Source organism: Aulonocara stuartgranti, assembly GCF_965226115.1.
Source record: "Aulonocara stuartgranti genome assembly, chromosome: 8".
NCBI lineage: Eukaryota > Metazoa > Chordata > Actinopteri > Cichliformes > Cichlidae > Aulonocara > Aulonocara stuartgranti.
In genome coordinates this window covers 22,764,909-22,868,374 of record NC_138959.1, presented here as the reverse complement: position 1 = coordinate 22,868,374, position 103,466 = coordinate 22,764,909, and the positions used below count along the sequence as shown (strand labels likewise).

The 103,466-nt window shown below is 41.1% G+C and overlaps 7 protein-coding genes across 17 annotated transcripts; 3 read left to right on the top strand and 4 right to left on the bottom strand.

Moving 5' to 3' along the window:
• The first annotated feature begins 2,495 nt into the window (after nt 1-2,495).
• Nucleotides 2,496-15,553, top strand: cdc42ep1a (CDC42 effector protein (Rho GTPase binding) 1a). Its single transcript, XM_082545073.1, has 4 exons — nt 2,496-2,739; nt 7,504-7,607; nt 10,664-11,643; nt 13,818-15,553. The coding sequence occupies exons 3-4, from the start codon at nt 11,172-11,174 to the stop codon at nt 14,537-14,539; spliced, it is 1,194 nt and encodes a 397-aa protein (XP_082401199.1). The 5' UTR covers nt 2,496-2,739; nt 7,504-7,607; nt 10,664-11,171; the 3' UTR covers nt 14,540-15,553.
• Nucleotides 15,554-15,676: 123 nt separating this feature from the next.
• Nucleotides 15,677-30,211, bottom strand: sh3bp1 (SH3-domain binding protein 1). Its single transcript, XM_082545072.1, has 18 exons — nt 29,881-30,211; nt 24,324-24,366; nt 23,917-24,021; nt 23,756-23,832; nt 23,221-23,332; nt 22,658-22,734; nt 22,473-22,560; nt 22,331-22,399; nt 22,140-22,230; nt 21,910-22,046; nt 21,049-21,160; nt 20,658-20,739; nt 20,501-20,581; nt 19,085-19,198; nt 18,879-18,976; nt 18,154-18,310; nt 17,652-18,022; nt 15,677-16,341 (listed from the first exon to the last, which is right to left on the bottom strand). Exons 1-18 carry the CDS (start codon nt 29,928-29,930, stop codon nt 16,055-16,057), a joined length of 2,151 nt encoding a protein of 716 aa, XP_082401198.1. The 5' UTR covers nt 29,931-30,211; the 3' UTR covers nt 15,677-16,054.
• A 2,477-nt stretch (nt 30,212-32,688) lies between these two features.
• pdap1a (pdgfa associated protein 1a) lies at nt 32,689-37,947 on the bottom strand. The gene is made up of 6 exons (XM_082544029.1): nt 37,768-37,947; nt 35,991-36,073; nt 35,743-35,817; nt 35,109-35,233; nt 34,870-35,021; nt 32,689-34,236 (listed from the first exon to the last, which is right to left on the bottom strand). Exons 1-6 carry the CDS (start codon nt 37,778-37,780, stop codon nt 34,202-34,204), a joined length of 483 nt encoding a protein of 160 aa, XP_082400155.1. The 5' UTR covers nt 37,781-37,947; the 3' UTR covers nt 32,689-34,201.
• A 215-nt stretch (nt 37,948-38,162) lies between these two features.
• cby1 (chibby 1, beta catenin antagonist) lies at nt 38,163-40,353 on the bottom strand. Its single transcript, XM_082544030.1, has 5 exons — nt 40,245-40,353; nt 39,920-40,018; nt 39,679-39,784; nt 39,443-39,555; nt 38,163-39,065 (listed from the first exon to the last, which is right to left on the bottom strand). Exons 1-5 carry the CDS (start codon nt 40,248-40,250, stop codon nt 38,985-38,987), a joined length of 405 nt encoding a protein of 134 aa, XP_082400156.1. The 5' UTR covers nt 40,251-40,353; the 3' UTR covers nt 38,163-38,984.
• A 126-nt stretch (nt 40,354-40,479) lies between these two features.
• On the top strand, nt 40,480-50,346 carry plbd1b (phospholipase B domain containing 1b). 4 transcript variants are annotated; one of them, XM_082543635.1, is made up of 11 exons: nt 40,480-40,594; nt 40,979-41,121; nt 41,635-41,857; nt 42,104-42,187; nt 42,857-43,232; nt 43,564-43,708; nt 46,594-46,794; nt 47,542-47,682; nt 47,766-47,951; nt 48,102-48,208; nt 49,255-50,346. In XM_082543635.1, exons 2-11 carry the CDS (start codon nt 41,016-41,018, stop codon nt 49,429-49,431), a joined length of 1,746 nt encoding a protein of 581 aa, XP_082399761.1. In that variant the 5' UTR covers nt 40,480-40,594; nt 40,979-41,015; the 3' UTR covers nt 49,432-50,346. The 4 variants fall into 4 exon arrangements, with proteins under 4 accessions (XP_082399761.1, XP_082399760.1, XP_082399763.1 ...); XM_082543637.1 differs by having other exon boundaries at nt 40,482-41,121; nt 41,755-41,857; nt 42,857-42,998; nt 43,086-43,232; XM_082543636.1 differs by having other exon boundaries at nt 40,482-41,121; nt 42,857-42,998; nt 43,086-43,232.
• Nucleotides 50,347-50,525: 179 nt separating this feature from the next.
• On the top strand, nt 50,526-69,877 carry kctd17 (potassium channel tetramerization domain containing 17). 4 transcript variants are annotated; one of them, XM_082543639.1, is made up of 7 exons: nt 50,526-50,983; nt 59,652-59,760; nt 60,271-60,362; nt 61,015-61,158; nt 62,734-62,859; nt 63,342-63,474; nt 66,647-69,877. In XM_082543639.1, exons 1-6 carry the CDS (start codon nt 50,627-50,629, stop codon nt 63,432-63,434), a joined length of 921 nt encoding a protein of 306 aa, XP_082399765.1. In that variant the 5' UTR covers nt 50,526-50,626; the 3' UTR covers nt 63,435-63,474; nt 66,647-69,877. The 4 variants fall into 4 exon arrangements, with proteins under 4 accessions (XP_082399765.1, XP_082399764.1, XP_082399767.1 ...); XM_082543638.1 differs by having other exon boundaries at nt 61,012-61,158; nt 66,647-69,876; XM_082543641.1 differs by having other exon boundaries at nt 61,015-61,110; nt 66,647-69,873.
• Nucleotides 69,878-70,899: 1,022 nt separating this feature from the next.
• gucy2cb (guanylate cyclase 2Cb) lies at nt 70,900-99,640 on the bottom strand. Of its 5 annotated transcripts, none has more exons than XM_082543664.1 (27): nt 99,179-99,640; nt 96,274-96,392; nt 89,662-89,729; nt 89,280-89,495; nt 89,013-89,128; nt 88,420-88,522; nt 87,416-87,530; nt 86,915-87,056; nt 86,379-86,461; nt 86,115-86,223; nt 85,441-85,522; nt 83,712-83,814; nt 83,571-83,627; nt 83,382-83,453; nt 83,178-83,282; nt 82,968-83,054; nt 81,170-81,302; nt 80,942-81,079; nt 80,710-80,786; nt 80,526-80,617; nt 80,218-80,376; nt 73,596-73,677; nt 73,341-73,515; nt 73,131-73,229; nt 72,841-72,941; nt 72,646-72,722; nt 70,900-72,562 (listed from the first exon to the last, which is right to left on the bottom strand). In XM_082543664.1, exons 1-27 carry the CDS (start codon nt 99,378-99,380, stop codon nt 72,349-72,351), a joined length of 3,126 nt encoding a protein of 1,041 aa, XP_082399790.1. In that variant the 5' UTR covers nt 99,381-99,640; the 3' UTR covers nt 70,900-72,348. The 5 variants fall into 5 exon arrangements, with proteins under 5 accessions (XP_082399790.1, XP_082399787.1, XP_082399788.1 ...); XM_082543661.1 differs by having other exon boundaries at nt 73,596-73,788; nt 99,179-99,639; XM_082543662.1 differs by having other exon boundaries at nt 72,847-72,941; nt 73,596-73,788; nt 99,179-99,639.
• Nucleotides 99,641-103,466: the final 3,826 nt, after the last annotated feature.

The window sequence follows — 103,466 nt, the reverse complement described above, 5'->3', positions numbered from 1 at the left end:
TGTTTTCTTTAATTAAAAACAAAGTATTTGTACTTTAAATTAAATATATATTGAGTTTAGGGTTCAGTAGTTTTGATTTTCTTCTTTGGTCTTTAGTTTATTAACAAACCAGACTGTACTGCGTTGTTTGTTGTTTATGATGTGTTTTGTTTCAAAGTGTTGTTTTATTTATTTCACAAATAATAATATGCTATTTTAAAACTTTCCTTTTAGTTTGAGCAGTGTAGTGTAACTAACTTATATATAGTGCTTTTTTGATTTGGATGAATAAAAATAACACAAAATGTAATTGTCCCAATTGCCAGTCTTGGCAGCCGGGGATCAGTCCGCCAGGGCCTTCGCTCCTGGCCGCCGCCCGGCACACAATGCACCCGACCCCTATGGTGCCTCCTGCGGGTGATGGGCCTGCGGGAGGATGGGCCCATGTCCCCTTTTCGGGCTGTGCCCGGCCGGGCCCCATGGACTAAGGCCCGGCCACCAGACACTCGCCCTCGGGCACCCTCCCCGGGCCTGGCTCCAGGGCGGGGCCCCAGTAACCCTATCCCGGGCTGGGTAAACTGTTCCCTCGATGTTTTTCTCATAAGGGTCTTCTGAATCGCTCTTTGTCTGGTCCCTCACCCAGGACCAATTTGCCATGGGAGACCCTACCAGGGCGTGTTGACCAGGGGGCAAATGCCCCCAGACAACATAGCCCCTGGGATCCCTGGTACACATAAACCCCTCTACCACGATAAGGTAGCAATTCCCGGAGAGGGCAGTGGATGAGGCAAAGACTCGGGTGTAGGAGGAGTTCGGAGAGGCCATGGAAAAAGACTCGAAGAGATTCTGGCAAACCGTCAGGCGTCTCAGGAGGGGAAAGCGGTGCTCTACCTGCACTGTGTATAGTGCTGGCGGAGCGCTGCTGACTTTGACTGAGAAAATTGTCAGGCGGTGGAAGGAATACTTCGAGGACCTCCTTAATCCCACTGACACGTCTTCCGAGGAGGAAGCAGAGTCTGGGAATGAGGGGAATGACCCGCCAATTTCCGGAGGCGAGATTCCAACTACAGGGGGATCACACTCCTCAGCCTCCCTGGGAAAGTCTATGCCAGGGTGCTGGAAAGGAGAATTTGTCCGCTAGTCGAACCTCGGATACAGGAGGAACAATGCGGTTTTCGTCCTGGTCGCGGAACACTGGACCAGCTCTTTATCCTCTCAAAGATACTTGAGGGTGCATGGGAGTTTGCCCAACCAGTCTACATGTGATTTGTGGACTTGGAGAAGGCATTCGACCGTGTCGCTCGGGGTGTCCTGTGGGAGGTGCTGTGGGAGTATGGGGTGTCTGGCCCATTGCTACGGGCCATTCGATCCCTATACAACTGTTGCAAGAGCTTGGTCCGGACTCGTTCCCGGTGGGTGATGGGCTCTGCCGGGGCTGCCCTTTGTCACCGGTTCTGTTCATAATTTTTATGGACAGGATTTCTAGGCGCAGCCAAGTGGCGGAGGGCTTTCACTTCGGTGGCCTCAGAATCTCATCTCTGCTTTTCGCGGATGATGTGGTTCTGTTGGCTTCATCGGGTGATGGCCTCCAGCTCGCACTGGAGTGGTTTGCAGCCGAGTGTGAAGCAGCAGGAATGAGGATCAGCACCTCCAAATCTGAGGCCATGGTTCTCAGCCGGAAAAGGGTGGAGTGCCCACTCCAGGTCGTGGATGAGTTCCTGCCCCAAGTGGAGGAGTTCAAGTATCTCGTGGTCTTGTTCGCGAGTGATGGGAGAAGGGAGCCGGAGATCAACAGACGGATTGGTGCTGCGGCTGCAGCGATGCGGACGCTGCACCGGTCCGTCGTGGTGAAGAGGGAGCTGAGTGTAAAAGCGAAGCTCTCAATTTACCGGTCGATCTACGTCCCTACCCTCACCTATGGCCACGAGCTGTGGGTAGTGACCGAACGAGATCGCGGATACAAGCAGCGGAAATGAGCTTCCTCCAAAAGGTGGCTGGCCTCTCCCTTAGATATAGGGTGAGAATTTCAGCCATCCGGGAGGGGCTCAGAGTAGAGCCGCTGCTCCTCCACATCGAAAGGAGCCAGCTGAGGTGGTTCGGGCATCTGACAAAGATGCCTCCTAGGCGCCTCCTGGGTGAGGTTTTCCGGGCATGTCCCACTGGGAGGAGGCCCCGGGGCAGACCCAGGACACGCTGGAGAGATTATATCTCTCGGCTGGCCTGGGAACGCCTTGGTATTCCCCCGGATAAGCTGGCGGAGGTGGCTGGGGAGAGGGAGGTCTGGGCATCTCTGCTTAGGCTGCTGCCCCTGTGACCCGGCCCCGGATAAAGCGGATGAGGATGGATGGATGGACAAAATGTAATTAATTTTAAAAAATATATATATTATATTACATATATATATTTATGTCATGATAGAGTAGGCTTCACATTTGTCAGAAAGCCTCAGTCTGGCTCTAAAATCACGGCGTCAAAACCTGCACACAAACCCACTTTGGGGAGAGACAGAGAAGCGGAGCATGAGGCAATGTAGGAGCTCCCGTCGCGGCTCTCTAATGGTTTCGCTGCTATTTGAACCTCAGCCCGCCCCTTTCCTCATCCTCCGCGCTGCCCCGCTCCTCACACCCGGCGCACCAGCGGGACAGTCCGGCTGCACCAGCGGCTCACTCACACCACCCCAACCTACACAGCACTGCCCACTGAAAAATAATTAAACCTGAGGGAAGCGGTCACTGTTTCTGCGCTTTAAAGTTTGCTGAGGTGAGTTTATATTCTCTTTGGACGTTTAGCCATTATATGTTATTGTGAAGAAATTAATACGACCAAGTAAGAGCTCCGCAGTGGTAAGTTACTGGGAACACGATATGACTTTATTTTAGATAACCACGCAGAGACTTTAAGCGTGCGTGTGGAGTAAGTGCACTGACTTTGTAGTGATTTCTGTTGTATATTACAGCAGTTATGTCATATGAATATATAAACTCAATGTGAGAAATGCATTACAATCTTATGAGGGACTTGAATTCGCCTCTATCTGGATACGTTACCTGCTCGGTGAGGACATGAATCAAAAGAACTTACTAACCGCCTGCTGACATTATTGTTGTGGTTTGATGTGATTAATTATCAGCACCTTTAAAAAACTAAATATACTGTTTAATTAACTTTATAACAAAAAAGTGGTGAGAGAAGGGAAGTAAATCCAGGTTCAGTTACGGCTGAGGCAGTTCATTTAAGACGTGTAATAATGTTGACTGAAGCCCAGCTGTTAGTGGTCACACTGTACAGGATAAGGGCTTTTGTTGTGCGTCTGACATGAAACTCAGTCTTTTCAGCAGCATATTTATATCCAGCAGCAGCTGTATATCATTTCACCACTGCAGCCGTGGTCAAAATAAAATCTGGCATGTGCTTTGATTTTGATCACGCTACTTTGTAATTACAGCAGTCACACTACGTAACCTATCAATTTTTGTACATGTCAGGGATGTGCACTGATTCAGTGGAACTTGACTTGGTGAAGTTAAGGCGAGTGGCCTTCTGACCCTACGTCCTGCAGGAGAGCCCCTGAGGGAGCCCACCCTGTTAAATAACACAAACAGACTCACACTAACACGTATGCAGTGATAAAACAGACTGCAGTAGGCAAACGTGCTCTGAGGTGGTCGATAATCATCCAGCCGTGTCACTGGCGATGATAACTTAAAATCCAATAAAGCACATGCTGTTATGGATTCAGCCTTCCTTTCTGAGGACCTGTCTGTACCGTGTTTGACCTTTTCATGTTTAACTGGCTCTGTAATTCCCTCAATTAATCTCCCCACGGTAGCCATACAGTATATCTTCCTTGAGTACTTGCCTTGATATTGTCATCCTGTAGTACTGTACGCAGCAGCAGATGGTTAACACATGCAGTGTAATGAGTTTTCTGTACACCCCCCCACATGATTTGCACTAATGACATAGTTCTTGAAAACATACTTGATTAAGTAAACATGTACATACATTCCTCATTGCTTTCATCTCTTCATGTTTCTTTCTTTTTTTTTTTACCTGAGTCCTACATTCCTCTGAGGGAAACTCTGTGACCTTTAGGTGTCATTGACGCAACTAACCAGGAAAGGGTCAGTTACTAAGGTGTGAATGTAGTTGCCGTATTTTCTTTCACACCACGCAACAAGTTTCAACCCACTGGTTAAAGTCTACACCAAATCTTTAAGAGGCTGAAAATGGCAAACCTATTCATCAACAGCTGCCTGGCCACTGCTGGCTGCTGTTGGCTCATGGAAAGATAAACCATCTGCAGCCTAAAAGGTCTGAGGTTCAGCCAGCATCGATTAATATAATGTAAGCATCAAACATAGAAGTGAAGGAGCCATCTGTGCACGTTGTGGTTATTGTATGTGTAGCCACCAAACCTATATTTGAGACAGTTTTTAATAAGATTTTTAAGAGTCACCGCCACACATAAAAAATCAAAAATCAAGTGTTTCCAACAATGATGAAAAAATTTCCTGTTTGAGACAACTTCTCAATTCATCTTAATTCATAACTTTGTATTTTAGGCCTAGTGAACAGACCTAGAGACTGGTTGGTGACCCTCTGGTAGCCTCTGGTCAGTAGGGAAACATTTGTATTCCCGACTACTTAGCGAGTAGTTGCTGACAGATTTTGTGGTTGTTGTACCGCAAAAATCTCCTTGTGGTTCCTTTCCTCACTCACAAATTATCACAGTTAACCGTATTTTGCATGGAAGATGCTGCCTTGTCTGCAAAAATTCTCTAACTAGCAACTCACTGAGCACTTTCAAAGTAAAAGTTGTGTCTGAAACCAACAAGTTTTAAAAGTAGCAACTTTTACTTTGTAGGTAAATGGACTAACTGTACAGTTTGCATTGCTGTCTTTGGTTTTACAACCACTTTGCAAGTAGTTAACAACTGTTTGAAAACAAGCCAGAGTCTATGTTCCCGATAGATAGTTATCATGGGGTCACTGGCTGGTCTTTTGTCCTGTGTGACTTAGCTGTCAATTTCACACCAACCACTCACAACTCGTTGGGAAATATTCATTTTTCCCCAGGAACCAGTGGTTGCTACTCGGTGACCAACTGGTTATGTGCCTGTGTGACTAAGTTATTTACTGTAGTATTAAACTCTGACTATAACTATCTGACTCAATGTGGGAATCATGAGCAAACCTGCAGCTCACTGCACCTGTGGTGTCACAGCTTAGCTAATCTAACACAACCTGAACTGCTGAACTAGAAACACAAATGATATTTAACATAACATGTAAGAAGATTGCTAAAGAACTTCCCCAATGTGATACTGGGTGTCTGTACACCATAACAGATGGCCTGAAAATAGATGTTTGTTGTGTGTATTTATCCAGAAGACTTTAATGATCACTCGTATTGGGAGTAAAATATTACAGAAATTTCAGATTCTCTCCTCTTCAGAATTTAATTGAAACACATTTAATTTAAGGAGGTTATTTTTTAACAAGATTACTTAATACATTTTGTTAAGTAAAAAACTTTTTTCAGCTGATTTAATTTTGCTATAGGCTACATTATATATGTGCAGATATATTTTGATTAGCGAACCAGCTTGTGCAGCTAATGTTAGCTTAATTATTGAGCTAGCTGTAGCTTTAGAATAGGAAAACTGCCTGCAGCAAACTAAAACTGAGACTTTTTGGAGTATAACTGCCACCGTTAACACTGTTAATGATGTACGTGTTGTGAAGAACAAAAAACTTGGCAATGTCAGCGGGAGTAAGAAACAGGGTTAGGCTTAGCAAACAAACCAAAAGGAAAAAGCCACCCGCTAAAAGGTGACACTAGCTAATTTCAATACTGCAATGTCTTGTTCTTGTTAATTCATATATACTGTACAGTGAATATTAGTTATGTGTGGTTTGTAGTGTTTGTGTATTCTTTTATGCTCATAAAGAAAGTAAATTGACTATTTCAAAACTTGAAATATTCCAAAAATAGTGCAGGAGCAGTAAAGAAAAAACTGCATCTATGAGTATGAAAGAGATAAAAACAGAAAATATCCAACAAAGTAGGCAAATTAGGTCTGCCAGATCCAGCAGATGGAGGAACCAGAGAGGCTCGGACAGTATGGATATTTATTGAAGCATGAAAATGTTTTCTTGACTGAGGAGGAAGTGTAGCAGTGTTTTTCTTGGATTCAAATTGAGTATGGTTGGTGAAAATAGGACGGTAATTGAAAGCCAAAGACTGACCCTGAAAAATGTGGCCTTATCTTGTATGTTTGTTCACCTGGTTAGCGGGGTTAGTGAGTGGAGGACATGAGAAGGGAGAGAGAGAGCAGGGAGGGGAAAAGCCACGATAAAACGCAAAGTCTGCCGCTGATTTTACTCAAGACAAACTGTAGCAGAGTAAACATTTTGAGTTACAGCCATGAAAAGAAGTGTGTGTGTGGCCTGACGGCTGTTATATTTAAGCTTTTACATCCTTCATAAGTCAGTCAAGACGTTCAAGGAGTAGGAAAACAAAGAAGGAGCAATTAGAGGTAAAGAAAGCTAAAATGGAAACAAAACTAACAAAGGAACGAGGCAGAATGAAGAAAGAAACAAAGTTTAAAAAGGAAAGACAAATTAAAGGAAAGAAATGAAAAGAAAAAAATGGAGATTAGGACGTAAACATGGTTTGAATCAGAGGAGAGGTTGAAGAGACGGATGTTTGATAGTAGTAAAGACTCCACCGACTGATGCTATGTTCAGGAATGTGTTCGTGCACACACAACAACCAACACACACGGCTCCTATTAGACTGTGGTTACTCTGGTTTATATCCAGCAAAGCCACCTCAGGAAAATACTGTACACAGTGACATGGAAATGTTGTTCTGAGAATCCCCTGAACAGTAACTTCGCCAGAAAAGCAGCTTAAAACTGAATATAAAAGTGTGATTAGGTACAACTTTTAGTGCTTTGATACTCGATTTTCATCATTGGGCCACATAAAATGATACTCACATTAATAGGTCTCAGACACTGGATCACCAAAGTCGCTGAGATTCGCTGTCTGGGAACAGCGAATGTCCTATGCTAACCCTGTCCACAATAAAGGGATCTCTCCCACAAGTGGAATCCAGCCATCTTTAATAAACCTGTGCTTTCAACTGCTCTGACAAGTCAGAGTTTCTGCTGTGAGACGAGTCTATCCATAAAACAGCTGTTGAAAGAGTGATTATATTAATAAGGTTGTGGACCAATCCCACTGTTTTTCCCTTATGTCACAGCCTGCGTTCCTTCTTTTCTCCTCATAAACATCCATCAGCGTGCCATCATCCTCTCACATCTTGTTCCCTTTGCTTTCTCCTCAGCTGACCTTTTCGCTTTCTTTCATTCCTCCTACCACCTATCCCTTTCATCCTCTTTTCTGCCTGCATTTGCCATCCTCTCCCTTCACTCCTCCTTCTTACCCTACTTCACTTTAAACTCACTCTTTCCTTCCCTCCGACTCATTTGTATTGTATTTCAACTCTTGCAGAAATCAGAACCAGTGGTTCCAAGCTGAAGCAGCCAGGCTCTGCCCAGACAGAGGTGCCATACCGAGGATAATGGAGGAGATGAAGGATTAGGGGATAATCCAGGGTATGTCCAAGTCCCTGCTGTCAAGTGCTCCCCTATTTTTCTGATATCTAAGACGAATGCACAAAGACTGCTCCCTGGATTATAGCATTAGACTTATTACCATTTAATGTGTTTTTGATGCTTGTTTTAAATTCATGCTGTTTATATAATTCACTGGAGTGTGCAGAAAACAGCAAGCGCACACGAATAAGTTTCTCAGTGAGGAAAGAAGGACAGTGGATGGGTTGTTGAGCTTTGCCCGGAGGCTTCAAGTACATGACATGAGTCAGAGGGACCGACCCCCTCTGAGCTGTGGTCAAAGGTTTTTTTTAACAGGATTACAGGCAGAAACAAAAGAGCAGAGCTTTCCGTAAGTACACAGCCAGAGTAATTAATGCCTCCATGTGTGCGGTATTCCGGTAATGCTGCAGGTTATCAATTAGGATGGGGTTTTTCTCTCTAACTTAAGATGAATATTTCCCCCTTATTTGGAATTACTCCCTTATTGTCTCTAACGACATGCACTTTATTTTAATCAAGGAGGTAGCCTGTTGCTTTAGCTCCGCTCATGGGAGCATCTACCAGGTTCTTGCAGGCCTGCACGCTGTCTCAGATTTAAGATCGCACCTCGGTATAGCGGTCCTTCTGTGTCCCTTTGCAAGCCTTGATATGGCTTTACTCGGCGCTGGTATGTGGTATATTTCCTCCCCCTCCACACCCAGATGCCCCTCTTAAAACGGCAGCCAGGGGAAGTGGAGCGGAGGGCCTGGGACTGCGGTCAGGAGCAAATTAGAAAGGCTGCCTTGGACCTGACGCAATCTCCATTTCATGAACCATAGCCAGTCATTAATGAAGCCAGACGGGGCCTGTGCACGCGTGGGAGGCCCACTGATATTTAGACGCTGCATCTGGAAAGTGGAGAGAACGAGAAGTCCATGTCAGGGTTGGCTCATGCTATTAAAATATTTTAAAATTGAATATCAATTACTCTGCTGGCAACGAACACATGACAAAGGGCCAAGACAGACTTAGAGAAGTGGGGAACTGCAGGACTGAAAAAAGGCAGCAAAGGATTATCAGTTATGTTACATAATTAAAATGGAGTACAAAAAGTTAGTTGCTAGCTGTTGTTAATTACTGATGATCTGGCATCAGATTGGGCTATGTTTTGTTTTTATTTTTTATTCATAAAGAGTCCTATATATGCTGAAGCTTGTCAGAGCAGATGACAAAAACAGCCAGAATTAAATCTCCCTTCTGCTTAATGCTATTTGTCTAGCTGTGCCAATATTTAACAGGAAATCATCTCAAATTTCAGCAACACAAAGCTGAAAAAAAGAATAAATAAATATTCCACTGCAGAATATTTACAAGAAGACATTCTGCTTTGATGATGGGTTTTTCTGCTTTCCTGCTGCATTTCATCTGCAGCCTGCTGCTCTTTTACCCTCATCTTCAATTCTCCATACTACGAAGGAGGCAAAGTCTGCTACTGTCTCATTTAGTGAGTAGTTTAAGAGTCCCCGTGATGTGTTTTACAGCATCATGGAGTGCAGGTTCTAACTTGTGAATAGGTTAGAGTTGATCCTCTCTGTCAGCCCATCACAGCAGCAGTGCCATGACTTGCAAAGCCTACAAACCATGAGCGTAACATTTATTTAGAGACACATGTCATCCACGCGTTTCTCTTTTATGTAGTTAACAGTAGTTTTCACTGTCAAAAAGTGTCTTTTTCCAGCGTCATGAAAAGTTGGAACAGATCAGCATCCAGATCATGTCTTCAATGCCGTGTCATCTACGGCCACAGATACCAGGGGCTGAAAGTGAAAGTCAGTTTCTTGCAGTGTAGATAATTCATTCATCTGTTGTTGATAATGTAGCAGAAGCAGGGACCTGTAGAGCAGAGGTGCAGCATGCTGCTATAGAGATAGAAATGTGGTGCTTGAGAAAAGGCTCATTTATGTTAAAATATTTCAGCTTCTCCTACAAAAGGTTACATAATGCCATCCTGCTACATTCTAAAGAAAAATAAAACATCTGATTAATATTACCTGAATAAAAATTAAAAGCTTAAACCCTAACTCTTCAGATAAATTTGACAAATCTTGTTAATTTCCTGATGTTGAAACGAAGCAGACATTGAAAACATGGAAAAGAAATATAATTATAAGCTTCTTTTCCCTCAGCCACAAGGGGTTGCCTTCCTCACACAACCTTCCCAGGGATTTGCGTCTTCTCCTGGAATCTCAAGCAAATGTGTTAACCACTACACTGTGGAGCCACTGGAAAAAATATAAAAGAAGGAAAGAGATAAAGGATTAAACTTGGACTAATACCAAAATTCAGAGAAGGTACAACTAAAGAGCTAAGGGGAAAAGGTAGGATAGTGAAAGATGTATTTAAAAAAAAAAAAAGAGTATAATAACTAACATTTTAACATATTACTTTTTCCCCCTACTGTACAAAGCACATCGCCTGTACTTAGAATTGCTGGGAGCTCTATACAGCAGTAATCTGGTGTTAGAGCCAGATAGCAACAGTAATTTTCTTATCAGGATATTTTCATTATCTCTTCCTATCTCCCTGAGAATATTTTGCTTGTTTATAAACAAATGTGAGCTTGCTGAATGAGGCCTGCTGCTCCTGCTTTGAAAGCTTTTTTGAGAGTCATTTTTCCAGGGAAGTGTAAAATGAAATTTGTGTAACCTGCTCTCCAGACAAAGCAGGACAAAATGGAAGCAGGAATTCCCTGAAAGTACACCCATCTCATGGATAAGAAGCAGACTTTGGTTTGCTTCACGGAGCAGTAACTGTGGTCTAAATTTAGATGGTTCCAGACCAGCGGACACTTGGAACGCAGAATCTTAAAAAACCTGCGGAAAGAAAGAAAAGTTACTGTACTTTACAACGCCGTGTAGCATCCAGAAACAGAAAGCACCAGGGTCTCTCTCTGAATCTCAGCTTACACATTACAAACTGCAAGTGTGATCCATTTCTTTCAATATACCTTAAAAACAAGCACATCCCTGTCTACATTTTAAAGATAGATGTTTTTTCCCTGTTTTTACTTTCAATAGATGGCTCCATGGTGTGACCGCAGAACCGTTTGCAGCTGGATTTGGACCTATTTCTGAGCTGATGTTGACAAAGCCAAAGCCCAAAGCAAGCCATTCCACCTGACCACACTCCAACTGGATCGGCTGCCTCCAGGAACACAACTGCATAGTGTTCTCCTCAATTTGTGCCTGTTTAATTCAGCCAGCTATGCATGTCAACAAGCTACAAAGACTGGGACAGAACTTGGCCTGTACATAATAAACAGACATGTTATTCTAGTGAACTATTTGGCACTGTACGTTTCAGCCTCAAAAACGACACAGCTTCAGATCTCGGAATAACCATTGAGAGCTATTTTCCAGGTCCATACTTTGGACTGACGAACTGTCAGTGACTTTGGTAAAACTCTAAAAGGAGAGAAGTTGAAATTTATTGTTAAGTTTGACCTTTCTGTGGGACTAAAGGCAATTCCAGAAATTGTTTCGAGTTGATTCTCAAGAAGATCCGAGCCATTCTTGATTTCTGATCATGAATCTTCAGGAAAAGCTGTCAGGTCTGAAGGGTCTGGTCTCACATTCCCACAGCAAGCGTCGCCATAAAGGAGACCTAACAGTGGACATGATTAGCCCTCCTCTGGGAGACTTCCGTCACACCATGCACGTGGGCCGCGGTGGCGATGTATTTGGGGACACATCCTTCCTCAGCAATCACGGCGGGACTGCCAACGGGAACAATGGGGAAACTGATTCTGTTTCCAGTCCCGACAACAAGATCGGAGCTTTCTTCTCCAGGACCCTCCGTCAAATTAGGAGGGGCTCTGATAGTCGACCCAGAGAGGCATCCAAGGATTTCTCTCCACCGCCTCCTGCCATTTCTCCCATCATCAAAAATGCCATCTCCCTGCCCAGGCTGGATGTGGATATGCCTAATGGAAGCCCCACCACCAAAGTGCTCTTCCCCAGTTCTCAAAACACGCCTGAGGAGAAGAAAAGCTCTTATGGTGAGTGGGAGATATGGTTTTTATGGATCAAATGATTATGCGTGGCATAATTTGATTCACTTTTATCACTCTTATTAGCCCTTACCAGCCTACACCAAACATCAGGAAGGAAAACTAGAAATTAGCGGGTAAAGAGACGGATTTTCCATTCAGTAAGTGATCGGAAGGACAGAAACACTAAATGAATGCTGATTTTCTCCAAGGTACTGCCATGGTACTTTGCTTGTAATGAATATTGTAAATACACTGAACAAAATGGTCATTAGTACCCTGGAGTATACCGGCTAGCAGAGTCGTATTCAAGATAAATTTATGGATATTGTCACCACGAGCAGTGCGCTGTTGGTGCTTTATAGTCGTGCACACAAGTCTGTTTCTGTAGCCTCTGCATGGGTTGATTTCACATAATTACTCTCCCAACATGGGACCATAAATGCCACAAATCAGGTTTGCTATATAAGCTAATGTTACACTAGTTGAGCCCGGTTTACTGTGGGAAACTAATTGGGTAATTCGTGGACTTCTCAGGCTCAGGCCCTAGTCCCTACGCTCTTAGGCTCACCTTTGCCCAGTCCTTCAGGAATCCTTTAACGACCAAATCACTAAGCTGTCCCTAAGTGCCTTCCTTTCTATTAAATGACATCACTGGTAAACAATGTCTCATGTGGGCGAAAGTCAAATAGGTTAAGTTCCAGCACAGTGTTCCAGCGTTAACTAGGAACTGTAGGAATGTGGGGATCATCTGTTGAAGTGCAGTGAAATGAATCCATCATGTACCCAGAGATCTAGAGGCAGACTGCCCCAGATGTCCTTATGAATCACCTTGGCTCTAATCAGCAGCGTTTACATTGATAACACACCTAGATCCAGACAGAGCTGGCAGCGAGCTGTCTGGGAGGCTGTTTGAATGTTTGAATGACCCCTGTTAACACCACACTCATGGCTGATGCAGTCTGGCCTGCTTTGTGTGTGTGTGTGTGTGTGTGCGTGTGTGTGTGTGTGAAGGGTTTGGTGAATATAAAAACAGCCCACAGGAAAATCTTTTTTTTTAAACCTTTCTAAATTTTCACTTTATCATTAACTTATTTGTCTAATGATTCAGTGACTTCATGATCTTCAAATTTAAAGAAACAGATTTACATTTTTAGATATTGTTAGAAACAATAAGGACCAGAAAAAAGCTTAAAGGACGCCTCATTGTTCTTAATAAATGAGATTTGAAGCTTAAGCCTAACTTTAAACAGAGTCAAGGGGGCAGTTTGCCCATGTTTACAGTCTTTTTGCTAAGCTAAGCTAACCATCACCTGTTTGCAGCTTCATATTTAGCATATTGACATCAAATCTTATAGTTAAGTGAAAGGAATCCAGTTTCTTTCATATCTGTTCCTTTAAATGATGAGTGAGTGATCAGATTGTATTTGAGTTCCTGACCTCTTTAATCCCTGAAATGTGATCAGATCACCAGTGAAAGTGAAAGAAAACAGGTTTTAAATAACTATATATAGGTATGTGTGATGTTTTTATCTGGATATGAGTTGATGTCTGCAAACATTTTTATTTATCTAAAGCCTTTAAAATAATAACGGAACTGAAGCTACTTAAGTTTCCAGTTATGTTGCGTTATGACAGATTGCACGTTTTCTTGAAACAAATCCTCCATAAACTGGTTTAATTCTTTCTCTCTCTTTGGTTGTGCAAACTGTAAAATCCGTAACTGTTTTCGTTGGTTGAAATGAAAACCTCCCGACTCTTGGCTCGATACAGCTGGCACTGAGAAGTGCTGTAATTTACCCATTTCGTCCTGCAGGCAGCATTTTGTGAGTGCGTGACTTATTCTGTGATCCGGCAGCATCGGGCCGATGATTCACTGTTCACAAGAACGGGACAAGTCAGCACTTTGGATGCTGAAGTGGTTTTTTGCCAGGTTTTAATCGTGAAGCAATATGAATAAACACTGCCCCCTGCTGGAATGGAATGTAAAGTCATGCAACTGCATCAATCTACTTTAAAGAGCTGCATATGCAAACTCTTCAATGCAGAGTTAACTTGTTTGTATTCATCTTGTTTTTTTGGTATTCTGTGGTTGAGCTTGTTACTGCTTTAGAGGTTTCTTTGTAACCTCTGGATTGAGCAGATTTTTATTGATATATGGATTTCATGTGTCTCCTGCTCAGGTCTGGAGTCTGGTTTTGTCACCTTGCCTCGCCTTTCGCGCTCCGAGCGTCAGCAGCCGTCCATCTCCATCCCCACCTCCTGCTCCACCAACATTCACCGCGGCTCTCTGACCGACCCCTCTGACATCATCTTGTCCACCTGCTCCGCCTCTGTTGAAACTTCCGACCCCTGTCGCACCACTGCCTTCTCCGACTCCCTTCCTTCCCTCACCTCCCTGGATACCTTCACTTTTGACCTTGGCCCCTCCCTCATGAGCGAGGTATTTAGCCTCATCGATGGCCACCCGGAGGAGCGCAGCCACACCTGGGAGGGAGAGGAGATAGGGTCAGCATGCGGGCTGACCGCTGAAGGTTCAGAAATGGACTCCTTGGCCACAATCTCATACGTGGATTCATTGCTGAAGGAAGACTGTGGGAGTGGAAAGATCCCACATGGGGCCCAGTGGGAAGAGGAGGAGGGGAGCGCAATGGAGTCGAATGGAGTCGGGCTTTCTGTTAAAGTTCCTGATGTAGTGATGGGGTCTTCTGAGAGGGGAATGATGGGAGTAAGGATGGAGAGCAAACGATTTCAGAGTGCTACAGACGTGCTCGCTCGTCACTATGGTGCCGGCCTCTTAAAGGGACAGAACAGGGCTGAGACCGGAGATTCAGAGTTCATGAGCCAGCCAAGGAAGAAAATATCCTACAGTTATATGGATGACGAGGACGAAATTAAAGTCTGAGCTCAGAAAATCAAACGTGTTGGAAAAATTTTTTTAAAAAAATGTGATGTGTAATTCCTCTGAAAGTCCAATCAAACCAATCCTGTAAAATCATCATGTGGTTGACAAAAGGCTGGTTCTGCTGACAGAACGAGCATGGAAACTTAACACCCTTCGCCCTTAATACAGAATTCCTTCTATGCAATCGTGCTCCGAGGATATAAAATTTTGATTCAAACCTGCTGCTGAATGTACCTAAAAGGAGTGAAAGACTTGGCTGCTGCACGTTTCCTGCTCTGCACAGGAAAATAACTGAAGCAATGGAGGGTATGGAAAGTGCGGATGTACTAGCGAATGTAGTTACAATCAAAGGAAAGCCCAGCGTTACTCAACGCGGAAGTTGCAACGCCTGACGTTCACTTTATCCTTTTTTACACTTCCTCATATATGAGGGGGAAAGGCTTCCGGTGCAAGACCAGATTACTAATGAGAACACAGAAAGGAAGTCGGAGGGGTTGGAAAAATATATTTGGTCTTAACACAAACTTTTGCTATCACTACAATCTCTTTTTACTCAGGAATATACTAGCAGGGGAGAAAAAAGGGAAGAACAGAAGAAAAGGGGAAATCCCAGAACTTACAGTATAAAGTCTCATCAGATAATCAGAGATCTCATTTATTACACTACGTGGACCAATGTAATACTACGCGTAATACTGGTATTTGCTAGATGCAACTAAAGCCTGAATTATATATTGTGCATTGTATGCTGCAGACCTATATAGATAATCTGTGCACCTTTTTTATGATTATGAAGTCCGACCCGTGTATTGCTTTTTTTTAATAGAGGAAACATCATGCATATGTTACTTTATACAGCTGCACATGAAGATATCTGCTGACTTCCTATGAATATGTACATACAGTATGAGCACCTGCAGTAAGTACATAGTGCAATTCACATCCATATGCTGCAGCCAGTACCAGCAATTATACTACAAAAATATAAAATGACAATAAAGGTGTTTTTAATGAGTTGTGCATTCATTTCAAGTTGGTTTAAAGGAATATTCCAGACACACTCTATAAACCCCAAAACACTGCTGTAAAAAGTTTGAATTTTCGAGGACTGTTCAAAGTGAGCACAGCCACTATCGGTTTATGGGTGGGGTATCGTTTAATAAGTGAAATGCCAAAAACAGAGAAAAAAAAAGTTTTCCCACACTAAAATAGCTTACACAAATACAATTGTTTTGTACATTTATGGACAATTCCACAGGAAAACAGGAAAATATTTTTGCTGTGAATTCATTTATCATGGGTCTATTTTTTTTCTCTGACCGTAAAACCATCAGAATAAATAAAATTACTAGGCTGGTTACGGGGGAAAAAATCTGCAACACTTAAAATCAACTAACCGAACAATCTAAGCGTACCCAGCACTCTTTGTCTTTTTTTTTAAATGACAAAATATGAAAGTGTTTCAGCGGCTGTTCTGCTCGACTCAATAACAGAACTTTGAGGGACGTTTGTTTCTCACTGTGCCATAGAAGGAACCTCTTTTGCCTGTGATGGTGGGGGAAGAGGTGGAGGGCAGTTTGGAGCTTTGAGTCCAGGCTTTTTCGGAGGAGGCTTTTTCATGCTGGCCTGCTGTCCTCGGGGTGCAGGCGTCGGATGGGGCCTAGTGTCTGGAACCGTCGCAGGTGCAATCGGGGGTGGAGGGGCATGTGACTTGAGAGGTGGCGGCAGTTTTGGTTTGGAGAACTGAACCGTGACCTGCTCGTTTGGCTGGTTAGACTTGCTCAGGGGGAAAGTTCTCCTTGCTGTAAGAAAGATAGCGGGGGGGGGATGACAGCACTGAGCGCACGAGTACAAGAAGTCATGCACTTCTGAAAGCGAAAATCACAAACTTTAAACAACTGAATTATATCTGTGGTATGCACTGTAAATAAAAGACAGATTTAGCCGCATTTTTAATGCCTGAGCTGAAAACACCAGACACGATGTGATATAACAATAATTCACATACTGCAATTTATCACCTCTTTTGCAATTTATGTCCTCATATTTAAAAGACATCATTATCTGTGTTATCCAGTAAGATAAAGTTATCTCACTTCTCGGTTTTTCTGCTGTAAAATGAGATTTTTGAGCAACACTGCCCCAAATGTTGACATGTTGAGTCAGTCTTATATCAGTCTGCAACTGAAAGGCATTAAAATGGCAATTATATGCAATCTGTTTTTCCTAATACAGCAGTTAACACCAAATAAATCACATGTCTGTTACAATCTGCTCTAGAGGTTAACACACTCTACATGTTACATAGACTATAAACCTATCACTATATACATGTGTCAGGTTTAGCTACGGTTTCAGTGCTCGTACAGTCTATGTTTAGCCGATATGTACAGATATGTAATTTCTCATTCAACTATATTTGATTTATGTGTTTAGTTTACTTCATTGACAGAGTTTCATTTAAATTCTAGTATCAAATTTCGACATCTGGTGGAAGTATGTGACTACCCAGTTGCTTTACATTGTATAAGCTATTATAGAAATGCACTGCATTTAAGGAAAAATGGTTTGGTAGATAGATGAACAGCACGATACTTATAAGGCAACATCTTTCAGCCAGCGAGGCAGTTAAAAAAGTGTAAGAGATGACGCATGAACCTAAAGATTGATACTCTGGTCAGCGGTGTGAGACTTCCTGTTTCCTGTGTACATCCTGATTGTTAAAATAACAGCGGTAGATGTATTTTTCCTCATATTAAAATACATCGAATTACCAAGCCACTATTTTGACTAACGAGTCTGTACTGAGCTTTCTACAATGGAAAAGAAACAGTAAGTGCTGATAGAGATACGCTCAGTCCAAAAATAGCTCCTTTGGTAGGGATATTTATAATATGGTAAAAATTACCCTGATGATCTCATCTTTATGTACTGAGATCATGATCTTTAAAATTTGAAAGATAATGCGTAATAGGATATCCCAGCTTCACCTGCGTCAGCTTATATTAGAGTAATGTAATGTCTCGTGTGTACGTATGAAAAACTAAAGTGCTGAAAGTGCTTCTGGAGAGGCAGTCCCAGCTCGACCTGTTTGACTGAACCTTTGACTTACGTTTAAACGGTGACGCGATCTTCACTAATGCCCTGGGAGAATCTGGCGGTGCTTCCAAAATTGGCTCGAGCGGGTTCTGTTCTGAGATCTGCCTCTGGGTGGGACTCCGGGCCTGGCCTGAGTTTGTCGCAGATCCCGCTGCTCTGGGAAGCGGAGTCGGGTTCTGGTTTGCTGTTGAGCTGGACGCGGATGTAGAGTCAGAGGCCGGAGACGGGCCGGGATCGGTCAAGGATGAGCTGCTGGGCGTCCTGTTTGGTTGAGCAGGTGCTGCCGTCTCCGCTTCAGGGCTGCCCCACGTGGAGGTGCCACTGCGGCCGCTCACAGAGCCAGATTTCACCAGGAAGGAGACGCTGCTGTCCTGAGAGGCTGTGCTGCAGGTTCAAGTATTTTAAAGAGTTTCCACTTTTTAGCATTTGTAGCCACTGAATATTTAACATCATATCATAACATATCTTAAAATATAAATATCTTTGATATGATTACTGCACTTATTACGCAGTACCTGTTTGTCTTGGAAAGAGGGAAGTGATATGCAGACGAGGAGGCTGTGGAGGAAGAGGAGGAAACAGTTCTGCTCAGTTTCCCCTTTTCTGGGACAACGGGAGAGGGCAGAGACGCATCCAGGACCTCGGGAAGTTCTGGGATCTCGAACGAGAGAGCTGATCAAAACAAATAAATAAAAAGAGTCTTACTCATTGCACTCAGCTGATGTACCTGCTCCACTTGCCACATGCACAGTTTCCTGTGCAAGGGTGCATCTAAGGGTGTACTAAGTTTCTGAGCGGGTGTTGCAGAGAGGTGAAAAATAACACAGGCTTTATTCATTTCCATGTTTTTCTCCCGTATTCTTGACAGAACAAAGCAACATTCATATTAACTGCAACTCGTGTTTTTAGCAAGATATAAAATACAATAAAATAATTGTGGTTATTGCAAATACGAAAAGAAAAAAATATGTTACATTAAAACCCACCCACACATGAACTGTGGTTAACAGCAGACTCAGTCAGAGCAACTGATATTGTGTAAAAGTGATTCTGTGAAGATCTGTATTGTTTGCGATCTGGCTTTCTTACCAGATAATTAAGTCACATACATGTCTAAGGGCCCAGTTCTTCATTTTTCTGTATCATATCATATCCCCGCATCAGTGTATGTATCTTTTAGCCATGCTGAACAACAAGTCTTCAAAGAACAGCTTTCAGTTTACATTAAGAGTGCATTTACCTTCGGGGAAGAGATCAGAGCTGTACTGAATAAGAGGCTCAATGACTGTCACCACCTGGACTGAAGAAGCTGAAGCCATGTCAAAGAGAGCAGCTTCCCTAACGAGGCAAAGTGATTGAGAGAGCAGAGAAGGACTCACATAAAGCACAAATATTGTTAACAGTGTAAGAACAGGAATAACTTGGAATATGATTAAACACACGTACCCCTCAGCTCGCGGCCAGAGCAGGTTTGGTCCCAGGACAATGGCGATGTTACTTGGTGTCATTTTGTTTATAGCCTGCTGCTCAGACAACAGAGACAGGAACTGGACCAGGTACCTGATAAGCAAGAAAAGAAGATGGAAAGAAAAAAATGAAGACTTATAGACATATTAACACAAGATATATGAAAATTGAAATAAATATAAGACTTGTTGATTTCCTCTGCCATGTTAGCAACACTGAGGCTGTGCTTTGAAATAAGGGTAGTATGAGCCAAATGTTAAGCCTTTTAAGGTGGGCAGATATATCTGAGTGGTATCAGATCAAAACTTTGTTTCTCTGCTTTAAGTTCACTGCGTAGCCCACTCAGTGGTGTTACTTTTATACCTCCAACATGCACAATGAAATAATAGAAGCTGACTCTAAGTAACTGAGGGACAGGTACGTTTATATTCCAGGTCTAAAAAGTACACACAGTGATTTCATGATCACTAAAATGTGTTCAGAATTTGCAATGTGCTGATGAGTCATCCCATAAGTCACACTGCTCTCCCTAAACATAAAATGCCTTAAAAGTATCACTATTTGTATCGGTATTAGCAATACTGGCCCTGTATTGACTCGGTATCAGATTAATACCTAAATTTGCAGTATTGCACAGCACTATTAAGCCACACATAATGATAACATGTTGATGCATAGTTCGCTGACTTAGTTGATGAGGTATGGTGGTCCTTAAAGGTCAAAAACAAGAAAACAGCAGCAAATAGAGAAATTCTGCAAAAGCATGCAAAACACAAAGGAAGTAAAATAAAACACAAAGGAAGTAAAATAAAACACAAAGGAAGTAAAATAAAACACAAAGGAAAGAGGAAAAATGGCAGCAAAAGCTCCAACGTGACAGCACGCTGCAGAAGTGAGACGCTAACAGTAAAGGGCTAACAGCAGGCATGTGTCCACAGTTACATGAATCATGTGATTAAAACACACATTACACAAAACATCAGGGTTTTTTTTTTCACTTCTATTGTGTTTTACTAAAATTCCTTTGTTGTTTATTGGGTGTGTCTTGTGTTTTTGTGTGTTTTTGCAGTGTTTTTTCTATTTGCTGGTGTTTTCTTAGGTTGCAGTGCATTTGACCTCTCAGGTCCACCATACACAGGACCAACAGAAGCTAATTCAAGACACATTAAAAACTAACTAGACATCTGAGCAGAAACACAAGGGCCAAAACTGAACCCAATACATCTTTTTTATATTGTCTTAACCACACATACTATATATATATATATGACTCATGAGCCAACAATACTGCTGAAATATTTCAGTTAGGTAAATTTAAAAAACAACAACTTCTTCGTCAGAACATTTGATCGTGTGAGTGCAAAAAAAGAAAAAAGCTATTCACAGACTACACACCTGAGGTTGTTGTAGTTTTCAGGTGGCAGTTTCTTTAGAAGTATCTTGAATTGTTCCAGCTTCTCTGACAGCTCTTTCTCCCTATGGGGTCAGAGGTCAGAGTTAAGGAACACACCACAGTCAAAATGAGAAATGTAGAAATCGATTTTGTACAGACCCTGCTGCTTTAAACCAGTCGTTGTAGAGGTCAAACGTCATTAGAGGTTCGGGAAGTTCTCGGAGGTAACACTTCAAAGCTCCTGTCGACACATTCAGAAGTAAATCCCACCGTTAGATAAAAACACATATATTTATTAACCCAAAATATTCCATTTTGAATTTAACCTTCTTGCTGTTTTCTCAACATAATCCATTAATAAACGCTTTTATATTGCACTGCTATAAATAATTCTAGCGCACTGAAGTGGTGTTTTTGATGTTCACAGGAAGCTGTACTTGGAGCAAACAGAAGAGGAACTGGGTTGTTAAAATGAGCTGTGAAAGTCACATTGGCTGGCCAGATGAGGAAGAGCCCTCATGACGGGAAATGGAAGAGGGCACAGCCTCACCTGCCACGGCGTGAGGGTCCATGCTGAACTCGCTGTGGTCCACCGTCCCTTGATTCAGACACGTCTTCAGCCTCTTCATCACCGAGGCTGCGGCGGCCAAGCGAAACAGACCCTGAGGAAAGACGACGGTTCATGAAAAACGGGAGAAAAAAAAGAGCGTTCGAGCGGTAGAAGTCGCAACCAGCCAGCAGTCAGTCAGTTCAAATCAACATAACCAGGGAAAGCCCCCACGGCTCAGAAAGAAAGTGTTAACACCCTCTTTACTGATTATATACGTTTAGACACTGATTTTTTTCCACCCTTTCAGTTTGCCCATACAGTTTGTGCTTAACATGCAAAACTGATTACTTTCCCATCAATCTTAACTGTACTTTGTAGTTACTGCAAATGAACAAACATTAACACACCAATGCTCTAAACTTCTTTTTAATTTTAGTGAGTAAATCTGACTCCAGTTTTGCAGAGCTGCTGGCCCGTACACGTTGATTTAAATAGGACCTGTGATGTTAATTTGGAGCTCTTTTCTTTGTTCCTGTGATGCTACACTAGCTTTGGTTCAAAAGAATCACTATTCATATAACACTGGGCCTTTGTGCAGCTCCTCAATTCAGCCGATAGCTGAGCCGTGAGCCTGAGAAGACCATGTGATGCATTATAGTGATCCAAGAGTATACAAAGTGTCTAAATTAGTGCTTAGAGCAGCATAAATCCTGAGAGTTACATAACAGTAATAACCTCAGAAAGCAATATGATGTGCACTCAGGCTTGGACGGTGCACAGCAATTTAAGTGGGCAATGAAAGCACTTTTAATTTGCATATTTCTGGGTCTGTGTGTTATGACTGCGAACACTGTGCAGTACCTCCTCTCTCATGCCTGTTCTCAGCAGCATGTGAATACACTCCTGGATGGGCGCCGCGATTTCTCTGTTGCTTTGAGACAAATGTGAGAGCAGAGGCTCCCCGTAGACCTTCTGGTTGGAGAGGCTTTGTGACGACTCTGCAAAACACACAGCAGGGCATGATGACACGTATCGCAATATTACATCAGTGCAGCGGATGAAACGCACGGACCTGAGAAAACTCGGGTTACCTTTTTGACTGTGATCCTCTTTGAGTTCGCTGATGTTTTTATCCAGGAACATGTGAGAATTCTTGTGGTATTCTGCCTGCAGCTCGAGAAGCTATTTTTTGACCAAGAGAGAAGCAGAGGCGGTGGATATAAAAAGAAACAAAAGTCAAAGTTAAGAAAAAGGTCACATCATTACCGTAACGGTGACTCACACGAATAAAGTAATTTGCGTAGTCATCCTCCTTAGTTGCAAAGTGATACAGGTCTGCAGAGTACTGGTCCTACAGAGACAACAGCAAAAGGTCAGAGATCAAGACGACGCCATTGATTCCAAACAGACTTAAACACTTGTACCTTGATGCTCTCCAGCTTCCTCCAAGCTTCTTCCATTTCTTCCCTAAGCCCATCCTGCTTTGCCTGAGGTCCAGTGCTAGCCTGACTCCTGACCACACATACACACACACGCCGACACATATAAAAATTTGAAAAATTGTGGGGTGGGGTGTGTGGTTAAAGTGCAGGATGTTTAAAAACCTCACCTCATTCTTGCATTGTTCCAATCTGTTGTGAGCTTTGCAAACTGCTTTTTGTTCCTTAGAATTTCAGGTAAATCATCCTAAATGGACACAAAAAGGGAAAAAAAAGATTTTATGTGATCATTTAGTTACATCTAGAGGATTGTGCATGAGTGTAGTCTATATTTCTAAATAATCACATACAGGGGATGGGCAGAATATAGCAAAGACTTAACAATGACGTTCAAGTGGCTACAAAAGCACAAGTAGTTAACTCATCTAGCATTTAACGACCTCCTCTGTACCTATAATGACAAGTTTTGACACCTCAGTGTACATCAGTTAAGTTGTGGTTTGATGACCATTTGAACAGTTTGGGGGGGGTTCCAGTTAATGTTTGATGCAAACTGAGTCATTTTGTTCAACAGGAAAGCCTAAACTATGAGAAAAACCCTTCTGTTCATGAAGGAGCTTCACGGGTTAAAAATTAAAAAAGCACTTTTAGCCTAAATTATATCAGAACATATTCTTGGTTTTGCTCATCACTGATCTTCTGTTCAGCAACATGAACATTAAGCTGTTGTCACCTCGCTAAGCTTGTTTAGTGGCTCCAGGACCTCCTTCTCCATTTTCATCTCAAAGTCTGCCAGCATGTTGGCCAGCATCTTCTCCATGAAACAGCACATTTCCAGCACCCTCCTGTCACACACACACACACGACCAAATCATGATAAATATCCACCTCAAATCTGATATACTGTTTTGGAAATATATCAGAAGACATGCTATAAATTTCATTTAAAAGTGCAAAAAAGCATGTTCCTTCAGATTTAAACTAGATAAATCAATATACAAAGCAAATGGCATGCATGCAACCCATCAGGCTAACCTATTATAGCGCTAAACTCTAAATAAAGCAGATGCACAGAGCTCTGGTAGCAAGTCATAGACAGCATCCTCTTTCTTTTTTCACCCAGAAGTGAAAACTCGAAAACCTCCACACTACAGTCATGAGGTTTTTGCATGACTCTAGTGTCAGTAAGAGCATTGGAGTTCAAGTACAGAACACAGATGGATCAATGGAGGGGTGGAAGGGTAACTGCAGAAGATCAAACCTGTCACCTGATTGAGGACTCTGCATCGAAGTCTTTCAGACTTTCTGCCATGCTGACAGACAGAAGCATCAGAGGAAGTTTTTTCTGTAGAGAGAGGAGGACATGTGACATTTTTCAGTAACTAACAGAGCATTTCCATAAACCACGCAGATGCATTAACACTGCTACCATTCGTTTTTCGGCCTCCAGCCCCGGTTGACTCTGCATGCAGCTCTGCAGCTTTTTATGGAGGACCTGAGCTGCCTTCCTGGCTGGTTCAATCCTCTGCTCCACCTTTGGTCAAACACACATACGGTGAACCTTAGAGCGTCGAATGATGGTATTTAATTTATTATTTTACTGCTATAAATGATGTGTGCAAACGAAAAATGCTATTGTTGCATAAATTTACATGAAATAGAAAGTGGGTGGTAAGTGAATGTGTCCTCTAGTAGAGCTAGTAGAGCATCGCTGTGGTAACCATTGACAATATACAGCTATGGCTATAAACCACACTGTATCTTGAATAATACGTTATTCATAACAGTATAAGAATAAAAGAAATCTGTAAGGGTAAAGCAGATTATTTTTCTCACCATAACCAGGTCTTCATGTAGAAGGTCGGTAGCATCTTGTGACCTGCAAAAAAATGATATTAATTTAGAAAAGATCTGCTGTTTAATGTATTGTTTTAGCATGATATTTAATGCAGCGGTCCCCAACCGCCGGGCCACGGACCAGTCCATGAGTCGTTTGGTACCAGGCTGCAAGAGTTGAGGCTCGGGGTTAATCATTTTCATCGATAACTCGGTTTCCTTGGGTCTTTCCCGTGTGTTATTTTTTTTGGTACTGGCACTGGTGTTACTTACCGTGACACCTTAAAGGGCAGTCTGTGAAAATATTGTCGGACATAAACCGGTCCGTGGCGCAAAAAAGGTTGGGGACCGCTGATTTAATACATATAATTAAGCTAAGGATAACACGTGTCTGTTGATATTCAGGGTTTTCTAAATTTATTTAAATCAACTGAATTCAAACATGCAACCTTGGACTGTGATATTGTGCTGCTGTTTTTATATTCTGTGGTCTAAAAATTGTTACTCGGCTAATCAAAATGTGAAAGAATTCTGTTAGCTGTAGCTAAAAAGAAATAAATGTCAAAAAAATAAAGGGGCTTGAAATGTACATTTTGACTTAAAAATCGTATCGGTCTCAATGTTTGAAACCAACCTGTAACCTGTGCTTAAAACGGAAACTTGAAAAATGCTAGCATTAGCATGCTAACGTGCTCACAATGAACATAGCCAACATGACATCACACACTGGTTTTGAAGTTTAAAGTTTACTATTTCAGTCATTGCTATCTTTTTTTACATATATATTATTATTTTAAACTAGACATAACAAACCAGACCTGGGCCCGTATCCCTAAAGATTCTGAGAATCCTCTCAGAGAGCTCCTAACTTAACCTAAAAATTCCTTGCCAGGAGTTTTAGCTTAGAAGTGATTCCAGAACATTTTCAGTGAACTCTGAGCAAGGAATGGATGGAAAATCCTATCTTAGTGAGGAGGTGTGGTTGACCCCGTTGCTAGGTATGAGTCATCATTTCAAAAGCCGTGATTGGTTGATCCTACAAGTTTGATGGAAATGAGCTTTTGGTGATAATGAACAAAGGATGTACCCTCAAATCAATAAACATAATTATACACTCTAATCTTATGCTGACTGTAATTGTAAATAATATTTCACATTCAAGAAAATATCTGGAAAATGAATAGTAAGCTGTAGGGGTTATAGCCTAACATTAGAATCTAAAATATGTGAAAACTTAAACTCATTACACCCTGTTCAAATAATGATTTGTGTCTTATTTGCTCATATTAATATCCTAGCTGACATATTTTGTACTTTCACTCCCATATGGACCCTGTTGAAAACAAGATGGCCTATCTCAAGGGGCTGTCATTAATGAAGTAGAAATCACAACGTTACAAGTCCAGTGTGGTCTTAACGAGGGTAACACCGCTCAGCTTTTAGCAATGTCTGTGATTGCAGACCCAAGTCATCACTGCTGCATTGTTGCATTTTCCCGGTTGCCAAATACCTCAGGGTTGTGATTACTTTCGTCTCTGGTGTAATAGCGTTGTGGCGTCGAGTTGGTGAAGTAATTGCATCTCTAAGGAGATCCACCACAAACATGATTCCTGCACGATCCAATCTGTAGCGTCTCAATAATTCCCTGTCATCCAATGTTTGCAGGACATCTCTCCTGCCTCTTCTGTTGGCCATTTTGTGCAGCTGCTTAGGGGAACTCCTAAGCCACTAAAAGTCCTCTTCCCTGCTCTTAGCAGATCTTGCCTTAGGAGCCCTTTTAAGCGTTAGGAATCTTGAGGAATAGCTTTTATATTAACTGGGATTGTCGTGTCACTTTTAGGGGAAATTCTAAGAAAACGTCATGACTCTGAGAATTTTCTTAGAATTTGGCCGCTAGGAGCCACTTTTTGCACAAAGATTCTTTAGGGATACGGGCCCTGGACTTTAAGGCTGGTAAAAATGTAAATACACCATTACTGCTTCCATAGGAATTCAGAGGATAAGTAGCAGAGAAACTGTTAAAAACCGCAAGAGCTACATTTAAATTAGTATCTACAGATTACACAAACTGTGTAATCTTTTCATCTTCATGGCAGTACAGCTATAAAAAGATCGAACAAGTGTGGCTTGTTTGGAAAGGTTCTTAGCAGAAAGGCTCTACAAAAAGAACAATTCAGCTCAGCACGGTGGCCGTGCCTGAAAAAAGTACAAATCTTCTGGAGCAATGTGACAGCTCCATGTTTGACCAAAAGCCCCAGAGAATCAAACCCAGAGCTATACCCAGAGTATCAACACAAATGTCTCATGTATTAAGCACGGTGGTGGAGGGGTGATGATTTGGGCTTGTTTTGCAGCCACAGGATCTGTGAACCATGCAACCACTGCGTCAACCATGAACTCCTCTGTGCACCAAAGTGCTCTAGTGTCAAACGTGAGGCAATCTGTCCGTCAGCTAAAGCTTAGGTCAGAAAGGACATGCAACAGAACATGATCCTAAACGCTGCAGCAAACCTACAAGAGAATGACTGGAAAAGAATCAAGGTGTTGTAGTGACCACGTCAAAGCCCAGACATCAACTTGAATGAAATGCACGACATGTGAGAGAAGAGTGGGTCAAAATAATTCCGTAATGATACGAGAAACTGATAAAGTCATACAGAAAATGAGTACTTCACACTACTACTTCTACAAACTGTTGAATCATGGGATGTACAGTTAAATCTAGTTTTCTAGTTCATTAATCGGGTAAAATACAGTTTCAGCCATTATTACTCATTTGTGAGACTAGATAGTGGGACTATCCAAAAGTTGTCCAGTTATAAATAGAGACCCAAACATCAAGTAATACACATGAAACACCAATATAACCTAACATAACCGAAATATCATGAATATAGTCATGAATCTTTCTCATATATATGTGGACTTGGACGATGCATCACACCCTGCTGACCATCAGAAAGAATGCCACTTTAAGGCACTTCTGCACTGGCATCAGTCTTTTATATACAGTCATTTAGCAGGTAAGTGATGTTTACCATGTTGACTATCTCAGTTTAGCATGTTGCTGTGCTAATTAATATGTGCTGATTAGTCACAAACATAAAGTACAGCTCCAGTTGACTAGACTTGCTTTCAGTAACAAATCAAATGAAACTTTCACCAAGAAGTCATCGCAATTTTTTGGTGTATTTGAGCACACCACGTGATAAAGTTATTTCTGTACCGGGTAACTGACTTTCCTACTGTTTCAGTGCAGTGGCCTCGCAGTTTGCGCCTCTTCTGCATGGGGGACATAAATATATCTAAATGTGGGGGTGGTAAAAGATAAAGGACATTTTAGGCCTGAATAACATGCGACACCATGACAAGAGCCTAAGCATGGGCGTGTAGGGTAGTGCTGTGGTTTATTTAGCACCAGGTGGGGAGGACTGCAACACCACAAGTTTCTCTGCTGTCACAAGAGGAGGCAAAGCAATCTACAGAGAGCCGATAAAAGTCACTGCAGCCATTATGTTTGTGCTAAGCTGAAAGGAAACCAAGCCCAGTTCACAAAGAGTTCAGTTATGCTTCAGTACTTCTAAGGTATAGTTTTAATTCCTCTCGTGAATCTAAAATCTGGCCTTTCGCAACACAAGGAGAAGAAATCCTCAGTAGGTGCTTGTTTTAGAGCACATATACTTTATTAGGAATTGTATGTGAGACCTTAGAGGTGTATGTGTTTAGATCAGTGTGCAATATGTCTATTTATATGTGTGTTTATTTCATCAGAGCTCAACGCTCCAGTACAAAGTGAAAAGTGCTGTTCGTGTTAGTTGGAGCCCACGTTGCCCTGCTGCAGATGCACGCTGCCGAGTTTATTATTAAACCAGAATGCGTCAAAGGTAAAGGGAGCACAGCCTGAAACCACACTCCTCTAGCCCTGCTGCATGCAAGCTTGTACCAAGAAAACCAAATAGCGCAAAGGTGCATGATTTAGTCACCCACTTCTTTGCTAATGCCAGTCACTCAGTGGTAGTCAACCACAGGAATGCCTAACATAATCTGGCACCTACTTTCAACTTTAAGGTGTTGTGCAAAAGTCTTAAGCCATCCCATATTACTTCATTTTTTTGCAAGGAAAACAGGAAATGGGTGTTTACTGAAACATGTGCAAACCTGCATGGAAATACAGTATATAAGGCAAAAACAGAGTTTTGAATAACTACCAAGTCTATTTTTCATATGACATATTTATTCTTCAGGGCAGTTTGAACTCTAGTATGCAGGTTTTGTGTAGTCTTCGGGAATAGTTCTCTGGGCTTCTTGGAAGATATTCAAAGCTGTACTTTGGATTTTGGTCTTTTGTTCTGTTCTCTGTCCAGATGTTCCCAGACTGCTTCAGTGATGAGGTCCGGGATCTATAGAGCCCAGTGCATTACTATTCCACTGTGTTCTGATACTGCTCTGACAACGTGTTTGGGTCTTGAAGACAAATGAAGTCAATCAAACACTTTCCCCGTGCAACATGGCTAAAGTCCAGTAAATCTATGAGTTCTATCAATTTTGACAAGCTCTCCAACACCACTCGCTGAAATGCAGACCCAAACCATGACAGAGCCTCCACCGTGTGTTACAGATAAACTCTCCTGACCTGAATTTCAAATTTGGATTTAACACTCCATCAGACCCAACAATTCTCAGTCCACTTCTTGTGTAATTAGGCATACCTCAGCCTTTTCTCCCCGTTTCCTTTCAATAAGCTACCTGCCAGACACCCTTCCACTGAATTTCTAACGAGGCTTTAGCGAGCAGTATGTGAATCAGCTGAAGAGCCTTCAAAAAGCCCAGAGAACTGTTGTGACAAAGGCTTTTATTTTCCAGTTAATGTTTGCACTGTTGAAATATCAGTTTAGCAATTTAAAAGCAACCTCCTGACAAAGAGCCACCATCTTTCCAGAGTGTGTTTCTAACATTCACCACAACCTTGAGTCAGTTTCTCTGTTCAGAAGTGCTCAGCCGCTCTGAGTCCGAGGTTTCCCTCAAAATCCAAACAGTATGAGTCACTTTAAAGAGGAACCAGCTACTTTACACACTTCCATCACACTGAAAGTGAGAACATACGAAAAACCAAATCAGATTATCAAACTGATACGAAAACTGCACTGAGAATTCCCCTCCCTCTTAGCGTTAAAGAAAATAAAGTCTCAAAGTAAAGCGATCCATCGTATTAGTAACGCAGCGGTGGATAATTTTTCATGTAGTCTGATAGCAGGAGTGGCATTAAGGTGGCTGGTAGTATATGATGAGCATAAATGACAAAAATAAAGCAGAGAAGTCTCAGTGATATTTCCCTACAGACAGCCACCGAATACTACTGTTCAAGCTGATGTATATTCATTACACTATGGTCACGGCTGTGGTTACTGATTTCTTTATCTAATGCGGCAATATGTAACTCAAGGGACATCTGTCTTACACGACGCAACGTTTGGCGCCACAGAAGACCTTAAATTTACTTTAAATGTGATCATAATGTTGTTTAAATGCAACATTCAGAATACAAGTTCAGGCTTACCTTGTCGCAGTGCCCAACTGCTTCAGGATGCTCAGAGACTGCCGGAGCATGCTGGCAGCAGAGTCCAACCAGCCTTTCTACCTGACCTACCCACTCTTGATCGACTCAGCAAGGTATCCTGTTAATTAAAAAAGAAAAAAAGTGGAGGAAAAGTCCACACAGGCTCCAGGCTGCGTTACTGCATCAGGAAGAGAAAGCACAGACCGGTGGCTCTGCCTCTGCTTTGTCTGGTTTTTGTGTGTTTATGCATGCGTGTTTTGGCCTTCAGTTTTCGTTCTCGTTTCAGGAGCACGCTCTCAAGTCACGTCGAGCACAAGTCAGCGAATGAGGAAGTTGCACAGATGATATGCAGGCTGTGAGAGGGAAGAGAGATTTTTTTTTTTGTTGTTGCATTGTCACACTATGATTTGACAGTCTAAAATGACGCATGATGTGACAGAGAAGAATGAGTGGGACTGTGTAGGTATCATTTGACTTTTAACTACATGAAAGGTTGATCCGCCTTTGCAGACGGATATCTCATGAGGAATAATTTGCGCAGCGCTGCGTTTGTTTGTTGCATCTTGTAATTAGAATGATGCTCGCCCACTTAAAATATCCTTCAGGCACGGCTGTGGTTAATGTGTAGTTCTGTAAACTAAGGTAAAAAGGATGTGAAATGGCCGAAAGAGGAAACTGAGCTGCTGTTTGTAACATTTTTTTCCTGTCAGCTTAAAAGTTATTTCCATTTTAACGAGTCCACTCTATTCCTCTTTAAAAATCTGGGCATTTTAATTTTTGCTTCAGGTAGTCTGCTTCCTTTTCGGTTAACATTTTTAGATCTTTTGGATTTTTTTTGGTTGTTGTTTTGTAAACACAGCACTGACTTTCTGCAGTCTCTTTAAGTTTAGCGTCAAATAAGCGTAACTCGCCTTTAATCGTGTCTGAAGTTACTTTACTCGTTCTTTTAGCTCCGTTTCTGGATTCGAGAACCATTCTTATAATTTGGAATTTATTGTTCTTAAATTTATGGTGATTGCAAATCATGTCTCCATTCATGGCACACAGATGTTTTTATTCTTCTTGTTTCACTTTGACTTTAGATTTAGGCAAGCAGTCACAGAGGGCTCTCCCCTTCCTGTTTGGGCTCAGACACTCTTAGTACGAAATCTGTTACCAAAAACAAAAACTACAGTAAGGACACGTTAATCCCATGAATTAACTAGAAATGAATAATGATGCCTTAAAAAAAATTAAACATTACTGTACTTGTTAAAGTTTTACATTAAAGTTTGTAGAGTGTTTGTAGATCAACATTGCGATTTTAACAAAATGCCCTTCATAACTCAACTAGGAGGCACATGAAATCAGCTTATCACAGCCATTATGTTTTTCTGATGTTATTTTGTGATATTATTCTGTTACTTGTGTAGTGTTTTGCAAACAGTAGATAAATGATCTTTATTTTCACTGCTCATTCGCTGAGGGTTAAAAACTGCACGTGTAGGATTTGCAGTGAAATGCAATACGCTTAAAAATATTGCTGTATTTGCTCCAAAATACCTTCCAGGAGGGAGCTATGACAGTTCTCCCTTTGGATCACGGTGAAATGGCACCTGAGCTTCATTTCCAGATTTTATTCTTCTTTTTTCTTTCAGCATTGACACTAAATCGATCAGAGGGTGCAAGTGAGATTGAACCAGCCCTCAACTGCCACATGCTACAGCCTGGTGGCAGCATTGTCAAAATGCACATGACAAACTGAGTCTTTATTTTTAGCAGTTTCCTGACCATTTCTTTTGGCTTCGAGTCAAATTACATTTCTGCAACACTGTGGGTTTCATGCAACACTGTGCAAACATTTTGAGCAACCCCTCGCCCCACCCCAGACTTTTTTGGTTTTTTGGTCATGCTTTAAGGCAACCTTGAGTAACTCAGCTCAAAGAATAAACTAGTGTTGTGTCTGCATATGAAGTATGATATTTAAGTTGTATCTTTAGGTATTTTGTTACTAACAACCTATCAAGAAAAAAAATTAAAGAAACATTTTTTTCCAATTCTTTAGCTGAAGCCATGAAAAATACCAAAGATAACACAGTTTAACAGGTATAATACAGTAAAATATAACTCAGAAGTATAGTCAGTGTCCTGAACCATCTGAAAAACATGGATGCTCTGTTGTGGTTCGGGGTTGCATTTAAGCTGATTTTGAGGATCCTGTCAAAATTGATGGAATTCTTGATGCAAAAAAAGTACCATTTGATGTAATACCATACAGAAAGTGTCTGATTGGTAACAGCTTCATTTTTCAGTATGACAATGATCCCAAACACAGACAATGGAGCACTTTAAGTCATGGATTGGTCACCCCAGAGTCCAGACCTCAACATTATTGATGTAGTGTGGGATCATCTTGACAAACAGCAGAACAAAGACCTTTGAATGTCCTTCAAGAAACCTGGAGAACTATTCCTGAAGACTACTTAAAGAAATGACAAGAAAGGTGCCTGAGAGTTCAGGATGTGTTGAAGAATAAAGGCACTCATCCCAAATACTGATTTTCAAGCTCATTAGAATCGCATAAACTGTTTTTGCCTCATTTACTGCATTTATTTTTGCATATTATATTTAATCACTGCAGCCATTTACCTATTATCATATATACGTTTTGAATTAGGAGTGGCTTGAGACGTTTGTACAGAACTGGACATAGTTTGGCATCTGGCACAAGTGCGCCATTACTTTCAGGCCCATCCAAATTAATCCGTTTATCAGAACAACATGTTTTACCGTGTTAGGTGAGCAGATGAAACAGTCCAATGCTTGCAGTTTAAATTAGATGCAGCAACGCAGCTGATCAGTTTATTGTTTCAAATCACTTCAAATACATGAGGGAAAACACCTCTTACACCTCATGGTTTCAACATTTTGTCCAGTGAACATCGTGGAAAACACCATAATTTTGTTCAAGATAATTTCCAACGCACCACATAATGACCAATTTATTATGTTCACCTGTTCAGTCTAGACAATTCAGCTGCCCTGCAGAAAATCCTCTTTGTGAAGTTAATAACATTCGGGGGTTTTTTGCTCCGTGAGAGGAGCCGGGCCATCATCTGGAAGCTGTTTTTAGAGGTGCTTATGTATATAAGTGCATTACTGCTGAGTGGTAATGTACCTAAGAAAGTATGTGTATGTTAACTGTAGCACTTTACTTACAGAAAAAACAGTGAGCTGGTGTCATGTAAACTTTAACAAGGCGACAAAAGACACTCTGCTACAGAAATACAGAAGCTGTCACTAGAAACAGCGTAAGGCCAAAAATACTGAGGATGTTTCAGATTAAACTTTTAAATACAGATACATCACCTCCCTCCCAAAAAAAAAAAATTAAAATAAAAAAAAAAAAAATTAAAAAATTATTTTAAAGGAATTTCATGGGCTGTTCCTGGTGGTCTAAGGCCAAGAAACATGAACAGTAAGTTGACTGAAGGTAAGAAAGTACTGAAAACAATCACGGGACATAAGACAAACCAAATAACAATATGTCTCGCTGTGGTGGAGACAACAGCCAATTATTTCCACTCTGTAAATTTCCAATTAAAAATCTGTTTTCATATCAATGGCAAACGGAGGAAAAAAAAAAAAAAAAAAGGGGACAGCAGTTTCTGGAAATTTTGACTTTACTCTAATGGAGTGAGAAGAATGAGGAAACGTTTATGCAAAATATCAACTCAACTGATTTCTGATAACTGAGCTGCAGCATACCATTTTAAACCTAGAACAAAGTAGTAAAATCCAGAGTGTACTTCCTATATCAGTTCATGTGTTTAATAATGTTCTTTCCTTCTCCTGTCGCTGATTTGAGTTCTTACAAAACAGTTAAAACTGGAGAAAAAGTAAAGCACCAAAGAAATCCTCATGCAATTTTACATGACAGTAAACTTCTATTAGGTAATCTTGTTTTAAAAAAAAAAAAATGCACAAATCAAAAGGAATGCAAATAACTTCAGCAGCTTTTGAATTAAAAACCTGGTAGGTGTGGAGCAATGAAGAGGCTGTGAAGCACTTGGAAAACCTGCGATTGTCTCCTCTGGAACCTTGAAGGAGTTTTAAAGAAACCTGGAGGCATTCCAAATGTTCCATTTCTCTTCATCTTGTTTTGTTCCACCTGTTTTCTCTTGCCGTGGAAGCCCCACGAACTTTGATTTAAAATGAGGTACAGGAGTTTAAGAGCAGTCCTGATCTGACACTACCCATAATAGTCCCCTCCCCGTTCTCCTCTGCTTCTCCCTCCATCCCTCTGAGAGTGAAGTACATGGCGAAGCTTTCAGGTGGAGGACTAGCGCTTTGCTTTGGCTTCTTCCGCTTCTTTCTCTGATGAAAAATGACAAAAAAAAGAAAACAGTGCAAAGCTTTGAATTTCAAAGTGCTAAACATTTCCATAAAACCCATCCAAACAATCTGAGTCATAAAGTCTCCTGTTGGTTATTGTAATTATGAGAACGGCACACTAAAGCAGCAAGCCATGCAAACATCTGACATCCTGGCGCTTTCTTAGAAGTTCCTGCCCTGCCTCATTTCAGAAAAATGCATTTGTATTCTCTGGCAGTACAACACTTTGTCTACACAGAAAGTTTTTTTTCCCCCCCTGTACAAACAAATCTCATATCCTCTTACAGCCCCAAGCCAGAGAGGGTATGTTGAATTATGTTCTGGAGCTTTTGTGTTGCAACTCAACTCACTGAGGATGCAAAGTGCTCCATTACTCACAATATAAAAGCCACAGAAACAAGCATGATGCAGTCACTCTGCTCCAGACAGATAGATTGTTATCTACAAACTTTTAGAGATGTTACAGAGATGTAGTTTGAAATAAATCTTGGATAAATCTGTGGTTCTGTGCACTCATGCACATTTTCAGAAACGACATATTTTTTTAAAGCAGCTATTTAAATGAGCAGCAAGGTGTATACTTTCTCCACACTGCACAATTTTCACTATTCTCACCTTTCCTGAGTTCGTCTCGCTTCTTGGCAGCCTCCTCCCTCTGTTTCTTGATGATAGCCAGTCTGGCGAGATCAGCCCTGGCCTGCTCAGTCTTACCCTCAAGATGAAGTTTCATGTAGCGCTCTTTTGATTTCTGCTTTTCTATCTCTTCCCTGAAAAAGATACATTAAGATAGTAATATTTAGTCCCCTTGAAAAGGTATGAAGCACAAACCAAAACATCTTTTGTTTGACACCCACCTCTCCCTGCGAGAAAGCTCTCTGGGAGCGCTGACGTCTACTTCAGCTACCTTTTTGCTCTTCTGAGCGACACGATTGGGATTCTCAATCTCAATAAGCCCCTCCACTCCACTCCTCTTTCTAACCTACATAAAGAAAGAAAAACCTTTGTAACACCAATCACTATGACAGGGCTTGCATCAAATTCTCTACACAAACTACCTTTAAGAACCGTGTACTGCTGTAGTTGTAATGAATCATTTGGGTGTAGTTGTTTTCCTATAAAGACATTTCTTCATCCATCATGTTATTTATGGTGTGGTGCCAAATGTATACAACATATCTGTGTGTGACTGTTGGTTTTAGATGTGTCCTCGAACCAACACAGCTGATTTAAATGGCTAAATTAGCTCCTCCACATGTGAAGTTCTCCAGAGACCTGGTAACGAACTAATCATGTGATTCAGGTGTGTTGACCCAAGGTGAGATCTAAACCCTGCAGGGACACCGGCCCTCGTGGACTGAGTTTGGCCACCCCTGGTCTAAACGGTGCTTTTGACAGTAAGCATTCAGTGAAAAACAAAAAAGATGCATTTTCAGGTTCTCACACAAACACACACATATTCACCCATTGACAAATTAATAACACATTCACCTCAGACTCGTCGTCGCTGCTGCTTTCCTCCTCAGACTCTGAAGAGCCCTCTTTCTCTACACCACCATTTTCTTCCTGTTAAAATACACATACAGTCATACTTAATGTCTTTTAGGGTAATCAAATATTTGTTATAAAAAAAACAAAAAAAAAAAACAAAAAACCACACAAACAAAAAAAAAAACAAAAAAAAAACAAAAAAAAAAAAACACACAAACAAAAAAAAAACCCCAACAAGTTTCACTCACCATCTCTCGCTGGGCTTTCATCTGACGATCAATCTCTTCAGGGTTGCTGAACTGCTTCCCGCGGCCCTTGTGGCCCTTTTTCCCTGCAAGACAATTTTTAAGCTGTCAGCAGCAAAAAGACCATCTATTAGCAATAGGGCTGCACGATTAATCGTTAGAAAATCGCGATCTCGATTCATACTTATGTGCGATCTCATTTCCAAATGACAACGATTTAAAAAAATAAAAAAATAAAAAAAAATACGACGACGACGACTATTGTACTGCATTTTGATGCGGGACGTAATCTGCATGAAAACAAGCGCTCTCTCTTCCTGCTCAACAAATGACAAGGGCGGAGCCTTATACCACGTGATACAGAAGCTGTGCCGTGTGATGCTAAAATTAGCAGGGAAAAAACAACGGAGAGCACGTCAGGGATGACAAGAAAGTGACAGGAGAAAATCCGTCCCGGTCAACCACCCAAACATCAATAACGGGAACCTTATACAGCGCTTCCCTATACCCGTCGAACTTCCGCAGGCACAAAGACATTACGGAGGCTATTACTTATCACCTGACCAAAGATATGGCTCCCATCAACACTGTGCAAAACGAGGGATTTAGGAAAATGATCAACACCCTAGGCCTAGACAAACGCTACACAGTGCGTTTCTATTGTTGCACTACCTGCTCTATACACGCAGTGTCGAGCAAAGGTGGAGACGGAATTTCAAGCAGTACATTTTGCGGCAACAACAAAGCGTGAGACATTTGTTGTTTTTATGTTTATTTATCGTTTTTATGTTCAGTTTCAATTGTTACGAAGTTGATGTGCAGTTAATAAGTGCAATAAATATTTATAGCCTATTGGAAAAGAAAATCGTGAGAGAATCGTGATCTCAATTCTAAGCCAAAAAAAAAAAAATCGTGATTCTCATTTTATGCAAAATCGTGCAGCCCTAATTAGCAACATAAAACATTAAACAAGTCGTTTGAATAAGCGACAAAAGCGTGCTCCCACTGAAAATGCTGCATCCAGAGGAACAGAATTACCATTCTGAGAATACAATCAGCTATTTGGGGCGGGGGTGATAACTTATAAGCAACCTGCAAAGTTAATCACTGGGTAGACACAACTATGAAAAAAATACTGGTGCTCTCTCACCATGTAGCCCTATATTTGAGAACAAGTGCCCAGAGCCATCTTTGGCTGATGACACAATTCACAACGTGACTTCAGAAATCCACACAGCCTGCTGCGTGAAGAGAAGATACCGTGAGCGCCGATGAGTCACACTGACGTTTATAGAGGGCCAGCTCCCCTCACCGGAAAATCTAACAGCCGACGACTTAGAAGGACGTACCGACAAAGACAAAGAAAAAAACCCCGAATAGTTTGACCATATATTTGTGATGTAAACTGGTACAAAGACAACCTCCAAATAGAAATTTCAATAACTGATTATGTATGTAAACTGACCCGGATGCTTTCTTCTCTGCGCACGGTATTAGCGGTTAAAAGCAAGCAACCAAAAAACAAAACAAAAAAAGACTATTGAGGTTTAAGTTAACACCAAGTCGTCATCTGAGCTCACGTGAGAACAAATAAATAATTGGATATCGGTACGTCTCTGGTGCCTTTAATAAACCGTTCTTACCGGCAAATTACATTATGCTAACTATGTAGCATGCTAAACATGCTAAGCATGTGTGAATTCAAAGGGCTAATGATCCGCTAGCTAAAATGTACTCGCAAAAACAGGCACATTATGTGAATTTTCGTTTTAATACTTACCACCACGAGGCATTGTTATAGGTGAGTTCTATAAAAGTCCACCACAACGTCAAAGAATAATACAACAGTTCACTCGAAACGCCGGTGATTTAAAGTGCTAGATGAAAAGACTAAAAAGTACTTCGTCTCTCCCGCTATTGGCAGACGCCTCTTTCGCTCGCGGAGACGTACGCATGCGCACTTGGGACTATAAGCTGCACTGCGCATTTGATTGAAAGGTGCATTGACCAATTGGATAAAGAGACTTAAATCATTCATAAAAGTGGCATGTAACGCTTATCTGTTTAATAATATAATAATGCATAAATAAATAAAATCATAATCGTATATTTGATTATTTGAATTTTATACAGTGCTCAATAAACACCTATGACTGACTGAACAACATAACATAATTCACGCATAAATCAGGCTTTATTGGTCGGTTGGGAAGGAGATGCTGACATTCAAGATACAGATCCAGCCTCAGAGTTTGTGCAGGTTTATGCACTATTAAAACTAATAAAAGAATTAAATCTAACACCTCCGGTTTCCCTTTTCCTTTCACGGGTTTGAGCCTGTTTCAAAAGCATGTTTTTATTCTGTTTGTTAAAATAAAATAAAAAACAATGTACAAAAAATGAAGCTCTGTATGCTATGTATTAAAAATACTTATAAATAATTCTGACCACCCAAAAGTTGCTCAGTAAGTATATGGAAGGCATACTGTATATGAGGGTTTTGCTCTATTTGGAAGTGGAGCTGAATGAAAAGCTGTAATAGTGAATGAAGCCTTACTTTTCTTATTTTATTCTTTCTATTGTGTTACTGTATATTTTTAGAGCTGCTATGAATCCAACAATTCACAAATGTTATTTTCTAAAAACCGAAAGTCAAACAAAAAGAAATGCCTTTTGTCAATGGAGTTTACTTTTAATCCAAAGAGAAAATAGAAAAAAATTATATTAAAAAGCAGGTTTTACATCACATACAAATGTACAAAGTGTAGAAAATTGGCTGTGTATTGAACAAAGAAGGTTTTTAAGGTGAAATAATTCAACAAATTAAAAACAGAAAACATACAGTAAGCGGAAAATAAAGAGTAAAATGTAACACACAAGAATCCTCATTTTGAGGAAAATGGATGATATTATTACTTTTGTCCTGTTATCTATCGATACAAAAATATTTACTTGGAAGAAAACGCTTTATTTAATGGAGGCACTAGATCAGATCTGTCATTTTTTTCTTCGATGTTGAGTCTTGACTTCTTCCACTTCTTTCTCCATCAGGTGATACTCTACAGTAGTCTCTGTTAACTTGAAGGAAAAGATTAAAGATCACTATTTTACTCCTTCTGCGACAAACCGGGTTATCATCATCATTATCATCATCACCTTTATTTATAAAGCACTTTAAAAAAACCACAGCTGAAACAAAGTGCTCTACATAGGAACTATATAATAAAAGTTCATAAGATATAAATAAAAGCCAAATAAAAGAAAAAGTAAGCGTTATATAATTGAATGAACTGGTAATTACATTTATAACTTAAATATAATATGCAGCCTGTAAAAAAAGAAGTATTATGCAGTTATAACAGCTTTACAGAGGAGGCAAAAAAAAACCTTTCCTACCTCAGAGCCTAATATTGCATCCATAATATTACTCACAATGTAATGACAATTGATCTTACCATATCCAGGAGAAGTTCAATCTTTAGTTTTAATACGTTATTCTCTTCCTCCAGCTGGATATTTTTTTTCTTAAGCCGCTGAACTTCCCTACTAGACACATTTCCACCAGATTCTGGTTTCACAAAGGAGAAAAAAAACGTTTATGCTGTGTTGGCCACAAGGAACCAGATAATAACACACACAGACACACATAGAGAGAGAGAACTAAAAGGTAATTATTCAGAAAACCCATTACCTGTAATCCACTGTCCCTCTTCAAATTTCAAGACCTGACCTCCAATGTTCATCACAGGAGGGCCATACTCAAGGCCCAGCTCTATTTCTCGAGTTGAACGATCCAACTAAAAAAAAGATAAAAAGGTATAAATAACGGTTAATGCTATCTCTCAGGGTGTTATGCAGATTAACCACCCCCCGAACGTGCTGTACAACTAGTGTTTCCAGTGTGTGAATGATGCTAAAATTCATTAGCTCACCGTGTGGAGGCTGGACAAGGAGGCGGATTTACGTGGAGGAACCTTTTTAGGACTAAATGGGTTTCCAAACAGAGGCATCCTCAGAGATTTTTTAAGGTCCTAGATCAGAGACAGCACCCGAAAGAGAATTACTATTTTTAAGATAACGCTAGCTTCACCTAGCTTCTCACTGTGTTTACCGTCGTTAGCGGTGCACGACCAAATTAATGCTAGGTGGCTAGCTGCGTGAATTACTTATATCTCACAATTTAATGAAATTATCCCCTGCCTCTCAGAGTATTTAGGTAATGCTGTTTCAATTTAAATATACAGCTAACATATTTACCTCCATACAGGGTATTTATTTAAGTTCGCCTGAATCCGTTTCTCGCAGAACATGCTTGCCACTGCGCAAGTGCGAATTTTCCATTTGTCCAAAGTGGGCAATCCTGAAACATTCCACGACTTTCGCACAAACTATTCGGGAAAAAATGTCCACCATAATACCCTTAAAGAAACTAAAATTTAATCCATCGTCTTACATTTTTTTTTTTTTGGGGGGGGGGGGGGGGGGGTATCGTGTTCACATTTTAATACCTACTAGTTAGAATTTCATAAGATCTTCCTGTTTCTGAATGATAATGGAACAACCCGTGTAACGGAACGTCACCATGGTGATCTTTTACCGTCTTTGGGGTACGACGCTTTAATATTTTATTCGGATGAGCTCATATAATTAAAAAAAATAACTCCATACATTAAATTGACTATTATGAACAGCACAATGCAGATAATGATAATGTACAAAAAGTAAAGATAATACGAACACTATTTCAGTAGGTTACGGCTGTACTTAAAATACACTGGCCCCGCCTTACTTTGTACACGGCCCCAGTGGCCTAATGGATAAGGCACTGGCCTCCTAAGCCAGGGATTGTGGGTTCGAGTCCCATCTGGGGTGTTCTACTTTTCGCTATCGTAACAAGCACCTTAGACACAGTTTAAGTGCTTCGTTGTCTGTAGAAGAAAATCTTCACATATAAATCCTAATACGTTTGAAGAATATGTCTGTCTAACTAGGCGAGAGGCAGGCAGAACACAGACCTCCACGGCTAACATGGAAAAACGTAGAATGGCACTCTGCGTACTGCTGAGCACTTTAGCTGTATCCACAAAATCCACGGATGTATTCAGAAGAGTGAACGTCAAGCTCCAAACTTACCGTGAGTAACCTTACTGTGGCGTGTCTGTACACGGCGGGAACCAATTTTATATCCCTATAACTCTAGCTGAACGCTAAACACAAAATAAATATATTTACCGCTATAAAAGAAGGCGTATGGTTATATCTTACATAGCTTTTCTTTAATGGAAAGTTACTTTGTTCTCTCCCGGCTAAATTTAACAGTTTTAAAATGTAACACTATTTGAACATGTAACTCGAAATACCATAGCCATTTAAATGCATTTAAACACGTTTTCTTTTTTAAAATGTTTTTGTAACACTTATGTTAACAAATGTAAGTTGAAAAAAATGCTTGTATATTCAAGCAAGGACACGAACACAACATTGTGTTAGTGTTCTTATAATATTAATATGCAATTAATATTAATTTGACAGAAAATAGCAACACATGAGAAAGCTGTTGTAATTATTCTATCGGTGTCATGACATTATCTTACATAATGTGTGTTATCTAACCTCAAGCATGTAACCCATCCTTCTACAATGGTAGAGCTCCAAGAGGCCACTGTGCACTGGGATGCTGCCCAGAAAAGTGTGATCCTGAAGGAGGGGTTGATGGAGACGGAGGGGGAAGCCTATGGGTACTTCAATGACACTCTGCTCCTCTCAGGATGGGGCATCCTGGAGATCAATGCAGGCTATGGAGGAATCACTCAGGAAGATGAGACCACTTTCTTCTTGGCTGGCTACCTGGAAGGTTACCTCACTGCTGGGTGAGCAGCACAGGCTAAGTGCAAGCATGAAAATACACTAAGCACCATAAATGCAATTTTCAAGTGAGCCAATCATGTGGCAGCAACGCAGTCCGACACCTAATGCAGATACAGGTCAACTTCAGTTAATATATCGTTACACTTTGATTACATTTCTTATTAGGTGTAGCTGCTAGCTCTGGTTGTAACATGTGGACTGCTTTTATGTGGGCTAATCCCTCACTGCTTATTCTCCTTCCATTGCAGACAGATGTTCAGTCATTACTCCAACATGTACCCTCAGCTGATCAAGGATGAAAAGGTTCTGGAGCCCTTGAAAAACTTTTTGAGGTACAGTGTTAAATTATATCAAATCAAAGCCATGGATTAAGCTAAGAGTAATCCCATGTCTAATACTAGATTTATAAGCGTTTCTCTTTGTTTTCCATTGCCTTCAAGATGCTTTTTCAGAGGCTTGATTAACCAGTATTGTGCACAGAGTGTATATAAAAGATGGGTGTAGCCCTTCTCTGCTTTTAATAGCCTGCAGGAGGTGACTCTCCTGTTGGCACAAAGACTGTGTAGAAGTCTAGGGAAATTATCTTAATGCTCACTTAATCTGTGACCTCAGGAAACACTAAGTTTATGGGCTCAGTCTTAAGTCTTACTTGATAAATTCTGGTGATGTGGTTGTTGTTATGAAAGTCAAATACTTTCTCATTCACAGCTGTGTAAATATAAAGCATGCAGTGGTATGCGTCAGTTCTCTGTCATATTCACACCTTAACCGCCACACCTGGGTTCAAGACAGCAAAGCTTAGCTGAAAACTTTACAAGACTCTTTTAGGCAGCGGACGTCTACATCCATCTTTTATATACATTCTATGATAGTGCCTCATAACTGTCAACTGTCTATACAGAATTTACAAATTATATTTATGCACCTATTGATTGTTAGAGTGATGTAAAACTGCACCATCAAGAGATAAACGTTGATTCTAAAATTTGAATAAACCCCAGCAAACAAGACCAGTGGGCCAGAGAGCAGGTGAAGCTCAGGAGAAACAGTGACCCCTTGTGGAGGCATATGGGACTGATCCTGGCTCAGCTGGATGGACTCCACGCAGGAGCTGCACTGTGGGCCAAAAGCAAACACAGGGAGGTGTGTATGTGTGTGTTTGTGGTTGTGAGAGAGTTGTCACAGTCATTTCATGGATCTCTTGCCACTTGCTCTTTCCCTCCTGCGCAGCCTCTATCAGCGTTCACGGTCCAGTTTCTAAATGGTGTCGGTGACCTCTTGGATCTTGTCCCAGCTTTGACACCTCGCTCCAACTCCTCCGCAGGGTCCGGCGCTTTCAGGATGCCTGGAATGGGCCACTGCACAGCTCTCATAAAGGTTAGGCCAAGCTCATTTGGCTCATGTGAGGGAGCCCTTGGGAAAACCTCAACACAAACCTAACTGCTTTTATTGGCCTCTGTGAGCAGGATTTTCTTCTTTTAGATGAGTGTAAAAGGCCATTGCAAGGGGCTTATTTCCTCTTTCACGTACAACAATCTATGGAACAAAGTTCAAATGGATGTGTGCTACTGGATTTTTTAAGACCCCTTTAATGTATCTTAATAAAGTTGCATCCACGTTAAACTCTTTCTTTTATGATTCACTGATTGTGTCTTGTTTCTTTTAAAAATATAGATGTTTCTCTCTCTCTCTCTTCTCTGTATCTCAGGTTCTTCCAGGCTTTGAGAACCTGCTAGTTGGCCACTCTAGCTGGTATACTTATGCAGCCACCATGCGTATCTATAAACACTGGGACTTCAAGGTGTCTGACACACACGTAGCCACTGGAAAGATGTCGTTCAGCAGCTACCCTGGTACACACACTCCTACTATATCACATACAGTATAAGAGCCGCACAACCGCACACTTATATGCATAAATATACTCAAATAATCAATGTGTCTCGAGAAAAAAAGATCAATTTGCAGAAGAAGAGGGTTTTTCAAAGAACAGACCTCACTTCTTTCTTGCAAAAGCTCCGAGGGGAGGTGAACTTCTTATCCTTAATCCACAAGGGAAAATATGAACACTGACATCTAGGAATTAACCCAAATCCCCAATGAACATTTCCTACTCGACACAATTCTCCTGCAAAGCATGCAGCTTAGGCAGTAATGAGAAAACACTGAATCCCGCGTGTGTTTATGCACATGCTCGAACGGAGCTATACTCCCCTCGCTGTAGAGTTAGAGGAGACTGAGAAATTTTGTGGCCAAAGATTTGTCAAGTGGACCAGGCCATAAAACAATCCTCTGGTGGACTACAGTCCTATCAGGACACAAGTGGTTTTAAAGCACTATATTTAGAGAGCAGCAGGCCGAGGATATCACCTCACTATATTGAAACAAAGAGATGAAATACAATGGGGTCAGCAGAGGTGATGTGTGCCCTCTGCGGCCTTCCTAAGCTGCTTCCCCTCTAACAGTACTGAGGATTTATCATGCACTGCAGGTCGGCACCATGAGAACAAGAAGAGGTGCTGGGCAGTCTCAGTGGTGGAAATATTCAAAGACATCTGGCTTCTATTGTTAATAATATTAATATTGTACTTCTAGTGCAGGAGTTGGATGTGTTTTTTCAGAGGAGCTTATTATTTTTCCTTTTCATGTATAGAATACAAAGTAGTATAGAGTAATTCTACCTGGTGTAACTCTACATAAAAGTAGTATGGCAAGATGAAACTTGAAATAATTATAATACACGCAATCGGAAAAGGAATGCTGATAACACATCTGGTACTTGCGATTCATGAGCGTGATAGTCATATCTTTAACAAAAGTTATGAAGTCACATGAAAATAAAGTTTTCACAGCATGAAAAGCACCTTTAACAGCAATAACTTGAAATAATTGTTTTCTTTATGACTTTAAAAGACTCTCACGTCGCTGTGAAGGAACTTCAATCTACTGTTCTTTACAAGGTTCTTCAGTGTATTGAGGTTTGGGGGTGTTCTCCTGAGGTACAGCCACAGCTTTCAGTCAGGATGAGGTCTGAACTTTGACTGGGTCTATGAACTTTCATTCTTTTCTTTTTTTAGCCATTCTGTTGTAGATTTGTTGTTGTGCATGGGATTGTTGACATGTTGCATGAACCCATTTGAGCCAAACTTTAGCTATCGGACAGATGTCGTCACGTTTGACTCTAGAACACTTTGGCACACAGAGGAGTTCTTGCTTGACTCGGTGACCATAAAGGTCTCAGGTCATCACCCCTCCACCGCAGTGTTGACAGTTGGTATGAGGTGTTTGTGCTGATATGCTGTGTTTGGTTTTCAGCAAATGTAGCGCTGCACACTACGGTCTTGTGGTCTTCTTGGTCCAGAGGTTTTGTGACTTATTTAGCTACAATTTTGCAGATTGAGGCATGCTCCAGTGTTCTTTTTGGAGAGAAGAGGCTCTTTCTTGGAAATCCTTCCAAAAAAAAGACTGCTTGTTCAGTCTTTTGCTAATTGCACTGTGCTTAATGTCAATATTTAACATGGTAACTGAGGCCTGTAGAGTTTGTGATGTATCACTTGGATGTTTTGCAGTTTCTTTGCACATTTGCTGTGACATCCACTACTGGGAGAAATTGTGGCATTATAGGAGCACACACAAACTCTATAAAATAATGCTTTTATTGAAGTGCTCACATTTGTTGGTGATGAGCACAGCACTAACACGTGACCACAATGGGAAACATGTTAGCATACAGTTACGTATCAAGTGGATAGAGAGTAATATTAGAATGCACATGGTGCATTAAATATAAATACTTTAATACACCACCAGTTCATCAGAGCTAAATGCTGAGGGAAATACAAAATGTAGTACTTTATGGGCTGACTGATGACCCATTTTCAGCAGCTGGTCACAAACACTGTATGGCTGTTGTTGAGTCCAGATATTATACTGTATACTGGGTTTTCAGATTTTATATGCTAAAAACAGCTTCCTGAGTGAATCAAAATAATAAAGTTGCAGACCAGAAAACTGAAAACGTCTGAGCTAAAAGATGCTAAAGACTTGCTAAAAGAAACTGGGACATCATTTTTATTGCTGTGTGCAAATCATTTCAGGAAGCATGCAGTCATTTGAGACAAGGCAAGATTACTTTATTGTCATGATAGGAGAAAATCACCTTGGATTAAGCCACACTTTAATAAACAGACCTCAGAATAAATTAACAGATAAATGATTTTTAAAATGCATTTACAGCAAAACCTCTCTGCTTATCTGTCTGTCCCACATGAGCTGTTCATTTATCAGCTTAACTGGCAAATTAATATTTATTATTGCACAACAGGAGCCTGCATCTCCTTCCAGAGTCCATTAGCACATAATCAGAGGTCCACACATGTGAAGAAGCAACTAAAAGCTCTGTTCCCTTTTTATATGTGCTATATAAATGAAAGTAACAAGACAAGTAATCATAAAAAGCAGGATTGTTTCACTTGACTTTATATATTTTAATAACAAATTAATATTACTGTAGTACCTTAAAAAACCTTAAAATGCCTTTAAAAAATCAGAAATCACTGGTTGAGTTAAAGATACTTATTCCATTTGCTAATAAATACAAGTTAAGCATGTTGTGAGTTGCAGATGATCTAATCACGACACCGTTGGTTTGCTCCAACTTTATCAAATGACCCCCAACCCTCCCCCACTCCTTTGTTGACTGTCAAAAAGAAACCTGCTGCGTGTTCTCCTCCTCCAGGCTTCCTGATGTCTCTGGATGACTTCTACCTCCTTGGGAGCGGCCTGCTGATGACTCAGACCTCCATCGGCGTCTTCAATGCCTCTCTGTTCTCTCAGCTCAGCCCTCACAGCCTGCTGGCCTGGCAGAGGGTCCGACTGGCTAACGGTCTGGCGCACAGCGGAGAGGAGTGGGCGCAGGTTTTCTCCAGATACAACTCAGGTGAGATTTCAGTGATGTCAATTAAGGCAAGTTGAGTTTTGAGGCTTTATTCAAAACCAAAGTAAGCCAAAGTAAGTAAGTAAATAATATGGAGCCACTAATTCACACTAATGCATGCTGTTATTGCCCTGCCTTCTGGCTTTTAGACGTAATGCTGGCAATGCAAAAATTCACAGGACACATGTCCATAGAGATTTAGCAGTCTCTCAAACACATCGTTCTTCTCAATTACACAATGCTTGTGTGTGTTAATTGGGAAGGATGCTTTGATCTTTCACATCACGTTGCTATGGAGGGCAGAGGAGAAAACAGGACAGGGTGTTCTTGAGACTGACAGCTCTTTAACAAACAGCAGAATTGGCGCTCAGATTCACCATCCTGCCAAGCTATTGCAGTGACCTGCAGACCGTGATGTCATTTCATTCAGATCGGGTTATGTTTTCGGTTTTTATGGCATGTGCAAATATGTATCTAATAAGCCAAAAGTTTATGTGCTTCCCTCTCTAGATCCAAATCCCTCAGGTGCATGCGAGACTGTACATGTAAGCTTTCATTTTACAGTAGGATAGCTAACATGCAGCAACATGAGCTAGACCGATTACATTACTTCAGTATTGGTCTTTTAGTGAGTAAAGGTAAATAAAGTTGTACCACATCTCACAAAATCCCTCCAATATTTGTTGACACACAAAATCCAAGTGTCCATGGGACAGGAAGGAGTGGATCTGTATTTCCTTTGTATTTCAGGCACATATAACAGCCAGTACATGGTGGTGGACCTGAGCAGGATTTCTCTGAGTAAAAGCATCAGGGATGGAGCTCTGACTGTTGTAGAGCAGATTCCCGGCAAAGTCAAGCACTCCGATCAGACTCGGGCGTTACGCAGAGGTAAGAAACCACCTGTATCTGTGTGATTACTGCTGTTGTTGATTTCTGAGTGACCTCCCCCTCCAGTGTGCTCCATTTAACAGGTTATTGGCCGTCATACAATATACCATTTCATGCTGAAATCTACAACCTGAGTGGGTACAGTGTGATGTGGAAAAGATACGGGGAAGACTTTTCCTATGATCTCTGTCCCCGAGCTAAAATCCTCCGCAGGGACCAGGCCAAGGTGTCCGACCTCAGCTCCCTCAAACGCATGATGAGATACAACAGTAGGTGAAACAACAGAGTTATTGTTCCTCGCGCTGTATGTCCGCTCTGGAGCTCAAAGCACTTCACAGAAAACACAAATAGCCCAGGATATTTTTGTTCCCGTCAAAGTGAAAGCAGCATGACTAAACGTCAGACTGCTTCTGTTTCAGACTACAAGAAAGATCCCTACTCAAAGGGCCATCCCTGCAAAACCATCTGCTGCCGCAACGACCTGAGACCAAGGAGGCCACGGCCAGGGGGCTGCTACGACACTAAGGTCAGAGGACACCAGCACATTAGGCCAGAATCAGCTCTGTTACAGTGTGAGGATAAAAACAAAATACAAAATACAGCATGTGTTTTGCTTGTGTTTTTGTCTGCCGATATAACCTTTGGTTAAAGAGTCACCGCTGTCACATGCCCTTTAAATTCCCTGTTTTTTTTAAAGCTGCAGTTTTTCTCTTTACTCCTTTTGTTATTTGTTTAACTATTTCTGGGTGTTTGTTGTTTTTAATAGAGCAAGATGTTGATTCTCTACGTTAGAGTAAAACAGGGAGTATATCAGGGTGTGTTTCAGGGCGTGTCTAACCTGTGATTGACAAGTTGATACCACAGAATTGAGCATTGCGCTCAAATTCTCAGTTTGATCTGCCCATCAGCTGTTCTGTATTTGTTTGTAATAAAAAACTGCAGAGTGAGCTCATCCAGTAAGAACCTTTTTTTTTTTAAACCTATAATTTTTTACTTGCTAAAGCTAGCATTCATTTTTATATCACAGTGAATTACAAACCTTGCACCTTGTTAATCAGTCTGGGACAAATATGCTCACAAACAACCGAGATGCCTTGCACAAATCAGTGAGTATATCTTTTTGTTAGACTGCTGTCTGTGATCCACAGTGCTAATATGGCGACAATAAAACCGATATGTAAATCTAGTGTCCAAATATAGATGCCCCAAACAAGATATACCACCAGGTGATATTAGTCATATCACCTGGTGGTATTAGAATAAAGGCCAGGTTATCACCTCTAGCATTTGTGAATGTGTGTGCAAACACTGTTGCTAATCTGTCTGTTAGATATTTCCTAGATTAAGTGAAAAAATATATTTGCTGCTGGCAAAATATGAAAACACTCTCCAAAGTTAATAAGATTCATTCACATTAATTATGTGTAGATTTCTGTTCAGTTCAGTTTAAGTTAAATTGTGCAGTGGTTGAAGCCAGTATTTCAAATGAAGCAACAAGATTTGATTAGAAGCATTAAATTACCTTTCTTTCACATGTTCCTGTTCCCTCCTCATTTCTGTGTCACGGTATAGGTGACGGACTACCAGATGGCGCTCCAGCTGGTCGCCGAGGCAATAAATGGCCCCACGACCCAGGGGGGTCTGCGCCCATTTTCATGGCAGTCCTTTAACTTCACGATTCATCAGGGACTCCCCCACACGTACAACTTTCCCTTTATCACCATGAGGCCCATGCTGGACAAGCCATAAGAGCACAGAGCTGGAAGATGCCATGCGTCCATGTGTAGCTGTGTTCAAATTCACAAAGCCTGCGCCACAACACTGAAAATCCTGTTGGTGCAGCTAAACAGAGAGTAAAAAACTTGACTATTTTGCCAACATTGGTGTTTTTTTAAATTAATAATTTAATAATCCATTTTAAAAACAGACAACAAATGATCAAAGTGAAGTATACTGAAATAGATGCCACTAGATGCAGTGAGGTGTTTGTGATGTAGTGTTGTGTTGGTCTTATTTCACAGCATCTATCTATTAGTGACAGAGTACTCTGAACTGGCATAAGGATTGCCGGCTTGTTTGCGCTATTTTAACACTCTGTGTAAAGTTTCCACAAACGTTTGGATTTAAACCATCAGGAAAATCCTGTTCGTTTTATATTTATTATAATTACAGTATTTTTGTTTTTGAGTTCAATTCTATGCAGTATCTACTCAGGTTTGCACATTGTGGAAGAAAATTATCTAAGTTTGCATTAATATTAACTATACTAAATTAAATTATAACCTGTGGTGCATTTTGTCTATATAAACAGAAATAAAATTCGCAAAAACTACAACAACTGTTTTTGTGCAAAATATGAAAGGAAAAGATGTTATTTTCAAAATAAAATATTCACAAAAGGTTCACGTTTCTGATCTGGTTGACAAAAAAGAGAAGTTATGATAATTGCATTTGACTGCCATGTATAGTACCTATGGGAAAATGAATAAACTCAAGTAACAATTTTAAGTAACATTTGACTGCATAACAAATAGGATTTCTCAACTACTCTTACCTACTTGTCAGTTCCTAATGTGTTTTTACCACCAGACTAAGGGAAGGTTAAATTCATCACTCATTAGTGTAAGATGACAAAAGCGAAGTATAAACCTAGACAGCGTAGACAGTTTTGTTTTGTTTTGTTTTTTGCCTCGATAAAATTTAACATTTTTAAAACTTGATTAGAAAATATTATTTTCTTCTGTAGCGGCCATTACAGCTTTTACTTTGAAAGTGTCTCTGGGACATAGTGTGGTTAACTTCCTGTAACTTAACCAGCTTGCTTTGAGTGGGCACTCTGGGGGCGGAGCATGCTCGGTTGGATAGCTGAGAGAAAAAGCCGAGGCAACAGTCCGGGGTCCACCGCGCTCGTATCTGGTCTGTGTCCAACTGCTTTTTTTCCTAAATGGCAACGACGGCAGAGGACCAGCGGGAACCGGCGGACGCCGCTGCACTGTCGACACACCACGGCTGCCACCACCACAACAGCAACAACAATAACAACAACAATAACAACAACAAAGACAGCGAGGCGGGAGAGAGCGCGACCTCTGCCACCGCCAGCTCGACAGAATCCGGCGGGACGGCGTCGCAGAGCATCAGTAACGGCTCGGTTATCAACCCTAACGGGGGGAACAACGGGAAGTGGGTTCGCCTCAACGTTGGCGGCACGGTGTTCCTCACGACGCGGCAGACGCTCCTCAAGGAGCAAACTTCGTTCCTGTACCGGCTGTGCCAGCAGCAGGACCTGCATTCGGACACGGTAAGCCCCGCCAGGACGCTTTAACCCCCGCTGAACGGTGCTTCGCTCCGGGCGAAACATAACTATTATTTTGTCACAGCAGCGGGTGAGCTGGGACTGCACCTCCTCCACTTATTTTCTTTGTGATGGTTTCAACGTCCTGTGAGCATTTAAGTTTGATAGTTACTTTGTCTCAGGCGCTATTATTCTGGGTACTGGCAAGTGACATTGTGCCATATATCAGATTTCTATGAAAACGAATGTGGTGACAGTACATTACAATAGACGTTGCACACCATTCGTGTTGTGGCACGCAATTGTATTTGTTAAGAACAGAGACACTGGTGCGGTTTTTGATCTCTTGATAACACTCCTGCTATCTGCAGCGGCTTGAAGTTAACAACAGCTTAGATCGTTGAGGCATCTGTTAACACACGATTGGTTCGATTTATCTTAACAGGCTTACTGCTTTGGTCTAAAATGGCGATTATTTTCTATAAAATGCGTGTGCATCTGTTTCCATAAAGTACGGAATTGTATCCCATGATATCACTCCAACATGAGTACTGATTTCCCTAAAACTTGCATCTGTCCTCTCCCGGAAATCCACTCCTGCAGCTCCAAATAGGCATGGAGCAGCCCACTAACCAGGAGATATACGTGCAGTCTGAAGCACTTCCACTCTCCTGCTTTTCTTCATGTGAATGTTGCTTGGGTCAGATGGATGAACACGTGCCTCCTCTTCTGCAGGGAGCCACACAGTTGGTAGCTGTACAGCTGGCATCTTATGGGGAGGGTAAGAGAGAGGGAGAGTCTGGCTGTCACATGTAGACTGAAAGGACTTGAAAGACTCATGAATGATGCAGATTTCTATTATGCTGCATGGACTTTGATATGCATGAGTATGACAAAGGGTGGGGGGGGGGAGGTCCTCCTCGTGAACCACAGCCCACTGTAAACTGATACAATGCTGCAGGCAGGTGAATACCTCCATGTTGCCAAAATTTCAGCTTTTCTGGAGAAAATAGGAGGGGGTGAGGAGTTGTCTGATCAGTGGTGTGTAATTTTATACTACAGTACATTAGGTAGCACAGCAGAGAGCTGGCAGGAAATGAAGCAGGTGGTAACGATTAATAAAAGACCTTGACTGAACACAAACCTGTGATGATACAATTACATGGTGAATGTGTTAAACTCATGGGCCAGCAGAGCACTCCAGAGATATTAATTAGTTATTCAAATTAGCAATTTAAAAGTAGGGTTGCAAATATTCAGTTAATCGGCTGACAGATGGATAAGCGTTTGTTTGGTTTTTCTTGTCACCACATCGCCATAGACTATAGGAAACTGCATAGGTTCTTTCTCACTTTTTAAATGATTTGATGTTTAATTGTGTAGGTCAATCTGTAAATCAATAATTTGTTGTAGCACTCCTTGAAATTTTATTTATTTTGTGAACCAATACATACAATTTCAGACAAATTACAACAATCCTGGGGCTAAAAATATATATTTTAATATATTCTTAGATTAGTCATTAAGGGTCATTGCTGACTTTGTGCTTAGTTTTGATTCATCAAAAAAACCCTCCTTGCGGCTCTTTTGGGTGATAGCAGATTGCTACAATTGCTGATAGTTTTTATGGAAGTTGCTGATTTGTCTGCAGACCCTCGCTAATTAACCACTGAGTAGCTGCTGTGAGCAACCATTCATCAACCAGCTGGGGAATTTTCGCTCAGTAACCTAGTATACCAGACCGTAACCGGGGATCGCCAACTGGTATCTAAGCCTATGTGAATGGGGCCTAACTGGTTTTAACCCCCCTTGCAGCTGTGGGGCACCTGCAAGCCATTATGCAATCTGCCTTCTGCCCAGCTTCTCCTTTCATGCCCTATCAGACTAAATGTGTATTTAGCGGGGTTTTGCCAGCTCTGTGCTGAGGTCTTGCTGCTCTTCTTGCCTCCAGCTTTCCATGTATGCACATGGCGGAAGGGCAGAGCCATGCTATCAAATACAAATTACTGCAGCTGGAAGTGGCGATCTCCTTTTGATTATAGTGGTCCCGACTGAATTGACTTTTTAGTCAGGAACAGCAGTGGACCAAAATAGAAAGAAATTCACCCTTCTAAAAGTACATGTCATGTTTCAGTTGAGAACATTGTGCACCTGCCAGTCAATTCCTGACCTTTAGAAAGGTTTATTTTAAGATTTTTTTTTCCTCTTTTCTTTTTTTGTGACTGTTACAGGAAAAACAGGAAATGCGGGAGAGCAGGGGAATTTTAGGCTGGTGTTTGAATCTTTAGTGGCTGCTCATAGTGTACGACTACATGTGGTATTCACCCCAGTCCCAAACTGTGACACAAATACTAAACCAGCGGGGAAAACTGCATCAAGTCATGCTTAGGATTAGAATCGAGCCTCCCTTTAAGATCAAGATGTGGCTTGATGATTTGCCACATCGCTTATGCTGTTATTATTATTACATGTGCAGTCACTGAAGCAGGTTACAAACTGAATATGCGACAGATCCAGAAATAACAATCGCAGAGGATTGAGTGGGATTGTGGTGCGCAGCAGTGATGACTGGGTGCTATGGAAAGAATATTCCTGTGTGACCTTCAGCTGTGACCTGACAGGAGGTTTCTCTGCGCTGCCTGATGACACACATGTAATCTCTCTTTCTGTGTCTCACAAATATTCAGACGCACACCAACACTCTCCTTCCTCCTCATTATTTTCTACCTCCCTGTATTATTTTCTTGTCCTCTCTGCATTCTCGCTCTTGGTAGTTGACTCACTTTGTTTTACATTCATGCTTTTTTTTTTTTTTTTTTTTTTTTTTTTTTTTGCTCGTGCCCTTTAATTTATGCATTGTATCACAAACTCTTGAATCTCAAACCACGGAGAAGAATACTTAAGTAAACTTCTTTTTCTTCTGATTACTACCCATTTGCTAGCAGCTCAAAAACAGGAACTGAGCTGTCAGTGAGACTCTGAATCCTCAACTGGGAGTTGGGAGCAAGAGGAGCGCGGTGGCGTAACGATCTGAGTCATTGTTTAATGTTTATACAGCAAAACATACTGCTCTATAGATGGACTTCACAGAGAGATGTGTTTCGGGGTATTATAAAGGCTTTGCCAGATCCGAGAAACGTATCATCTGTTGTCTGTCCTGAGTCCTTGTTTACTTAATCCATTATGTAAGTTAATACTGCAGTGATAACAAGAAATGTTTTTGTTTTATACCCAGGAACTCTTCATTTTCAAAGTCCGGAAAGAAACTGTAATTCCTGGAAGATTAAGGGCTCAACTCTAGTAGCCTAAAAATAAAAAAAGAGTTTGAGTAACCAGTAATTATTTGTGCTATTATTCCCAGAAATAAATGCGGGACAAATTGACGGACCTTGTGAATCAGTAATGCACTGATCTTAACAGCTAACTACATGAAAGAGGGAGCAGATTTGATGCACAGTTGGTCTGAAAATATCTGGCTCAATTTAGCCTCCTCTAAAACAAAATCTGCATCTTTCTTTTTAAAGGAAGTGTTTAACAGTGAGTGCGCTTTGTTCCTCTCAGCTTGTCAAACTTCTTAAGACGTGAAAGTTGATATTGGAGACCAAACAAACAGACACTGCCTGCTAAAACTAGGTCACATCATCTCATCAGCTGACTGCAAATATCACACTTCTACAGTTTGGAGCAACACAGGCTATCCTTCGAGCGCTGCCTCACCATTTTTTGTGTGTGTGTCAGCATACTTTGTTAACTGGCCAACATCAAGCTGAAACGAGCCACCCCTCGAGTTAGTTACCACACAGAACATTGTAAATCCAAATCAGTTAAAAGCACTTCAGCCTGTGTTTCTTTTGCTCAAGAGAGGAGCTGATTTTTAGGTGCTGGACAATCCTCCCACCCCTCCCTCTCAGACGTTTGCATGTCTGCACTTAGGAGCTCCTGTCTGTCTTTTTTTTTTTTTTTTTTTTTTAAACCTCCACATAGACGCTTACAATCTGTCTCCGTGCGACTGTTTTAATGAGATTACTGGCACTTAAAATGCTCTACCTCCTCACCCAACCAAACCCAGGGCTCCCCTCCTTTATCCGTGTGGATGATCTCGCACCATCCCAAGCCAATTACACCATGGATGACTGGTTGTGGGCCATAACAACACAGCCAGGTTCTGTGGTTTAGGGATTATTTGCACGTATGCATGAAATTTTTTGTTAATTAAGTTTTTAACTTTATTAATTGTCCACAAAACCCATCTCATCCCACAGTGTCAACACAGCCTCCAAAAATGCTAGAGGCAAGGTTTTTGCTTCAGAGTTGTTTAAACTTGTAAATTTGAAAATGCACAAATTGAAGGCTGAGAACACAGTAAGAGGTTGGTGGGTGTTTTAACCATATCCCATGGCAGGATTTCACAACTTTCTTTGCTATTCCTGTTTCCTTAAACTTATTTGTATAATTAGATTGATACATATACAGGTAAAATAAGTCAGAGCTATAGGATGGGGCAGTGTTTTACATGCTTACAAATGTGTAGTTGGTGTTTGGGAAAGTTTGCAAAAAAAAGGCACATGCGACCAAGCTTATTTTATGCCTCCCACACGAAAAGTGTCACTGGCACTTGAGAAGTCAGTAGTTTAGCTAGGCCATCTTTGATCCCACAGACCATAAATTAGACTGATCCGTAATTAGAAATCACCCTTATTTCTAGAGTTTTATCACAACTCCTGCCCCCATTCATATCAGAATTTCATAGACAGGCTAAAAATGAATGTGTTATCTCTTATTTTCACCAAGACTGAGGATTACTAATAGTATTAATAATACTTAGTAATACTTAATAGTTTCAACTGCACAGATATTATAGCAGCAATACAAGGAGTACAGTGTAGAAAAAGAAACTGGACTTGCTGTGAGACTCTGTATGCTAGCATATACTGAGATGCACTGATAGCCTGGCATACCTGAAAAATGCATTAGGTCACAACTTTTTGGAAAAATAAACCTTTCAGTATTTTTAACACTGAGATACAGGTAGGAGTAGGGATGGGTATCGTTTAGATTTTATCCGATACCGGTGCCAACCCGGTACTTTTGAAATGGTGCCGGTGCTTAAATGGTGCTGAACCAATGCTTAAAGAATGGAGAACACAAACTTTGTCCAAAAACCTCTCATGTTTAGCTGGGGTTTTTTGTAAAAAGATAACAATGCTAGCCTTTTCTGCAGCTATAGAGCTTATATGGTATCACTCTATCAAACAAGAAGACAGCCGCATGTAACTACGACCGTGTTTGCTAGTTCACCTTACGTGCATTATTTTAATAACGTGTTTAGCCTGTGGCGATCGTGGCTCAAGAGTTGGGAGTTCGCCTTGCAATCGGAAGGTTGCCGGTTCAAGCCCCGGCTTGGACAGTCTCGGTCGTTGTGTCCTTGGGCAAGACACTTCACCCGTTGCCTACTGGTGGTGGTCAGAGGGCCCGGTGGCGCCAGTGTCCGGCAGCCTCGCCTCTGTCAGTGCGCCCCAGGGTGGCTGTGGCTACAATGTAGCTTGCCGTCACCAGTGTGTGAATGGGTGGATGACTGGATATGTAAAGCGCTTTGAGGTCCTTAGGGACTAGAAAAGCGCTATACAAATACAGGCCATTTACCATTTACTCAACGTAAATTACACACGAACAACATTAAGCTACTCACGCAGAGAAGAACGGCTGCTGCCATCATCATCCGTCATCATTTCTGCTACACTGGCAGGGCTAGGGGCCAGGACTCTCCTCTTCGGGCTCTTGGGGGATGTTGCTAACTCCGGGTCCGATAACAGGCACCACACCCGCAGTATGTGCTCGGTCTTGCAGCAAGCTGTCAAATACGGTGTATTTCTTGGCTTTAAAAAAACACTATGCGTCGCCAGGTGTTTCATCAGATTCGAGGTGTTACCTCCTTTGCACAGTATCACCTTAAAGCACTTGTTGCAGGCTGCTGAGTTTGCATCTTTTGATGTGAAGTACAGCCAGACTTTTGACCGCTTCGCATTTGGGCGTTTTTAATCTGTAACTCTAAAAGAATGTACGTACCTACCGTTTATGTCAGAACCAATACCGGTACCCATCCCTAGTTAGGAGGTAATTGTTGTGCGCATGTTTTAAAAGGTGAATGGGGTTTTGTTAGATTATAGGCGATGGGCTACTGGACGTCCTTACCGCTACAGGGAAGTGTTATAGAGTCGCATCCTATTTCCCTGAACAAATGTTGTGTAAACCATTAACTCATCAACTAATGAGTACCTAAATGTCATAACTGTTGATTCCCTCCCTTTGAGTCTGTTGGACTTCCCACAATAATGAAACTGAGAAAGTGACCTCTCATAAAAAAGGCCATTTTTAAAATTTTGTTATTTCTGTACTTTATTCATACTCATTTTAGCTCAGTGTGAGAGTCCCTGCTATTGTTTCTGCTGTGATCCTCTGCTTACTGTTTCATTGTGTGTAACATGGTGAAACTAATACACACAGAGTGGAGCAGAACATGAGGTGAAGTAAAGAGAAACTCATTCTAGTTTTTCATAATGCGTTATGCAACTGTAATAAACAATTGCTATAAACGCTTAAGACATAAGGATCAAATGTCTGAAAGCTAAACTAAAATGCCTGTTTTGCTCCGCCAATGAAAAATAGCGCACCCAGGCAATTCAGTGTAATTTACATTAGCATGGACTGATAGTCATGACTGGATTTATTTTGCTTGTTTGGTTCTTATGTACACAACGTTTTTGGTTGTAAATGAAGTGCAAAGGGAAATGTGCTAATTTGGTTTTCTCTGAGGTGCTGGTGCTTTAGTTTGGCATCCAGTCAGTAGATAGAGAGAGATCACCTGTATAGTAAGAGTAATAATACTAAAAATCAACCAATAGCAGATGGAGAAAGACAGCAAGACTCAAGTGATGGCTGTGACACAATTCAGAAAGCTTTCCCCTCGTGTTGTTATGGCCACACTGTCAAGTCAAGTCACGTCGATGAGGCGTCAGTTTGTCCTCCACTGCAGCTCTGCTCATTTAGGATGTCGAGTGTGTCTGTATGTACCTATGTTTATGCCCGGAGCTGCAGTCTCAGCTTTTTCACGCTCTAATCACTGTTTTTCAGTACAAACGCATACTCTCCTAACATGCACTCAGTTTATACACGGTGCCTCTTGGTCTTCAACTCTGATCTCTGCTTTCTTGCTCACATACACAAATGTGTAAAACCCATATGTCTTATTCATCCATGTCTGTGACAGTGTCCACCTGTTTCTTTGAACCTTCTTTAATACAAAGAAATTTCCTTTACCTCCTATTTCCAAACCAGGGTATTTTTCTTGTTTGTTTGTTTTTCTCATAGCATTTTTTTTTTTTTAATCTTTTGTCCTCTACTGATCTTTTGTTGTCCTCCTACCCCCCCTGTTTTTCATCTAATCCATCCCCACCTCCTTCCATCCTACAGAGTGCTCTGAGGAGTACACTGGTGTTTACACTCCTCACTCTCCGTTTTCAGCAAATGCTACTATAACAGAGCTAGAGCTTAACCAGCAGTGCTGCTGTTTCTGAGGGTTTTTTGTTTGTAGTAGTAGCAGAAGCAACAATATTGCTGACCATATAACTTACTCTTATAGTGGGCTGTGTTGTGCATGTGCATGCAGAACACGCAAATAAAAGTGCTAACATCCATCTGCACAAGATGCTGCTACAGGCCAAGATTGTTACTGCTTGAGCAGGCAGTCAGAAAAAGAATCAGTCATGTGACTGGAGCATGTTCTCATTATCTAGCTGGATATCTTCCTGCTCATTGACTTACTGCATTAACTGTCCTTTCAGTCTATATATGGAGACGCAGAATACCTCTGTATATAGCACCAGCCAAATGCTGGTATATGGTTAAATCTGTAGAAAAGCTAACTCTGATGTACTCTCTCTTATCAAGAGATAATGGTTTGTTTTTTGGGCTGAGGAATTCGGCATTTGAAAATCATATAATTTCCAACAAGTCCCGCCCCTTTTCCCCTTAATTTATATGCCTTTGCCTGTATCTCCTATTGGCATGTTTTTGAACTCCTCCAGCAGTGGCTCTTTTATGAACTCGACTCTAAAGGGCGATGTGCTTCAAGCATTCATTATGGAGAAGAGCACAGGCAGGATGAGTGTATATGTGTAGGGATAGGAGTCATGACATAACAACCAGGCAAGCTTGTCACATGTAGCCTGGAGATGCAAGTGAAGTAGGCTGTTGACACACATGAGCACACAGTTTACGCTGACTTTCAGTAACCAGTAGGGTTTTTTTTGTTTTGTTTTGTTCCCATGTAAAAACAGCTGTTGTTACCAGAGTAAATCTGAGTTCAGTCCACACAGTGTGGAGCGCACAGTGGAACAGACACGCACACACGAAGTGAAACCAAGAGAAGAGGTGAATAAAGAAAGTAGCACAAGCGTGAACAGTAGTAAAACACAAGCAACAAACAAGAGTGACTGCAGACAGTTCTTGAGCAACATGTCACCATCTACATTGCTTCAGATAGAATCACATGCACAAATGCAAAATAAAAACTCCACACTTCATAACATGAGGAAATGTGTTATGAAGGCTGTAAAAATGCAGTAATGATATAATGGACTGTCCTCTGTCTGTCTCTGACTCTTTTCTGTAACAGGATGAGACTGGAGCTTATGTAATTGATAGGGATCCTACCTACTTTGGCCCCATCCTCAACTACTTGCGGCATGGCAAACTGGTCTACAACAAGGAGCTCGCTGAAGAAGGTCTGCATGATTGTCTTATTTGCTTGCCAGTAGAAATAAGAATAATACTAGCACGTTTGTTGCAGTATGATGCAATCTTTCCCTGATGCCTTTCTTTTGCTTTTGTGTTTTTAATTGAATTTGTGCACTTTATATGAAGATTTGGTATGTCTGAAGAATGTATAAGTCTTCTACTGAGGTAGCTAAAATCAGTTAATGAATAATTAAGAAACGGTTGACAGTAATGGTTAACAGATGGCCAGGACTAATAATCAATAGTAGAGTGATGTGGTTAAATATATGTTCTATAAAGGACAAAAGTAGAATTAAAAATTGTTAGCTTAAAGGAGTATACAGTGGTTGAAATATGAATGATGTTTAGCTGAATATTAAACAATAATATTTAAAGAATATTCTGTTTACTTGGACTGGTTTGCAACATGATTAGGGTGCAGCTGAGGTCATCTGGCGTGGAAATGTTGCACTACAGTGTCACACAGCAGCTGAGTTGAGTGTTTCTTCTGTGACCAGGTGTCCTGGAGGAGGCCGAATTTTACAACATCACCCCGCTCATCAAACTGATTAAAGAGAGGATCGTAGAGAGAGACTCCAAAGCCACACAGGTAAACGCACAACCTGTCAACAGTGAATCACTGAGCTTCCAACTATAAAACGCAGTATATCACATTTATGTTGATTGTATTATTACTCTTGAAACATATAATATTTACTGTATTTAGCTGTTCTGACATGTCCTGTGCTAAATATTGCAGTATTGTTTAGAGTCATAGGATATAGACGTTTGAGCGTTTCAGTGCTTCAGCCTTTATTAATGATTTTGTTCCCCCGGGTGCTTCTATAAAGAGGCCGCTGCTGTACATCAGCCTTCTCTCTTCTTTCTTTGCTTTTCTCGGGATGGTTGGACTCACTCTTATATAATCCTTCTGCCCTCTCGAACATACTCCCACTCTCCCCTTATCCTACTGTTCTTTACTGGACTCACTGCTCGTGTTTGCCTAGCAGGGTTAAATATTGTGCAGAAATATGAAAATAGTGGTGCTGGCTTTTAAACTGCCCAAATAGGATTTGGTAATCCAGAGCGTTGAATGTTATGCAATATGAAATGACTGCACCTTATTGGAAAATTCATAGAATTCAGTCTAGCAGTGTCAGTATTTACTTCCCTTTTTGTATCTCTGGAAATGGTTGCACCTTCCTTTTCATTCATTTCCTGCATCGTCAACTCTTTCCTCTCTCATCCTTTTATACTAGCAGGTGCCCCCCAAGCATGTCTACCGAGTTTTGCAGTGCCAGGAGGAGGAGCTGACTCAGATGGTCTCCACGATGTCGGACGGCTGGAAGTTTGAGCAGGTCAGCGTGCGCACCTGCAGAAAGCCCCGCACCGGACTGCTCTGGACTGTGGGTTGGACTCACGCTGCTGCTGACCCTTTAACCGTGACCCTTGGTCTAACCCCTCGGTCCTGACCCGAGCCTTGCTGTTTGCATTCCCAATCTGAACTTTCCATTAAATCCTAGATTATGCCCTTAGTCTAGTTCTTGATTTGCTGGCCTAATGTTACAGTGACACTAGAGAAAACGGTGGTTGGAGACAACAGCACATGCAAAATAATTACATCCATGTGCCATCAACTGGCAATCTTGTGGAGTTTGAAATGGTTGCTTGGAAGCTGGGGACCAGGTCTCCAAATACTTCCTTCGAAGTCAACCTTCTATCAGTCTGCTGTGAATTTGTGATTGAATAGGGTGAAGTTGGCAATTATGTATCATCCGTTTGTGATAATATGGCAAATAACTGTGACAAATCAGTGGAAATCATAAATTTGTGTCCAACTCCTGCAAAGCTATTGCTGTGCATACAGAAATCCACAATAAATAGAAATTCATAGTAACTACTTGCATTCAGAGTCTAACCAGAACCACACAGATTAGAAAAGAAATTCAGAAGTTCCTCCATAAATGGAAGCGTAGTTGCTCCAGGACGAGAGTTTAACTGCAGGATGACAGGCACTCAGCAACATCGCATTAATGTAGGAATAACCAAATTACATCAAGTTTAGTTAAGTCCCCGTCTGGCAAATAGACTCATCAGAACTAAGTTGCACTCATCAGTTCAGACCGACAGACTGATTGCGATGTTTTGGCAATCTGTCTGCCTTTTATAAATTACACAGCAGTTATTTGCAGACATCTGAGCGCGATTGCAGTCGGTCCGTGTCGGACCACGACTATTTAAAGACACCTATGGGGACCAGACAACGCTTAGTCCCCACACCTACTTACATTTGGTCGCTGAATTTGATGCAGTCACTGGGCAACCTTTTTTGTCGCCTATTTGAAAGGAGGTTGCCATTTAATTTGTACTCTAGCGTGACTGAGCCATTAAACAGCCCCTTTAATCTAGTGAGTCCGTGTGAGTTAGTCCCAGAACCTGTAATCTTAAAGAAATCGTAAACTTTTATAGTTTTAAAATTATGATACTGATTTTGGAGAACCAGTTCTGTCAAATAAACACGCCTTCTTGTCTGTTGTAATGTCAGTCTGTTATTGGCCACATCTCCAAAGACGACCTGTTAATATGTTTAATACTTCTAGACTTCATGGCGTTAAACTGGCCAGCCTTTACAACACTGTAGGCTAAAAATCGCACACAGACCCTGTGTCCCTCCCCCACTCCTCTGCTTTAGCACTTGGCTCCCCTGCATGCTGCACAGCTATGATTTTCATATATTTTTCAGCAGAGCTGACCCGCAGTTGTTTTGCTGTTTCCACAAGTACACAGCGCTTGAATCTACTGCTGCGTCCTCCCCCGTCCCCCAGCCATGCATGAGCAAAAGCAACCTTCCTTAGCTGTAGTATGGGATCTCCACTTTCTGTCTCCTGTGCTGGAAGTCCCCATGATACTCACTGTGTGTCTTTGTCTCTGTCCCTCTCTGCTCTGTATTTCTCTCTGCATCTGCGTCTCTTTCTTTCTAGATGGTGAACATCGGCTCGTCGTACAGCTATGGAACAGAGGATCAGGCTGAATTCCTGTGCGTCGTATCAAAGGAGCTCCACACGGCCGGATCTGGGCTGGGAACAGAGCAGAGTCACAAAACCAAGGTGAGTCTCGATATTTTGCATGAACACACAAGTATATTTCAAAATACACTATGGGGAGAAGCTGCTAAGCTGTGTGTTAGCTGTGTTCGTATGTGTGTATTTCTGCTTTGTTGCGCGATGTGTGAAAGAGTAGAGGTCTCTCAGCTCATTAAAGGTGATATGAGTGTGCTTTGATCCTGCGCCTCTCCACTCAAAGCTCCAAATGTCACTCCCCTCAAAATGTCATTCACAAACACATTCACTCCATCATTCACACAGCTCTGCCTTTCATTCCTGCAGTTCTCAATCATTACTGTATTGGTTCTTCCTCCTTCATGTGGATATATTAATATATATCTGTGTCTGTTTTTTACCTCTCAGCCTCTCACTGTCCACTCACTGACACTCATCCGTGTGCTCATTTTTGTCATTTTTCTGTCGCGTTTTTTTTTTTTTCTTTTCCCCTTTTGTATTTTCTCCTCCTTCCTTCATGCTGAATGAAGCCCACAGAGATGCAGGAGGAGGAAGCGGCGAAGGAGGAGGAGGAGGAAGAGGGGGGGAGAGATACCACACCAAATGAGTGGCTTAGAGAATGAGGGAGTCATGTTTCTTTGTTCCAAAGAGATGCCTGACTGGGTGAGGAACTGTGCAAAAGATGTGCTAGTGGGTAGATGTAGTGGATTTTAGTGTGTGTGTGTCTATATGTCTGTGATGTCTGTGAGAAATATAGAAGAGGTTTCATGGCACAGCATTGAGTATGGCCTTACAGTTGCCTTTCTGTTTCAGTCTGAAGCTCTTTCTTCATTGAGTCAGTCCCATGTTAAAATGACCAAATGTAGTTGTGCATTTGGTTAAAGTAGAGCTGGGCGATAGAACGATAACGATATGTATCGCGATATAACCTTTTCTCGATAGAAAAATTAAACTATCGCGATAGACCTCGCCGCTCTTGTCCTCTTAAAAAAACAAAAAAAAAAAAACAAAAAAAAAACCAGCCAATCCAAATTACGTAGCGCAGAGCCGAACCAATTACAGCCGCAGCGTCACGTCACGTGACTTGTTACGTACAGCACAAGTGCCAAGCCGCACATGTGTATTTGTTTGGGAAGCAGCCAGCGGGTAATGGAGGAAATGAGTGTGCCGACTAGAAAAATCAACCGAGCGTGACCGAAGAGAAAACAGATGATGGTTCCAATGCCGGAGAGATTGTCGAACGGAAGAGCCACAGAAGTTCCGTAGTGTGAAGGTATTTCGGCTATTTCAAGTCTGACAAAAAAACAGAGTAGCGTGCACTGTAAATTGTGCCGAAAGCAAGTCTGGAAATACAATAAACTGGTGCATGCGCTACGTCCACACGTACCCGGGTATTTTTGAAAACGCAGATTTTTCTATGCGTTTGCACCTTTCGTCCACACGTAAACGGCGTTTTTGGTCACTGAAAACGAAGATTTTTGAAAACTCCGTTTTTGCATTTACGTGTGGACTAGAAAAACGGAGAAAACGCAGCGTCAAAGGTGTGCGCATTTTTTGACGTCACACTGTGCGCCACGTTATTGTTTCGGTGAAATGAATTTCTACAATACTGTTACTGTTAATTCTACTCTCTGCAGTGTTTAAATGCTTACATATACACACAGTTACTGTCCCTCCACACATACGACTCGGTTCTGCTTCTATGCCCCAGCTTTGTTTACTTTTTCCCACCGAGGCTTCTAGACTTCTGATTGGCCAACATTTCTGCACGGTTAGGAATCTAGCGCCACCTGCTGCTTTGGCATGTTCATAGCAGCGTTTTCCTTCATTTCTCCCTTTATGTGTGGACGGGATTATTTTTTTTAAAACGAAAACGGAAAATCTCCGTTTTCAAAAATACCCGTGTACGTGTGGACGTAGCCTCAGTCTCTGACTGGAAGCGCTAATTCATCATTCGGCTTTTGTCAGACTAAAGTAACTGTTAAAACTGTTTGAAAAGCTAAGCTATACAACAAGGAGAGATTGAGAATTTCCTTTTAGTTCTCAGTTTATTTGATATTGACAAAAGTTAGTCAGTTTTGTCTGTTCTTCTGTAAAACAAACTAAGATTTATTTTTAGAATTAATATTTTGTTTCTAAGTGGAATTGACAATTTAGTCTGTTTCGTTTGTTCTATTTTGAAACTTAAACGCTTTAGCGGCTGCCTTTTGTGTAGTTTGCAATATTTGCCTTTATTTATCTGAAAAAGTCTCATGTTCCTTAAGTACATCTACCCTGTTGAACTTATTATGGGAAATAAATATTTAAATAAAAACAAGCTGCTGATTATTTCACATTTTACTTGTGAGCAACGGCACATTTAAATCTTACAAATATAGTTATTTGGCTTATATCGTGATAGATATCGTTATCGCCTGAAATGAAAAAAACATATCGTAATATGAAAAAAATCTTATATCGCCCAGCTCTAGGTCAAAGTGAATGTTGCATTTAGATTACTGGTTGAAAACTGTAAGGTTGCAATGATTGTAACACATTAAAAAACATGGGCAAAATATAACACATGCATAATCGCTAATCATGATTTTGGACCATAAACAACAAAAATAAACTCTTACTTTGACTAGGATGGAGGCCTTGTGCTCATAACCAACATGAGCACAGGACCAGTTAACTTGTATTATATTTTTAGGATAATTATAAGTTATTTACACCATTGCACAATTGCTATTGGTCCTATATTTACAGATATGCTTGTTATACCAGCATGCAAAATGTGCTCTTAAAGTAACATGCCAGTAGTGTCCCTGCAACTAACGACAAGAACGAAGCGATTTCCTCTTTATCTGCAAGTTTACCCCTTAACTGTAAAAAGGCTGATGGGGTGAACACGATAACTTAGACTTTTCGAATGAATACTAGTAAATATGTCAGAGGAGTTCAAATCTCAGTGAGGTCAGGGTCAGAGGTCAAGTTTTTTGAAAATCTTGTGAACACGATAACTCGCGAAGGTAGTCCCCTGGGATTTGGTGTAGCACTGTGTCAGTATTTTTTTAATTCATGCACTGATGTTTTGTGTATAACATTTAAAGTAACCAGTATTATAATAATAATAATAGTTATTGTTATTGTTATTTATTAGTTTGTGTTAGCACTCGATCACCAATCACAGTGGTTAGCTGGTAATTTGACACAAATATGACCAGTTCTTGTTCAGAGAAAAAAAACAGCTGTGATCAAGATACCAAGACCATCTTTTATATGTAGTTATTTGTCACTGTGATTAAATGGAAAACAGATTTCGATAAAATGCATGTGTGTGAGAGAATGTGATGAATTTTGCTAATTGGCGCTTGGTTGGAAATGTCACTTTCCCCACACAGCCTCACATGTATCGATTGAGAGCTGCGTCTCTATGGGCTCTCATTGTCAATGCTGTGACATGGAATATCTCTGACCTTCCAGTGCAGCAATAGTCTTCAGATGTCCTTCCCAGTCTGTTCACATACATATACAGTGTCAGTGTAAAGTCACACACATGTGTAATTAACATTTGCACAATGCACAATTTAAAATTCAGTAAATATCAAAGCAGAAAACACACACTCGTATGTAGTAAGTAGCGAAGATGGCTGTGTTTGTTTTGTTGTTTCCAGTCATTATGCGTGATAGTTAAGTCACTTATTCTCAGTTGCTCAACATATTCATCATCATTGCCATCATTGCAGCCAAAACCATAGCTTAGATTGTTTGCAGTGACTGTAGATTTTATGTCTGCACTTTTCCAATCTCTAATGTCTGTTTTTGTTTTGTCGTTTTGTCTTTCATTTTGCAGCTTTTTCAAATCCACGGGTCCCGGATGTAGAAATCACGAGAATTTATTTTTCCTATGCTTGTCATGTTCTGTACATGGCATTTGTGTGTTTTTGTCCGTGGACAGTCATCGCAATACGTAGCATTGTTGCCACTTCATTGACAAAATGCTGGTTAGTTTTAGCAAACATCCAAAAATGTCTAATATCACTGTTAACGCAATGGAGCAATACTATCTTAAAAAAAGAAAAAAGTGAAATCACCTTAATTTACAGACATGCTCATGTGTTGTGTCTGTGCAGATGTTATATTGCCAAGGGCAGTAGTGCAGCTTAGTAAATCATGACCAAAGAGCCATATTAGATCTGGCTGAACCAAGGTGCTGATTCTTAATATGACAGGAGAGAATTGGCCTCGTCTTGGTTAACCTGGGAGGAGCTGTCCCATCTGTGCTGCACAGGATTTGCATCATTTTATTTCCCAATGAAGCAGCTATCCCGGTGATTTATGCAATTGTTGCCCAGTCTTTGACCATCGACTCTGCTGAAGTCCTGACAGTATTTCATAGTTTGGTACGAGGTTTTCTCATGACAAAAAAAATCACCTTGGTTGTGAAGAAAACCTGCCAGCAGCTGCTGGACCACACAGAGCAAAAGTGTGTTAAATCACCCATATCAGCCTTATTTAAAGATGACTTCAAGCGTACTCAAGTAATTAAATCTTCACGAGCTCAACTCAAAGTCCACTAATTTGTTGCTCTCAGTCATTCAGGAGGGTGTGTGTTTGTGTGTTAGCATAGCCACTTCTTGGTTTGGACTGTGTAACTGAAGTAGGTCAAAAATGTGCTTGTGGGGACAATTTTACACTTTCTGGACATTACAAAGGTGCACACGCTGCACTGGTGAAAACACAAACTGCTCTACATTGTTGCCCACAGACACACACACATGCGCGCGTATATACATATATTCCTTGTTTGTGCTGATGCATACCTGCATCACCTTGCACAACAGCAGTGTTGCTTCGGTCTGTTGCCATGGCTGGGATCCAGTTCCTGCTTTGGCCTCAACAGACTTGGAGACGTTGGTGTAGTCAGGAAAGGCTTAAAAAGCAGGCATGGAGGAGGAAGGGGGCAAGGAGGAGTCTGGTGTACCACAGCTTTGTAATATTAGTGATCATATCCTGTTTTTAGTTCCAATAAAGGCCCCACAGCAAGCAGATCTGCTGCAGTGCAGGTGTATGACTGAAAATAAAATGTCAAAGAAAGCCACGTGACTTTTAACAACCTCTGCTGTGAACATGCAAGAACCACACCACAGATCACATTTGGACTCATGCACGAGACTGTGGCCAATTTCCTTATAGCTCTAGGCATCACTCTGCAAATACACCACTCACATTTGGTGTTTATTAAATTTCAGGAGGTGCACTTAGTGAATGTTAGGGTGAAACCAAAAGGGTTATACATTAGTTATAAAACAGCAGGTTTTTAAAGCATGTAGATAAGAATTTAGAGTAGGTCTGCTATAGTCCAACATCACGCTGTAGCTTATAAGAAAACACTTACTTGAACAGATGCTAACATTAAAATGCAACTCAGCACTTCTTGGATGCATAAATAAGTACATTTGTGGAGTAAGTGATGTAAGTTATTGGTCTGTTTTCAGCCTCAAATTAAGATTTGGTGCGCTTCTCAGATTGAACGCAAGCCCAGAGGGATTATTTCTGCCTCTGAGACTACAGCAGCCGTGTTGAGCATCGTCTGCCTGCAGCTTTAGTCTCACCTCCTGCTGTTTAGCTCCTACAGCACACCTACTGACCAGCAACACACAGCCAACAAGTGTGCAGGGGTCACAAATTTGAGACAATCGAGAAATAAGATCGTGGTCGGCAACCTTTTTTTTTTCCCCTTCCCCTCTATCTCCTAACATTTTGATAATAAAATCAATTTAACATAAAAAAAAATAAATGGGATGTAAATACAATATTCCATGTTTGTTTTCCATTTATAGCACTGATCAGAAAACATATCCTCAACCTGTGGGATCCTCCCGATCCCTAATTAGGAGGATTAGCAGAACACGGTAAATGTTAAATGTGTAGTTAGCCTGCAGTTACTGCGTACGATACTCATAACAGTGATATTGACAGAACAGAGAAGACCAAAAAATTTCATTTCTTCGGCTTTTTTTTTTTTTTCCTCTTCTCTTTGTGGCTTTTAATTCATTCAGTGCCTTGAGTTCAAGCAGCAAAACAGACATGTCAGCATGATCGTAGCTGTTATTCCATGCGTTTTTAAGTGGCTGCTTTTAATATTTTACAGTAGATGGTTTACAATCTCACTTTTTGTTTTTACTTTGTCTTCTCGTGCATTTACTGAGGTGTTCCTGTAGAGATAAAGAGTAAGTGTGCACACCAAACAGCTGCATGCATGAGGTGAAGCTGGTTTAAGATGTTTTGTATAAAAAGCACCACCTTTTTTTAATTGTTTTGTAAGTTTTGATGTCTAATTTATTCTTAGACTTTCTTTTTGAATATTACATTGTAAGAATTTGGCCGTTTGTTTTTAGATGCGTGTGGGGGGGTACTTTTGCTCATTTCTACTTGAATAGTGTTTCTGTTTCACTGTCCTGACGATCTCAAACAGCACATACTGTATAATCAGCAGGTTTACTGATTCCAAGTTTTTCGTCTTGGCTCACTTAAATGTATAAACCTCCATTTGCATGTCCTGTTACAGTACCCTGTTTGTTTTTTGCTTGATCCCTCACTTCATTTTTGCTGTACAATTAGTACTTAATGTGTAAACACAGCAGAGCTCTTTCATTAGCCTGTGCAAAAAAACCAAACATCTGTCATCGTCAAATCGGGATAGAAAAACATTTCTCTCTGATGCTGGAGATTCTTTCATCTGCTGTCTGTAGAGCCACTTTACTGTCTGTGAGCATGAAACGGATCCATGTGTGACGCATGAATCGTACGGGCTTCAGGAATCAGTGTTTGGATAGTTTCAAAACTGGACTTCATGCGGTCCTGAACATATGACGTCTTCAACAGAGTGAAAGGAAAATGTACTTTTTTTTTTCTTTTTAAATTTAATGTAAATGAATGTCAGCATTGTCAACAAAAATAAACATTTGGTTTAAGGTACAAAGTCTTTGTTTTGTTTTTTTGCCCTGATCACAATGAGCCCACTGTGCACTGCTTTCTATACCAGCGGTCCCTAGCCCCCGGTCCCTAGCCCCCGGTCCACGAGCGAGAGTTGAGGCTCAGGAGTGAAATTGATGGTTTTCAGGGTTTTTATCGTTAACTCTGTTTCCCTGGGTCTTTTCCCTTGTGTTATGAATACATTTTCTATATATTTTCATGCACTCTATATTTGTTTTGTAGTTGTCTTATTTTGAAAGACATGTTTTTGTGCGTTACCATAGCGACCAGAGAGGAGGATGGTCGCCGAAGGCTGTCCAAATTCGTTGACTCTCCGAATGCAGCCGACAAATGCGTCCTCTTCACGGATGTGTCCTTCGTGGCCCACCATATCCCAGAATTCATGGTGGGCCAAACTGCAGTTCGCAGCCGCTACTAAGTTTTAAAATTACTCTTATTAATCTTTCTGGGTCACAAAATAAACTTTTAACATATTTTCAGGTGAGAACTTCAAATATCTGCTCGGTTTATCAAGATATCGCATATTTGCAAAAGTGCTTCGACGTTTTCGGAGACGTCTGTTACCCACCAGCTCGATAGCTAGCCGAGAGCTCGAGGATCACTAGAGCCGCCGAGAATGGCACAACTCCCGGCACATTAGTTTCAGATCACCGCGGGCTTTCGCTACTCAGGTTAAACGTAATAAATAAGTCACTTAGACAACCTAAAAATGTTATTGTTTGGCTTTTTTCAGTGTTTTATTTGTTCGCGAGTAAATCGGTTTGGCTGAGATTAAAGTTATTAGATTAGATAAAATAAAACTTTATTCAGCTGTGTGAACACCAAGGAGGAACCCACCCGGGCGATTAATAAACGTCAAACAGAAAACTGATTAAACAGAAGTGCGAAATGGTCGAGAATTTACGCCAGTGTCCTGTTATATTTTAGATAGCAAGGAGCAGACAGCCGAGTTTATTAAACTCCACCGACACAGCAGTGACGCTAATCAGAAGGCTAGACCGTCCAATTTCACGGCAGTTTACTTCCGGCCTACCCAACCTCCTGAGGACCCGGCCTACGTAGACCGCGAAGGCCGGGTCCTCAGGAGGATGCAGCCCATGAATTTGGACACGACTGATGTTACTCTGTTGCGGCGCATTTCAGGAGGACGCTGCTAATAAAGTTACACAATTACACAGTGACTTCGCTTTCATTATTGTGTTTACAAAATACCAGTTTTTGTCTTGGTCGTATCATTTTATTTTGTTGTATTTATCTGCAACACCTTAAAGGCCGGTCCTAGAAAATACTGTCAGACATTAAACCGGTCCGTGGCGCAAAAAAGGTTGGGGACCGCTGCTCTATACAATAACAAAGGCACTTTTTCAAGGGCCTGCAGTGCAGCATCTTCCTCCCTGAGCTTCCTCAATACAGCCTCCTCTGCATGACATGAGATGTATACGGAGTCAAAAACTGGCCGTCATTTGGTTAAAGTAATAAATGCAGATGGTGCTGAGTTGTGACTTTTATAAGCATTGTCTATAGATATTTATGAGACCTATAATTTACTTACTGGCTGACAAATGTGGAAACAAATACACATTAAGCGCTGTACATAAATAGAATAACCCAGTTTTAAGCTAAGCAGCAGAAACAATCAATGAACATTAATGACAAAAACAACAGGATATATTACAAATACAAATGTATTACTGTAGTTCTAAAACCTTTTCCAAACTGTACAATGCACAAAAAGGGCGAACCTGCATTTCTGTCTGTGCAAAACGGCCTCTTCTGTTCTTATCGTGTTCCTGTGTTTTGTTAGTTGAACAGGCCATTAGCAGCATCTGCACTGGCATGCGAGGGTGCTGCAGCTGGCTCATCCCATAGTAAGTGAATCAAATCCAAAAGCGCTGCCACCTGACCACATGAGCATCAGCTGTGTTTGGGTTTGTTTGTTTTTTGCGATATAACTGGTGCTGAAATTTTGTGCATTTATTTATTTATTTATTTATTTATTTATTCTTTATTTTTCCAAGTGTCTTTGACCCCTCATAACTTCAGTTTGGGTTTCCACACTATTTTATAGATGTATGTAGATCAATTTCCGAACCGTATTATTACACATTCACAGGTGTAAAAATACAGATGTAGCAAAAAATAATTTTGGCATAAAAGGAAAAAGAGCTAGAAGCTGAGCCTGGAATCAAAATTTGGATAAAAATGAATCCTTAAATATGCTAAATCTTGTTTTAGCAGAGTACCTGACCTTCAAAGTTGGCCTAAAATGCCCTTTTTGACCGTTTTTCTTTTGACGGAGGATAACAAAATCCCCCAACTGGTTATAGAAAAAAATCTGCACTGAACAAATCTAAGATTTTGGCTTTCAGCTATGACACTTGAGTGGGTAAAGCATTACATCAATTACATAGTACAAAGTTTCCACCCGCCGTTTCCAACCACCCAAAATGATGGCAGGAAATAATGCGTGAATATTTGAGGACTTTTAATTCCTCATTTTTCTATGCTTGATTTCCTGCTCTATATGCAATAACAGGCAAATAGTTACAGCATGCTCTACAGGAAGGTACTGAGTGTGTTATCCACAGTGGCTAGATGCAGGTACTCGGGAAGGCTGCTCTCAGACTCGACCTCTGACCCCTGGTCGCTGGTGTCCTCCTTGCTCTGACTTGGTAGCAGCTTCTTCCTTCGCACGGAACCTCGCGAGCGACGCTCCAAACACGTCAAGGTCATGTGGGCGAGGTCCTGCTGGAGCCGCTGGACGTTTTCACTGGAAGAGAAAGCACCGTGTTGAAAGAGTGAATCTCAGATGCGGAGCTGCATGTGAAAGGATTTTATCTCCTTTTTGCTCACGTTGTGGGTGGAGTAGGAAGATCGTAGTCTTCACCAGTTTCACCTGTCAACCAGTAAGTTGTTTCTGTGCCTTTACCCTAAAAAACCCCACATATTCATCACAGTCACTGGCATCAGTGTCGCAGTGAAGGTTTTTGTCACTGTATCTCAATTTAATTTGGCTGACATGCTGCTACATTGAATGTAGAGACCAACCTTTACCTTCAGGTATGTTTCCCCTCTCATCTCATACTCAAACTTGCAGTTTGTTCTCTCCAGGATATCTATGGTAGGCTGACTGACATGGATCCGCAGGGCTGTGAGATAAAAAGAAAGACAACAGAGCTTGGCTGTGGTCACTTTATTTAATTAGGCTGACTGCTGGCTTCTATAATTGCGCTAGACTAATGTACGGGAAGTCATTCATGTAAAATAACGAGAACAAAGGAAGCGGCTGGAGAAAATGTCAGTGTAAATCAGTTTGTTCATTACATGTGTCCACTCACGGTGTCCTGTAGATTCCATACGAGATGCTGTGTTGACCGTGTCTCCGAATAAACAATATCTGGGCATCTTTATTCCCACGATGCCCGCCGCACAGGGACCTGAACCCACAAACAACCAGGAGACAGAAGAATTAGTGTAAAGATCAGCAGGAGGTGAATTGATTTGCCAAAATGACTAGTTTAAAAAATGAAAAACAAAGAAGAAGAGACCTGAGTGTACACCGATTCGTATCCACACAGGAATACCGGGAAGATGCCGGAGCTGGAAGGTGCCCATGAATGCCAAGATGTCCAGCGCCATGCGGCAAATATCCACTGCATGCCTGTTCCCGTTTCTCTTTGGAAGACCAGAAGCAACCATGTAGGCATCCCCTATTGTCTCCACCTGAGGATAGTAAAGGAAACCATGATGTTCGTGCTCATTGCCGGGTGCCTGAATGTCTTCGGTTTCATCCCTGCCAATACCTTGTACACATCGTGGTGGTCGACGATGCTGTCAAACCCCTTGTAGATGTCGTTTAGCATGTCCACAACTTCCATCGGCGTGCTGTACTGGCACAGAGTGGTGAAGCCAACTATGTCACTGAAATATATTGTAACTTCATCGTACAGCTCTGGCTCCACAGCCCCGGTCTCCTTCAGGCTTTTAACCACCGGGCTTTTAACCACAGAGAGAAACATAATAAAGAAAAGACATTTTTTCCATTGAGATTTCATTCTGATTTTGAGTTGGTTAAACCAAAGGCCCCCCCAAGTTTCCCCAACAGTTCATTCATCCATTTCATCCATGTATCGTTTATTTTTAAATAACTATCCTTTTTAAACTGTTATGTTCTCTTATAACTTAACTGGTAAGTAACGACGCCTTCTTTAGTCGTAGGAATTTACTTTTAATAACCAGTCTAAGGAAAACAAGGCGCAGGCATATCAATGCGCGCATACACCACACTTTGTGTTCTACACTCAATAACAGAAAGTAGTGCCACAAACTATAAACTGATTTTACTAAATACATAACAGTTCCTCCCATCCAACCTTGATGAACACAATAGGTACCAAACAATCAAAATATTTCAGATAATGTTGTAAACCAATAATTTAACTTGAACTGAAATATGACACCTACTCAGTGATTTACAACATGTAGGTAGGTTGTTTCCTCTTAAACATTTGAACTGCTTTCCTACAGAATTAACGTGAAACCTATAAGTTCAGTCTCTGAGGTGCTCTGCGATTTCTCTCAGGGTACCGTCTGCCTATTTGGTCAGACTCCATAGTGCTCTGTGTGGTAAGTTCAGGTGTGTGAGCATCGGTAGCTTCACGTAAATCCTGAACCTCAGGTGGTGGAGCGAGGGCAAACTCTTCTGAATCTTGGTGTGTAGATGTGCTCTCAGGTGGCTGTGGAACCATGTGGCTTTCCGCATCTACAATCTGATCAACATGTCTACGCCAGACTAAGTTGGCTCCAACATCTACAGTATATGTCAGTGGTCCGGTCCGTGACAGGATCGTGCCAGGCTGCCATTTCTGACTTGGGTCTCTGTAGTCCCTGGCGAGAACTTTTTGTCCGGCATTGAAGAATCTAGTTTTGTTTCTTGTTGCGTCCACCATGGAAGACTGTTTGTCTTGGACATTCTTGCGAATGTCTGGTTTCAGCAAATCTAGACGTGATCTCAGATTTCGTCCCATGAAGAGCATTGCAGGTGTGTGTCCAGTTGTTGCATGGGTGGCGTTCCTGTAAGCCAGTAAGAAATTGTCTATTTTCTGTTGTAGCGGCTTCCCCTCTGTGCGACTGGCTTTCATTGACCGCTTGAAGGACTGAATGAACCGTTCGGCTTGTCCATTTGTTGCAGGATGATGGGGAGCTGAAGTGATATGTCGTATGCCGTTACTCCGAAGGAAACACTGGAACTCCTCTCCAGTAAACTGACGACCATTGTCACTTACGAGCTGTTGTGGCAGACCTGTGCGTGCAAACAGTGACCGAAGGCTATTGATCGTGCTGGCAGCTGTTGCTTGCTTTACGGGGAAGATTTCTGGCCATTTTGAGTGAGCATCAACCACAACTAGGAACATTTGGTCCATAAATGGGCCAGCATAGTCTATATGGATGCGTTGCCATGGAGCGGATGGCCACTCCCACGCGTGTACAGGTGCTGTTTGAGGTTGACGCAGCGTCTGCTGACAACCAGTGCAGGATTTTGCCATGTTCTCTATTTCACAGTCAAGGCCTGGCCACCAAACATAGCTTCTAGCAAGAGATTTCATCTTAACCACACCTAAATGTCCAATGTGCAGTGAGTCCAGTACCGTTGTACGTAGTTTGGGTGGCAGGATGACACGAGTTCCCCACATAACACATCCTTGGCAAACGGATAGTTGGTCTTTGCGGGTGGAGTACGCAGAGAACTGAGTGTCAGTGCAGGACGGCCAACCATTCACAGTAAAATCGTATACTTTGGACAAGATTGTGTCTCGGCTCGTTTCCCTTTTTACCTGAGCACTTGTGACAGGTAGGGGTTCCATTTGTGTAACGTGAAACACAGTAGCTGGATCAGTCAGTTCTTCAGTGGGTTGCATGTGTGGAAGACGTGAAAGTCCATCTGCATTTCCATGTAACTTTGTCCCTTTGAACTCAATGGTGTAGGTGTGTGCACCTAGGAACAAGGCCCATCGCTGCAAGCGTGCCGCAGCCATGGTTGGAATACCTTTCTGAGGGTTAAAGATGGACACCAGCGGTCGGTGGTCTGTGATCAGGGTGAAGTGTCGTCCATATAAATACTGATTAAACTTCTTCACGCCCCACACTAGACTGAGTGCTTCTCTGTCTATCTGCGCATAGTTGCGTTCGGCTGCATTTAGGGACCTTGAAGCAAAGGCAACTGGGCGTTCCGATCCATCAGGCATTTTGTGAGATAGCACAGCACCAATGCCATATGGTGAGGCATCACAGGCGAGGCGAAGTGGTAGATTGGAGTCAAAGTGTGTCAGAACCTCCTCTGATGTAATGAGCTGCTTAGCGCCATTAAATGCCTCTTCACAGTTTTTTGTCCATTTCCATTTGACATTTTGTTGCAGCAGAGAGTTCAGCGGGTGCAGAACTGTTGAAAGGTTTGGTAGAAACTTGTGGTAATAATTAATTAAGCCCAAGAAAGAGCGCAGCTGACTCACATTTTTAGGTTCTGGTGCCTTCAGGACTGCTTCAACTTTGTCCTTGGTTTTGTGGAGCCCATGTCTGTCGATCTTGTGTCCACAATACTCAATGGCATCCTTAAAGAACTCACATTTGTTTTTGTTTGCTCTCAGTCCATATTTTTCTAGCCTGGCCAGGACTGCTGTTAGGTTAGCCAGATGAGTCTCCTCATCAACACCAGTGACGATTATGTCATCCAGAAAACACTGTGTTCCTGGAATGTCTTGTAGGACCTGATCCATGGCACGTTGCCATACTGCTGGGGCACTGGCAATACCAAATACCAGTCTGTTGTACTGATATAGGCCTTTGTGAGTGTTTATTACCAGATATTTTCTGGATGTCTCTTCTACTTCCATCTGGAGATAAGCCTGGGCAAGGTCAATTTTTGAAAAGTGTTTGCCACCTGCTACTGCTGTGAATATGTCTTCTATCCGTGGAAGTGGGTATTGATCTATGCGGAGAACTGGGTTCACTGAAACCTTAAAATCACCACAGATCCGCACACTGTCACTTGCTCTCTTGCTTACTGATACTATTGGTGTAGCCCAATCTGACCATTCCACCTTGGTGAGTATTCCTTGTTCTTCCAAGCGTTGAAGCTCTGCTTCAACTTTAGGGCGTAGAGCATAAGGTACAGGGCGTGCCTTGTGGAATCTTGGTTTTGCATTGTCCTCTAGTATGATCTGTGCTTTAATATTTTTCAGGGTGCCGATTCCATCTTTGAACACCTGGGCATGGTTATTAAGGATCTGTTTCAGTCTTTCATCCACAGAATTTGCACTCAGGCCTCGTTCCAGTCTCATTGACTTTATTTCTTTCCAGTTGAGGCGGATGTGTTTCAACCAGTCACGCCCAAATAATGGCACACCTCCATTTTTCAGAACATAAAGTTCCAGGTTGCATTTCTTTTTCTCATATTCCACTTTCACTTTTAGTTTTCCCAGAGGAGTTAGTCTTTCACCTGTGTACGTTTTCAGTTTCACCGAGGTGTGCTTCAGTTTCAGATTGGGGAATTTGCTTCTATAATCTTCATATGAAATCAGTGAGAGAGCAGACCCGGTGTCCAGTTCCATCTGTAACTCAATCCCTTGTATTTTAGGTGTGAGCCATATTGCATCGTTATCTTTCTCTTGCACTGTGTACAGTTCCAGGCATGCCAAATCCTCCTCAGAATCAGTTGGCTCTGACTCGTTTACTTCATGCAGCTTTCTGTCTCTTTTCCACATTTTGTTTTTCTTTTTATCATACTGCTTTGATTTACACATTTTCTGTATATGCCCCTTTTTGTTACATTGCAGGCATTCTTTCTCTTTAAACCAGCAATTAGCAGCGTCATGTGACTTCTTGCCGCATCTGAAGCACATCGGTAATTTGTTATTGCGCTGCGGATATATTTTGTTTACAGAACACGGCTCCGTGCCTTTTCCTTGAAGCTCTCCGGCATCTTTTGCTGCTGTCTCCATCGATATCGCTATCTCTAATGCACGGTGCAAAGTGAGGTTATCCTCTGTGAGAAGTCGTTTCTGTGTGCCTTCATTGTTCATGCCGCAGACGAAACGGTCTCTCAGCGCATCTGACAGCCCCTCCCCGAACTGACAGTGTTCCGACAGCCGCCGGAGTTCCGCGATGTACTCCGATGTGGACTCATTCTTTAGTTGACTTCGTTTATGAAATCGGAAACGTTCGGCTATAACCAGTGGCTTCGGTTGGAAATGTTTTTGGAGCACTTCTGTGATCTCCTTGAAACTTTTGTCAGCTGGTTTGATCGGTGTGATGAGGCTGCGCAACAAGTTGTATGTTTTCGCTCCCATCACACTCAGTAACACAGCAACTTTCCTCTCGTCCTCTACTTTATTAGCTCGACAATACTGTTCAACTCTCTCTACGTATGTTGTCCAATCCTCTGTGCCATTATCGAAAACGTCCATTTGTCCAACGCCTCCTGACATTTTTCGGTATTTTTATAAGCGTCCTTCACTTAAAATAATTGATGTTACTCACGTCCTCTCTTTAGCCAGGCAGGTGAGCTAGCATCCACACGGAGGGTTAGTTGTTTTTGGCCCTAACCGGATTTCCCCCTCTCTGTCGTCCAATGCACATCGGGGATCCGTTTTAATCCTCGTCGCCAGTCTGTTATGTTCTCTTATAACTTAACTGGTAAGTAACGACGCCTTCTTTAGTCGTAGGAATTTACTTTTAATAACCAGTCTAAGGAAAACAAGGCGCAGGCATATCAATGCGCGCATACACCACACTTTGTGTTCTACACTCAATAACAGAAAGTAGTGCCACAAACTATAAACTGATTTTACTAAATACATAACATAAACAGTTCAATAATGCTACTTGTTACAACCATTTAACTGTTAATTTACACTAACGTTTTGATCATTAATTAACACTAATTATTTCAATTATTTACTCATAATTAAGGTAACATTTCTAACCATTTAAAGAGACAAATGTATGCTAATTTAGTAACTATTTAACCATTAATTTGTGTTAGCTTTTTAAAAACTATATAGCTTTTAATTAATAGGGTTACTATTAGACTAGGCCTTTTATTAGTCAGTTTGTATTAACTATTCATTTAACAATTTTATTCAACAATGTATGGTAACTTTTTAACCATTTATAGCCATTCATTAATGCTAATTTTTTAACATAAGATCAGATAAGATAACCTCCATTAGTCCCACTGTTTGTTTGTTTTTTACAGCAGAAAGTGGACAGTGCAAAGTTACAGAAGCAAAAATTAAGAAAAAACACTGGAATAGGATAAGATAATAAGAATAAGATACTGTACACAATAGAATAGAATAAAATACTATATACAACAGAATAAAATGCAATGTTGACAGCTTCAGGTACCTTGGTGTTTATCTGAACAATAAACTGGACTGGACTCATAATTCAGACGCCCTCTACAGGAAAGGGCAGAGCAGGCTGTACCTGCTGCGGAGTCTCAGGTCTTCTGGAGTGGAGGGCCCACTCCAGAAGACCTTCTATGACTCTGTGGTGGCTTCAGCCATCTTTTACAGTGTGGTCTGCTGGGGTGGCAGCATCTCTGCCGGGGACAGGAAGAGACTGAACAGGCTGATCCGCAGGGCCAGCTCTGTGTTAGGATGGACCCAGTGGAGGTGGTGAGTGACAGGACAATGGTGGCTAAGCTGTCATCTCCCACCCCATGCAGGAGACTCTGAAAACATTATTTAACCACTAATTTACCTATTTAAAATATTTAATCCAGTAGTTTATGCTAACTTTTAAAACGCTTTAACCGTCAGTTTACAAAACTTATTTTAACAATTCAGTCAAACAATTTAAAGTAACCTTTCTAATCATTTATTGTCATTAATTTATGCTAGCTTTTTAAACTATATACTGTAACTACTAACTTATCTATTTCAACTATTTAATCCAATAGTTTATGCTGTTTAAACTCAAATTTATATTCACTTTTAAAAATTATATAGCTATAAATGTATACTACCCATTAAAAATATTCAATCCAACAATTTATGCTTAGCTGAACTTTTACAGCCACTTAGCATTTTTAGCATATTTCTTCTTCAAATTTTGACTTGTTTTTGGAGGCATAGTACATACACGGCCAATCACATTTACACCTAATTTAGAATCACCAATAAACTTAACATGGATGTCTTTGAACTCTGAGAAGAAACCAAGCCAACGTAGAGAAAACCAACGTAGGCAAGGGGTGACCTTCTTGCTTTAAGGTGACAGTGCTAACCACTGAAACTCAGTGCTGGTCACTGTTAATGTAGAAATAAAACGAATTCTCTAACAGTGCATGAATGATTTAGCATCTATGTCCTGATTGTTCTAAGTGTCTAATGATGTGCATTTGTTCTTTAAGTGTAAACAAACCCAGGCAGCAGCATAAAGTTAAGATTGTCAGCTCGATCCCTCTCAGCTTTGTAGAGAGCCGTTCTCTCTTCCACCAGGTACTCCAGGTTTCTGGAATACATCTGCAGCCGTCTGATCATGTTATCCAAGTAGCTCTCATTTTCCTGATTATGGATTTTACTGGAGTGATGAAGAGGAGAAGAAAAGGGATATGAGGAGGGAGATATATTTAGAAATCTGTAATCCGTTTCCCAGAAACTATAAAGGCTACACCAGGACATGCACACTGATAGCTGAAAACAGCAATAACATAAAGAGAGCATTATTACCTGATGATTTTCCCCAGATAAATTTCCACTTTCTTAAAGTCAGGTCTTTTTTCTGGGTCCTCGTCCCAGCAGCTTTTTATCAACGTGTACACCTTACAGGAGGAAAGAACAATTTGAATACAATACAGACAAAACAGATGCTGAAAATAAAATAAAGCTGGCACATGAATGGAAAAAAAAAAACCTCTAATTCTTTCTCTGAAGCCGTCTCAAAGTTAAGATCAGGTCTGAAGTAGGATGACTTGAGCCTGGACAGTTTTTCTGTTGAGAAACACACAGAGACGCAGATGGCATTGTAGTGTAGCTCCGGATCAAACAGGTCTTCTTTCTTTCACTCTGAACTTGGTGGTGCAGAGATGATCATTTGCAAACAAAATGACTGTAACTGTCACGTGTTGTATTTGAGTGTTGGAAACCTGATCGGTCGGAGCAGGATTCAGTATAGAAGGTGTTCTTCCTGAGAACAATCTCTTGCGCAATGATGGCAAAACTGTAGACGTCTCCTTTCTGAGACGTGCCCTCGTTCCTCAGATGCTCCGGAGCTGTCCACAAGTCTGACAGGATGATGTGGAGACAGACAAACGTTAGCAGGTAAAGAAGAGAACAAAAAGATATTTCAGGAGGATTTTTGTTTGCGGCGTCACCTTGGAAGGGGCTAAGAAAAGCATTGCAGCCAAAGTCTGTGATCTTCACCACCATGCGGTTGTCCACCACACAGTTGGTGGATTTGAGGCGACCGTGAACCTGAATGTCACTGGCATGGAGGTAAGACATGCCCTGCACAGAGGATTCAGAGCAACATTACACCTTCCACTGGTGGAAGTAATGAGATTTATGGAAAATCAAAGAGGCGGTGAGTAATCTGGTGTTTAATGACCTCTGCTGGCAGGCAGAGGCAAGTGCAACAGCAGCTCCCATAACACAGGTCTGCAAAAACAATTTATTTTTTCAGTCGCATGGGATATTTTTGGTAAATGTTATGTTTTTTAGGGTGCTGAATCCAAAAATGACCTCCATTTCCCTCCATTACATACAGTTTGCTTTTGCAAAACATGAAGAGTTTACATTAAACTAAAAACATGAATTAAGAAAACCTGACAAAATTGAATTTTTAAAATATTTTTCCTCGTTTCAGTGAGTAAAAATCTATGAGAAGCAGTCAAAAGATCCTATGCACCTTTTGGTTGCAGACCTGTGTAATCCTGCTCTTCATTTAAACCAAACCTTTTTAATAATTTTGAGCCAGAAAAAAATACTTATATAAAAGCTTACTGTGCCTTCACAGGGTCTGACTTATCAAACAACAAGCTTAGAACAAAAAACCCCACCAACACTTAAATGTTACATTTTAAATGTTTAATCATTTAATTATTAACTAGTGGGATAATATTGAGTCTTTCTGGTAAGTTGCCAAGTTGTTTATCGCACTGTGACGTCAATCAAACTGATCAAACTTTAGAGGCACAGTCTTTTAATGGCTTTGTTTTGATCACAGTTGTTACAGATAAGGAGGCCTCTTCACTATATGTACTTCTTATTGAAACTATAAATCCATTTTCTTTATGCTTGTCCATCCTTCAGCTCACAGTGACAACATGACTAAAGATAGAGTTTAAAAATGGGTTCTTTGCAAAGTTGTTTGTTATGTGTAGATACAACACTGGTTCATCCCTTTTTTTATGCTTGCATAGTCTACTGGACAAAAAATGAGTGAAAAAGCAGCCAATGTCTAAATAAAAACTTTAAAAGATTTTCAGAAAGCCTGCAAAACTATTGCTTAAGAGTCATTTGAACAAAGCAACAAAATCTGGCTCCTTGGAAGCAAACTATGAAGACATGAGGGGACTTTTGCACAGCGCTGTGTAATCCTGGCAGTCACATTACACTCAGTTTGTCCGTTTGGCTTTTGATAGAACTTCTAAAGTTTTAGTAAACGATTATTACTCACGTGAAATAAGTGTCAGGATTGAGCGAACCTTCCTTTCTTTTTGATGATGATGTTCTGGGTTCAGTTTATTATACGGTAACAGGTGAAGTGATCCCATTGCAGTTTACATCAGGTACAAAAGTTTATTACCAGTTATTCAGGGATCTTTTATGTCACGCTGCATGAATGGTGAGTAATATTGACTAACGCTAAGTTTCATAACCCTTTTTCAGTTATGTATTAAGACAGATTGCTACTAACTATGTCAAGCTCTCAGTACAAAAACCGATCCTGTCATTCATTGCATTGTCCTCTGTAATGATTTATGGTGTTTAGTGAATGCTGCTGCTTTATGGCAGATACACGTGACCGTTTTTCCGCTCAGGGCGGCGAGTAACGAGTCAATCTCCACTTGTGTGGTCTCTTATCATGCCACACACCGCATGTGATGCTTGCAAATGCTTAACTTTGATAATTGTTCTGCTCACGGGCAAAGTCGAGCACTTCTCTCTCACCTTGGCGATGTCGTACATGACAGAGATCTTGAACTCCCAGTCCATGAAGGTCTCCTCTGGGTATGAAATCTTGTCATTCAGCACATACTTGAAAAAGAAAAAGACACCCCAGTTCTGCATTAATACGCTTTTATTCTTCACACTTCTTGACGGCTGTGTTTAAACTGAGACCTGAAGATGGATTTAAATTGAAAGTTTTGCTACACGTACCCTGAGCGAGCCTCGCTCGCCATACTCAAACACGCCAAAGACACCGTGATCTAACTTGACTGTGCCGTAAAACTTTGTGAGGTTGTAGTAGTCGATGTGCAATAGCTGCAGGGGGGGCAAACATGTGGAGTGCTAGTGAGTTTGGATAAACATTAACAAAGAGGGCTGGCAGTAAAAGGATTTCAGTGTGATAAGACGTCTTACCGCATTGAGCTCCCTTTTCTGGGTTTTATCAAAGTTCCCATCCAAGTTCTTCAGCTCCTTCAAGATCACAATCTGAAAGAAATATTGCAGAAGCACCAACCAGATTACATCTGCTAACTCATTTTCATCAGTGCAAAAGCACTAGATGCTGACTGATTTGGAAAACACTGCAGGATGCTGTCCATCTACCTTCTTATCGTAGAGCGCACAGCGGATCTTGAACTTCTTTTTCTTCTTACTTTCAATCTAACGGGGGTTAGAGGAAGGTCGCTGTCACAGCATTCTTAAAGCTGACTTGACTGAGGTGTTTACTGAGGTGTTTTCACTTACATTAAGGGAGATGACGTTGATGTCATCATTTTCCATCAGCGTGATGAGATCAGAGTTCACGTGGGACCAGCGCTTCCTGAGCAGTCGATCTCTTCTGTTCTGTCTATGCGGGAAAGAAAAAACTGCATCAGGAGATTATTGGTAAAGGTTGGTTGCACGAAAAGCATCTGACTCCTATGTTTATAAAAGGCAGCTTTCAATTTAAATTTCATGTCATGAGTCCATGTTTTAGAGAGTGTAATAGAGCTATAACCTGTATAGTACATACAGACTTTCAGATTATTTTTCATGTAACCTGAAAGTCCGTATATACACAGCTCTAAAAGATCATTGTAGCACCTTTTAATCAGAGTGTAGCATCAAGCCAGTTACACGTCTGGGACACTAATCTGGTCAGTTTAGAGGAGGTTAGTTCAGTTTCAGGTGGAGGTCGCTGACATTTTCTTCCCTCTTCATCTTTTCTGATGGTTTTTTCACTACTTTTGCATTTTTCTGGGGTCAGTGTCACTCCTGGTGGCATGAGGGTGATACCTTGACCCTACAGAGGCTCCACAGGTAGTCCAACTCCTCCATGTTGGCACATTAATACGTGCCATTTACAAAAGGTTTGCTGTGTCTCCCGAGACAGTCTCAAGAGCACAGAGGAGATTTCAGGACACAGACAGTTACTCTGGACAGGCCTGGAGAAGATCTTTAACCCACTTTTTTGTGCAAGATGAGAACTGTCAAAGCTCCAGCAGGACACTAGTGTTAATGTCTCTGACCAGACAATCAGAACAGACTTCATGAAGCTGGTTTGAGGGCCCAGCGTGTTCCAGTGGGCCCTGTGCTCACTGCCCAGCACTGTGGAGCCTAATTCACATTTCCACAGAATACCAAAACAGGCAGGTCCACCACTGGAGCCCTGTGCATTGCACAGATGAGAGCAGGTTCATTTGAGCACATGTGACAGAAGTGAAAGGGTTTGGAGAACCCGTGGAGAATGCAATGCTGTCTGTAACATCCTTCAGCATGACTGGTTTGGTGGTGGGTCAGTGATGCACTGGGGAGGCATATACATAGAGGGACGCAGAGATGTCTACAGACCCTGACTGGCATCGGGTATCAGGATGAAATCTTCCTCTGAATACACAGCAATGCCCATCCTTATATGCTGAGAGTATGCAGGAAGTTTCTGGACGATGATACCGATGTCTGGCCTCCACACTTGCCTGACACCTTTGGTTTCAGTTTCAGCCCATCTGAAGCTGTCAGGTTGCACCTCAGACTGTCCAGGAGCTCAGTGACACCCAGGTCCAGATCTGGGAGTAGATCCCCCAGGACACCATCCATTATCTCATCAGGAGCATGTTGTAAAGTGGCCTAGCCTGCTGCTTCTTTTCTTCAATTTGATTTTTGGGGGTGTCTTTGAATTCAGCCCTTTGTAGGTTGATCATTACATTTCCATTACATTTTGGGGCACTTTATCACTCCTAACACATTACCAAGTCCCCATCAATGTGAATATCCACTGTGTTTTTTTTCTCATTAAAAGCTGTCGTGTTTTCAAAGTTTTCCTGCAATTTTTGGAGCAGTGTATCTACCGTACTACTATATATGCCATTATATGATGGGGCCAAAATCATTTATGTAAATTCATGACCTTTTGCAGAGAATCCAAACATTTAATTAAAATCTGCCACACACTTAATAACTCCGTTATTCTCATGTTCCATGTGCTACGGCATACCTGTAGAAAATAAAGGCGATCGTGGCCACTACGACCACAGTAACAGCCAACACAGTCACAATGATGTTGTGAATCGCAGGGCCTGCAGTAATAAAGACAAAAAAGAGGCACCATTTCAGTTCCAAGCCGATGCTTCTGACACACAGAGGACAAAAGATAAACATGGGCCGAGCGTTCAAGTGCCATAATATTTAAGCTTATCTCAGATAGGGCTGTGAGGAGGTCATCTACAGGAAACAAAAGAAGAACTGAGCCATAAAACCACTTCATATAAAACATGCAAAAGTTGATGTACGTGGAGCAGTTTGTGGTTGCTATAACTTTTCCTCCTGTTCATACCCACCATTAATGCTTATTAAATGAAAACAGGGACACAAACAGAGAGGTGCTTAAACCACAGCTGAAGCCTTACATATAATTCACCGGAACCTGGATTAGTGCAAGTCTTTGAAAACGACCTGACTGAGTGGATGCAAACTGATCAGGCCTTGTTGTGGAGATCTAAATCATTATGGTGGACATGCCTTCTTTCTAGAGGACAAAAAAGGAAGTTCTCTTAACATAAATCTTTAAAATATTAAGGTTAAGACATATTTTGAGGTTGTGCCCACTGAACTCAATGATATAGCTAAACATGTGTATGTGTGTGTGTGTGTGTGTGTCTTTCGATGTACCGCTGTCTGGCATGTTATTGGGAAGTCTTTTCCCCCAGATGAACTTAGGAGCCTCCTCCACCACTGTGGTTTTATTGCACTCCGTGTCAAATGTGAATAAAATATCGTACTGGGTGTGACACAAGAGGGGAGGAAAAAAACAAAAAGACACATTTTAGCATCAAACCAGAAGCAAGAGATGCAGCACAGTAAGGTTTTATTTTGAATCTTTTCTTCGTGTATTCCCTGCTAAATGCCAAAAAAGAAAACGGGAGAAAAAGATACCTTGTTGTCAGTAGTGGTGTAGATGATTGAGAAAGCCACGTCTCTGTCCCCGTACTTGTCCAGCGTATAATTCCCAGCAATCCCTGAGCAGAATCACACAAACGTTTTTAAACTTCTGTTCGCTTCATTTCACCGTGTGTGTCAGCTGTAAACCTTTAATGCGTCTCTCAGTCAAACTTGCACTCACAACCGGCTGCTTACAGCTGCGGGCTGTTATACCAACACTCTTTGTGTCAATGAAAACACAAAGAAGTGATAGCAGTTGACAGCCTCCATCTGTTCGACCTCACAGTAGCCATGTCTGCTCTGAGATCAGCTCATTAGTGTTTTGGTGGATGGTGTTTTCCCACTTTTCACGAGCTAATTTTAGCATTTATTACTGTTTTGCTCAGTATGCTTAACTGCAACTATCTGCAGCTGCCAAAAAAGTATTAAATGCTAACTTGTGTAAATTCTTGTGTATTTGCTAATACACATACTTGCAGCTTGTATGCAAGCACTTCCCCCTCCTCGCTGTTATCTTCCACCTGCCTTACCAGTAAATTTGGTGTTTCTGAAGTAATTTACATTCACATATTCCGTCCTGTGAAGCTGAGACTGATTTTGTTTAGAAATTGTTCTCATCACTTGGCCAATAAAGAGCACTGCGTCATGGTACGCAGCCATGTAGTCGTTCATCTGCAGAGGAACAGACAGAGACAGATGGTTGGAACTACTTTCTCAGTACAGCCCTTAGATTTGAGTGAAGGAGCTCTAAGATGCATCCTTCACTACACAGGTGATGAATTATTTTATATATTTTTTACTCAGTGAAGACGTTATTTAATGATATTTCATTGAACATTTATTATTAACTCTTCCGAGGTCCATTTCTGGTTGGCATGGTCCTGTGTTGTTAATCCCTTATTTTCCCTTAAAACCCTACAAGTTGATTATTCAGAGTGAGCGGAACAAAAACAGCCAATCAGAGCTAACCTTTTTTGTATTGCTACAGAAGCACTGCAAAGAGAGAAGTTGTGTATTTCTGGTTTGCTCACCGTGTTGTTGTCTTTAAGGTCTGGGTTGATTCTGTAGCTTCGGGTGTTCGGCATGGTGAGCACCAACACGTTCTTCATTTCTGGCAGCGACGATGTGTTGGTGTAGTATACATCACTGTGTAGAGGAATCAGCAGAGGTCTGATGAAAAATTCTACATGTGCAAAAATTTCCTTCAGTTTCATTCAGTTATTATATATTATTCTATTATATTCAGTAATTTAGCTGCATTTGATTGCTTAGTTACTCATTTCTACTCTATACACACAGTTTACTTAGATCTTTGCTTACCATGCTTTACCGACTTTAATTGGTATAAAGATGGATATTATCATTCAATAATAATACTGTTGAAAACTCAATAGATTTAGCCTAGTTTGTGCTAAGTTAGCCACTTAGCTTAGCAAGTTTTGTCCAAAATCTTTCTTCCAGAAATTGAATTAGGCTTACTACTTCTGCTGTGTGCGGCTTTTGACAAAAAACATCGAGTGTTTAGTCAGGGCATCAAGTAATAGTACATTGGATCCCAAAGGAGCTTTAGCCTGACCATAACCGCTACCTCTGCAAGCCATTTTGCAACCCGGCTCCATCCCAACTTTCAGTTTTCATGGTGACTTAATGTCATGTTTGTTGCCGCTGCCACTGATGCCCTCCCTGCTTTGCTGCTCCTCTCCCCTCCTGAGGCTTTTTAACTGTGTCCATTGGATGGTTGAGCAGTCATAGATGATGGAAATAATATTACGTTGGCTCGAGCTGACCTGATTGAATTTTTTATTTCATCTATGTCTGCTTCTTCACTTCTTCCCACACTTAGTCTCATCTTATGATGACACACAGTAACTGACTCCATGAAATCACTCAATCAGTCAGTCACTACTTTACAATCTCCAGGTACCCATTCACCAGTTAGGAAAGTACTGATTGTGAATCACTGCTGTGGGGTTAGAGAAAAAGAAAACAAGTGGAATAAATAGGAACAGAAGTGAAATGATTCAACAGCACTAACCTGTAAAGATCAATGAGGATGAAGGCGATATCACTGCTGTCCGCAGCCTTAGAGCCGTTTTTAATTTCCACTAGGTCCATTGGTGATCCACACATGATGAACACTGCAGCGGAGAAGTATTTGTAACAGAACAGTCTTTCAGTTATTTTTTTTCTTCTGTTTTTTTGCCTAGTTGGCCTTGGGACTCAAATACAAACTTGATTTCCATTTAAATTACTTCTTCAACCTTGAAACCAAAGTTAATACCAAAACCTAAAGCCATCAAGCATAGCCTGATACTGTTGATGTTTTTTTAATTCACCCTTCATAATGTGGCGTAAAAATATGCAGCAGGAAGTTCAAAGAAAAGCTATTATGGCCCTCGAGCTAGCTCTCCTTCTGAAACAGAAAATTCCGAGTCTCCCTCGTGATGACAGCGTTAACAAACTCAATAGTTGAATTAAATGTGCTTTGTAGGCCCTGGGCTCTCTTAGGAAAATAGAATCCAAACTGTCTGTGTGTGTTGTCCCAGCAAACTGAAGCCATTGTTATGTCTCGCTGTGAAAACAGAGAGGTTTTCAATCTTGTTTGAGAAAAATACATCAAATTCTTACAGTTGGATGTCCTGTTGCGTAATGTAAGCACGCTGTGCAGTTCTGTGGGACTGCGTAGAGACGTTATTGAAATATTTAAGGCAAGATCGCCCGTCGCTTCAATTGCACTTACATACCTGAAGATGAAAATGAATATAATGCATAATTTAAATTAAAAACATTTTATTACATTTAAAAATGTAACTAGAATATAATTAAAAATATAATTTATTAGATTTTGTAATAGCTCACAACAGATGAGTCTCTCCTTAAAGATGGGTTACTCACCAAACGCATTCCTCTGTGGGGTTCGTTGTTTTATAAGTATACGCTGCCTTCCATGAAGGTTTGAGCTTATTGTTTTCTTTCCAGAACTGGTTGACAAAGTCAACGATCTTGCGTGCAGGTGGCAGGAGTCGCTGCAAGTTGAAGGTGTAGTCGCACGAGCGACCAAAGCTTCCCGCTGAGAGAATGGGTCTACTGAGACTCATGCCGGCTTCCTTACTGGAAGAAGAGAATAAAAAAGAGTGGGAGACAATGGTATCGACTAATTATGATAAACGGGTGAACGATAAGCATAGTGCAACACAGGCAAAACCTGTTTGAAAATCTGAAGTGTCCTTTTCAAGCTTATTGGCAGAATCATGTCCTTGAAAAATTCAGAACTTACTCAACTATTGGGAAAGTAGCTAAGGTGCACGTGGGTCCAAGCACAGCACATCCCAGATTTCCTGATTCCTGCAAAAATAAAAACATATACAGCGAATAATTCACAGATTTTTATGTAAATTTTGCCTGATCTTTAAACTCCTGAGACCCAAACTCTTGTTTTCTTCCAGGTTCTTGGAAATCGACCTGTTTTCCTTGCACTAGAAGTGGTTTGTGGAAAAATGTTCTCACTGTGGGACAGCAGGTTTATTTTACTATATAACATAATAAAGTCATCAGGGTGTAACAAAGTCTAAAATATTTTTATTACAACACCTGCTCAGATAAAATCGCAAATGATGCAACATATCCAAAAGCCTTGTAACTTGAACATTTTACATGCTCCATACTCCAAACTTGAAGCATGCACCAAGGCAAAAAACAACCAAACAAGCAAACATCTGTTTACTACACTACTCAGACAAACTCAATACGCCATAGAACTGTGCAAAATCTCAGGTGTGGTGCATAATAAGACATTACTTGGAATTTATATAGGACCTTATAATAGCGTAGGCCCCGCTAGCTGTTCCCCGGCAGGTCCCAAGCAGCTGGGGAATCAGGGCGGCTGGGTCACGGTGAGGAGGAAGCATAGTCCTAAACAGAAGCCCCAGGTACACCACCAACCCGTTCATGTGTCTAACCGTTTTTCCCCACTCGGCGACACACCCGCCGGGGGTCAAACTCTGGTAATTGGCGATTCTGTTCTCAGACATGTGAAGCTAGAGACACCGGCAACCATAGTCAATTGTCTTCCAGGGGCCAGAGCAGGCGACATTGAAGGAAATTTAAAACTGCTGGCTAAGGGTAAACGTAAATTCAGTAAAATCATAATTCACGTCGGCAGTAATGACACCCGGTTACGCCAATCGGAGGTCACTAAAATCAATATTGAATCGGTGTGCAACTTTGCCAAAACAATGTCGGACTCTGTAGTTTTCTCTGGTCCCCTCCCCAATCAGACCAGGAGTGACATGTTTAGCCGCATGTTCTCCTTAAATTGCTGGCTGTCTGAGTAGTGTCCCAGAAACGATGTGGGCTTCATAGATAATTGGCAAACCTTCTGGAGGAAACCTGGTCTTGTTAGGAGAGACGGCATCCATCCCACTTTGGATGGAGCAGCTCTCATTTCTAGAAATATGGACAAATTTATTAAACCCCCCAAAATATGACTATCCAGAGTTGGGACCAGGAAGCAGAGTTGCAGTCTTACACGCTTCTCTGCAGCTTCTCTCCTCCTGCTACCCCCCCAAAAACCCATCTCCATAGAGACTGTGTCAGCTTCCAAAAAGACAAAAAACAAACTAAAAACCAGCAACAAACAACTTAAACATAAACAATCACAAAGAAAGAACAATACAGTATCCACATCTGAACCAAAGAGTAAAACAGTGAAATGTGGATTATTAAATATTAGGTCTCTCTCCTCCAAGTCTCTGTTAGTACATGACTTAATAATTGATCAACAAATTGATTTACTCTGCCTTACAGAAACCTGGTTGCAGCAGGATGATTATGTTAGTTTAAATGAATCAACACCCCCGAGCCATTCTAACTACCAGAAATCTCGAAGCACAGGCCGAGGGGGCGGTGTGGCAGCAATTTTTCACACCAGCCTATTAATTAATGAAAGACCAAGACAGACTTTTAATTCATTTGAAAGCCTGATGCTTAACATTGTCCACCCCAGCTGTGAAACTCAGAAACCAGTCTTACTTGTTATCATCTATCGTCCACCTGGGCCTTACACAGAGTTTCTGTCTGATTTCTCAGACTTTATATCTAATTTAGTTCTGAGCTCAGATAAAATAATTATTGTGGGTGATTTTAACATCCATGTAGATGCTAAAAATGACAGCCTCAACATGGCATTTAATCTGTTATTAGACTCAATTGGTTTCTCTCAAAATGTAAAAGAACCCACCCACCACTTTAATCACACTCTAGATCTTGTTCTAACATATGGCATCGAACCTGAACATTTAACAGTGTTTCCTGAAAACCCTCTCCTGTCTGATCATTTCCTGATAACATTTACTTTTACAATAATTGATTACACAGCGGTGAAGAGTAGACTTTATCAAAGTAGATGTCTTTCTGAAAGCACTGTAACTAAGTTTAAGAATATAATCCACCCACTGTTATCATCTCCAATGCCCTGTACCAACACAGAGCAAAGCAGCTATCTGAACGCTACCCCAACAGAGGTCGATTATCTTGTTAATAATTTCACCTCCTCACTACGTACGACTCTGGATACTGTAGCTCCTGTGAAAACTAAGGCCTCAAATCAGAAGTACCTGACTCCGTGGTATAATTCTGAAACACGTACCCTAAAGCAGATGACTCGTAATCTGGAGAGGAAATGGCGTGTCACAAATCTAGAGGATCATCATTTAGCCTGGAGAAATAGTTTGCTGCTTTATAAGAAAGCCCTCCGCAAAGCCAGAACATCTTACTATTCATCACTGATTGGAGAAAATAAGAACAACCCCAGGTTTCTCTTCAGCTCTGTAGCCAGGCTGACAAAAAGTCAGAGCTCTTTTGAGCCAACCATCCCTTTAACGTTAACTAGTAATGACTTCATGAACTTCTTCACAAATAAAATTTTTATCATTAGAGAAAAAATTACCAATAATCATCTCACAGATGTAATATTATCTACAGCTACTTTTAGTACCATTGATATTAAGTTAGACTCTTTTTCTCCAATTGATCTTTCTGAGTTAACTTCAATAATTACTTCCTCCAAACCATCAACGTGTCTTTTAGACCCCATTCCTACAAAACTGCTCAAAGAAGTCCTGCCATTAATTAATTCTTCGATCTTAAATATGATCAACCTATCTCTAATAATCGGCTATGTACCACAGGCCTTCAAGCTGGCTGTAGTTAAACCTTTACTCAAAAAGCCATCTCTAGACCCAGCAGTCTTAGCTAATTATAGGCCAATCTCCAACCTTCCTTTCATATCAAAAATCCTTGAAAGAGTAGTTGTCAAACAGCTAACAGATCATCTGCAGAGGAATGGTTTATTTGAAGAGTTTCAGTCAGGTTTCAGAGCTCAGCACAGCACAGAAACAGCTTTAGTGAAGGTTACAAATGATCTTCTTATGGCCTCTGACAGTGGACTCATCTCTGTGCTTGTCCTGCTAGACCTCAGTGCAGCGTTCGATACTGTTGATCATAATATCCTATTAGAGCGATTAGAACATGCTGTAGGTATTACAGGTACTGCACTGCAGTGGTTTGTATCATATCTATCTAATAGACTCCAATTCATGCATGTAAATGGAGAGTCCTCTTCACACACTGAGGTTAATTATGGAGTTCCACAGGGTTCAGTGCTAGGACCAATTCTGTTTACATTATACATGCTTCCCTTAGGCAGCATCATTAGAAGACATAGCATACATTTTCACTGCTATGCAGATGACACCCAGCTCTATCTGTCCATGAAGCCAGATAACACACACCAATTAGTTAAACTGCAGGAATGTCTTAAAGACATAAAGACCTGGATGGCCGCTAACTTTCTGCTTCTTAATTCAGATAAAACTGAGGTTATTGTACTCGGCCCTGAAAATCTTAGAAATATGGTATCTAATCAGATTCTTACTCTGGATGGCATTACCTTGGCCTCCAGTAACGCGGTGAGGAACCTTGGAGTCATTTTTGACCAGGACATGTCCTTCAACGCACATATTAAACAAATATGTAAGACTGCTTTCTTCCATTTGCGCAACATCTCTAAAATTAGAAATATCCTGTCTCAGAGTGACGCTGAAAAACTAGTTCATGCATTTATTACTTCCAGGCTGGACTACTGTAATTCATTATTATCAGGATGTCCAAAAAACTCACTGAAAAGCCTTCAGCTAATCCAAAATGCTGCAGCAAGAGTCCTGACAGGGACTAGAAAGAGAGAGCATATTTCTCCTGTTTTGGCTTCCCTTCATTGGCTTCCTGTTAAATCCAGAATTGAATTCAAAATCCTGCTCCTCACATACAAGGTCTTAAATAATCAGGCCCCATCTTATCTTAATGACCTTGTAGTACCATATCACCCTATTAGAGCACTTCGCTCTCGCTCTGCAGGCCTACTTGTTGTTCCTAGAGTATTTAAAAGTAGAATGGGAGGGAGAGCCTTCAGTTTTCAGGCCCCTCTTCTGTGGAACCAGCTTCCAGTTTGGATTCGGGAGACAGACACTATCTCTACTTTTAAGATTAGGCTTAAAACTTTCCTTTTTTCTAAAGCATATAGTTAGGGCTGGACCAGGTGACCCTGAATCCTCCCTTTGTTATGCTGCAATAGATGTAGGCTGCCGGGGGATTCCCATGATGCATTGAGTTTTTCCTTTCCAGTCACCTTTCTCACTCACTATGTATTAATAGACCTCTCTGCATTGAATCATATCTGTTATTAACCTCTGTCTCTCTTCCACAGCATGTCTTTATCCTGTCTTCCTTCTCTCACCCCAACCGGTCGCAGCAGATGGCCGCCCCTCCCTGAGCCTGGTTCTGCCGGAGGTTTCTTCCTGTTAAAAGGGAGTTTTTCCTTCCCACTGTCGCCAAAGTGCTTGCTCATAGGGGGTCATATGATTGTTGGGTTTTTCTCTGTATCTATGAAGCGCCTTGAGGCGACTTTTGTTGTGATTTGGCGCTATATAAATAAAATTGAATTGAAATTGAATTATATAGAATCATGTGAAAGACTTTGTGTTAAACTGAGACCCCAGCCCTGCTTGTACAAGTGCCTTCAGCAGGAATACCTTGAAGTTTTCTGTATGATTTTGTCATCATTTTATCTCTAAAATCATTCTTATGCAATTTTGCCCCCATCTTCTTTAGAACGTTGCTCACACAGAATTTCAGGCAGGCTGAACTTTGGGCCTTTGCAGCACTTTGATCCTTTCATTTCACAGCAATTATGTTGTAGATTTGCCGCTGTGCTTTGATTATTGTTGCATGAACCATTTTTAACCTGTTGGATAGATGGCCTCACATCTTAAAAGGAATTCATGGTCAACTCAGTGACTGCAACGATCCCAGATCCTGTGGATGCAAAACAAGCCCCAAACAGAACCCCTCCACCACGGTGTTTGACAGTTAGTATGAGGGCATTGTGCTAATAAGGTGTGTTTGGTTGTAGCTCTTGGGTTTTTTGCAGTTTCTCTGAGCATTGCACGGTCTGGGCTTTGGGTGAATTTGCTGGAACATCTACTCCTGGCATTGTCTTAATCCTGGCATTACCTGAATGCTCCAGACCAGCAAACTGTTAAAACCTCTGCTTTTATAGAGGTGTTCGCACTTACTGATGATAAGTTAATCAAGTGCATTTGAATCAAACATCATCCTCTTTTCTACTTGTGTCTTGTTCATGGCTGTGGAGTGTTTTTCAGAGATTTATCTCATTAAATTCTATAATTTGCAAATATTTCTAAAGTAAAATACATGCTTTTTTCCTAAGCACGAGGTGGAAACACCCAGACCTTCTTCTATTAGCTATCCAACTGCTACTCTGCAACCTGCTCTTCTCAAAGCCAGTTGAGAGAATTTCTTCCATATGTCAAATCTCCTCCTAGTTGGACATTAAAAACCTCTCCTAGGAGGCATTCAAGAGGGGTCCATGTCAGATGCTCTCAATGTGCCTGTATGTTTGGGTTTCACCCAGTGGACAAGAGGATTACTCTCAAGTCGGGGGATGGGTCCTGACCGTCATTTGCGCTTATGCACCGAACGCATAAGCGGGGGGAAGAAGATGGCCCAGCTGCGGACTCCAGCTGGGAGTTTTCATTGTTCACATTCTTATGTTGCATGCTAATAACAATTAAACTTGGAGGGCTGAAGGCTGGGAAATGGCCTGCAAAGGGTATTCATAAGTGCACTCGGTACTGATATTTGATTTTGTAATCCCATCATCACATCTGGACCAGATGTCTTGGCTAGGTAGAGAGTTGAGCTGTCAAGTAACTACCAAGTGGTACAGTAAAGGTACGCTGGGAGCATCGGGCAGAGGCCCCTAGTCCAGGAGATCTTCAGCTCAACCTCTGGAAAAGCTTAGAAAAGATTTTTAGGGTGAGGGGTGACACATATTCTGAACCTCCTTAGCTGAGGCAGTTGCAAGGGGCTGTGGCCTTAAGGTGTCCCGTGCCTGCCATGGGGGCAAACTGGAGCAGGAGTCGACTCAAGCTTGGCTGTCGTGTGGGACTTCGGCAGTAGACAGCAAATACCAGCAGGCCAAGCAAGGCATGTCTTTGACAGTAGTTGAAGGAAAACTGGGGTGTTCAGAAAGGAAGTGAAATAATAGTTTTCGTTGGCTTAGCAGTGATTCTGTTAAGTTTTTACAGAGATTTACTGAAACTGGCATAGTCTTATTTTGATTTGTGGTCTTGCACAAAAAAGGTGTCTATGGCATTAATGAGGAGAGCAGGTCTGCGAACTAAAAGGTGCATAAACCCATAAATGAATGTCCTGTGGAAGCAAGATCTCAGGGTTACACAAGCTCATGTATATGTGCATCCAACATGCTAATATTCTTTCTATTTTTTAATATAAAACTGTAGCTACTTACCGTCAGGTTGTTTAGCTCTGCAACTGCTTCACATGAACTGCTCCGGCAGCCTCGGTACCAGTATAAGGTTGTGTCAAACCCACTGAAATTCGCAGTTAGGTTAAAAGTCACAGCTGGATCTTGGGTGTGTGGAAAGAAAGAAAGTTCCAGATGTTAGTTTTGACTTTCTCTCCATTTTGAACTGCAGTGTGTATGTGGATATTAGATTTGTTTTAAAGAGAAATAAAATGTGTGTGTGTGTGCGTGTGTGTGTGTGTGTGCGTGTGTGTGTGTGTGTGTGTGTGTGTGGAGGAAGTAGGCCCTGAATTCTACCATATATGTAAAATCTATTAATTTGGGGAAGTTTACACTCCACAACAGTAAAAGACACAGAACCATGTAAGCTTAAATAGCTAGCTACAGCTGAAAAATCATAGTTGCTAATAAAAATAAAACACCAACAAATTTCAGCTGGCAAACAAGACAACTACTTTTGATTACCTGTGTCATAAACTGGGACATTCTGTTTAAGTTTTATTGATAATGCTTAGAAATAAACCCTACAGGGCTTTCCTAACAGCCACTTAATAAAAACTTGGCTAGATAAAAAATTCCTGCTAGCCAAAAAAAACCTTTTATGTTTAATTATCTTAAATAATAGGTGTCAATACTTTTTGCATAATGGCATCATTGCAGACTGTGGATGAGTCAAAAATAACACCAAACTGTATGTTGTCATGTTGACCAAAAGTCAGGCTAAACTAGTATAAGATAGCTCCTAGCTTAGTAGAACAAGCGTTTTATGCTAGTAAGCTAATAAGCATTGCAGGTAGCTTCCTTGTAATTAATAGTGATGTGCGATACCACTGATTTCCTTTCCGATCCAATACCAAGTAAAATTCAGGGTGGTATCGACGATACTGATCCGATACCGATACTTTGTACAAAAACTCTAATCTTTTATTGTATCTCAAATAGGGATGGGTACCGGTGTCCAGTGCCATGATGGCACCGGTTCTGACATAAACGGTAGTAACCAGACCGAAAAGCAGTGCACATTTCGGTGCTTTATTTCGGTGCTTTTTTTTCCTGAGCTGTGATACACTTCTAGCCAATCATTTTACGTTTCCGAGGATAGTAGGCGGGGCCAGGTACGTACGTTCTTTTATGCAGAGCTACAGATTAAAAATGCCCAAGGCAAAGCGGTCAAAAGTCTGGCTGTACTTCACAGCAAAATATGCAAACTCAGCAGCCTGCAACAAGTGCTTTAAGCTGATACTGTGATACTGTCAAAGGAGGTAACACCTCGAATCCGATGAAACACCTGGCGACGCATAGCGTTTTTTTTTTAAAAGCCGAGAAATGCGCCGTATTTGATGGCAGCAGCAGCCGTTCTTCTCTGCGTGAGTAGCTTAATGTTGTTCGTGTGTAATTTACATTGAGTAGGCTAACCACGTTATTACATTAATGCATGTAAGGTGAACTAGCAAACATCATCATAGCTACATGCGGCTGTCTTCTTGTTTGATGGCAGATACTCCCTTCACCCTGGCAAAAAAGGCTAAAATGACCAAAGAAAAAGAGGGAAACAGCTAAACATGAGAGGTTTTTGGACAAAGTTTGTGTTTTTTCCATTGTTTAAGCACTGCTTCCAGCCAAGAGTGATACCATATATGCCCCATAGCTGCAGAAAAGGCTAACATTGTTATCTTTTTACAAAAAACCAGCTGAATATGAGAGGTTTTTGGACCAATTTTGTGTTCTCCATTCTTTAAGCACCGGTTTGGGCACCGGTTTGGGCACCGTTTGAGCACCGGCACCGTTTCAAAAGTACCGATTTGGCACCGGTATCAGATAAAACCTAAACGATACCCATCCCTAATCTCAAATTATAGCATCATAATGATTACGGGACATCAGATTACTTGTTCTTATCACTTAATAATGCAGAGTTCATCATATAGAAATAAAAAAAAACTGAAGTTGTGCGCTATTTGAGCATGTTGCCTGCCTGCAGCACTAAAGGACTCCGTGGAAGACGTCTGTCTCGCCCTAGCAGCACCTGTCCCTGTCCACTACTCCTCTTCAGTTCGCCTCTACATACGCTCGTTATATTCTGTGATATGATTTACTCTGAGGTGTTTGACAAGGTCAGTGGTGTTGCCACAACACCTCACTTTCTTGCCACATGTATCGCAAACCACGTCTCGGCTGTTTGTGGATGCAAAATACGTCAGCACATGACTCCAATTACGCTCAGCTATTGTTGTGAGTGCACACGCAAAGGGGCTGCGACACAGTTATACAGCTGTATTTCGCACATGACTATGGAAGGCGGAAGAGGAAGTAGTTCCTACCAATGTAGACAATCCGAATGTTATAGTTTCTTTCCACTGTGTTCCTGTTAATGATAAACTACAATTTTACCCAAAATTATTAAAATATCGATATTTTAATGTGAGAATCGATTCTAGAACATAAATGACTGGTATCGGAGGAATCGATATTTCAGGATCGATCCGCACATCACTAGTAATTAATAGGATAACGATCTTTAATCTGCTAGTTTATGAAACTAACTACAGAATATCTGTTAACAGTAGCAGCTTTACTTTTCTTGTATACTTTTTTAGTCTTTAATAGTGAAATCCCTGAATAATTCCTAAAACAGCTTTAAAATTGTTACTTTTGGGAAAAGCAACATGAAAATCTGAAAATAGGAACAGTATGCAAAGCAGTAAATATAAATGAACAATAATAGTCAGTGACATATGTGTTAAATTATCAATATCTATAAACATGAGTGTACCAATATACATACTGTATATAGAGAGTGCTGTTGCGAGAGATCAAAAGGTCTGATTTTGTGCGGATTTGTCATGTGGTTTGTTTGTTTGTTTTCTGTTTTAGTTTTTAATTTCATTACCCTGGGCAGCATTAATGGCTGAATCTTTCTCTATGGCCTTCAGTATTTCTCCTTCCACATACTGGAGGCTCCAGGGAGAGTCCTCATCATCCAACAGTATAACGTTGATTGTAATCCCACTCCCACATTGTCCAACACCAGGACACGATGCCACAAGAATTCCAAAGATGAACAAACACAGTAACCAGCTTCCCGAGCCCATTCTCAGCTCCGAGGTGAGTGCTTCTGTTTTTTAGCCGTTAAAGAGAGTCCATGGTATCCACCGATCCTGAATCCAGTTCAGTAAAGTCACCAAAACACTCGGAAAACTCTTAACTTATGATCGCCTTGATTAAAGCTTTGCCTGATCCACCAAGGCTTTTAAGAAAAAATAAATCCTGTGCGAAAGTCTGCTCCTCTTTCAACTTTCCTCTAAGCGCTACTCACCTGTTCTTTCTATGTCACCATGTTAATATATAACCTTTAAAGACACAGACGCAGGCCATATAACCTTGTCAGCGCTGTGTCATGGCCTGCATAAATTAAAGCTTAAAGCAAACACGCAGAGCATGGCTTGGTTGTAAGTTTGTTGATAGTCTTACACTCACAAATTTAATTTAATGGAGAATCGTACCATGAAATTGTTTTGTGCAGAAATACAGTTCAATTGGCAAAAAGGAAAACGGCCCAGAAAAAAAAAGATTAATCCTTGAGATATCTTAATTTAAGCAAAGAATAAGGCGTCAATGGCCACATGGGACACTTTTATCAGTAAAGTTAAAGCTATAAAACTTATAAAAATGTAGTCCAATATTTATTCTTCCTTCATCTTCTAAAGCTCTCCAGTTGAGCCAGATTGGAGTCTTTGCCAGCCCAGTTCTGCCCTTGGCTTTATATTTGATAGACTTGTTTTGAAGGGTTTTTTCTTAATCGAGGTAATATTTCTGTAATCGTCCACTTTAGCAGTCTTCTGTGGTCTTTTAACTCTTTTGGCATAGCTGTACTGGCCAGTGCATTCCTTCTTTTGTGTTGATTTGTCCTCTACTACAGTTTTTGCTATTTCGCTGACAGGTTTGTTGAGGTTTTCCAGAATAATGATGCCCCTTTTATCTTATTAACTTGTCATGAAATAATAAGAGAACCGACCTCGCCTGGCTTTGTAACTCCAGGTCAATGAATTGTCCGATGAATTTTTAGCCTCTGAAAATTTAGGACAATCTATATCCCTTCAGTTAATGTCAAATTTTTTAATTTTTTAAAAACCCCTTGAATTACAGCTGGAGGTCTGTACTTCAATCACAGCTTGACTATTTAAAATCCTCCTTTTGGGTAAAATAAAGTGGCAGAAAGCAAATCCTGTTCTCTGGAATATCATGATGCAGATTTGGGTTTACCTGTACATGAAAACTCATATGTTGACTGGCAAAATTCATCATTTAAATTAAGAGAAACCACCAGCATGGAGATAGACAAATAAAGACAAATTGCCAAAAATGTCAGTAAGAAATAAAGAGGATATAATGATGGAAAAATCAAAGTCACAGCTGAGAAAAAAACCTCATTTAGTTCTTACACAACAACAGGCATCCGTGTCTACGTGCCACAGACAGAGCCAAACGCACAGCTTATAGACGTCTGATTCACTCCTGTCTGGAAAGGACGGCAAAGAAAGGGGGAAAAAAAGAGAAGATCAAAGGTTGTTCAGGCCATAAAACCAATACCAGATAAGATGGCTTGGCTGTGAAACCACACATACGCTGATGATTCAGTTCACCGGTGACAACTTTAAACTGAGAGTCCCCTTTCTCAGTTAGCACTACCTCTTCACCTTAATTAACATGAATGCACACACAGTCAGTTAACTCTCATGTTTAATGGTCTGAGCAGCTCCACAGTAACACGCACAGTCAAAACGATCAGCATGTGAACAAAAAACCCACCTTTTTACTTCCTTTCAACATAAACACAAAGATTAGTGCCAACCTGACCTTGGCAGTAACGTTTGATAATGGTAATAATATACTAATAAACTAATTATTAGCTATGCAATAACTATGTTATTCTTTTACACTTAGGTTTTCTCCACAACTACAAGCTGTAAGCAGCAGAGGAAAATTCTGGGATCATTGACAAAGTTAATTTTATTTTTAATTTCATTGAGTTCCTGTTCCTGTTTTATATCCAGGCATCTTCACTGATTTTGTTTGGTTGTTGATTTCACAGCTCATGATTCATGTTCTGATCTGCTGTTTGGCCCTAATCACAGTAATCACATGTGGCGCTGCTGAATTCCCATAAAACCGCTCTCTGCTGGATGACATGTGGCTGCAGTGTTCAGGATTTAAAGACAGTTCAGTGTAAACATCACATTTGAACTAAACAAACATAGTACTTATGAATCAGTCCTCTTCTTTCTGCTGCTCATTTCCTGCCTACATTTTTTAAAAATCAATTTTACTGATTTTTCTTCATAACTGGAGCATCTTCTGCTTCACTCACTTTCAGCTTCATCCCAAAGTACTACTGTATATTTACTGGGCGTATTCACAGATGCTTTTCACATGTTCTACACTGCGCTAATGCTGAATATGAAAGAGCTGCTAACTTACCCAGTGTAGTATGTGTTTTAGATGTCTCACAACTTTGTTTCTCATCGTTTCTCCCTCCCTGTTGTTGTCTAACAGATGAACTTTCTTGTCATTGTTGATTAAGATGGAAGCCCAAAAGCATCGATAACTAATTACAGGTTATCTCTGTGGTGTTGCTTGATCAGTAATCAACTCTGACTTGGTGCATGTAGTCAAGTATTGCACTTGTGTTGTGTTCTTGTCCTTGCGCATTTCTATTTTATGATTTTATTATATTTTATGGAAGCATTTGTGATACTGATGAAACCCACTAATTAAATAACAGCCACCTCAGTAATGTGGAACTATGAAAACTTCAGATTAGCTTTTAATGCAATGATATAACAGTAAAATGATGTTCAGCTGGTACTAAGGGCCCCAAGCTTTGCCAAGAAAATACCACCAGCATGAACCACTGATACAAGACAGGGTGGATCTATGTTGTCATGTTGTTTATACTAAATTTTGAAAATGTCCAGAGAAGATTTTGTCTCTCTTCTGTTGTCCAGTGTCAGTGAAATTGTAGACTCAGTTTCCTATCCTTAGGTGACAGGAGCGTTCTTCAGCAGCTGTAGCCCATCTGTAGCACTCTGGCTATTCTCCTCTAGCCACATCAACAAGGTATTTTCAGCCAGAGAACTGCTGCTCATGTTTTCTCTTTTTCAGACTCTACTCTATAAATGCTGCAAATGCTGGTCGTCTGTCCAGCACGTCTGGGACAAAGAACAAGCCACATTCAGAGTCACTGAAATCACCTTCTTCCTCATTTTGCTGGGTCAGCAGCTTATATTGACCATATCTACATGCTCAAAGGCACTAATCACTGCTCCCACGTGATTGCCCAATTACATATTTGCAGTAACGAGCAGTTGAAAGTGACCGATCGTGGTAAATAGAAGTCTGCTGTCTGTTTGAGATCCAATATCTCCTGTTTTTCCCATTTTTGGGGTTTGTGTGACGTTTCAACCCACTTACTTTCTTTTTTGCTCCGTGACTTTCACGTTCTGGACATTTTCCAGTCTGGTTTCTGCAAATTGCACTCCACTGAAACCGCTTTACTTAAAGTGTCTAGTGACATTCTGATGGCAGCAGACACCGTTCTGGTTATTTTGGATCTCACCTCTGCTTTTGATACTGTTGATCACAGCATCATGATAAATAGGCTGAAGGACTTGTTCAGGATTACTGGTGTTGTTTTAAAATGGTTTATGTCGTATCTATCTGAGAGATCTTTTACTGTCTGTATGAATCATGTGTTGTCTGAAACATCAGTTCTGCCTTCTGGGGTACCTCAAGGATCTGTTTTAGGTCTGATTCTCTTTTTGCTGCATATACTCCCTCTAGGCCAAATTATCAGACGTTACAATAATATTTCTTATCATCTCTATGCTGATGACATTCAGTTATACTGTTCTTTCAAAACATCTCAGTTTTATAAATAATTGTGTCAGAAATCAAACCAGTTTGGATTGCATTTATATAGTGCTTTTCGAGAACCTCAAAGCGCTTTACAATTCCACTATTCATTCACGCTCACATTCACACACTGGTGGAGGCTACAGGTGTAGCCACAGCTGCCCTGGGGCAGACTGACAGGAGCGAAGCTGCCATATCGCACCATAGGCCCCTTTGGCCATCACCAGTAGGCAGTAGGTGAAGTGTCTTGCCCAAGGACACAACGA

Bases quoted from the DNA above. Each gene is read 5' to 3' on its own strand.
- cdc42ep1a (XM_082545073.1), top strand. From the start codon at position 11,172: ATGAATCTTCAGGAAAAGCTGTCAGGTCTGAAGGGTCTGGTCTCACAT. The intron at 11,644-13,817 runs GTGAGTGGGAGA...TCTCCTGCTCAG, and splicing joins GGAGAAGAAAAGCTCTTATG to GTCTGGAGTCTGGTTTTGTC.
- sh3bp1 (XM_082545072.1), bottom strand. From the start codon at position 29,930: ATGCTCCGGCAGTCTCTGAGCATCCTGAAGCAGTTGGGCACTGCGACA. The intron at 22,561-22,657 runs GTGAGGTTTTTA...ATGTGTGGTCAG, and splicing joins TGGAACAATGCAAGAATGAG to GAGTCAGGCTAGCACTGGAC. The intron at 18,311-18,878 runs GTAAATGCACTC...TGTTTTGATCAG, and splicing joins CTCTGATCTCTTCCCCGAAG to CTCTCTCGTTCGAGATCCCA.
- pdap1a (XM_082544029.1), bottom strand. The intron at 35,818-35,990 runs GTGAGTGAAACT...GTATTTTAACAG, and splicing joins TGAAAGCCCAGCGAGAGATG to GAAGAAAATGGTGGTGTAGA. The intron at 35,022-35,108 runs GTGGGTGTCAAA...TATCTTTTTCAG, and splicing joins GAGCTTTCTCGCAGGGAGAG to GGAAGAGATAGAAAAGCAGA.
- cby1 (XM_082544030.1), bottom strand. The intron at 39,785-39,919 runs GTGAGCTAATGA...TCTTTTTTTTAG, and splicing joins CCTTGTCCAGCCTCCACACG to TTGGATCGTTCAACTCGAGA. The intron at 39,066-39,442 runs GTAAGATCAATT...TTTTCCTTCAAG, and splicing joins TTGAACTTCTCCTGGATATG to TTAACAGAGACTACTGTAGA.
- plbd1b (XM_082543635.1), top strand. From the start codon at position 41,016: ATGGAAAAACGTAGAATGGCACTCTGCGTACTGCTGAGCACTTTAGCT. The intron at 46,795-47,541 runs GTGAGATTTCAG...TTTGTATTTCAG, and splicing joins TTTCTCCAGATACAACTCAG to GCACATATAACAGCCAGTAC. The intron at 47,683-47,765 runs GTAAGAAACCAC...TCCATTTAACAG, and splicing joins GACTCGGGCGTTACGCAGAG to GTTATTGGCCGTCATACAAT.
- kctd17 (XM_082543638.1), top strand. From the start codon at position 50,627: ATGGCAACGACGGCAGAGGACCAGCGGGAACCGGCGGACGCCGCTGCA. The intron at 50,984-59,651 runs GTAAGCCCCGCC...TTTCTGTAACAG, and splicing joins AGGACCTGCATTCGGACACG to GATGAGACTGGAGCTTATGT. The intron at 59,761-60,270 runs GTCTGCATGATT...TTCTGTGACCAG, and splicing joins CAAGGAGCTCGCTGAAGAAG to GTGTCCTGGAGGAGGCCGAA.
- gucy2cb (XM_082543660.1), bottom strand. From the start codon at position 99,380: ATGGGCTCGGGAAGCTGGTTACTGTGTTTGTTCATCTTTGGAATTCTT. The intron at 88,523-89,012 runs GTAAGAATTTGA...TCTCCGCTGCAG, and splicing joins ACGCAACAGGACATCCAACT to TGTTCATCATGTGTGGATCA. The intron at 86,224-86,378 runs GTATCTTTTTCT...TGTCACACCCAG, and splicing joins ACACCACTACTGACAACAAG to TACGATATTTTATTCACATT.